Below are 144,179 nucleotides of genomic sequence, written 5' to 3' on the forward strand. Positions count from 1 at the left end.
GTCTCAGTGGTACTGAAGTCCCTTGATTTCTGCTCAGTCCTGGTGCAGTGAGAAACCGGAATGGACTCTCACTGTTGGTGTTTAGTGCAGGGTGCCAGTACCCAGGGGTTGGTGATGCACGGCTCCGGTTGGTTCTGGTGTCTTCACACTTCATGGGGAGACAGATCTGGCCCCTCAGGGCTGGAGTACCTTCACCTGGCCGTCTGCGGCATCGGTTTGGCCAGAGGACCTGCAAGGCAGTGGACATGACTCTGCTTGTTAGTGCTTGTGCTCTACAGGTAAGTAGCTCCACTACTCCAAGAGAGACTGGCGGCGATTTTCTAATTGCTGCCAGGCTACCCAAGGCTAAGGTAATTCTCCAGCTTGCAGGACAAGTCACTCTGTCGCAACTGTTGAGAGAGTTCCGAGCTGGCAGGGTTTTTTGGCAAAAGTTCTCAGCTCCTCTCCTGTTCTCATAAGGCAGTGACTCTTCTTTGTCCTTCTTCCCTTGATTCCTCGAATCCGAGTTCTTGAGTTCAGGTGTGCCACCTAAATACTCAATTTAGGGTTGTTAAGGGGAGTGCTAGGTAGCAGCCAATGGGTTGCCTACCTTTAAGTTGACCACACCCACTATATGACCTCTTCCGGTGGGAAGTGGGCATAACCCTGACCCTAGAATGCTAATTCTATCCAAAACAAGATGGAGAAACCTGAAAAGTGGTGTCCACATCAGCTAGTCCACCTTAGGGGTGGGACAGGCATGATGTGGACACATCTCCTAATCTTACTAATTGTTTCTGCTTGTCGTACTGCCAAGAAGCGGGGTCAGGACAGGGGGTGGTCATTTCAGCCATCTGGAGAGACCTGGGTCTCATAACAAAGGAGGCTTGAACTTTGAAGCTTCCCGCCCCCGCATGCACATCCTGCATGGAGGAGGTGTCAACACCTCCGCCAAGAGCAGGCTTAATTTCTAGTCTCTGAAGGAGTAGGCTCTCACCTCATGAGGTCTGAAATGAGTCTATACTGGTTGAGACCAGTGAGTCAACACACTAGCAGTCTGTAGGTTTTTCAGGGAGGCACCTCTAATGTGCCCTCTGGGCGCATGTATTAATAAATCCATCACTGGAACCAGTGAGGGGTTTATCAGTACGAGATGGTTGATACCAAAAATCCCTATGTTCAGAGAAGCCGTTATGTAGCTTGTGTTGACCAGTGCCCAGCACATGTATTTAGAATGGCTTCCATGCATACATACTATGTCTAAGAATCGGCAGGCATAGTAGGGTCATATTTTCTCATCCATATCTGCCCACACTTGTAATAAAATGCACTGTGCCTTAGGGCTGGAAGGCCTGCTGTAGGGTTGTCTTACAAATATTACAAGCAGTGTTTTAGGGGACATGGCACACAAGTGTGTGCCATGTTGTGTTTTCAATTTTGGGAGCACCACGTCACGCAGTCTGCATTGGCAGTCTGAATAACTTTGGTGCTAGCTCCCTCAGAGTGGCACAAGTTGCGCTGGAGCTCTGAGGGGCCCTCTTCAGTACCCATGCCCTAGGTACCAGTGGTGCTATTTACTAGGGATTTAAAGAGGTGCTAAAGGGCCTGGTCACTTGGGGATCAAATGACAGGTGTCTTCTTTTGGGGAAAGAACACTAGCACTTGGGACCTGGTTAGCAGGAACCCAGTGCACTTTAAAGTTGCATCTAAAAACCAGGCAAACAGTGGCCCCCACTGGGGTAATGCAACCAGAGCCCAGCTTCCTACAGAGATCATTATGGGAACATTATATGTAACCTCATTTTTAAACTCTTCAAACATGTCTACATTTTCATACTATACTGGAACCACTGTCAGTAGTGTAGACTGGGGCTTTAATCATTTCCTTAGAGCACTCATCCTAATAAAGGCTATGAATTAAGAAACCATATTATACACGCTCGAACAGCATTAAAATCAGAACACAAAAATGTCCTTCACATCAGACAATGCACTTCCATGGTCCATGTTTTACTGTAAACTGGCAGCCAAAGGGTTTGTGCTGCAGGGGGGTTGGGCTACTTGTCCTAAAGACATGAAAACTATTTGTCCTTGACCCCAAATAATAGGTCCTGGGAATGGGCATAGGAATTCCACAGCCCTGCAAAGGTAATAATTACCAGGATCCTTAGAGCTCATCGGCACTAGTGGATGCCAGGGGCAGGATTCCCAATGCAAATCTGGGTCCGGGTTGGCCCAGCCCAGCACGGACACTGGCACTGACCATCAGTTGTATGGACTTTGTCTTCATAACATGGTCATTGGCTGAGTGTAACGTTGCCTCCTGCAGGTTGCACTGTCACAGGCCATCAGTTGCAGGATCTCCACTGCACGATCTAAACAATACTCACCAACAGCATGGTTTCCAATGCACAGCATAGCCAATGAAAATATTTACATCTGCAAAGCCTCCAGCTCCACATATGCTGCAGGGCCCTCAGCGTTACCAGTGCATAGCAGTAACAGGGCCCATAACGCCAATGTAAGCCAGTGAAATAAGCCACCAGTGTCAAGGTCTAGAGCACGCCAGTGCCAACATCAGTGCCTTCAGTAGGAAGACAGTAACACATAGTACGAGCAGCTAGTGTCGGTGAATTTACTACACGTCAGTGCTAAAGTCCCAACTACACACCACTGCACTGACTGGCAACAGAATTTATCACATGTAATGTCCACTGAGTCTGTCTGAGGCCATAGCCCAGTGAAGAGCGGTGGCCGCATCTTCTGAACACCCATTTCACGGTTGTTTTTACCATTACTGCAGAAACCACATTGTCTAGCACAACACACAACTGTCACTTACACTGACATGTCAAGATGCTCAATACCCAACAGAAGCAATGTCTGGAGATGCTGGATTGGCACTGCCAGTTGGTGCAGTACGAAAACCAGGGTAAACATCGCCAATTGTTCTTCAGCAATTGTGCTTCCATAACTTAATTCGTTTTACAGACCAGGGTAATGGAAGAAGGGTACATCAAGGAAGGAAAGAAGGTAGAGTAGAAAAATAGACAGTATGGAACAAATATTTATGAAGTTGGTGAGACAAGAGCAAACCATGAGTGCAGAAGAATTAAGAAACGGAATGCAAGGGACGGAGACGAGACACAGTCATCTCAGCACCTCCTTTGCCTCTATACCGCAGTGTATGGTCCAGCTTAGAGGTGTGAGGTTCTTTTCAGCTGGGAGATTTCTGTGAGTTTTGTAATGAGAAAGGAATGATCTGCAGCAGCCATGTTCCCGAATCTTGCAACGACCACAAATCACCGGTATCAGCCTCATGTTTGCATAACAAGCTAGAGGCAGTTTCGTTTTCTTCAGTGCACTGAAAACACAACATAATTTACCTGTTATATGTTAAGATGTTTCAAAGATATTTCTGGAATTGTAGGAACCTCACGATTTGCCTGCATGCCTTTTACTGGTGAGCCCTCTCAATCATTCATGGAGAGGTATATCTGCATTTTATTTCATTCTTCGACTCAGGATAGCTAAGCACGTCCAGCAGGTGCTTGGTGTAGCATCCACTGGCTGCGATCCTGCTCTTACCTGCGGACTCTTCTTTCTGATGGTGAAATTTAATGTCTTTTTAGGGGTTGTACATCTTTACTTTGCATGCCAAACGGTTTTGATGGGCCCTCATATCAATAGTAGCAAACATAGTTAACGGAAGCCTGAATGACTCATCCCCGTAACCCAGAAACATGTGGTTAGTTACCCCTTTTGAATAAAATAGACAGAAAGAAAAGTATGACAAAAATGGATAGAAAAAACACCAAGAATCTGGGCTAGATTCTACTATACGTCTTCTGATCCACACCATTCATTGGGAGAACGGGGAAAGAAGAGGTGAAGAAAAACACAGGGATGGAGACATGCTATGCATGACCTATGAGTGCACAGATAGTACGAGCACTCAAATCTTCTAACTTTACCAGCCATCGAATCAGTTTATGGTCCCACAACTAGAAGACAGAGGTAACCACAGGGTGAGGATAGAAATGTTAGGATACTAATGTTTCTGAGTATTTAAGTGATTGAAGACTTTTATTGCCATCCCTTTTTGTTTTCTCCCAACAAATATATTTGTAAATAAATGTTTTTAATCGTTTGGGTGTTGTGACATGGTTACTGCTTTATGAAAGCTTTATGGAAAACAAACATTAAATTATATTGTGTTGTACAGCAGCCCAAGCCTCTGCAAAAGCCAATACTCCACTTACATTGAGAAGGTTTCACATTCTCTGCAAATATATATTTATTTTCTTAATTAACCATATTTTCGAGAAACACTAACAACAAATTACTCAAACTGCCACAAGAGTAGCAACGACTGGAGATTGTTGCTGACAAACCACATGACAAGTAAAATACAGAAATATATTGAATGGAATTTTTGACTATTTGGTAATGAAGAATTCCTTCTTTTTTTTTTTTAGGCCAAGGAGAGAATGCAGAATCAAATCCTTAAACATAAAAACAAGTAGAATATTAATTTGCATGCAGAACTTTTGGAATCCACAACAGAAATTAAATCTGCTAAAGATTTTGATTTAAAATTATGTGCAAAACGTTTTAATACTGCAAGAAAAATAATCCGTAGTGTAATTTAATAGGGAACACATTTCATTTTAAATGGTTATAACGATTTCCAATGGTATACGAGTTTAAAAGGCGGTTTTGATAACATTTACGGAAAGGTATATGGCAACATCAAAGGCTAAACGTGAAGAGATAAATCATGAAGCCCACAATAGATTTGCGTGGAGTTTTAACAATTTTGTAGAGGGCGATTTGAAAACTCTAAATTGCTTTAAAAAAAAACTTCAGAAAAACTAAATTATGTTCCAAAAAAAGGCATACATTACATGGCCAATGGTATAATTTGTGGTTCGTGATCTGGTTAGCGTGTAACCATTAAAATGGACACATTAAGTCGGAAACACGGTCACATTAAAGTTGGACACGTCATGACATGAATATCCAGTGAGCATGCTTCACCAACTATGTAAAGAGTTACGATTGGTAGAAGACCAAAGGATGCCCTAGGCACTGCTTCAGTGGGTACACTGTAAATGAAAGGTCAAAATTGTAAAGCGCATTAGAAATGGTTGAGTGTTGAATGAAACATCTAAGGACTGGTGACCGAATATTAGAAATATATTCAATTTAGGATTTTGTTGTAACTAAAACATTGTATTTGGAGTCCTTCATCAAAAAATTTATACACATAAAAAAAAAAAAAAAAATCATTGGTACAAGTTGGAAGAGGTGCTTTATTATAACCCCCCCCCCTCCCCTCCTCCCCCCAGCTTCACATACTTCCGCTGTTAATTGCAAGGCTCGTCTTCCTTATGCTCCATGGAAAGGATCTCGGTCACTTAGGAGACAGCCACCCTACATTCTCATATAGTGGGTATGAAGGCTAGCGACTGAGATTATGTATCACACTACTTAGTATGCTTCCATCAATGATTTAATGGCGGTGTGAATTAAGTTCAGCCTACCAGATTTTTCATGTTATCAACCATGATAAATACGAAGCAACGCTTCTGACTGCAAAACTGTCTGCAACTGCTAATCCACTATCCAAATTATTGCATTTTCAAACTATAAAGACAATAAGCAACTAATAATTGATGGAAATGGACCGCCACAAAATAATTACTCCTAATAAGTCCCTGCGTGCTTCTGCAGTTACCAAAACCTTCACCAAGTATACAAGACTGATTAATAGTAATCTTTGTGCTTTCACTAATTCAACTATATCGCCCAACTGTATTGAATAAGAAAATAATTTTAAAAAACGAAATCAGTCCAAGCAGAACCAAAAAGGAGGTTCATTTTAAAGCCACATTAGATCTGCCTTATGCTGTGTGGCAACTGTGTGAGCAAATCATAACACACAGTAGCGCAGACCTAGCCTAGTTAGCACTGACTGAAGCTTTACCATGAGGCACGCCTTACCACCAAGAGTTTAAACTCCCCAGGAGAAATTCAAATACGTGGCTTGTGCAGACTTTCCTTGTAATTAAAAGTTGCAGAGGGCTACTTAGATATACTTAATCATGTTTATTAGTTGCCTCGTCAGTTCGAAGTCCCCTTGAAAGCAATATTCATGGAACTATTTAACAAATAAACAAATGCAGTGGCACACTTGTTCCAATCAAGTGCAGACTGAAATCTACTCTGGTATAAGAAGAAAGGATGAACTAATGTATTTCTATTAGTCTAATACTGTCTTAGTTAACGTGCTTAAATATAAATACGAATCTCCCTGGTCTTGTCTGAACCTGATCTGTTGGGTTTAAAATACTGCAGCACCCGTGTCATAGATAGGTTTATTTCACAGCATCGCATTGGCCAGAACAGTATGAACAGCGAAACTACACTAATCATCTGCCTCCTGTCCAGACTCCATCGCACCTGATATTTCACAATAAATCAGAGGGGCGTTTAATTGCTTACAGAAACGTGGTCACCCTTGAAAAAACACATTTCAACACAATACGATGGTGAGAACGTCAAAGATAGGCAGCTAAACGTGGCTTGCCAAAAGGCAACCCAGTAGGCAGAGTAATGAACCCTCTAGGAAATTATTCAAGGTAGACACGAAAAGGAGGTTAATTCTCGCGCTGCTTCTTCCATGACAACACGAGTACTCTCCACCTGTAAACACGAGCGGCAGATGTGTTCAGCACATCTGTACAATAAAATCCTACAACATACAAGTCGTAAATCACATTATGTTATGCAGCGGTTGTATACAACTCCAGGAAACTCAGGGGCATTCATTCCATTGATTTCGCAAACTCAGCATAGTCAATATATCCATCGTTGTTCTTATCGTCATCACGCAAGACGCCATCTACCAGACTAATAATGTCTTCTTCTTTTATGATCTCCGCATGTTGACCGCCTTCCTACAAAAGCAGAGAAAAGAAAACTGCATGAAAGTACTGATGTCTTTATAAAAAAAAAAAAAAAAAAAAAAAAAAAAAAGATTAAAATGTTCCCCAGTTTGAGCGAGTTCACTGAAATGTAAAAGCCTACTTTGGCACGCTTTGCTTTACATTTCATTGCAACAGAAAAACCATGATCTTCTAGTTTCACTATATAAACCTATAATATATGGACTCTGATACAAGCATAAGAACTGAGGTCTCAAACCATCTGCAATGCACACATAGTAAAGACAGCATGTGGGAAGCAGTTCTTCTTTCTGGTCCATTTGTTTGTGACCAATGGACCTCTTTCTTCCAACCATGTCCACTGCAAATACCTAGGTCTCGACAAACATACAACCTTCCCAACACGTCATCAAAGCAGAAAGAGGATTTACGTTCTCAACCAAAACAATGGAATATCCACACTTGACATCAGAACCTAGCACATCCTGAACCCTTCCAAGAAAGTACTCAAAAATGATCTTTTCACCCACCCCCTGTGATCCATTCAAATATTAACACAACAAGGCTTGGAATCTGACAGAGTAAGAAAGCCACAAACAAGTGTAATTTTTCTGTCACAAGGCAAATGACAAACTAAATAAGACAAAATAATTAACTTCCCCCATGTCACGAATAGCTCCCTGTGCTCTAGTGCCCATCACCAGAGGGTCAAATTGTAGGACTTTCCAATGCTCTAATAAGCTTCCTGATCTTTCCCTGCATGCATATCCTGACTTCCAAAAATGTGAACGCTATATGCAAATTACCATCCATTCCCAATCCATGCTGGGTTTTGTGGAAGCCAGCCTGCTCATGCTTCGAACTCGATTACCTAGACCCCCCTGCTCACTGCTTTGTCTGCACCACTCTACGTCAAGGTTGAGTGTAGGAATTCAGTAAGTCTGTGGCTGGCTGCTGCTGCTAGCCTGCTAACACCTGATGCATGTGATTACTGAGAGCCCTTTTAAGCCTGAGCTCCGTTAAGCCCAGTGTTGGTCACTGTAGCTGTTATCTGGTGACACCGACCCCTTTTTGCTGATGTTTGAGCCATAGTTATTCCTTGTTCCTGTTCCAGAGCCTTAGTTACTCCTCCTTTGTTTCCTGAGGTTTTGCTTTCTTATTTCCTGAGCCAGAGCTACTCCTTGTTCCTGAGCTGTACCTATCCTTGTTCCTGAACCAGCACTCCCTGCATTGCTACTTGACTCCTGAGCCTAAGCTATTCCTTGAACTAGCACTCCTGCATTGCAATCTTGTTTCCTTGATTCTTGAACTAGCACTTCTAGTGCTCCTTGAAACCTCTCCTTCTGTACATTTTCCCAGTCCTTGCCTTTCTTTCCATTTTCTTGTTCCAGTTTTTTCTGCCAAGTGTTTTCCCTTCTTTGCTGTTAAGCACTCCTCCTTACTAACTCCTTACTAACTCAACTCCATGTCTAGCGTGGATGTGAATTTAGTTCTACACCCTTGCTGTTACCGCCTTGCGTGTTCCAGTTTGATTGCCAGCATCCGTGGGCTCAGCTGGCAACCTAGATGGTGTTTCTTGTCCACTGTGAGTATTGTCTTTCACTTACTTTTATAACATCATCGTAGGGGGTCAGCTCCACAGACCCTGCCCTTGCATGTATAATCATTATATGGGTATTAGCAGTTAGAATCTGTAACAGCAGTTGTGGGTTTGGAACTTACTGAGCTTCAGTCCTACCTTGTGGAACTCCTGAGTGCTTTACCCTACATTCCCTTTACTTATATATAGATGTATATCTCACACGTTCGTCCTGGGTTGTTAGTTAGTCTGGATACCACACTGACTCTTAATTGCCTGTTCTTTTTTAGCCTTATCTCTTATTCACTTGAATACAGCTTCTGCTTTGGATCCCTCCTCTCCTCGGACTGTATGATCTTGGGCATCTCTGTACCAGTATTGTGCCTTCTTTGCCTTCCCTGCCACCAGCCTAGCCAGCACCCCTGACACTCCAGAGGACTAGTATGGGAATATACCAGAAAGGGTGTGGGACTGATCAGAATATGGACCTATGGCACACCAGTGGCCATGTAAATAAGCACATACTAAGAATCATTTTTGATCCAGTTTACAACCACATTTCCCTGAGTCATCATGATGATCACAGTAAACAAGCCAATGTCAATCACCTGGACCTGCCACACCCATGGATGTAATTTAGGGGTCTTCGGGGGTGGCAGCTGTGACCCCAGGCTGGCCCCTTGCTGCCCCAGGCACTTTCCTTGCAACCCCTAGCCTTAGAGGCTGCAGGAGTAGCGCTTAGAGGGGAAAACAGACCTGTCAGAGCCGTTTACTTCTGTGTCCATGCAGCCCTCTCCTTGTGGATCTCAGAGTCACTCTCCCGCCCATGGTGAGCAGCAACAGCATTGTTTTAACCTGGCGGGCTAGAAGGAAGCTGGTGATCATTAAAAAACACAGAAAGTTAAACAGGGTAGCCCCCAGCTGTGACCTTGTTCGGCTTTTCACATGAACTTAAAAAAAAAAAAAAAAGAAAGTTTCCCAGGCTCTGGTGGGATGAATTTTAGACTCTTTATAGGCTAAGCGTGCAAGTGCTTTGACCTGTTGTAAGTATTGTGAGCTTTTAATCACACCCATCACTTCCATTAGATTCTGGGCTTGCCTTTCAAAAATCACTTGATGTCCGCTTTACATTTGTCCCGCCTTGAGGCTGTTTTTGTCATGCCTTGCAGATTGCCCCCCATTACACGGATTATTGCACGATTGCTGATATACTTCTGCTTGGCAAACTATATATTTTTTCTTTTGTCTCGCCCCTTCATGCTGCATGGCACCCATGTCGTTCCCAGCGCAAACAGGCACAAACAGGCACAACAGCGTGAACTCGATCAGTGGTAATGGAGCGCTGGTCACATTGTTCAGTTACGGAACGAGAGTCATTTCTTGTGGCTCTCCCCTTAAAACACTTGAAATTGGTAACTGCTTTAGGTAAAACAGAAATCCTCAAAGCGAAAGCGTCTCTCCCTGCACAGGTGAGAGCCACTACTACAATATTCACTGCAGTCAGGGAATTCATCACATAATGCTATGCAGGGAATTACTTTTACAAAACATTTTTGCAAATAACTCAGCCTGTGGTGGTCCTAGGACAATGGGACCGCCTTCACAACATTGACCACAACATGCTCTGTCTACATCACCTCTGGTCCCTCACACTATGTGAGTGGGGACTCCAAAATAACTAACCCCTACTACCATTCACTATCTTTTAAAGTTCTCGTGTGGCTGGAACTTTTGTTTTTACAGCTGAGGGAAGTTATGTTTTATGGGCATGGTTTGTAATATAATTGAAATAGACCTGCTAGCCTTGAACATGTAATGCACTATGCCCTCTAGGGGTTACATATATGGTTACACTGCATTACTTTTTCCCTTTTTTCCATGTGGTTATGCTTTCTAAGGGCTGACTGTATGGTTAAATGACCATGTTTCTTCCAAATGCTATTTTTATTGTTGTGTCCTCTAGGGGCTGCTCTGGGCATTGAAGTCAACATAATATAATATTCGCAGCACAAAAAGTCACCCCCATAATGCTTTACAGGTCATTACTTTTACAAAACATTTTTGCTCATACCTCAGCATGTGGTGGTCCTAGGACAATGGGACCACCTTCAAAATGCTCTGTCTACGTCATCTCTGGGTCCCCACACTAGGTTAATGGGGACCCCAAATAATAACCCCTCCCACCAGTCAGTGACCTTTAAGCTTTCTCATGGCTAGAATTTCTGTTTCACAGCTGTGAGAAGCTTTGTTTTAAAGGCTTTGTAATATCTTTGCAGTGGGTCTGTTGGCCCTAAAACTCCCTCTAGGGCATAGGTATATGGTTAAACTACATTACTTTCTTCTGTTTTTTCATGCAGTTATACCCTCTAGGGTTTACCAATATGGTTTAAAGTGATTTTTGTTATGATCTCCTCTAGCGCTTTTTTTTTTTAGCATTACAGCCTAATACCAAAACTTTATTTCTGATAAAGGTTTATATGATAATTTTACATGTTTTAATAATCTCTCCATATTACAATTATGACCATGATTCAGGCCATCTTAACATCCTTTTTACACTATGCCTGTTTGAACACTTGATATGTTTGGGTGACCCTTCTAGTTTATTTCTCATCTGTGGCTGTCTTGGATCTTTTTGGGAGGGAATTGTGTTAGCCAGCCAGCAATTCTGATGGTGGGGTGGTGAAAATGGTATTGTATTGGAATTAGCATGGCAGATTTAAATTAGGATGCTAAATGGCAACTTTTCATTTTTTGCTGCAGACAGAGAAAGAAGGTTAATGGAAGTGCTTTAGTTATATGCAGGGCCACTGGAATTATAAAGCAGGAAAAGACGAAATGATGAGGCAGGGTTGACCAACTTATGTGGCACAAAAGTCCAATTATGAATTTACAATGGCAATAGCTCTGACTCAAGCAAATGTTGCAATGCAAATGCTTGTTTTACACTGTTTAGCATTTCTGATTTGAAAGGCACAAGCACCCAAAACCGCCCTGCATTCAACTCCTGAAACTTTGCAATTTGTTCCAGTGGCAACCATACCAGGAGAAGATGAGTTTTGAAATCTAATTCAGTAAAACCCAAAGAAATAGCACTTGTTTAAAGGTAGTATCCAGTTAGAGGGACACAGTAGAGGTCTTTTTATAGTAACTTGTGGAAAAGGAAAAGAAAAATATGTATATACTGACTTCTGGTATAGGAATTAAAAACCCAAACAATTATAGTGTTTAGGCAGCAAGGCGCTACAGTTCCAAATAACATGGACATATACGTACAATGTTTTATGTAGGAAAGATTTTGGACTACATTATTTAAGTTATTTGCACATGTGAATCAGACTTCGCAAGGTCAACAATACGAATACCATTTACTTAGATAGCAAAGTTTGAGCCTTTTTCATTTTTGAAACTATTATTTTGATGCTGAGGCAATCTACTATCTATTTTCTTATAAATGTATCAGCTTCCCCCAAGCAATGGCTACTCCAAAACATATCATGGCAGCTCCCTTGCTATTACATGGATGGTAGTTAAATTAAGGCTAGATAACTGAAAAACTTGGTTCAACAAACACAGCCCATTAACATAACCTTCGGCTGTGGGATGGCTGAATTATTTTGTTTAATTAGGGGGCCTCAGACTGATTTCTGAAGGATGCAAGCAATACAAAGTTATAGAGATAAGAATAATTTTGGTTCCAGCGCTAAGGTAAAGGTGCAGTTGTGTGTAGCATGCACTTAAACCTCAAACCCTATTTGTAAGATGATGGGGTATAAAAAACACTTTAGTGGGACCACTGAAATCCATCAGCAGCTACTGGATTGCCGAAGTCAGCATTAGGTGTAGTCATCTCTAAGATATCATCTTCCAGTAGGAGGTGGGTGGGTGGGTATACTTTTGGGGAGGGGGTGAGGAGGGCGTGTTAGCCTTTAGATATGTAGCCACCTCCAGAAAACTTTTCAGTATCTGGCTGGCAGATATCCAGCAAGTCTAAGGGGATGATTTCAGACAACTAACTCATTAGTAAGAAAACCCTGGATAAGATCTATACTGCCTCAGTTTGCATATCACCTGTTTTTATAATGCCTTATGTACCTGATGCAGAACCATTGCCTGGATTCCCCCTTACATCAGAAGCCAGTGTATAATCTTCCATATCCTCCATCATCTTGCTAGAGTACCAGGGGATCATCTGCCTACATGTGATATCCATGTTGTGGGGTTCCTTTTATAACCATCATATTTTCTCTTCTATGTCATACTTCAGGAATTATATGTTTATAGGTGTATGTTTCAAGTATAAATGCATATTTATTCATGGCATTGTTCATTAAAACATAATTAAGTCTGCTTGAATGTATTCATGTTTTTCTGCATATTCTGAATTTTCTTTTCCAGTGATTATTTTTAAATAACGAACAAGGCTTCATAGAAATTAATGTCTTCACTTCTCATGTACTGTTTTTCAACAATAGGCAAGGTTTCACAATGTAATTCAATAAAAGCATTAAAGGGATTTACTACTAATTGCTTATTCTTAAAATGTTCAACAATGTTCAGTTACAATGTATAAACTATAACAGTGTAAAAAGAGAGGAATTCATTACATTGGTCTCGAACCTGAGAGTGGTACAGAGCTGTGATCAGCTTTGTTTGCTAAAAGCTACAGGTAAGGCACGTCCAGCCTTCACTTGGCTGGCTTATCTGCTGGCCTGCGGATAGAAATAGTAGATACTTGCTGCATATTGGTTCGTTGTTGAGAAGAGAAATGAAAAGCTCTGAAAATCGAAGCAGGCCTCCTCTGGTGCTACGCTTAGCTTAGATATCCTACAGGAAATATGAGGTGCAGACATTGATATAAAGAAGCTCTGTGATATATTCCTATTAGTAAAATATTTTTTGTTATTCACACTCCTGATAAGTGTTTTGGCACTATTTTGTTTGTTTTTAAAACAATTGTTTTTCATATTGTATGCACCAGGATAGGGTCTGGATTTTAATTGAAGATACAGTTCTTGTTTTCCTAGTGTTCTTAAATTTGCCTTTCCACAATGAAAGAGGGTTTGGGTTCCGCTAACTAGCCCGGTGAAATCTCACAGGACTGATTTTTATCCAGAAAGCACCTTGCTCTAGTAAAGCTCAGTGCAATGCTTAATTTGAGCCTGTGGTTTCCGGTGCTCAGCCCTGGGATTTAATTGTAAACACCAGCACTTATGACAGTCTGGCACATGGTGGAGCGGCCTATCTAAATTAGATGGAAGCACCCAGTTTATTAATTCACTATACATTAAACATGACTAATACCTGACATTTAATAGCCATTTTTATAGCTTTGGGGCACTGAAATAGTCTAAACTGTCACACCTGTGGGAGTGTAATGGTTGTTAGTGTGGTGGCACTGTCATTGCCAATGGGTGGTGCAAGCTGCAGAGGCCCCCCGCCCTCCAGGTCCCTGGCATTTTTTTTTTTTCTTTTTACAAATTAAGCATTGGCTCAGTGGGTTTGGGGCGCTTGCTGTCCACCAGGTTTTGTGTCTTAAGTTGGCATATGGACTAAGTCCTTAGTGCCAGAGGGTCGAGAACCCCTATTTCTGGGCCATGTTCTGGAAAGAAATTAAAATATAGGAAACATATCATTCCAAACTAAAAGACAGCAAGCTGGCAGAACAAATAGCTGGCAGAATCTATGAAGGTAGGTCCTTTCAGGACAACACATTTGATGAAGGTAAGTTTAGAGATGAAGGGCTCATTTTAACTGCTAAACCAAATGGTATTGTGTCAACAAGGATAAAGAAAGCGCATTTACTCTATCAACTGTTGCCAGGCGAACAAATCACACTTTCTGGCTGAAGAAAAAAGACCCAATAAAAATCAGTGAATAGGTAATGGGTGGCTGATAGTTCTAATATATTTAGCAATTTGGTTGCAGCACCAAATCATGAGCAAAATGCTAAGTTAAATTCACTTAGGATAATACTGCCTTCCAGGTAAGTGTATAACTTGAGCTTACCAGAATTCCCCCATCTCGGATACGCATAATAGCTAGAGAAAGCCACTTATCAGTAGCAGCAATTTTGTTTTTCCGGACTGTAGTAACTCTTTCATGTTTGACGTGTTAGGGTGTTATACTGGTGGAGAGGAAGGTTTTCAGTATGCTGGTGGTAGTGAGTATACCCTGAACACCTATGTTGATGACCTTTCCATTACATCTGTCTAAGACAACCAAGAGGATGTTAGGATTTTTGCATAGTCCAGTGATTGTGTCAACAATACAAGAACAACCCAATCTGCCCACAAGGACTAGGGTACTTATACTAAAATGCAACAGTTGCCACATGGGACTCCTTTGCACAAAACCGCTCACGTGACTTTGAGGTATGCAATATCATTCAATCATTCTCTTATTAAATGATAACAATTAACCAAATGACACTTTCCTCTTTTCCTTAGTATGCATTACAAGAACTAGGTGCAGTATATACAATGTAATGATAGTAAAGGTGATGCAGAGCTCTTATTGTGAACATACCAGGGGAGGGGTGTCGACGTTTCAACCTGTATTTTCTGGTTAAGTCTTGTTAGGAACAATGTCATCTGACTAACACACCACATCTTTGTGTGAGAATAGGGCCACTCACAAAGGTCACCACCTGGATGTGTAAGACTATCAACCACAATTGTCAAATATATCATGTGAGCTACCTACACCAGTTGCTGAGGTCCCAGTGACGTCTTTGCTATGCTGCTGCCATCAATGCAAAGCCAAGGATAAAAACCCCTTCCCGGTTGTTGTAGAACTGAACCACACTTGCTACTGTGAGCAGGAGTGTTGCTGGAGATGATGTTTCGCAAAGTCTTCTACTTGCATCTATCGGCTTTGAAAGAGTTGCAAGTAGAGTATAGTCTCTTCCCACAACCTACTATGCACACCCAATATCAGGAAGATGTGGGTTAGCAGGAAGGACAGTCCCTGGACACAGCATACTATGCATAAATATAATCCAAGAAGGACTGATGCCCCTCGGACAGCACGCAAGGGGTTGGCTCTCTGGCTTTTTTGAACTCTTGCAGGAGCTGCCAATAAAGGTGGGCTTCTCAAGCTCTTGTGAGAGTCTTGTGAGTGATTTTGAGGGGGAAATAAAACAATATGTATGATAAAACGAGAGTAGCTCTGAAAAGGCCTGTTTCAGTTAACAGTTTAGAGTCACTAATGAGAGTAAGGATGCCTTAAAAATTGTTTTCTGGTGCAGTGTATCCATATGATATGAGAGGTACAAAAACCGAGCCGATAAATATTAAGTATTTCAGTAGTGAATGTGTATCTGTTTAATACTCACATATATTTCACAAACATTTTACAAAGTATAAACCATACGCTGCAACAAAACCATTCTTTCTGCAAAATAATATCTAAGCACTACATATATTACAAAAACAGTCTATCATAAATAGACACATAAATAATTTACTTTAAAAAAACACTAGAAATTCATTTAAAAAAAAAAAAAAAAAAGTTAAAGTGATCTTATAGGTAGGTGAATTTTTCAGTGACTTCAATGTTTTGAACTAAAAAAAAATAATAATAATAAAACACAGCAATTCACCAGTTATCATTAGCAGCACTAACTATAAATTGTGCCCCCACCAACCACTGCTAATGACCTCACAGATGATATCACTTATTACATGTTCTATGACATAATATAGGACATCACTTGCATTCCTTATTTCTTTATTACATCTCACAGGTGGGTATGCAAATTATCTTCTTTTAGCCTTCTATTTTGCTTCCTCTTTTATTATGTATGTAGGTATGTATGTATGTATGTATGTATTCCCTTTTCTGAAATCTATTGGTCATATCTATTAGTATCCCCTATGGTGAAAGCCTGAGAGTCAGGAGAAATTGTAGTGAACCCCTGGAAGATGAAAAGGCTCTAACACATATGACCTATAGGTTTCAGGAAAGGGGATGTACACATAATATAAAGGAGGTGAAATATAAGGCTAAAATAAAAAAAACTAGGGAACAGTTGATCTTTGAAAGAAGAAAGGAGAGACAGCAGAAAGAGGACTCTTCACAGTTTAGGGTAATAACCACCTATAATAAACAGAAGGAACGATTCGTAAAGCAGTGCGCATGCACTGTCAACTGATTACAAATGGCCCAATAACAGAGAAAGAAGCTCATAGAAGACAAGGTCTAACCTTCCTAAGGGCAGGAGCTATGAGAGGGGAGCTTGGGAAGAGTATGCCTGAATGCACAAATCGGTTCGGAAGTGCTAAAGGTTTTAAAAAAAATTGTACAAGTACAAGCCATGTCAGCAACAAGAAAGAGTATGAATCCCCATTTCCGAAGACAACCAAAAACATCAAGGGTTATTTTAATTGCAAAACTAAATTCACCATTTATATTTTAGGTTGTCCTTGTAAACTGTTGTATGTAGGTAGCACTACACTTCCTGCTCATAAAAGAATCTTACAACATTTGAGGGCTATCAAAAATAAGGACAGATTGTATCCAGTGGCCCCGCCACGTTAAAGGACACCACAGTAATGAAGTGTGAGGTGCAACATATTTTGTAGTAGAGGCCACACCAAAGAACAGAGGAGGCAATATGGAGAAAAGCTTAAGGCAGTTGAGAGACACGCTACATAATAGAATTAGACACAACCCCTCCCCCCCAGAGGTTTGAACATTGAAGATTTGCATACCCAACTGTGAGATATTAAAAGTAATAAAGAAATAGGAAATAAAACTAATTTAAGAGGTGGCATTGCAGTTTCGGAAGTTCCTCTCTTCCCTGTAAGATCTGAGTAATAGGAGGCAAGGCTACTTAAGTAAAGTTTTTTTGTTTTGTTTTTTAAACAAAAGTTTTTAGCTCACTAGCATTATAGCACCTTATTTTGGCACAAGTCACTTAAGAAGAGAAACATACTATATGAAGACCAAAATAACGTCATGCCAGCACAAAGTACTTTTAAGTACACTTGACGCTAGTGATGGCTCGCTAGGGCTTTATATCAAAAATGTATATATATATATATATATATATATATATATATATATATATATATATATATATATATAAATAAATATATATATATATATATATATATATATGGAAAATGTCACTTACCCAGTGTACATCTGTTCGTGGCATGAGTCGCTGCAGATTCACATGCTGTGCACAGTCCGCCGTCTGGTGTTGGGCTCGGAGTGTTACAAGTTGTTTTTGTTCGAAGAAGTCTTTTCGAGTCGCGAGACCGAGGGACTCCTCCTACTTCGATTCCATTGCGCATGGGCGTCGACTCCATCTTAGATTGTTTTCCCCGCAGAGGGTGAGGTAGGAGTTGTGTATATTAGTAATAGTGCCCATGCAATGGAATGAATACGTATGTACATAATAAAGGTTAAAGTAATATATTTACAAATGTACAAATGTTCAAGATCTACTTCTAAACGGCTACAGGCTCCCGGGGAGGCGGGGAGGCGCATGTGAATCTGCAGCGACTCATGCCACGAACAGATGTACACTGGGTAAGTGACATTTTCCGTTCGATGGCATGTGTAGCTGCAGATACACATGCTGTGTACCGACTAGTAAGCAGTTATCTCCCCAAAAGCGGTGGTTCAGCCTGTAGGAGTTGAAGTAGTTTGAAATAATGTTCTTAGTACAGCCTGACCTACTGTGGCTTGTTGTGCAGTTAACACATCTACACAGTAGTGCTTGGTAAATGTATGAGGCGTAGACCATGTTGCTGCCTTACATATTTCGTTCATTGGAATATTTCCTAGAAAGGCCATGGTAGCCCCTTTCTTTCTGGTTGAGTGTGCCTTTGGTGTAATAGGCAGCTCTCTTTTTGCTTTAAGATAGCAGGTTTGAATACACTTAACTATCCACCTAGCAATGCCTTGTTTTGAAATTGGATTTCCTGTATGAGGTTTTTGAAAGGCAATAAATAGTTGTTTTGTTTTTCTAATTAGTTTTGTTCTGTCAATGTAGTACATTAGTGCTCTTTTGATGTCTAATGTATGTAGTGCTCTTTCAGCTACAGAATCTGGTTGTGGGAAGAACACTGGTAATTCTACTGTTTGATTTAAGTGGAACGGCGAGATAACCTTTGGTAAAAATTTTGGATTTGTTCTTAGAACTACTTTATTTTTATGTATCTGAATAAATGGTTCTTGTATGGTAAATGCTTGAATCTCGCTCACTCTTCTTAGAGATGTGATGGCAATCAAAAATGCAACTTTCCACGTTAAGTATTGCATTTCACAAGAATGCATGGGCTCGAAAGGTGGACCCATGAGTCTTGTTAAGACAATGTTGAGGTTCCATGAAGGAACAGGTGGTGTTCTTGGTGGTATGATTCTCTTTAAGCCTTCCATAAACGCTTTAATGACTGGTATTCTAAATAGTGAAGTTGAATGAGTAATTTGTAGGTAAGCTGATATTGCGGTGAGATGTATTTTTATGGAAGAGAAAGCTAGATTTGATTTTTGAAAATGTAGTAAATATCCAACTATATCTTTTGGAGATGCGGTTAATGGCTGAATTTGATTATTCTGGCAGTAATACACAAATCTTTTCCACTTGTTTGCGTAGCAGTGTCTAGCGGTTGGTTTCCTAGCTTGTTTTATGACCTCCATACATTCTTGTGTGAGGTGCAAGTGTCCGAATTCTAGGATTTCAGGAGCCAAATTGCTAGATTCAAAGATGCTGGATTTGGATGTCTGATCTGTTGTTTGTGTTGTGTTAACAGATCTGGTTTGTTGGGTAGTTTGATATGAGGTACTACTGACAGGTCTAGTAGTGTCGTGTACCAAGGTTGCCTTGCCCATGTTGCTGCTATTAGTATGAGTTTGAGTTTGTTTTGACTCAACCTGTTTACTACATATGGAAGGAGAGGGAGAGGGGGAAAAGCGTATGCAAAGATCCCTGACCAGTTCATCCATAGAGCATTGCCTTGGGATTGATCTTGTGGGTATCTGGATGCGAAGTTTTGGCATTTTGAGTTTTCCTTTGTTGCAAATAGATCTATTTGAGGTGTTCCCCAAATTTGAAAGTAATTGTTTAGTATTTGGGGGTGAATTTCCCATTCGTGGGTTTGTTGGTGATCTCGAGAGAGATTGTCTGCCAACTGGTTCTGAATCCCTGGAATAAATTGTGCTATTAGGCGAATGTGGTTGTGAATCGCCCAATGCCATATTTTCTGTGTTAGAAGGCACAACTGTGTCGAGTGTGTCCCTCCTTGTTTGTTTAGATAATACATTGTTGTCATGTTGTCTGTTTTGACAAGAATGTATTTTTGGGTTATTATGGGTTGAAATGCTTTCAGCGCTAGAAATACTGCTAACATTTCCAAGTGATTTATGTGAAACTGTCTCTGATGTATGTCCCATTGTCCTTGGATGCTGTGTTGATTGAGGTGTGCTCCCCACCCTGTCATGGAAGCATCTGTTGTTATGACGTATTGTGGCACTGGGTCTTGGAAAGGCCGCCCTCGGTTTAAATTTGTACTGTTCCACCATAGAAGCGAGATGTATGTTTAGCGGTCTATCAACACCAGATCTAGAAGTTGACCCTGTGCTTGTGACCATTGTGATGCTAGGCACTGTTGTAAGGGCCGCATGTGCAATCTTGCGTTTGGGACAATGGCTATGCATGAAGACATCATGCCTAGTAGTTTCATTACCATTCTGACTTGTATCTTTTGTGTTGGATACATGGCCTGTATTACTTTGTGAAATGTTTGAACCCGTTGTGGACTTGGAGTGGCAATCCCTTTTGCTGTGTTGATTGTCGCTCCTAAGTATTGCTGCGTTTGACACGGCAGAAGGTGTGACTTCGCGTAGTTGATGGAGAAACCTAGCCTGTGAAGGGTTTGTATGACATATTTTGTGTGCTGTGAACACTGTTTTAGCGTGTTGGTTTTGATTAGCCAGTCGTCTAAGTACGGGAACACATGTATTTGCTGCCTTCTGATATGTGCAGCTACTACTGCCAGGCATTTTGTAAAAACTCTTGGCGCAGTTGTTATTCCGAATGGCAACACTTTGAATTGGTAATGTATTCCTTGGAATACGAACCGTAGGTATTTCCTGTGTGAAGGATGTATTGGTATATGGAAATACGCATCTTTTAGATCTAATGTTGTCATGTAGTTTTGCTGTTTGAGCAGTGGTATTACGTCTTGTAACGTGACCATGTGAAAGTGGTCTGATTTTATGTAGGTATTTAGTGTTCTGAGATCTAGTATTGGTCTCAGAGTTTTGTCCTTTTTGGGTATTAGAAAGTACAGTGAGTAAACTCCTGTGTTTTTTTGTTGAGTTGGTACTAATTCTATTGCGTCCTTTTGTAGCAATGCTTGAACTTCTAGTCCTAGAAGATCTATATGTTGTTTTGACATATTGTGTGTTTTCGGTGGGACGTTTGGAGGGAATTGGCGAAATTCTATGCAATAACCATGCTGGATAATTGCTAAGACCCAAGTGTCTGTTGTTATTTCCTCCCAAAGTTTGTAAAATTGGTTTAGTCTTCCCCCCACAGGTGTTATGTGATGGGGGTGTGTGACTTGTGAGTCACTGCTTATTTTGAGGGGTTTTGGGGCCTTGGAATTTTCCTCGATTTTTTGGGAATTGGCCCCCTCTAAATTGCCCCCAAAAACCTCCCCTCTGGTATTGACCCTGGTAGGTAGGCCTTGTTTGTGAGGTTGTGGTTTCTGTGGGTTGACCTCGAAACCCTCCCCTAAAAGGTGTTTTTCGAAATGTGCCTCTGCTCTGCGGGGAGTAGAGTGCGCCCAGGGCTTTGACTGTATCGGTGTCCTTCTTGAGTTTTTCGATGGCAGTGTCTACCTCCGGCCCAAACAATTGCTGTTCATTAAACGGCATATTGAGCACAGCCTGCTGGATTTCCGGTTTGAACCCAGAAGTGCGCAGCCATGCGTGCCTTCGTATTGTGACTGCAGTGTTTATTGTCCTTGCAGCTGTATCTGCTGCATCCATGGAAGACCGTATCTGATTATTTGAGATACTTAGTCCCTCTTCCACCACCTGTTGCGCTCTTTTTTGGAACTCCTTGGGTAAGTGTTCGATGAAATGTTGCATTTCATCCCAATGAGCCCTGTCGTATCTTGCCAAAAGTGCTTGTGAATTGGCGATACGCCACTGATTTGCTGCTTGTGCTGCAACCCTTTTTCCCGCAGCATCAAATTTGCGTCTCTCCTTGTCTGGAGGTGGTGCGTCGCCTGAGGTATGAGAGTTGACTCTCTTACGAGCTGCCTCCACAACTACTGAGTCTGGTGTTAGTTGTGTTGTAATATATATTGGATCAGTGGGCGGTGGCTTATATTTTTTCTCCACCCTTGGAGTTACGGCTCTGCCTTTAACTGGATCCTGAAATATTAGTTTTGAATGTCTTAGCATTCCTGGGAGCATGGGAAGGCTTTGATATTGGCTATGGGTGGAGGATAGGGTGTTAAAGAGAAAGTCATCCTCAATTGGTTCTGAATGTAAGGACACATTGTGAAACTCGGCTGCCCTTGTGACCACCTGTGTATAGGATGTACTGTCCTCAGGTGGTGACGGTTTTGTAGGATAAGAGTCTGGGCTATTGTCAGACACTGGAGCATCGTAGAGGTCCCATGCATCGGGATCATCCTGACTCATTGTGGTATGAGCTGGTGAGTGCATCAGTGGTGGAGTTGTTGCTGGTGATGCATGTATTGGTGGTGGTGGAGACGGTGGTGGGGTTGTTTTCTTTGCCACCTTTGCCTGTGGTTGCTTGTCCTTTTGTTGAAAGGCAAGTTTCCTTTTTATTTTGATTGGGGGAAGAGTGGTTATCTTCCCTGTGTCCTCATGAATATGAAGCCTTCTTTGTGTGTAGTCAGGCTCTGCAGATTGAAGCTCCTCTCCAAATCGATGTAATTGGGAGGTTAGTCCTTGTTCCTCTGTATAGGAACTAGTTTTCGGCTCCGAGGCTGGCTGTTTCGGAACCGAAACCTTTTCGGAAGTCTTTTTAGGCTCCGAAGAAACCTTCTTTGTTTTCGGCGTGTCTCTGTGCCGAAATTCTTCGGTGCCGCTGTCTCTGTGCCAAAGTTTCTCGGCTCGGCTCCGAGGTTGCTATGTGGCGGTATCTCGACCGGAGTCGGATGACTTCGACACCAGCATGCCCTTTTTCGGTGCCTTGGATGGGTCACCTATTTTTCGGGTTAAGCCATGGCCTGTTGGCGGTGGCGTCCCCTGGGCTTTTGTAGACTTCTCGAGAGTCTTGATTTTCGACGTCTTACTCACGGTTTTGGTTGTTTCTTCGGCGTCGATTTCTTCCGAATCCGACTCGCGGACGGAGAAAGCTTCTTCTTCCTCCTCGAAACGATCTTGACCTGTCGGCGTGGACGCCATTTGTAGTCTCCTGGCTCTTCGGTCTCTCAGCGTCTTCCTCGACCGAAACGCTCGACAGGCTTCACAAGTATCCTCCTTGTGCTCGGGGGACAAGCACAAGTTACAGACCACATGGTGATCCGTATACGGATACTTGTGATGGCATTTTGGGCAGAAACGGAATGGGGTCCGTTCCATGAGCCTTGAAGTCGCACGTGGCCGGGCCGACCAGGCCCCGACGGGGGATCGAAAAAACCCCGAAGGGCCACCGGAGCTCTTCAAAATTCGGTGTCGATTTGTTCTAACGAACCCGATACCGAACGCAAACAATACAGACGTTTTTTTCCGAGATTCTAACTAACTTTCCGACCCGAAACACGGAGCGAAAAGGAACACGTCCGAACCCGATGGCGGAAAAAAAACAATCTAAGATGGAGTCGACGCCCATGCGCAATGGAATCGAAGTAGGAGGAGTCCCTCGGTCTCGTGACTCGAAAAGACTTCTTCGAACAAAAACAACTTGTAACACTCTGAGCCCAACACCAGACGGCGGACTGTGCACAGCATGTGTATCTGCAGCTACACATGCCATCGAACATATATATATATATATCTCTTGATACATGATTTTAAATGCAAGAAAATAATGTTATGCTCAATATTTCAGCAAAAGCACTTTAGAAAAATATACGTAGCATTATAAATAGCCCTGTGGGGCTTTTACACTAGAACTGTTTACATATTATGATGCTTCTAAAACGTTAAGTGCAGATCGGCATGACCAAAACAAAAAATGTTGGGAAACTGTAAAAAGAATACCCACAGAGGCATATTTGAGTTGATTGCACGATGCACTTTATTTAAAGATAATAATGACAGATTAGAGAATAACTGTGTACCATCTTTAAAAATGACAAGAAGCTCTAAATAGAAATGCGGAGATGATGCATGATCTATAACATGAATTCGGAAGTATGCTGTCTATGTTTATGATGATGCATTTGAAAACATGTGATCAAAGAATGGCGCCTCTGTTTTATGAGCAAGACTGCAGGGCAGCCGGAACGTGTCAGAACCGGTAGAACACAAACACTTTAATAAGGCTGCACTAGGAGCAACCTGGAGTGTCGGAATCCTTGATTAATGGTTTCATAAGGAGCTATGATCAAATTTTGGCGGAGAGTGTTGACTCCACATTTACCAAACAAGCTCTTTGTTAAGGCGCACAGTGGCGGCCAGCAACTGAAGAGAAAATTATATATATATATATATATATATATATATATATATATATATATATATATATACACACACACCCTTTTCTATTTGAGCACTGCATTGTCTGCACTATCATTACACTGTATATATTTCATCTGGTTCCTATAATATATATTAAGGAAAAGAGAAACTGGTCATGTGCTTACTTGTTATTATGTAATAAGAAGAGAATGATTAAATGATGTTGCATACCTCTAAGTTACATGAGAGTTATGTGCAAACAAGTCCCATGCGGCAGCTATTGCATTTTAGTAGTTCAGTAACTAGGAATGAGTGTATGCAAGGCCTTATGTGTATTAACTTAGCTCTGCAGTTTGGGTACATGTGTCTCCCGATTCAGCCAATTTCGCTTACGAGCCCTAACTAAACCCTTGCAGAGGCTGGTAGGGGAGTAGACGTGTACAGTGCAGTTACAGGAACCTTGGCAAGATACAACACAGTGCTCAGATACATCATTTCTTAGTTTTCAGGCATTGCCAGTTTTCATATTGGTCTTACATTTCCAGGTTTTTGGTTACAATATGGCCCCAACAGCATACCAACTACAAGTAATTCAATGGTGTCAGAGGCAGTATGGTTACTGTGTAGGTACTGTAATTTGACAAGAGTGTCCGATAGCAACAGTACTTTTGCGATTATATTGGATACACACGTTTTTCCGTTAGGCACTTGGCACAGTAAACATCAATGTACAGTAAGAGCTTAATTTTAGAAAGGTAAAGTACATTATTATTCAGGTACGTAAAATCAAAGTTAAAACTAAGACACAAACATAAAAAAAACAGAAGGTGCTATAATATTCTGAGGCTTAGGATTAGTTTCCGATAATGCTGCCACTAGGGCCAATATTCTACTATGCAGCTAGAGACAGTTCAATTTAGGGAAGTTTAGAATTGCCTGGTCTGGCAACGCACTATTGACTCCATCGTTTGGGGGATTAAGTATCTCAATATCAGAATGGGGTGAACTGCGTCCTAAAATCGTGTTCACTGGTACTTACACTGTGGATTAATTTGGGGGGGGGGGGGGGGGTCTGTGTGTGTGTGTGTGTGTGTGTGTGTGTGTGTGTGTGTGTGTGTGTGTGTGTGTGAGTGAGTGAGTGAGTGAGTGAGACAGAATGTACTTTCAAAACTACTATTTACTAAGTGAGCAAGGGATACAGATGCAGGGACTCTCAATCCCACTCTGACACTGGTGTAGCACGGAGGTACAAAAGGATGTCATAGGAGGAAGATAACCCTCAAAATAGTCCAGAGCTACAAGTGTCACTCCCAAAAATGCTGATCTAAAACTCCACAACATAAACAACTAGGACTTCACCCCTGCACTAGTCCATGGGATGGTTGTTCCAGGTGATGATGTCCTATCAATGTGGTATCTGGTCAACAGTGTCTGGGTAGGGACACTTCACAGTTAATTGAAGTCAAGGACTTAGTTATGGACACAATAGGTTAGTCTGCTTTTCAAGGGGACTAATAGGAACGGTCTCAGAATATCTTCTCGTGTAGGGATCAGTATCACTGAATCTCCCAGCCATCAGGATTTCTTGGAGGCAGCCACTGAAGTGACTGTTATCAGTTGGAAACGGTCCTTCAGCAGCAACTGCTTTTCAGCCTGCAGCATTTCTGGAAACGAAAGGACAAGTAAGAGGATTCAAACTGTTTTGGTTTCAGGGAGCTAGCAGAACTATACTCTATGCTGTTGGTGTGAAGCTAACAGTATCTGTATCCCTCCGGGGCTGAGGAAGGAGGATACAGTGACCGTACAGGCACGGGGCTGGCAATTGAGAATGCTCATCAAGCATCCATGACAGGTGAAGTAGCGGCCCTGTGATCGGGATGTCCTTCTTGCATCGTGCCTGGCAACTGGGATGGAGCTGCTTCATGGATCCATGGTAATCAGTCTGTCCAGTTGTCCATAGGACAGTTCTGCACCCACCTGGGCCATGTCAGGGATGGATCAGCTGGGACAGTTCGGCTGCTCAGAAAGGAGATAAACATTCCTATTGTGAGCAGCAAAGAAGCTCTGCAGGTTTCTTAAGCTTAGGGCAAGTCTGGAGGGAAGGTAGCAAATCAGCAGAAATGTACCCCTAGGGAGGAACATTCTTTCCAACACTTGTTTGCAGGCATCCTAGGTACCATAACACCAAACACAAACTGGCTGAGTGGTTTAAGTACTTTAACAGTCTTCTGGTGAGGACACGCTGTACAGGCAACCATAGGTTCTGCAATACTCAATAGTTTGTGAACTCCTCTAGTCATAGACCAGTATCTGCCCCATGTTGCTATCAGGTTATTGTAGGCTTGGGAGCACAAAGACCAGTTCTGACATGTCCAGTTGCAAAAGGCATCATGCTCAGACTGAGGCCCACGTTTGTTCAAGTTGACAGAGAAGAGTGGAACAACTCAGGAAATGGAAGATGGAGAGATGGAGTGGACTAGATCGACCCCCTCATCCACCATTTATAAAGATTTTCGAGATGGATAAAGTAAGGGTGTATGTTCAGCTTGGGATATCCTAGATGGACATCACTAACTCAACCAAAAGGAGACTACCATTTTGTTGAATACAAATACTCACGCACATCAAAACACCAAACATCTACCCACCCACCAAGTCCAAATGAACACTACCATTCTCCACACCATATTTGACTGTTCTTCTCACCCTCTCCTCCTCTTTCATCTCCCACGTTTTACCACATTTTTGGAATTGATAGGACTTTTCATGCGAGAACTAGTGGGCAATCTACCCATAGAGCTACATATTAAAAAATAATCCTATCCATCCAAACTCTAACCTCATGCCAGCCAATGTCACTAGACTCATATCTCCTGGTTTGAAGGGTCAACACCTACCCTTGGCACCAATGGTCTTGGCACCACTGCAAAAAGGAGCAGTCCACATACAGAGGGAATTATGGCCTGGCACTTCAGGCTGGTCTGCCCTTTTTGTGGCAAAGCCAAGGCTGATTGACACGCAGCTAGTCCTAGCCTATTGTTGCACACTGGGGAAAACAGGTGATTGCAAAGGTGACCCAGAGTAATTCCCAGTGGTTATGATTAATTTAAACATTTTGCCAATCAACTTTTTTTTTTTTTTTTTAAATTAATACTGATCCTTACTTGCTTTTCTCTGCCTTGACCACTACTGTCCATAATATCAGCATCAGTAGCATAGATAGCAAACAAGATGATCTTGAAAGACTGGAAAATGACTCGCCTTGTACCAACTTAATAATTTGGAATGTCCTGGAAGGCTCTGATTTAAATGATTTTGTTATTAAGCTCCTTAGAGAGGAGGGCACGAGTGGTATTCTAGAGGTATACTTGTAAAAAGAGGTTGAGAGAGTCCACAGAGATCCCTGTAGGTTGAAGGAAGGATATAAGAACCCTAGGAAAATCATGCTGAATTTCCCCATCAGACACCTGTTAAAGAGCAGATAATAGGGCTGGCACACAAGACAGGGTATCTAACCGGGACCTCTACATATAGCATAAGATTGGACAAGACAAGAGAACAGCATCAACGGGAACTGGGCCATAGAATGGATGAGATGAAGAAATTGGGAGCTAGAGCCCAGTTAAGGTTTCCGGCCATGTTGAAGATAATGTGGAGAAATTAAATGTTCAATATAAGGAGAGTGGAACAGGCTGATGAGTTTATTAAGACTATAAACCCCCTTAGGATAGTAAGATGATTAAATTTGTTTATAGTCCCTCTACTAAGGTTTTAAGATTTAGGGGCTGATTACAAGGCTGGCGGTCTTAAGACCACCAGCTCTGTGTTGACAGCCAGGACCACAGCTGCTGTGGCGGTCTGACCACCACATAAATACCCTGGCTGTCAGACAAATCCCAATGGGTTGACGGAGGGTGGCGATTGTAATCCACCGGTGCAGCGCTGCATGCACGTTGTGTTCTCTGCCAGCCTTTTCATGGCGGTTTCGCCGCCATGAAACGGCTGGGGGAGAACAGGTGCAGGGGGCCAGTGCAGCCCCTGCACTGCCCATGCACTTGCCATGGGCAGCGCAGAGGTCCCCCTGCCCAGCACCATCACAATGTTCACTATGTACTGTGCAGACAGTGAAAATTGTGAGGGTGCTGGCGCACTCTGCAGGCGGCAACATTGCTGTGGGCTCCATTACGAGCTGGAGACAATGCTGCTGTCTCTTTCCCGCTAGGCCGGCGGGGGAAAACAGAGGTTTCCGCCCACCAGCCTAGTGGGAAACACATAAGAGGTCCGGCAGGGTGATCGCCACGAAGGCAGCAGCCACCGTGTCATGAGTTTGAAAGACGGCCTTTCCTATCAGTCAAACTCGTAATCGGGCCCTTAATCTTACATTTTAAATTAGCCCTCCAACGCGCAACTATCCGAACAGTTATTTAAGACATATGCTATCAGGTCTAGGGCAGGTTCCCATGGAAGTCCGGCTAAAGAGTGTACGACGAATAGTGGGAGGGGAGCACAGGGAGGGGAGCAAATGGGAAAAGAATAAAAAATGTCCTCTCTACAAGCATGAGAACAAGAGATCGGCGGTTTATAGTGTTAGGTTATATCTATCAGTAGATATTCAGCACACACCTCTTTTTTTTTTCTTTTTTTTAACACATGCTGATTAAGGTAAAGTAAGACTAGATGGAACAGGTTAGTGTATTAACCTGGAATGGTAATGGATTGCGTACTAAACCTAAACAGAGGTTAATATTTGAATACCTCCTTAACAATGCAGAGCAAGTGGTGATACTTCAAGAGACATTTGATTTTAACAGAAAGTAAGAGTTTGTTTGGGAAACAAAACTGGGTACACCATATGGCATGCATGGATCAACTGAACAGTTCCTGAGGTGTGGTGTTCTTAGTTAAAAAAAACTGGGATAGACCTTTTGGAATATAAAGGTAGATACGGCAGGCAGGTGGGTGATCAGGAAGCTTAGATGTTGTAGGACCACATTTACATGTGCAGAGTTTTACGGCCCAAATTGTGATGATACAGAACCTCTAGATACCCTTCATTTGAACATGTCAGAATTCCCAGTCACCTAGTTATAGGTGACAATCTTAACATCCTCTTACACAGACTTTAAATAGCTCATCTACAAGTAGGAAAGCAAGTTTTGTCAAGGTCACCAAAGCTTTAAAGTGCTTAATGCAGGATTATGGTTTGTTCCATGTATGGTGAACAACAACAGGATTGAGTAGGAGTTATACCTTCTACAGTGAAAACTATTAGAGTTATTCTAGAATAGACCTGTTTTTTGACAATATCTTGAGAAATAAAGTAAAAGGGTCACCCACATCCCTACCCATTGTTTTGACCATTCCTGTGTTTCATTAATATTGCAAATACCAGAGAAGTTAGTGGGGACTAGATGGACAGAGCACTTTACGTGATCCTGTAGCATTACAAGAACTTAGTGAGCAGAGTAGGAGGTATTTTGAGATTAACGTTGGGACCTCTTCCTCGGTGGAGGAGGCCTTTAAGGGATATGTGCACGGAATCCCGCACAAAATAAGTTTCACTGCAGCCAATGAATTTCGGGAGAAAGTTAGGAAAATTGAAAGGGACACTGTGGATTTAGAGAAGGCAATGCTAGATACCAGCAAAGTAAAATAAAGGAGAAACAAGAAACTTTTAAGGGGCTATTAGAGGGCAAGGTAAGAACAAGGTGGAGAGGATCCCAGTTAGCATGCTATTAGTATGGAGAAAAAAAGTGGCTGTTTGTTAGTCTAGAAAGCAATAGTGGACATGGCGAAGAACTACGTAAGCAGTCTAATAACTGATGTTGGGGGTAACACCTCTCAAGATTTAGTAGAAATTGAAGCAAACATTTTGGGAGTATTCTGGCTCTTATATGCAGAGGGAGCTAAGCCGGATCTGCCTACTTTAAGAGAATGGATAAGAGATAAAAGTCCCGGTCTTAGGAGAGGATGATAGAGGAGAGATTTTCATGGGGAAAATAACAGAAGCATGAGCAAAAAAAAAAAAAAAAAAAAAAAAAAAAACATAGATAAAAGCTGCTGTCCTGATGCACTGCCAGTGGAATTTTATAGATCACTGGAAGAAACAATTCTGATATGGCTAGAATAGTTTAATCTAATACATAGGAATGATGCAGAAAAACACCCCAGCTGGAATGAAGAGATGATAACCTTGATTCTAAAACCTAATAAGGACCCAAAAACTGCAGAATCCTATAGCATTAATCGTCATGATAAAATGTATTCCAGAATAATCGCAAAGAGACTAGCAAAGGTAGTAAGGAAAGTTATTCATGTCCATCAGAAAGGTTTTCTCCCAGGCAGGCAAATGCATGATCTCACAAAATTGCTGGTATCTAGAATTGAAATAGCGGTAGCAAAAGAGGACAGTTTAACAATAGTTACAATTGACGCAGCAAAGGCCTCTGATATGGTTTGTTGGGACCATTTATGGGAAGTTCAGGAGTCAGTTTGGCTGCCTCTGGTCCTGGCAGAAGGGGTTAAAAGGTTTAGGGCTGCATCAGCTAAAATAGCAAACAATACTTCTTGAGGGACACAACAGGGGTGCCCACTTTCACTGATTCTTTTTGGTTTATATATTGAACTACTAGCACAAACGTTCGGGAAGGATAAAGTGATAATGCCATTTCAATCAAAACATTTTGAAAACATAGCTTTATACGCAGACGACATTGTGTTGTATACTAGAGAACCCGAGTTAACAGTGGTTCGGATAGAGGAGATCACATAGTAATTTGATGCCTTTTCAGGATAGGCTAGAAATAAGTCGAACACAGAGGTTATGAGTTGAAATTTGTGGCGTTCTAGAGGCAAGAAGCAATCCACTATTAGATACCTAAGCATCACAGTTACAGATAAACTTGAGGATTTACCACATGTTAATCTGAAAAGGGTGATGAGAGAAATAAAAGCTTTGCTTAATAGATGGAAGAACCTTCCATTGACAGTATATTGGCATATTAACTTGGTTAAAATAGTGATCTTACTGAAGTTGATTTATTTGTTTGATAAGGTAGCCTTGCCTTTTTCGAGAACTATCAACACAAAGGTTCAGAGCATATTGTCCCTTTCCAAACTGGTAAGCAAGGGTAACAGGCTTCGTTGGAACAAATTTAGAAGAATGCTTGAGAACGGGGGTTTTGCGCTCCCTGATGTGTGGATGTACCATTTTGCATTGCAATGTAAAAATTTAAGAATGTTGTTATCTAGACCAGATACTTGTAGATGAAGAGTTTTTTTAGCCTTATTGAATACTTTAGATCCACACTGTTTTCCGCACAAGTTCCGAGATCCATGATATTAAAAAAAAAAAAAATAGTGAGTGTCAAAGTTCTCTGGGCAACACTAGATCAAATTAAGAACATTTTGGTGACTGAATATTATGTGACATATGCACCTATTTGGGACTCCCTTGGTACTGTGGAGAAGTGTGGCACAATAGTTAGAGCGGCAGACCCTGATGCAGAGATCTGGCCCTGGACCAGGGTTCAATTCCCACCTCGGCTGGTCTTGGGCTCAATTCCGTTGGACCAGATAATTCTCACCTCAGTGCCTAATCTAATTAATGGGTCAGACTCTGTAACTCTGGCCAATAGCTGGCTTAGTCTCCACAACAGCCCTGAAAGCGCTTGGATGACTGGCTTCACCCTGGGGGCTGCCCCGGAGTGGGAGCCTCACAGGGAAAAGCCAGGAAGGGGTTCCACAGCAGTATGCGTACAGCGCCTTGAGACCCTAACGGGTGAGCAGTGCGCTATACAAGTGCAAAATTTAAATTGTATTTACACCAGCAATTTTGGAAAATAAACTGAGCCTCCTATTAAGAGCCGGGTACTGTGTATAAGGGTCAGTCACAATTAAAATTATGAGAGGAACTGGTTAAAGTCACAAATCGATCTATCTCTGGGTTAAAGTTTCTCCAGTTAATATCATGGTGGCATTTGGAAAATAAAGGTTTAACGGGTGTGGAATGAGAGTTTCCGGAGTGAATACAAGACCCAGCACCCCTAAAGAAAGGAGTATCTATATGGTACAGGGAGTTAGTAAAGGCAGATGACAAGAAGGTGAAGACTCTGCTGCAATCATGGGAAGGGTACCTGCCAACATCTACCCAACCATACTTTTGACAACTATCTTTAAATCTTCTTTGTTCCACTGTCAGACCCACTGCCTTAAAGAAGAATCACATTTTTTTTTATTGTTTTTACTCTTCACAGAATTTACAATAAGCAGATATGTGAAGCATCATGTTCCGAGTTGTAAAAGATGTGGCGAGATGAACTCTAATGATATTCACATGTTCTTGGACTGCACAAAACTGGCTAAATTATGGGAGGAAGTAAGTGGAGTACTATCAGAGGTTTTGGGCCTGACAATTAAGATAAGTGTTTATCTGATCTTCTTTAGAACAGACTTTGAAATTCAGCCTTGCTTACTCAGCTCAATGTAAAACTCCTTTTCTAGCTATCCTGTTGGCTAGAAGGGAAATAGGTAAGAAGTGGATATATATGCCCCTACCTGTCGGGCAAGGATAGGCTAAAGTCAATGGATAAGATTTGGAAACTGGTGATGGCCGCGAGTGTTACAATAAAAACTCAAGACTTGGTCACCGTACCTATTATAAGGAAACGGTACACGATTCCTCCTTTTCCCCCCCCTTCTCTTCTGGTCCTAAGATTAAACCAGGAAATGCTGAAAGGGCATGGTTCTGAAGTAACCTTTGGTCAATGTTCCCAGTAAAGCCTATGTTAGAAATTGGGTTTCTGGTTGGCAGAGCTATGCCCCCTTCCAGGCAGATCCACAATCCTAGTCTGGGTAAGTCACACTAAATTAACCTGTGCTCACACTGGCAGTTTGGCACAGAGCAGTCCGGCTTAATTTAAGAGGCAATGTGTTAACTATTTGTGCAACACTTTAAAAACAGTGAAACTGGGAAAACACCACACAAAAAATAGCACACCTGGTTAGAAAAATAGAGCTTAATTTAATGAACAAAACAAGAGCACAATGACAAACATCCAATAAGTAGAACTTGAGATATGAATTATTAAAGAATAAAGTGAAATGTGGTGCTTAACCCCTTAGCTGCTGGGCCGTTCCCCTCCCAGTGCTGTGCCCTTTTTTGGCTATTTGGGGTAGTTCGCTCTTAGGCCTTCATAACTTTGTCCACATAAGCTATCCACGCCAAATTTGCGTCCTTTTTTTCCAACATCCTAGGGATTCTAATGGTACCCAGAGTTTGTGGTTTCCCCTGGAGGAGACCAAGAAATTAGCCAAAATACAGTGAGAATTTAGTTTTTTCCCAAAAAATGGGAAAAAAGGGCTGCCGAAGGTGGTTTGTGGTTTTTTCCCTGAAAATGGCATCAACAAAGGGTTTCTGTTGCTAAAATCACCATCTTCCCACCTTTCAGGAACGGGCAGACTTGAATCAGAAAACCACATTTTTCAACACAAATTTGGCATTTTACTGGGACATACCCCATTTTTACTATTTTTGGTGCTTTCAGCCTCCTTCCTGTTAGTGACAGGAATGGGTGTGAAACCAATGCTGGATCCCGGAAAGCTAAACATTTCTGACAACTGGACAAAATTCTGAATTCAGCAAGGGGTCATTTGTGTACATCCTACAAGGTTTTCCTACAGAAAATAACAGCTGAAATAAAAAAATATTGAAATTGAGCTGAAAACATCATCCATTTTTCTTTATGTTTTACTCTGTAACTTTTTCCTGCAATGTCAGATTTTTTAAAGCAATATACCGGTATGTCTGCTGGACTCTTTTGGTTGCGGGGATATAAAGGGCTTGTAGGTTCCCAAAGAACCCTAGGTACCCAGAGCCAATAAATGAGCTGCACCCTGCAGTTGTTTTTCATTCTATACTGGGTATACAGCAATTAATTTGCTGAAATATGAAGAGTGAAAAATAGGTATCAAGAAAACCTTTGCATTTCCAAAATGGGCTGAAGATAAGGTTTTGAGGAGCAGTGTTTATTTGCACATCTCTGAATTCCGGGGTGCCCATACTAGCATGTGAATTGCAGGGCATTTCTCAAATAGACGTCTTTTTTACACACTCTCTTATATTTGGAAGGAAAAAATGTAGAGAAAGATAAGGGGCAATAACACTTGTTTTGCTATTCTATGTTCCCCCAAGTCTCCCGATAAAAATGATACCTCACTTGTGTGGGTAGGCCTAGCGCCTGCGGCAGGAAATGCCCCAAAACACAACGTGGACACATCCCATTTTTGACAGAAAACAGAGATGTTTTTTGGAAAGTGCCTACCTGTAGATTTTGGCCTCTAGCTCAGCCGGCACCTAGGGAAACCTACCAAACCTGTGCATTTTTGAAAACTAGAGACCTAGGGGAATCCAGGATGGGATGACTTGTGGGGCTGTGACCAGATTCTGTTACCCAGAATCCTTTGCAAACCTCGAAATGTTCTCTCTCTCTGTCTCATGTCTCATGTCTCATGTCTCATGTCTCATGTCTCATGTCTCAGTCTCAGTCTCTGATCCTATGTCAGAGCTGTCCTCTATAACCCGAGTGACGGCAGCAGTCATCCATCAAGATGCCATCTCTGCTATAGGCTAAACTGTTGCTCTAAAACACTAGCCTACGTAGACAGTCACAAAATAGATGGTGTGTGTCACATAAGTGCAACAGTAGAGGCCACCTTCCCTCAATCAGCACGTTCTTTCAAGACACTCAAAAGACACCTTGTCACATATCATTCGTCACAGTCTTTTAGCACCTCCTGCGCCCAGTCCAAAAATCGTTATTGGTGCTCCCACTCCCTCCTCCTCGGATTCCCTCATTACCACCCAGCAAAAGTGCCCTTCATCTCTCCATAGCCGCCCTCCCCCCCGCACATACATTTCATTTGTATTATAGCGCAGGTAATGGCTGACTTTACTAATGTACTCAGCTATTTACATAAAATACAGATTTACTCTTTGCAGTAGGCATATAAACCTTCTGCGCTTCTTTATGGCACTAAAACTGCCACTAGACAAGTCTGACCCTTTTGTAGCAGAAACATAATCACAATACTTACTTGTCTTTTTTTTTTATTGCTGCCTAAAAGCTACAGTTGAAAAGCGTCAGTTGAAGTATGTGCATTGCTTTGAAGACGCCAGCTGCAACTGCAAGACAACTGGTGCCAAATATATATATCTTTTATATGTGGGTCTGGTTTTCCTGGGGGCCGATTCCAGGGGGCACCTACCTTTTTTTTTTTTTTTAAATATGCCCCCAGGGGGGAGGGGGCTGATGTCACAAAGGGGTGGGGGGCAGGAGGAGACACGGAAGAGCTTCCGTGTCTCCCAGGGACAAAAGAAATTAAAAAAAATAAAAATAAAAAATCTCCCTGGTGTCGGCCACTGGTCGTGACCAGGGAGGTAGTGTGGGTGTCGGCCAGTGGCCGACGCCCGCACTAAAGCGGTTAAAAGCAGAAAGCGTCAACCGGCCTATCTGGTTGTGCTAGACCAAGATAAATCTGACAGTTCAGGCCGATCGCAATGGAGTGTGTGTCGGATACAGGGACCAGCCCTGGCCCACAGCAAAACTACCTTGTTTAAGTCGACATCAGTGGACGTGTGAGGGCAGGGAAGGCAATGTGTTGTTGATCCTTAGGATGTAAGCAATGTATTGTTTCCGAGGCGGAGATGCGTCAGAAATGGAAGCGATGTGCTATCGGCGATGCAATGCCCTTGATCCTCCCAGTGGCAGCGATGCATCAGCATCAATGGAGATGCACTGGTTCCGCGTGGTAAAATGGCGGCAAAGCGTTGATTTTGACTTGAGCAGCACCTTAGACCTACTTCCAGGGGCCCAGGATTGGATTGGCACTTCTTGGCAGGGCAAGACTCACACCTGGAAGAGTCCAGGTGCTGTAGCAGGTCTTTTTTGTCCCCAAGACTTCAATCGGAAATCTGGAAGCAAGTCAGCAAGCCCTTGGAGTCGCTTTGGTTCTGGGTTGGACAGATGCTGGTCCAGTCCTTCCCAAGCATAGAGGCCAGCAAGAAGCCGGTCAATACAGCAGAGCAGAGCAGGTGTCCAGCAGAGTAGCAATCCAGCACAGTGGCAGCCTTTTCAGCCCAGCAGTCCTTCTTCCTGGCAGGGTATCCACAGGTCCAGAAGTGTACTGAGTTGGTGGTGTCGGAGGTCCAGTACTTATACCCAGTTGTGCCTTTAAAGTGCACAGAGCCCCTCAGACTTGCTATGGGGGGGGGGTGTCTGCATCTCTTAGTGTGGGGACAGGAAACAGCCTATTCAGGTGTAAGTGTCAGTTCCTCTCCCTCCCATCCTGCCCGGGATGGCCGTCAGGATGTGGATGGCCCATCAGTCACATCACACCCAAGCTCCCTGTGTGTGTGGCTGTCTAGAGGGAATGCACAAAGCCAGCAGTCACCCACCTCAGATGTTCATTCAGAGGCAGGCTGAAGGCACCAAATGGCAAAAGAAAAAGCCAACTTTCTAAAAGTGGCATTTTTAGAATTACAATTTAAAATCGGACTTCACCTTTAGTTGTGACTTTAATTTGTGATTCCAGAGTCTCCAATCTTGGGGGTCCTGATCCTTTGCAATTAGTAATTACACTTATAAAATGTAATAAGGTAATCTCAATGGTATCCAATGGGATAGGCCTTGCAGTAGTGAAAACAGATTTAAAAACTTTTCACTACTAGGATACGTACAACTTAAAAGTATATGTCCTAATTTTTAAATACACTGCAGCGTGCCCTTAGGCTGTCCAGTGCCAACCTTAGGGGCAACATATGTATTAAAAAGAGGTTTGGGCCCGACAAAAGGGTTAAATTATCAGGTCGACATGACAGTTTAAAACTGCACAGAGTCTGCAATGTCAGGTCTGATAAATGTTGAAGGGCTACTTAGTTCTGTGGCACAATCAGTGCTGCAGGTCGGCTAGTAGCATTACATTTAAATGCCCAGGGCACAGGTAGTGAACTTTAATGGGACATATAAGTAAATAAGCCAATTGTGGATAAGCCAATGTAACCATGTTTTAAGCAGAGATCACAAGCACTTTGGCACTGGTTAGCAGGTGTAAAGTGTCCAGAGTCCCAAAACCGGCAAAAACGAAGTCTGAAGGCAAAAAGTCAGGGAAACCATGCCAAGGATGCCAGGTCTAAAATCCTATAAGATGGATATCCACCTGTAAAGTATGGGTAATTATATGCAAGATCCAACTGCTGGTAAATAAGGACATAAATAAAAGATGGCAAAACAAAGACTCACTTTCTTATCTCAAGGTTGAACTTCCTTACTTCCTGGATTTCAACAAAGCACTACACAACACAGCCTTTGTTTTGTACTGCGACAGAGCCCAACTTTCTAAATTCTCCATGCACATTGTCACCACATGTGAGGCGGCTGAATGGTCATTACATAGCAAACGCTCAAGAGAAAGGATTATATCTATAAATTCAGAGTATTAAATCATCTCCAGTGGGCTGCTTGAGAAGTATCAGAAGCATTAACAAGTGAATAAGAACCATATTAGTATCCAAAAGACATTCTGAAATGTTTAAGCAGTTGAATACTGTTGGTCACATTTACAGAGACTTATGGTATGGACAAACCAATCTTTTAAAATGTCGCACGTAGGAATATGTAAGCAATATTTTCCGCTCACCTCTTTATGCACATGGGAAATAGCAGCTGCAAGTTCCAAACCATCCAACAAATTATTTCCATCCAAATCGTGCATTTTAAAATAATGAAGCTGAAGCTCTTGAGAAGACATCTCCTGTTCAGGTTTGTCGATTACCCCGTCTAGATGGTCCATAATGTGACTGAAAATATAACAATTCGAATTTTAAAATGTTGAACTTAACTCCCAAAGATAATTAATCTTAGATCAAAGCTTCTTCTAGAGGGTTCCACCTCACCTTTTGAATAGTTCAGCACAATCAGGGAAAACCTACAGAAAGACTTTGGAACCTGCATGTTGAATGACAAAGGAAGCCCATAACGTAAAGTCCTCCAAATAACCTTTAATTCTAAAAAACTGACAAATATTTTACCTTATCGCTATAGAGATTATTTGTTAGCAAATCATGCAATTGTGATAATGTGGTGGAAAGATAAAGAATCCCCTAGTTTTGTCTATGCAATGTACAAAATGCTCACTAATCCCACAAATATACAGGGAATATGACAAGAGGCCCAGTTCAAACCCCAAATTCTTTACACACACAAGTATCAGTATTGTACATTATATGAAATAATCATTTATTATACTCTATTCTTTGCATACAATTTATAAGAATGAATGTGACAATTATAAACAAGCATTTGCAATGCAACAGGTCTCGCATTTGCTCGAGTTAGAGATATTAGCGTTGTAAACTCCTAACCGGACTTTTCTTGCCACACTAATTGAAAGAAAAACAAGAAACGAGCGTGATCGCGCTATGTAAAACGCAGCGCGATCGCATTGAAATTAAAAAAAAAAAAAAAAACTAGCGTAATCGCGCTATGTAAAACCCAGCGCAATCGTGCTGATTTCAAAATAAAAAGATAAAGTAGTCCGGAAACCATGCTGAAAACATGAAGCCTCGTATGCTTTCAGTAGTTGGCCGGTGCGCTCTAGGAGGTCTAAACAATGGAAAAGGCATGATGTATGCATGCATTTCGGTCATAGAGTCAAGCGGATTTTAAAAGGCAAGCCCACAAACCAATGAAAGTGACAGACGTGACATGGGTGTGGTTAAAAGCCCATAGAGAGATTCCAACAGGGACGGAGTAACTGTGCGCTCTACCCTAAAAAAAAAAAAAAAAGGGCAAAGGTTAGGGAACGGTGTCTCATTTCATCACAAATCATTTATCAAGTGTCTAATTCTCTACCTAAATTTTTACACCAGAAGCAACGTGTCGGAGCAGCAGAGCAGGGAGGTGTTTGCCATTGACACCACAAGGCAGAGAGCCAGTGAGCAGCCAAAGGACTGCAAGAGCGGTAGAGAAGAGGTAAGTGGAGTAGTGCGACAGGCCTCCAGAGCAGTTCAGAGGACTGCAAACCACTACCACCCGTTAGCCACCACCCACTGAGTCACTGCATAGTCGCTGAGTGGCAAAGCAGTAAAGCTGCTGGCCGCCGCAGGTCACAACGGTGAGGAGAACCCGTGGTCTGCAATTGGGGCACTGGTCACGGCTAAAGTAGAAGGAGGCAAGTGGTGAGTCGGTGTGGGAGAGACAAGGCTTAGAGCCGCGGTACCCCACAGCAAGGGGCAGAGGCAGTGGGCATTAGGTCAGTGTGGCTTGCTCATTTGGCCCATGAACAATCATCCTCCTCCTCCCAACTCACCCCTCACCGCCAACTGGCCTGTATTTTGCTCTTATCGCACGGTGCTTACTGTATGCACTGTATCCTTTACAACTGCCCTGGAGGTATGCAGTGGAACACACAAGAAATTTACGGGGGATTGCTTGCCTGCTAGCCCTTTCTGTTGTCTAAACCTACAGATCAGCAAAGATATCAAGTTGAGCAAGCTTGAGCCTTGTCCCTTTTGCCGTGATCTCCACAACAGCTAGGGGTGTTGCAGCGCTCACTCACTGATATAAAAGAGGCATAAAACATAGCCATGATAGCTAGCTAAATGTTATGCCAATCTACAGGTGCACAGGTTTGCAAAAATGGGTAGCCACTTTTAGTGCTAGTGTGAGCGTCAGCAAAATTTATTTATTTCATCTATTTCAGTTGGACATGCTATGAGCTTGCAGGCCCCTTGATTACCCTTTGGACCAGAGGGGAGTTTCATCAGGCAGGTTCAGAAACAGCTGCAAATCCCTCAGTGTCGCAATAATTTTTGATAATACTTTCTTTCAGATTTTGCCCCATGTCTTCTCCAGTCTGTTATAAATGAGCCTGTGGATTCCCCCACCTGATAAAGTCATTAGCAATTGGTCCGATTTATCCAACTCTAAGGAAATAACGGCAAAAAAAATAAGATCGGGGCGCCTGCTTCCGGGAAAGACATGTACAAAAACTAAATCTAACCCTCTTTGGACCAAAGTTAACTTGGAAGGGAAGTTCAATTTAGAGAAGAGACCGATTCTTCACAAAGGTCAGAAGGGTTAACAGAATCTTCTGGTCCTATTCCTCTGGTAGTAGGTACTGCTTCTGGACCCCCAAGGTCACAAAACGAGAAGACAGTAGCGGCGACAGTGGTAGAGGATGCCACTGCACAACTCTCCGGTATGCTATCAGCACTAAATCCTTTGGAGACTCCTTTTGTAGACTTTGGCCTGAAGAAGGGTCATTCGGAACGTTCTAAATTTGAAGGAAAAAAAACATTATGTTGTAATGTGGACATGTGAATGTTAGACTTTAGTCCACTCTTTGGTGCAGATATAACTCTAAACAGATCATCTTTGCTTCAATATTTGAGATAGAGCCTCTGAGACTGATCCAAAGTAGTGATATGGATGTGGTGTCCTTGTTGTACTCTGGGTCGGATCTTAAATCAAGGGTGATTTTACTCCATGCTCACGGTGAATACGATAATACAAAATGATAAATGCAGGATCATCCATGTTGTTTTAAGTTTAGAGGTGATGGGAAGATTCACTGGTGGGTCTCCCCTCAGGGTGGCGAGGGGTGTAGAGGGCAGTACCCACTTTGTGGGTCTCTTAACAGTGGGTCCTGGTGGGTTATCAGGGTCTGAAAGTTTAACTTGGGGTGGTGGGGGAGGGGTAAATGGCAGGCAGGTGTCTTTTAGGGAACCATAAAATCCCAGGTTCAAACTCTGAATGACGGCTCAGAGGGTTGAGGCTGGCTACCTGGTATTTTAAATGGGGCATGCTGGTCTAAGCAATTGCGTGATACCATAATTAGTTATGAGCTTAAGGCTGTGTCATGGAATGAAGCGGGGTAAAGAATAGCAGTGAGAAATTGCATTTTTGATTCATTAATGCCAGATGTGATTTGTCTCCAGGAGACTTGGTCCGAGTTGGAACTTGTGTGTGATGATTACTACACTTTTGACAGTAATGCTAGGCCCTCTAGGAGGGGGCATGCAAAGGTGGAAGTAGCCTACTTGTTGTCAAATAGGTTTAAATGGAAGTATGAATGCTATAAAAATCCTAGAAATCGGTTTATGACCTTAATTTTGTGGGCTTTAGGTAAGGATCCCGGTGCGGCTCTCGTTTTATTAGTAAGGGTTTTTTTCTTTATTAATAAATCTTGCGACAGCAAACAAGCCTCCCATGTACTACTAGTGGGAGATTTAAATTATAAAATTTCCAATCACACTTTGCAGCAACTACAAGAGGTGGAAAAAGAGGACGCTCTGCAAATCCCTCCGACCACTTTGCCATCAAAGATTAGAACAGATAAGAGAGGGAAACTCCTACTCGATCACCCGAGAGGTAATGGCTGTATTATAGCTTACAGGAGGCTCACCTCAGACTCCTCAGCGTCGCACACGCACAAACCTCCAAGGGAAGAGGCAATTCTAAACTATGTGGTGGTACGTTGCACCTCTTTCTTTTTGTTAAGCGACTTAACGTTCAAAGACAACTCTCTTAGCGATCACAGTCTTCTGGTTTTCTCCCTGGACGTGAATATGCTGCCCACTGGCTCATGGAGGTTTGATGGGTCTCTATCCAAATCTGATAAAAAGACAGAGGACACAGTGGGACCATAACATGATTACAGGCCTGAAACGAACTAGAAATGACCCTCGAAAATCTTGAAGCATGGGTGGGGGATGAACTGGAAAGCTTCGGTAGATTATGAAGCAGCTATTAGCAGGGGCTACACAAAAAGCTATTAAGTGTAGGATTAAGGCGATTCCTCATCCACTCTTTCTTTTAAATAGGAAACTAAATGCCTTAGTTAGGAAACATTATATAGCATATTCTCCCTATAACAAAATAAATAAATTAAAAAAATTAAAAGGGGGGAGGGGGAGAAGGAGGCTCGTATTCTCCCTATAACAAAAATAAATAAATAAATAAATAAAAAAGGGGGGCCTAAGGAGGCGCGTAAAGGCCAGCATTAAAACAGAAGCCTGGGACGGGCTTTGGATCGAACTAAGGGAATCTGCAGATAAAGGACAGTCAAGGAGTTTCTGGTCACAGAAGGATATGGGTCAAGAGTGAGATCTTTTCCCTCTGCTATTGACAAGGCCAGTTGAGTTACTTTTATTTGTAATCTCTATGCCTCCAATGGGGTGGAAGTGGAAGGGTCTTTGATTAAAGGGGGGTTCAACCGCTTACAACTAACCTTCCAAAAAAGAGATTGATCTGGCCATTCAAGGAATGTTTTCCTCTACGGCGATGGGACCAGACGAAAGACTAATCTCAGTAATAAAACAAGTCGACCCCACTTGGAGTAAGATATTATTCCTGGCTTTTAAAAGCTGCTATGAAAATTTAAAAAAATGCACCCCTCCTGGTCGAGAAGTGTTATAGTCACACTGTACAAGAAGTGAGATTGAGTTTGAATGAGAAGCCTGAAGAATACAAAATCATACCTTTCGAGCAAACTGGCTTTGGGAAAAAACACGGTACTATCGATAACATGGCAGTCCTCCATATGATCAATGAAAAATATGTAAAAGAGAGAGACAGAGAGGAGGAGCGATCTATGCAGCTTATACAGACTTCAACAACATTTGATAAAGTGGACTGGGCCTTGCTGTGGAGAAAGCTTTCTATATTAGGTATGCCAAGCACCCCATCAGAGCTGGTTATCTCTCTGCACTTTTCTACCTGGTGCAGAGCATTATTAGGTCGTGACAGAGGTCTGTCTCAGGAAATACCTGCCCTTAATGAGCTAAAACAATGGTGTCTCTTAACTCTGCTCCTCTTTTGGTTATATGTCTCAGATTTACCCATACATCTATCTCAGAGTGAGGGCTCTGCCCCAAAAGTTGGTGTAAAATCTATAATTTGCCTATTATAGGCGATGACATCATAATTCTGGACCTTACCCCGAAATAATTAAATTGTCGTCTACAGACATTGAAACAGCTTGCAGATGCCCACTTTAAAAAAATTAACATCTCGAAAAGTAAAATTATGTGCTTCCATGGGAAAAAGAAACCGAAATATAGTAATTTTTGATGGTCCTTAGGGGCACAAAAGTTAGAAACCGTGAGATCGTATACTTTTTTGGGGAAAATAATGTGTGGGAATCTTAGTGATAAGACCCCTATGGAAAATAACGTGTAAAGCCAGGTCCCAAGCAAAAAGCTTAGGTGCTCTATATAGGGTGACCAGGAGGAGACACTATATTTTAAGAGGTTTGCCGAGCAAAAATCCCAGCCTTGTTACTCTATAGCTTGGAATAGACTGATGTATGGAAATGGGGCTTTCTGGATTTGATGGAAGGTAGAATCCTTAGAAAGCTCACTTCTGTTAATACCGTGACCCCAGTAGCAGCCCTAAGATTGGAGATGGGCATGCGAAGTTGCGTTTGTTCAGGGTCTGGCAGGGTGGTACACTGAGTTTCCTGTCTGTTTGAAGAAATAAATCTGGGTGGATAATGGGGGAAGGTTTACAATTTGTAGAAACTTTTCTTTTGCTCTAGATCTGTTAGGACTAGATTGTAACCTGGTATTTGCTCTAACACAGCCGCAATTGAAAGCCAGTTTAAAACAGTATAAGTGGCCCTTAAGTTGGCTAGACAAGAAAGCATGCCTTAAAAAATAAATTTAAAAAAAAAAATTAAAAAAAAAAAAAAAAAAAAGGGGGGGGTGTGGGGGGCGTCCAGAATGTATTAGTTTCCCTTCTAGTAAAAAAAGTGCAACGTTATATCATATGGAATTTATTGCATGAGGGTAGACGTTTTAGGATTGTGTTGTGGAAGGGCTTGCTCCCGCCTAATGCCCCTGTGGCTAAATGGTATGGCACTTCAGCGGAGTGTAATCTTGGTCGATCTAAATTTCAAGACCTGAATCATGTTCTCTTTGTGTGCCCTGCGCTATTACCATACCGTTGTGAATGGCCGGGACCCATGTGTTTCCAGCTATCAATATTCTCTGCCTCGGAATTATTAGTCATTGTATGCACTACCAAATGAAATGTTTTGCTACAGGATTTTTTACTTTAAGTGTTTTTAAAATCTATATTAATGGTATTGCATCTTGGCATTGCAATATTTTTAGTAGTTTTGATACTTATTGTCTACTGAGAAATGTATTATGTTTTATGTGTAATGTATATGTATTTTGGTTATTTTTTTATGTGGATCGCTTTGACAGTTCCACAGCATAAATAAAAATAAATGTGAAACTACCTAAATTGTAACAAGCTGACTAAATGCACAGCTGTATTACGTTTATGCTATGCTGAGCCATGTAAAGCCTTCTGAAGTCAGAATGGTGTTATCTTGCGCTCAGCACTTGTCTTGCTACACAGTGAACAATTCTTATGTTCAAATTAGGGTCATTACACCAAAGATCATTGTAACTGTATCTCCTTTTCTTCCATCAATACAGAACTTACAAGGTTGCTTCTCCTTGTACCCCCATTTTCGCTACAGTATTAAAGAGGTTCAGAGATTGGAAAATATTTTGTTGGATCGGTTAATGTGAAAGTGGGAAAACGTGACAATTTAGCGCATATTAAGTGATTACGCACTCAATGAATGGCTCGATAGAAAATAAGCGTATCCTTTCATCACACACATTCAATGCACGAACAGTGACCATGCTAACATGCAGCAAGGCCTGTGTTGAATGCAACATTATGAAAAACACAAAAAAAGCCATATTACACAGCTAAGTGAGATTTTTGCTCCAGAATGATTTTCACAGTCATGCTGATGTTGCACCGTGGGTGATTTCATACCTTAATTTGCTGTCAGTCAAATGTGAAGGACTACTGATACACACATTTTACACAATGCTTACTCTCTAAATGAAATTGTGCCGGTGCTCGAAGCTGTGCTCTCAAACATGCGGCTTGTGTAATTAAAATATGCGCAAACGGAATTCCAAGGTTGTGAAGCCCTAAATCCATGTTTAAGTAGCTAACGGACACACCATTCGCCTTTATCTCACTTCTGCAGATGACTGTTTTATCCCTTTGTGTGTTGGGGGGGTATGTCTTTCTGTTTCCCCATCCGCCCCCCTTCTCCCCCCAGATCTTGCTCTCAATGAAAGTCTAACGTAGATAAATAAATCCTGGTCCCCAAAAATAAGTGCTGGTGCGCCCGACCGGCAACCACCGGCTCAAATTAAGCACAGATTTTACACCCAATATGACATCTTACTACCACATTTCCTCTCTGTAGTGAGCAGCTGCACATTTACTGTGTTAGTACACCAAAGTGTAATTTTGTTCGAAATGAGTTTCTCCAAATAATGTACCCTAAATGTGCGTCTGCACACCAAGGGTACTTTCACGCCCCTTATTATGTTGCATCAAAGCCAACTCTGAATCTTAAAGTAGTGTTAATCAAATTTGAGGATGTACTGATGCACCTCTTGTGTGCCATTTCACTACTGCATTCTCATTGTACTCAGTTAAACCCCATGGCTCCATATTTCAGCTGTCACCTATTAAATCTGCTTCCCAAAACAAATTGACTACACATTTTTCCTGTGATAAAATGATGGTCACTACACACAAAAGATGTCTTCACATTGGATCACACTGCATAATTCAAATACCACTTCAGAAATCCTACTCCAATCTGCTTATCCTCGGCAAAATCTGGCAAGGAGGAGGAGTCTTTACCCACAGAAGTACCATATTTTCAAAGTGCTAACTTGAACTGTCCCTCGTTCCAACATCTCGCTGTGGAGATTACAAACAGGGAACATACGCCACTGAAGCTGAACATCTTACAATGCATAACAAAACAATTTTATTGATGGGGGACTGGACTATGGCACCGATCAATCACCTCCGCTTGGGACCAGACATTCTGGCAAGCTTTCATCATGGACTAAGAAAAAGACAGACACGTAAACATTCCTCCTCAACTTCTTTTAATCAGACAACAACCTACTACAACAGTGCACCTTCTCTAAGAGCAATAAAATCTCATTTTCGTAAAGAAACACTACATACAAATTTCTAATCCTCAATAATTGGACTGGCCATTCTACTTCATTTCTTTCAAAATCATGTTTTTAAATACACACTTTCCATGCTACATTGTAGATGGAAATGGTAAAAGCTAGAGGCACTTCACACAGTAGGAAAAAATTGTGGCAAATCCAACAGGTCTTGCTTTTTTGTGCCAAACCCAACACAAACACAGGCGTGTACAAGAGTGCAGGCTAGTTGTGCCACATCTGCGTGACTTGCCTTTTTCTGTGCCTCCTATATTTACCCCAAGTTTTTATTCCCAAAGTTTGTATAGCTGCTGTTTTTATTCCCCAAACTTTTGGTGATGGTACCCTGCACCACCCCGATCGTCAGGAATAAAATAAAATACTCGACATACAGAAAGGGGCAGGTTGCACAGACCCTGCACAAATAATACGCAAGTTTGTGTTAATTACCTCATCAAAGCCAACTCTACGGGCTTTGTAAAAACAGGTTATTTTCAATTTTTTCGACAGCTTTCCTGCTGCTGAGGGTGCATTCCCGTGGCATTGTGCAATATGAAGTGCTTCTTTCAACACTAGCAGCATTATTAAGAAATGTTATCTTTTCCATAAATGAAGACAGAAAACGTTACCAACCTAAAACAGTTTCCAGCTAGTTGTACAAGTTCTGCATTATCCTGCAATGTAGTGTATTTGTGCACGTCTGTCCGCGGAGCAGGTATAAAGAGTTGTTTTTCCCTAGACCGTGTTCTGCCAGGAGGTAGACTCGGTATTTGAGAGCCCACGGTCACATCTACACAGCAGTTTGAGAGAGGAACACGAGATGTGCCATTCCCAGTTTTTGAATCTAATAGAAAACAACCTTTTTGAATGGTGCTTAGGAACTGACAGAGCTAAGGAAATATGGCTATGTCTGCTAGTGCCTCAGCTGCCTTAAAGGAGGCTTAGTTTAGTGTGGAGGCCGCACTGTTGGCCCCTGTGGTAAAGTGGGTTTTATAGCATGATGTTTTCTAAATGGGACACTATTGTCATTATTATGAAGACTTGTAAAATGCACCACTACGCTGAACAGACGTCATGGCACTGGCGGAGTTTTACACCACTGACAGGAGGACTAGGCTTGTGGAAAAGGTCAGGTTGATAATAAGCGTTTTACTAAAGGGAGTTAAGTTGGATGTTTGTCGGCTTTTGGCAGGCAAGGAGTCCCACCGTTTAGCAGATAAAAATTAGGGCCACCCACCCGGGCTCTCTTAACATGGGGTGACCGAATAAGTTCAGCTTTAGCCGATCAGAGATTGCGGAATGGATGGTAAAGCAGAGCTCTGTGTCTAGGCCATGCTGGTCCCGAGATAGGGAAGGCTCTCTGCGCAATGCACAGCGATTTAAGAACACAGTGCTTGCAAAGGGGACACCAATGCAGTTCTTCAAGATGAAGGGACAAAGTCTGACAGGCGCAATCCAGGCCGCAGCATTTTGTACTGCGTGGGTGGCGGTTTAGAAAAGCATTTAAGACAAAATAGAGGGAGTTTCCATATCCATGCAATAAACAGCGAGAGCCAGAAAAATGGTTTTAAGAGCAGGTATTGGTAGGAAAGGGCATTTTCTTAAACTTTTTAAGCAGCGCTAAAAATATAGCTGCGATACAGTCGGGAAGGGTCACGAAACCAGACTGCAGTCAAAGAAGGCACCAATACTGTTTGGCAAGAGACGTAGTAGTGCGGTGGAGCTCAACTTACGGGGTGGCGGGGGAAGGTGGTCACCAAGTGGAAAACCATATGGATGACTGGTCACCAAGCTTAATAACCTCAATTTTATCACTAAAAAATGTTATACATTTGACCTTCCCCTACGAGTCTACTGCCCACATACGTGCACAGAAGCGTTCTTGGGTAGGGGTTGTGTCGTCTGAAAAACATACCACTATTGGGGCATCATCTGAACGGGAAGGACAAGACCTCAAAGCTGAATGAGCTAACCAAGGCAGAAAGGGGAGCTGTATTCACAATGAGTAACGTAGGACTCAACGAAGAGCCCCGTCGTAGTCAACATTTAACAAATGCCTCAGGCAAGCGCAAAGGGACAAGCCGATTGGATTGTGTCCTACTGGATAAAAACGAGGAGAGCCAGCTAAAGCCTAACGGTGGAGAGGAGACGGGGATTGGTGTCTGCACACTGCTCTAGAGCCGCGACCACACTACCTGCCGGGCCTAGAAGCCAGGATGCCACTCGGAGACTCTGGGATTAACAGGCGAAAATGAGCAGAGGGGTGAACAAAAGAACGCCAGGTGAGCAGGGCGCGCAATAAGACAAACAAGATGGAACTGAGCGGAGGTGACCAGAATCAGGGCAAGGGGGCAGTAGGGCAAGGGGGCAGTAGTGCGAGGAGTTGGTGGAAATGGAATGAGAAAACTGACGAATGGCAGTCACGCTTCCTACGGATTTAAGAATCACCTGGTGGGTCGGTGGACCAGGCTGGAAGAGATGGAGTGTTGGACAATGCAAGAATTCAACGCACCCAGACAGGGGAAGACCAACGCTGGCTCAGCAGTACCCGGGAGAATATGACTGAAATAACTGAAGCAACCTCGGAGAAATAAGGTGCCAGCAGAAAGGAGATAGCCGAGTTGGGAAGGTGGGGGGTGGAGTGAGATTCGGGGGAAGTGAGAGCTGGACGACAAAGCTTCGATGTTTCTTCTGCGCCGAAGTTCGCCCGGTGTCTGGCCCACTTTGAAGAGAGATCAAGACCAAGACCTACTGAGCTCTCTAAGCCAAAGAAAACAGCCCCTCGAGTACGGAACAATTTCTCCCCGCCCAAAATAAAGCAGAAATGACAAGAACTAAAGGAGGAGCCCGTACTAGGTGAGGACGAATAGAAAAGTACACTTGAAGACATCACTTAGTAGCAGTCGCTAGCACCCCAGAACAAGACCCACCTGGAGACTGGAGACACGGACAGGGGGGGGGCATCATACCTGCTAAGCCCCTAACAGACAATTTAAAAAGGCAGAAAGGAAACCTGGTAAGGACTAGCAAGTAAAATAGAATCCTTATCTTATTTGGCTGTCATTATGGAGTTTGGTGCTCACGAGTCCACACCCTTGCACCGCAGCGAAGCAACATCGAACCTCGGCATTTATGGCTGCAGGGGTTGTGCGTGGTGCAAGCTCAATGCCTCGCATCGAAGCAGAGCGGGGACGGCCCACGTCTTATATGGCTGCCATTGTGGGGCCCTGGCACTAGCTTAGAATCCGTCCCTACAGGACATAGATGGTTGCAACTGTGGGGTTTGGTCCTCTACAAGAGCCACCCCTTTGTAAGGAAATTGCCAAGCGTTGGTCCTTGATGAGCTACCACTGTTTGGTTTAGTACTTTGTGAGAGTCTCCTCTCATACACTGAAGCCCGTCTGCTGATGCCAGAAGATGGGGCTAGAGAGCTGCTAATGGACAGTGTCGGACTAAGAAACAGTACAGTGCACGCTGTACGGTTCCAAAAGCAGAACCTTTTGCATTCGTTCTGTGGTTGATTCAATTTAACTTTCATACTAGAAATCAGAAGGGTGTACTGCACACTTTCTGTGAGAGCAGTGTCTTCCGGGCTTGTAAGGCAACATCTTTAGCACGTTAAACGGCGTCCACACGTATCTGCTTAAAGGCACACGAATCATGTACCCTCGCACCACATATGAATGCCAAACACTGAATAAGAAACCCTGAAATGGGCAGCCGCGCAGAGCTTAAGATATTAAGGGCCTATGGAACTTGTAAAACGGTGGACGGAATATCCGTCACCTTAATAAGGGAGTAACCCCTCCCCCAAACTCTAAAACAGGCCCTATGTCTGGAAAGAAAAGTTTTGTTTTACCTATTTAATTTGACAAGGTTATCTTACCTTATAAGGTCATACTGAATCACTGCGCCCAGTATCGCAGCCTGGCTCGGATGCTTTTGGTCCCAGGCGTCATACTGGGAACAGAACACAGAAGTGATGCAATAACGTATGCTAGATCGTTTCCTGATTTCCATGCCTTTAAAAAGCCATAAACAAACCTAAACTATGAAAAATGCAGCTCGAACAGACGCGAATGCGCGTAAAAATAAATTCCGGACAACTGAAAGAGGCCAAGACAGCCTGATGTTACCTCGAGGTCTGCAAACGTATACACTCCCAAAGATTTCAACTTTCAGAGAAACAAGTAAAAGTTCCGACCCCGAAAACAAGGGCCAGTCGAGGGGTAGTAGTGTCTTGGACACAGCAGGGCGAGAACTAGCTTCCAAGCCGAGATTACGGTTTCTTACTCCTAACATATGACCCAATACCGAAGTAGCTTTGGTTGGTTTTTTTGGATCGTTTCACAAGCGGAACTGGTTTCTATAATGCTGGAATACACCTGGAAGGTCACGCGGTTCAGCTTTAAATACCGTTTCACGAAGCGATTTCACTGAGCCAATCCTCAATGTTTAGCTGCACACGGCAAGACATGATTGGACCATTGCAGTGCAGGCTCAGCCACGCCTCAACCACGCCTGCCCAAGCTTGCGCCGTTCTGACAAAACTGTAGTGTGGACAGTGCCGTGGTTTCAGTAAGTTCGTCCATCAAGTGGAGAGAGGGCAAGTTCCCCCTTCTTACAAGGAAATAATAGTTTTCTTTTGCAACATGAATCTCAACTAGATTCACGAGCTGTACATAAATGATCAAGTACAGCTTACAACGGTTGTGGGTTCGAATAGAAGAAATTGGGAGTTAACTTTCCTAATACAGCTTGTCTCTCCCGTGTACCAAATGAAGGTGTTAAGCTCCCAATTACTGCTCTACAAGTGCCTTGGAAAGGTACATTTCCTAAATGCTGTCGTAGTTCGTTTGAGTGTTCTTGAAACTGCTCTTTTATCATTTAGGCTTTTTACCACACCTGAAATAATTCACCATACAAGTTCATCTACTGTAGTTTCTAAATAAATAAATATACAGTGATGGTTGCCACAGAAGTTCTAGTCAGGACCCAGTTTTCATAGGAAACTGATTTTTTGTTTTGCTAATAAGTGGCCCCATTTGGTTAATCTACACAAAAGTTTCCAAAAAAAACACAGGCTCATCCACCTCAGCTCCTTCATGGAAAGTTTCAGGGTGCCCAGTCAAGCAAGGGTTGATAAAAAAGTCGAAAGGGGGGGTCCCAAAACACATTTTTCCCATGCAGTTTCTCTATAGGAAGTTCAGACAAAATGGCTGAACAGAAATAAACCAAATTTTGCAGAGAGTTAGAGCTTTACCCAGAAAGCATGCCGTTTGTGATTTGGTCAAAATCCTTTCAGACTTTTGAGAAAAATTAGGCTCAAATTTATAGATACCTAGGGAATAGGGTTTACAGCAGGAAAAAAACCCTGCTGCACACAGCCAAGGGCAGCACACAGGGAGCCCGTGGGACTGGGGGGAAATGAGCTCAGGGTCTGGCTAAAGCTTAACCCCACGCTGCACACAAACTGAAGTAGCATAACTTTTGCACTTGCCATGTACTGCTTATGATCTCACATATTACATCCCTCATGACATGTTCTATGATATCATTGATAACTTCTCCGATGACGTCAGAAATTACATCATTAATGACATCCCTCTGCATAGCAAAAAGCGCAAGTTATAGTTACTTCAGGTAACTATAACTGTGATATTCAGTGGTTCTTTGAGTTTAAAATAGTATTTTTTAACTGACAGTTTCACCTAACTATAACCTCACTTTAGCCTGTTTTTTCAGTGAATACAATAACTTCTATTTCCTACCCTCCCCTTAATTCTAATACTGTAAAACAGGACATCCCTCTAGACCTCAATGTATGCAAAACTACTGTGTAATAGTCTATCTTTGAAAATGTAATTAAAATGAAAACGGGATATGGCTGTGGAATGAATTAAAGAGGAGTGTACTCTGAGGCTATGAATGAACTAATGTTTGTTAGCACTCATTTATTTCACCCTTCCAAGTGACTTGACTCCCACAAGGAATGCAACTTTAAACGATGCACATGCTTCCGTAGGTTTAGCTAGTGGGACAAATGGAGGCACAATCAGTCAACATGCATAACTCAAAGTTCAAATCCTCTATATTTCTCTGTAAAAATGGTTACATTATTGGGATCTTAAACAAGGAATTGCTGTAGCTGGCTTTCTATAAACCGTTAAGGCTGCTAGGTGTACTTCAATAGATACATGTGGCACCCTTTCCAAGTAGGGACCACAATCCTAGTCAGGGAAAGCCAAAAACAAACACATCCTAAATGAACCTGTGCTCACCCTCTGGTAACTTGGCAAAGAGCAGTCAAGCTTAACTTAAGACGCAATGTGTAAAGTATGTGTGCAACACTTGGTTACAGTAACACAGTGAAAGCACAGACTCCACACCAGTTTAGAAAAATAGAGAATATTTATCTGAGTAAAACAAGACCAAAATGACCAAAATCCAATACGTAGAAGTCGAGATATGAATTTTTAGAAATTTATGGTAAAAACAGTGCAAGTCCAAAGTTCAGACCAACAGCAATGGAGGGTAGGCCAGCTACAGAACCCACACAGGGTCCACTGAAACAGTACCTTTGATAAAGCAAAGCATTGACGTGGAGGGCACGATACATCCGTTTTAGCAGAAACCAGCTGAAGAGACCACTTCTAAGAGCCCAGGACTAGAGAGGGCACCTCATGCAAGGGGAGGACCCAGAGATGGCAGAGTCCAGCAGAACCAGGTGAACTGCAAGCAGTCTTTGATGTCCCAGAGACTGCAGAGAACAGGGTGCAAGCCAACAAGGTCTTGGAGAATCTTGGGTTCAGGGATGTAGTGAACAGGTCCAGTCCTTCTCATTCCAAGCAAGAAACAGTGGGTAAACACAACATAGCAAGTAGCAAAGTGGAAGTCCATCCAACAGCATAGCACAAAGTAAGCAGTTGGCCAACACAACAACGGAGTTGCAGAGTGGCAGTCTGCCTGGCAGCATAGCAGTCCTTCTTCCTGGAAGAATGCCCTTGGTTCCAGTACAGTTCCGATTTGGTCAGGTTTAGCATCCAGTACTTATACCCAAATGTGCCTTTGAAGTTGAGGAGACTTCAAAGAGGCATTTGAAGATCACAAGGTCCCTGCCCTTCCTTCTGTTTCTCCAGACACTCTACAGGGGGTTATACAGCCCTTTGTGTGGAGAGAGGCACAGTGCTAAACTCCGATTCCCCCCCCAACCAGGCCAGTTAATGGCCCATTAAGTCACACCTAAGCTCCCATTTTGCATTCCCTCAAGACAGTCACACAAGAAGCCCAGCTGTCACCAACCCCAGACATGTATTCGGATACAGGTAGAGGCACACAATGGTTAAAGTAAGAAAATGCCAACTTTCTAAAAGTGGCATTTTCAGACTTTTAAATACGACTTCACAATAAGTTGTGATTTTAAATTGTGAGTTCAGAGACACCAAACTTTTATCTTTTCCCAACTGGAACTCATACCTAAAAGCTGCTTCAAGATAACTCCAATGTTACCCTATGAAAGAGATAGGCCTTGCAGCAGTAAAAACAAGTTTTTTCACTACTAGGACATGTTAAACTTAAAAAAAAATATGTCTAACTTTTTAAATACTTTGCACCCTGCCCTTGGCGCTAACTAGAAACTACCTTAGGGGTAACTAATTGTAATAAAAAGGAAGGTCTGGGCCTGGCAAGTGGATACACTTGTCAGGGCGAAAGGGCAGATTAAAACTGTACACACAGGCTCGGCAGTGGCAGGCCGGAGACATGTGTACAGCACCACTGTTGTGGGTGGTACAATCAGCGCTGCACTAGTAGCATTTAATTTACAAGCCCTGGACACATACAGTGCATTTTACTAGGGACTTACAAGTAAATTAAATTTGCCAATGGTGGATAAGCCAATGTTCCCATATTTTAAGGAGAGAGCACAACTACTTTATCACTCTTAGCAGTGGTAAAGTACACAGAGCCCTAAAGCCAACAACAACAAAAAAGTCAGAAAATGAAGAAGAGGAAGGCAAAAAGTCTTGGGATGACCCTGCAGAAATGGCCATTTCCAATAATACACAATAGGTTGATGTCTGGTGCGTCTTAAAGGTTTGATACACCAAACAATCCACATATGAGATTTTGCTTTGTGTAGCCCAAACACAAACCATTTCCTGTTAAATTAACACACAACAATATATTCTGACCTTTAGCCAGCCTCAACAGTCCATTACATATGACCAGTAAGTTCTGAATATTTGATTAATTTACAGTGATACTCTCCATAGGAAAATGCCCGTTTTTGAGTGGTCCCCCCCCATTACTGCTAGATTTTATTGCTGGTTTTTGCACACTGGAACATTGCTGTCCACTGCCCAGTGAATATGCTCTGACCCCTAAACATATCAAATTTGTCTATGCTCTCAATTGGCATATTTAACTTACCTACAAGTCCCTGGTATATGGTACCATGTGCACATGAGGCCTTTAAGTTAAATATCATCAGTGGACTGCAGCACACATTGATTCACCACCACTAGAGTGGCTAGGCAAAACATGACTGCAGGCCTGCCACCAGTAACCTGGCTGTGCAGGTTTAAACTGCAAAATCAAATTGTCAAAATAACCCCTTTTGACAGGCGTATTCTCTCTCATTAAATATTAATAAGTCACCCCCCAAGTATGCTTGAATGCCTAATAAGAAGTGTATGGTTTTTAAAAGGACATGTAAAAGTTTAATGTAAAACACGTTCTTTCAGTGAGGGAGCCCCAAAAGCCGTTTTCACTGCAGCAGGGTTAGCTGCTCCATAAGAATGCATTGAGAGATAATTTTAGAATGTAATAAGATTAGGAACCAGCTAAAAAGCCCAGTCTTGGATTTCTTTTCAAAATATTATAAAATCGAATTCATCAGTAAAGTTGGATTTGTACTAAATATTTTACAAAACACACTTGGAAAAAAACAAGCATTTGCCATGCAGTAGGTCTTGCATTTGTGAGAGTTAGAGCTATTGATATTTCAAATGACAATGTCTTTTACTCATGTGTTTTGGTTTGGAGTGGAGTGAATGTATGTGGTGCGGAGTGGAATTAAGTGGCATAGTGAACACATGGAGTGATAGCAGAATAGTCAGAAAGGATGATCGAGGGATATGTAGTTTGTGCATTAAGTGATGAATGAACTCCAGATGAGAGAGAGAGAGAGAGAGAGAGAGAAACAGAGAGACAGCCACAGACCCATAGAGGGAGCACCTGTGTACACACGCAGACTCCCCAAGAAGAGGAGAACAGGGTGGATTTGATGGAGGGAAACCTTAAAAAACCACGGTAAAGAAACTGTGCTTGAAGATCTTAAGAGAACCACCCGAGAGAGATGGAAGAGTTTGTGAGAGAGCGAGAGAGGAATAAGGGATAGTATGAGTGAGGGAATGAGAGAGACAAATGGAAGGGGCACAGAAAAGGTACACAGAAAAGATGCACCACTGGCAGCAGCAATGCATGTTTCCTCACATTCAGCTAAGTAGAGCAAAGGCAGCAGAAGGCTAAGTCATTCACTTAACTAAATAAATCTCACAGTCCTGGCCAAGGTACAATGTACTCATCATCTACCTCTGACCCAGTCATCAAGGGTATATTTCTTTCATATTTTCGTAGAGGTGTATCTAGCACTGGCAGTGGACTGACATTGAAGGCATACCACTGCAATGCCTGCTTTCTGCTCACACTATAGTTGCTGGACTAGAAGCAGATACATGCTCAGGATGCACCTCCATCCAGTTGGGTGCTGCACTCTACTATTCCACTCTAGTATGGAGTGAGAGGTAGACGCAGCGTTTATCGACCATGCACATTTACATCACTCAGATAACTCACAGGACCATTTCAAATATATCATGTATTATATATGCATAGAATGCACTAGAAAAAATATTTAGGACTCATAACAACGTTTGAAAATTATGCAGAGTAACTTTTTCCAAATCTTTCCAGAAATGTTCTAATTGTAATGCTCAACTGTCTATTTGCTTCTGAATCTACACACCTTAGAACCCTCGATTTTTCAGTTGCCAAGTAATTACTTACACTCTTTCAATGAAAACTTGTTACATGAATACAAACATTTCACGAAGAGCTATTATTTCATATCACTGCCCGCAGTACAGCTATAAGTCTCGAACTCGGGACCTACTAGTGTCCGAGAGCAGCATTCATACCTCCTTTAGCAGCTTTCAGACAGGCCATTTGCCTGTGTGCAAGCCATGGGAACGTTAGATCCTCTGTTAAACAAGTGACATTGTTTCTTCTTACAAATAGCTTCAAACCATTTACAAATTGTATAGACACTAGAATCTGCTAGGGATACTCTGCTCCAGCACCCCCCCCCCCCCCCCCCCAAAAAAAAAAAAACTATCAGGAGTTAAATCTTGCTTGGTTACAAGGAGTTTGAAAGAAAAACCTGCACGATGTAATTTTTTTTCTAACACACAACAAAAAAACCTAAATACCTAAAAGGACCAGCACATATTTATCAAAATATATAACACAGTTAGGAAAGCACAAATGACGCACTATTTTTGTAATTATGAAGGGTGATGAAGACCAAGCCTTTAATAGGATCAAAACAAAGGGAGACATCTTACTTGATGATGCACAGATGGTAAATATTCACAGGGCCCAGATTTCAACAAATTATACTTCGTGCGCTGTATGGTTTTATCAGTAAAATTGCATGGCTGTGCAAACTGAGTGGCTATTTAATTAGAAAATGTATTGTCTGTTAATGACAATGCGCTACCGCATTTGGCTTTAGTGATTTGACAGTGTACTCTAAAACACACCACCTACTGAATACCAGATCCTTACCTCTCTCCTGAATGGGTGTGGCTCCTTTGCCACACTTGTGCTTTGTGTAATGCATGCATTTTTCACAATCATGATGTAACGTTAATAATAGCTCCCCCACTCAAATTTTTTTTCCATCACCACTGATTGCCCAATTCACAAATGTTATTACAGAAAAGGGAGCTCAAACTATTATCATGGCATCTGTGCAACTGCTAATTCGGGAACTGGATATTTAAGCATTACAAAGCATAAAATGTTTTTTACAGCGGCCCAGATGCTTTCATGGGGGCAAGATTCTGTCAACTGCACGTCGACTGCGTGGCTGAGGAGGGCTGCATTCAATTGGCCACCCAGAAGGACTTGCTGTGCGGGGTCAAATGACAGCAATAAAGAGAGAGTTCCTGTGTGCAGGGCTGCGGCCTTGGGCCTCCACATGCACACACCCCATTTTTAGGTCGAGCATTCGAGGCCTCTTGTATATACTTTAGTATATACTTCTATACTTCTTTGTGGGGTTTGTGCTTTTTCACTGGTTTGTTTCAGTGTCCTTAAAAAATCCTTGCTTGCTAGTGGTCAATCCTTGCTCTTTGTCCCACCTTTTCCACAGTTGTACACTCCCCTGGAGCATGGCCCTAGTACTTGTACCCTTCCACTTGTGCCTATGAAGCATGTGCTTAGGGATTACTTTGTTCAAAAGCTAATAGCATTTGACCAGAGCGCTGGATGCTTCAGTGGCCCCAGTCTGTTTCTGTTAACAGGGCTCTAGTCTATTACTTACTTTTCATCTGCAGTGATGTGTGACTTTGTTTATTCCATTCATTACTCTCCCTCGCACATTTTCTGTTCTTGCATTAAAAATGCTTGTTCCTTTTGTCTGTCTCTGCGAGCTCAGCAGCGCTTTGAACCGGCTGCTTATGTCAACTGTTTTACTTTTTATTTTCAGTTTGTGGCACTAAAACGCTAATAGCTGAAACTCTAGCGAACACGAGAGCTATTGCAGTTCAAATGTTTGGACTTTTATTTCCACACAGACTGAAAACAAAACAGTCAGTAATTTACAACGCTATGAGCTCTAACTCGAGCAAACACGAGACTATTGCATTCCAAATGCTTGTTTACTTTATTTTATATAGCGCAGAGCAGGCTTGGAAGGTGTTTGGGGCTGTACAGAGGTGGTATTACCAAAGGCAGAAGCAAGACCATAACAGTTCATGATAGTGAAAAAAGCAATTAACAGGCAGGCTGGAATCCAATAAAATGTAGTCTACAAGTAGTATTTTTAGAACAATAAACTAGACGAGTTCAAATTTAGAGGCACGGGGCAGCTATAAATATAATCAAGTATGAACAAGAAACCACAACTCACAAATTGCACTGGGTTATATTTATTTGTACATTGCTGCAACACCACCACCACATCCAACACAACCTAAATGACGTCTGCACTGGCACATCTCAGGACAGACTGGAAGGGGAGTGCCTATATGTATGACAAACAATGAATCCTTACGAATTGAACACAGAGCATCAAACTAGAGATATAAAAGAAGGACTATATCACGCTTGTGTTTCATGTTGTAGGAAAAACACTGTATTGTTGCCTTTCTTAGCGGTACAAAAACACAAGTACCCTTCAGAATGCCTTAAAGCATTAAAATTAGTTGTTTGTAATCACCGATATAAATAGAGAGGATGTGGCACAACAGCTAGAGTTGCCAACTTCAGAGCTAGGGAGCCAGGTTAGAGTCTCGGTGTTAAACAATGATGAAACGGAAACAAAAAGACAATGCAGAACACCTGCAAACAGACTCCCCTCGGGTGAATGCGTAGCAGAAGTAACACAGCATTTCTAAAACAGGGGCAGAAACATGTATAACATCAGAATACGAGCCGAGGCAGCAAGCAATTAAAAAAAAAAAAAAACAACAATAAAAAGGGAGTTCCCCCAAACAACAGATAATCAAAGCGAGTGGAAACTGTACTTGCACGGTGCTCCTCAGTCAAGAATGGAAGTAAGGTATCGGCTGCGCAAACCAGATAGGAGGCAGCAAAGAAGGGCAACACTGCAGTCAACCTATGGTAAGCAGAAGGAGGACTCAAAGTCCTTTTACCCAGTACAGCAGGCCATGCACACTACTTAGGCTCAACTTAAATGTCACCATTTGCCGGCTTAAAAGTGTCTAGAAGCCCATTTGCGTGCGCTTCCAACTTAAGCTGGAGCTGAATAGCTCCTTGATGAGGTGCACACTTGCTCCCAGAGCTGAAACCAAGGCCTTGGGGTTGGAGAGGTGTTTAGTTCCTCTGACCTAACAACCATATAGACAGTGCCCAAGAAATGAATTATCTTCAAATGGTCTATCCTGTCTCAGGCATATGTTGCTAAGACTTGGACCTGCCCATCTTTTGCCCTTGAGCCAGCCAGACACCAATCCCACGTGGTTTTGAGAGACCACAGAGAAGGAGGAGGAGCTAATTACCCTGGCCATACCTCTAAAGTGGGCAAATGAGCTCTGCACAAGGGAATAAAGTTTCTGCCATCTTAGTTTTAGGCAGAAAGGGGAACTGTAGGAAGTTGGCTCTGTATGCACTATTTCAAAGTAAGGAATAGTATGCACAAGAGTCCAAGGGTTCCCCTTAAAGGTAAGATAGTGGCAAAAAGAGATAATACTAATGCTCTATTTTGTGGTAGTGTGGTCGAGCAGTAGGCTTATCAAAGGAGTAGTGTTAAGCATTTGTTGTACATACACACAGGCAATAAATGAGGAACACACACTCAGAGACAATTCCAGGCCAATAGGTTTTTGTATAGAAAAATATATTTTCTTAGTTTATTTTAAGAACCACAGGTTCAAATTCTACATGTAATACTTTGCATGAAAGGTATTGCAGGTAAGTACTTTAGGAACTTTGAATAATCACAATAGCATATATACTTTTCAAATAAAACAAATATAGCTATTTTAAAACTAGACAGTGCAATTTTCACAGTTCCTAGGGGAGGTAAGTAATTGTTAGTTCTTGCAGGTAAGTAAACCACCTACGGGGTTCAAGTTTGGGTCCAAGGTAGCCCACTGTTGGGGGTTCAGAGCAACCCCAAAGTTACCACACCAGCAGCTCAGGGCCAGTCAGGTGCAGAGTTCAAAGTGGTGCCCAAAACGCATAGGCTTCAATGGAGAAGGGGGTGCCCCGGTTCCAGTCTGCCAGCAGGTAAGTACCAGCGTCTTCGGAGGGCAGACCAGGGGGGTTTTGTAGGGCACCGGGGGGGACACAAGTTAGCACAAAAAGTACACCCTCAGCGGCACGGGGGCGGCCGGGTGCAGTGTGCCAACACACGTCAGGTTTTCAATTGGATTCAATGGGAGACCAAGGGGTCTCTTCAGCGATGCAGGCAGGCAAGGGAGGGGCGCTCCTCGGGGTAGCCACCACCTGGGCAAGGGATAGGGCCTCCTGGGGGGTCACTCCTGCACTGGAGTTCCAATCTTTCAGGTCCTGGGGGCTGCGGGTGCAGGGTCTTTTCCAGGCGTCGGGATCTGGGAGTCAGGCAGTCACGGTCAGGGGGAGCCTCGGGATTCCCTCTGCAGGCGTCGCTGTGGGGGCTCAGGGGGGACAACTTTGGTTACTCACAGTCTCGGAGTCGCCGGAGGGTCCTCCCTGAAGTGTTGTTTCTCCACCAGTCGAGTCGGGGTCGCCGGGTGCAGGGTTGCAAGTCTCACGCTTCTGGCAGGAAACGCTGTTGCCTTTAAGTTGCACCTTTGGAAACAAAGTTGCAGCCTTGGGTGAACAGGGCCGCTGTTCTCTGGAGTTTCTTGGTCCTTTTAGAGCAGGGCAGTCCTCTGAGGATTCAGAGGTCGCTGGTCCTGGGGAAAGCATCGCTGGAGCAGTTTTCTTCCGAAGGGGGGAGACAGGCCAGTAGAGCTGGGTCCAAGGCAGTTGGTGTCTCCGTCTTCTTTGCAGGGTTTTTCAGCTCAGCAGTCCTCTTCTTCTTAGGTTGCAGGAATCTGAGTTCCTAGGTTCAGGGGAGCCCTCAAATACTAAATTTAAGGGCGTGTTTAGGTCTGGGGGGTTAGTAGCCAATGGCTACTAGCCCTGAGGGTGGGTACACCCTCTTTGTGCCTCCTCCCCAGGGGAGGGGTCACATTCCTATCCCTATTGGGGGAATCCTCCATCTGCAAGATGGAGGATTTCTAAAAGTTAGAGTCACCTCAGCTCAGGACACCTTAGGGGCTGTCCTGACTGGCCAGTGACTCCTCCTTGTTATTCTCATTATTTCCTCCGGCCTTGCCGCCAAAAGTGGGGCCGTGGCCGGAGGCGGCGGGCAACTCCACTAGCTGGAGTGCCCTGTGGTGCTGGAACAAAGGGGGTGAGCCTTTGAGGCTCACTGCCAGGTGTTACAGCTCCTGCCTGGGGGAGGTGATAGCATCTCCACCCAGTGCAGGCTTTGTTACTAGCCACAGAGTGACAAAGGCACTCTCCCCATGTGGCCAGCAACATGTCTCGAGTGTGGCAGGCTGCTAAAACCAGTCAGCCTACACGGTTAGTTGGTTAAGGTTTCAGGGGGCACCTCTAAGGTGCTCTCTGGGGTGTATTTTACAATAAAATGTACACTGGCATCAGTGTGCATTTATTGTGCTGAGAAGTTTGATACCAAACTTCCCAGTTTTCAGTGTAGCCATTATGGTGCTGTGGAGTCGGTGTTTGACAGACTCCCAGACCATATACTCTTATGGCTACCCTGCACTTACAGTGTCTAAGGTTTTGCTTAGACACTGTAGGGGCACAGTGCTCATGCACTGGTGCCCTCACCTATGGTATAGTGCACCCTGCCTTAGGGCTGTAAGGCCTGCTAGAGGGGTGACTTATCTATACTGCATAGGCAGTGTGAGGTTGGCATGGCACCCTGAGGGGAGTGCCATGTCGACTTACTCGTTTTGTCCTCACCAGCACACACAAGCTGGCAAGCAGTGTGTCTGTGCTGAGTGAGGGGTCCCCAGGGTGGCATAAGATATGCGGCAGCCCTTAGAGACCTTCCCTGGCATCAGGGCCCTTGGTACCAGGGGTACCAGTTACAAGGGACTTACCTGGATGCCAGGGTGTGCCAATTGTGAAAACAAAAGTACAGGTTAGGGAAAGAACACTGGTGCTGGGGCCTGGTTGGCAGGCCTCAGCACACTTTCAAATCAAAACATAGCATCAGCAAAGGCAAAAAGTCAGGGGGTAATCATGCCAAGGAGGCATTTCCTTAAAGGAACTCTGGGATTGACTGCAGCAGGACACACAGGAACGGATGCCCAATTTGGTAGGGTTGCCCCTGGTAACGTTTAACGTGTTGATTAGAGAGGGGCGAGGAGTTACTCCCACCCACAGGCTAGTGCCAGGCATAAGTGTGGCACCCCTGCTCTTCAGACCACAACTGGACCTGTGGAAGACAGATCAATGCCTGCATTTGCTGTCAAGACCTGTGAGGAGAATCCAAGGGATGGACCAGCTCCCATGAGACGCCACAGTCAACAAGGACCTGATCACCACAGAAGACACTCAGGGCTCATAAAAATGAACTTATCTTGCGTGAGCTTTTCTCACCTAAATCAATGGTTTTGCCAAGAATCCATCCCGACACCGAAATCTGCCAATGTCGAACTTCTTCCGTCGGCGCTAGCTTACTGCCAGTTTTTTGTTAAGGCTGTCGATGTCGAGAATGTGACTTTCATACAGGGACAAACCTAGTATCTGACCCATGCTTGATCGAGATCTGCCTGAAAAGTTACCACCAACTTGGTCTAGCGTGACCAACTGCCCGCAGTTGGTGTGTTCCAATTTTTGGTGCCTTTTTTTATTTAAAATGTCAGAAATGCATATCCTCGCTTCCCTTTATTGGATTTTTATTGCTTTGCTGCTATTCTGTTCATTAAATATATTCTATAATTCTAAACTAAAGAGGGATTTTTATTGTGTTGTTAACTTTTTTGCTACTTTGACATTTTGAATTACTTGGCACATTTTCGTAATTTAAGCCAGTCTTAATCTGTGCCATAGCTAAGAGGGGTTGAGCTGAGCTTTATCTTTACTGGGCCTAACAAGAATAGTGACATTACGTGTGGTGGACCACCACCGGGTAATTTTTCTCCTCCCACTTAAACTAGCTAGTGGGATAGCTATACTTAAACATCCATATTAATACAGGCGTTTTCAGCCAGGCAAAGGACCCCGACTGAAATCAGAGCTACTGCACCATCAGAAATGCTTAATGCAGGGAGCCACTGTCAGATAAAGTTTTAAAAAAGAAACAACTTCAATGCCTAAAGATGTTCAAACCTGTCTCTGATAAATAATGTTTGCACACTTAGGACTAATATGCAAATCTCACCATCTGTCTGGCTAAGCTCACATCTGCTTACCTCACCATACCAGGCTGCACCCTAGAAAAGCTTGGTCCTGTGCCTCTCACTATTCTACTGCAGTGAGGATTTTCTTTCAAGTTCTCCATGTATTTATTTTACAAGGTGAAAAGATTTGGTCTACCTCTGGGTCTTGTTTACTATTCGACTATCAATCTCTGTGTGATGAGGTTTCTGACTGCAAAAAAATAATAACCACGTAACTTTTAGCACTACATTAATCATTGTATTTTCTACCAGGAATCTGTGAATTGTTATGGCTAGAATTGTGGAGAGAGAAAGAGAGAAAGAGAATTATCACATCCTACAGGCTTCGTTAGTTCTTCAGGAAGTCTTGAATACTGTAAGGGGAACTGGATATATAAATTTCTAAATTATTAAGGCAAAAAGCATCTACAAAAAGTCAAGGACTGTGGAAAAACAAGTTTGCTGTAGATTGAGACCTAGGCTCAATTCCAGGCCGACCGCAATGGAGCATACGTTGGATATTCCAAGTGTGTTATCCTGGTCAAAGGTTTTACCTTCCGGCTTAATTTAGAATTTGGTGGACAGGTACAATGTCACAAACATGGTGGTTATCCTGACCACCTTATTACAAGTGCCTTAGGATATAATGCACCTGTAATAAAAGCAGACATTTATGAGAGTACCAGGCCGTTAATTCTAAATCAGATCCTTAGTCTCCTACTGCTGGGAAAACGTTAATATGGTCAGGCATGCAGCCTGTAGGTCCTCAGGGAAGGATTCTGTGCACCAGTTCTATTTCTAACCAAGTCTTCTGTATGGCCTATTCGTCTTTAGTCAGTTGGGCCCTCTTGGCATCAGGAGTGCTTCTGCTTTTATGTCTGGTGCAGGTAAACAGGAGGCCAACCACTTGACCCTTAGAGAGCGGTTACAGACCCTGGATGCCAGCAGAATTCAGGGGTCCTTGGCTTCCATTGCGAGTCCTTTATCCAGCAGCACTCAAGAATCAGAAATTAAGATTCTCCTTCCAGCTTTCAGATGGTGTCTTCTCAGAACCTCGACTGTTCTGAGGGGTTGGTAGCGGAGGTGCCAGATTTATCTTGTGCACTAGCCAGTGACTGGATGAATTCTCCAACCCAATTCGAACAATTTTGATTTAGCCCCCCACTTCCTGGTTGAGCACTTCCTCTTTGCCTTACTGTAACTTTACTTAGGATTCCCTGTTTCAAGACTGCAGACACAGATGGCACCAGAAAAGGGAGAAGGGCTACTTTCAGCTTCTTGGCCCCTTCCCTACCTGAGAGGATCAAAACTGTTTTTCCTTCTACTTTGACTGGAGTTGAAAGGTCAGGTGGGTCCTCGGGACGAATAGAAGAAGTTCTCCTTTGCATCTCCAGGGCAGTGCTAAAGCTGTACTTTATTCTTCACTCTGATCCTGTCCACTCCCAGATGGCTAATCCCTGCTACGTAGTCATTCACTAACACCCACTGGCCCTTCCCGTACCAAGAGGCAAGCCGCTGTCCTGTGAGTCAGAGTTGGTATCTCGCCCAATCAAACATGTGGATTCCAACACTGGAAGTGCAATAGGTGCAGGGCTGTTTTTCCCTCCCACTATGACTGGGGACGGACTGTCTGAGAGGGTCCTGGAAATGAACAGGACAAACCCTCCATGGCATCTCCAAGGAAAAGGAAGCAGTGCTAAAATTGCTTTATATATTAACAAGCCCTCGAGAAATCTACTCGCCCACTAGCTATGGCAAGTCATTTTTTTCATCAGGGTGAGGTCATTTTAGGGCCTACTGGCCCTTTTGTGGCCTAGCTGACAAAGGACAGATGGTTTCTTCACCCAGAAAGTGAATTGCCAATAAAGATTCCTTTAAATCTTTTTTCATCTTGTCACATTTGCTGTGCATTCAAAGAGAGGTCAAATGTCAGCTTATGTTTTCTTACAATTTGCTGCTCATTTTATCCTGGAGGTTGGTGTTTACTTTTCTTTCTCCAACTGCAAAGATAAATTATTTTGTAAACTGAACTGTTTGACAATCATGCTGTACAAAGTGTGAAATTAAAGGCTGCAGGATGACAGGTTTTTTTCTCCATAAAACACGTTTAAATAGCTTGTAAATGAAATTCTGCAAATTTAAAAAATAGATTTTTCAGTAGTTATGAATGTAAATTTTTGTAAATGTGTGATGAAAAATAGATTTTAATATAAGGAAACCAAAGCGGAACATTTTACTTGGTGATGTGCAAATGATAAATATTTTTGCAGAAATCCAATTTCCCCAGATTGTCTATAAGCTAAATAGTTTTATCAATCAAACTGCATGTTGGTGCGAAGGTCTGTGCCCATTACATTTGAAATGGGCTGTTTCTAAATGACAGTGCACTATCACACTGTGCTTTAGTAATTTATTACAATTTCGCTTTTAAACATGTAATGAGAAACTTTTCTGTCCCCACTCTGATGACAATACTATTAGTGAACTAAGAGGCAAGTTAGGGGACATTTGTATCCTATATGTGGACTAGATCTGTATTATTCATCTAGCAAATGTTTAGTTTATGAACACAAACAAAAGTGTTTTATGCAGCAGAAAAGCTGAACTCGCTTATTTAAGGGCACTCTTGTATGTGATAATGAAGGGAAAGGCGATTTCTGTAAAATAAAAAATATTTGCTGAGGATCAGTCAATCGGAGACAAGTCTATGGGTCAAATACATTACAGTTAGGTCTAGTAGATTTTTCAAGTCACAAGACCTTTAAGTCTAGTAACATTTTTATTATTTTTCGAGGCCTGTATTAACACCCTGCCTTGTGGGTTTGCAAGGCAATTTTAGGAGTGATTATGAATATGTAAAATAGGCTTTTCCTACATTACAAGGTCATTTTTCCTTTACATGTATCAGTGGAACACATTTAAACTGCCGAGCAGTCAGAGTACTGTGGTGTTCCTGGCAGAAATATATTTTTGTTATATAATTTGGGTGGTGCAAATACACACTGAAGCCCACATATAACAGTTCCTTTCCATGCATAGGTGCACCTATGTCACCATTTATAATCTATTTACTTTTAGGGAAGACAAATAGATCAACTAGGGAGTTCTAATGTACAGCACATGAGTTAGACTGGAAGCACAGGCATTGTACTACTGTTCAGCAGTGGTAAAGTGCACAGACCCCTACAGTCAGCAAAAACAAGATCCAGAAAAAGGCAAAAATATGTGGGGACCATGAAGTAAGGATGAATTTGCCACAGGGAGCCAGTGAGTCCCTTAAATGACTAGTGAACCAATGAATCCCACAAGCGGTGGAGGAGCCAATTAATTCCCTCAGGTAGCTGGGAGCAATTGAATTCCATGTGCGACTTGAGTAGCCATTTAATCCCCATTTGCCTAGCGTAGCCAATGAATCCCCATGTGACCAGAACAGCCAATAAATCCCTTGCTGGTTGGGGGAACTAATTAATGTTAGCAATTGATTTGTTTGTCAGATTGACAATCAAAATAAGAAATACAATACGGAAGATTAGCAAAAATATAAAAAATAAAATAAAAATAAAAAATAAAAAAACAGCTAAAATGTTCTTAATTCTGAACTGTGCTGGAAACAAGTACGGTAATATGATTAAAACAATCATTATACTAGGTGATGCAATTTCCACACATCGTCTGTGCACTGTATAGTTTTATTAGAAAAACTGTATGTCTGTGCAAATGTAGTGGTCATTTCAATTAAAAACATGTTGTCTGTAGCTGCCACACCATGCATACTGTACTCCACTCCACTCTACTCTGCACCACACCACTGCACTCTACTCTGCACCACTCCACTTTACACCACTCCATGCCACTGCACTCTATTCCACTCTATGCCACTTCATGCTACACCGCTCTACTCTGTACTATTCTACTCTATTGCAATGTACTTCACGCCTCTATACACCACTGCGTTCTGTGCCTCTGCACAGTACACCACTCCAGTCTAGGCCACACTGACCTACTCTGCACAACTCTATGCCACTCTGCAACACTGCAGGGTACGCCACTGCACTGTATGTTAATACACTCTGTGGTAGTGCACTTTACTCTGTAACACTCAACTCTACGCCCCTGCACTCTACACCAATACAGTGTACGTCACTCTAATCTACTCTGCATCACTGCACTCTAAGTCATTACATTCTATGCAACTGCACTCTATGCAACTGCACTCTACCCTACACCTCTCCACTTCCCTCTACTGTGAAACAATCTGCTTTACGCCACTGCACTCTGCACTCTATGCCACTGCACTCTACCCAGCACCTCATGCCACTGCACTCTACTCTGAAACAATTTACTCCTCTGCACTCTATGCTACTCTGCCCCACTGCACTCTAAACCACTGACCTCTACTTCAATGACCTCTATGCCAATTCACTCTTGTGAGAAAACAGGGCTGACTGCAGAGGCCCCCTAACTTTTTGCCTCCATTTTTCACTTTTTGCTGGTGTTTTCCTGACTCTGATGGTGCCCTGCATACTACTAACCAATCCCAGGACATGTGGTCTGTGTAAAAGGAGTATGCAAATAAGGCTAATTATAATTGGCTAGGTCAACCTACCTATAAGTCCCTAGTATATGGTAGGGCATGTAGGTTTAGGGACCCCAGCATAGGTAGTGCACTCATAGGTGCACTGCTGAGGTGCCCAGGGTCATTTTGAAGGCAAGCCTGCCTTGCTGGCTGTTTTAAAATTAAAGTTACATGCAAATTCGACTTTGGAATTAAAAGTACTTCCAAAGTCTTAAACTATCTTTTTTTACATATAAGTCACCCCTAAGGTGTGCTCTATGTGCCCCTAGAGCAGGGTGCCATGTAACTATAAGCACGGACCTTATAAAAATAGTTTTATAAGCCCTGGTGACATAAAACAGCCAAATTCGTGTTTCCCCTCACTGTAGTGAATTGCCTCCATAGGCTAGAATGGGGAGACTTTATTTTAATTAATAAAGTCCCCTTAAGTGTCATACCTCAAGTTTGGTATCAAACTAATTGTTATAATAAATCCCACAACTTCCAGTTGTGGGATTTAATATAACTTGTTCAGGTAGAGAGTGTTAAACTCTACCTAAAAAGTGGTCAACTTCAGGCCTGTAGTGCTCTGCTCTGATTGGCCAGGCTGCCTTGATGAGGTCTGAAGTAGCCTGGGCTGAACACAAATTAATGTGTCTGTGGGAGGAGAACTCCCCTAGGCAGATGAAGAAGCAGGAAGGGGGAGGGCTGACAAACTGATCTTCAAAGGCAGGGAAGGACATTTTGTGTAGCCCAGCACCTCCCTCACATCCTGCAAGCCCTGACAATTAGGTGCCTCCCTCATCAGATAAGGAGAGGGCAGGAGAAGGGTGTGCTTAAGACTTTTAGCCACACCAGTGGGTGGGCTCAGCCAGATGTAACTGCCAAAAATCACTTTCAGCCATGATGGATTTTTGAGGAATGTTGCTCCCTGGAATTTATTTTTGCCACACTTCCCAGGGAGTGGTCATCATAGGGGGAAGGACCCTGCACCCGATTGGAGAACACGGGCCCCCGCAACCCGTTTTTCACCCAGGAGCAAGGATAAAACTGGCAGACCTGCACTCACATGTCAGATCCCTACAAGGAAGAACTACAGAAGAAGGACAGCCCTGCTGGGCCCCTGACATGCACCTGGACACTGCACGCTGAAGGACTACACAAGCTGCACACTTGGGCTTCACCACTAAAAGGACTTTGCCTGTCTTCTACTGCTTCAAGAAGGGACTCCCGGTTTGCTACAGGTACAAAGGAGCTGCCCAGAGTCCCCTGCCTCAAGCCCTGCAAGCAGAGCCCAGCATTCTGGGAACTGTACCCCCAATTCCCACGGACCAACTCAGAGCTTCTGGAACCTTGGATCAAAGCTGTGGACACGCCAAGGACCCAAAAAGGAACTCTGGAAGAAGATCCAGAAGTTTGAAGACATTTGGAGCAACTCCATAAGTTGGAAGAGGTAAATTGTGAGAGTTCTAGTCCGAGACCCCAAGAGGCCAACCAAAGCCTCTGAAGCCTTGGCTGATGCTGTGGACCACTTTCCTGAATCAAAAAACACTTCTAAAAGTAAGTGTGACAGTGTGACCTCGTGGGTGGCCTGAACTCTGGATTTTGTCCCTTTCCAATGTGACCCTTTCTAACCCTTTGAGCGCTAGTTGCTTCTATGCGCTAGAAAACATTAATTCTTTAAAAATTCATATCTCCAGTTCCCCTTATCCAATTTTATTCGTTTTGGTGTCATTTTAAAGAAAAAGATGTAAAAAATTTCTATAAATTGGTGTTGGAATTTTTATTGCGTTTTACTTATTTACTGTTTTGTGATTTTTAAATGCTTTACACAAATGTCTCCTAAGTTAAGCCTTGTCGCTCGTTGCCAAGCTACCAAGGGTTGAACTGGGTTTAATTTATTGAGACCTAACTGGACCTAAGTGGAGGTTAGTGGCCAAGTGTAGGTACTTACCTGCCCTTACCAATAATCCATTTTCCAACATCTAAACAACTGCACTATACTTGACTGTGCTCTACTCTGCAGCACTGCACTCTATTCCACTACTCTCTATGCCACTCTACACCACTGCACTCTGACACTCTACTTTGCAACACTGCACTCTCCACCACTGTCTTCTACACCATTCTACTCTGTACTACTGTGTTCTGCATGAGTACACTCTATGCCACTGCACTCTACGCCACTCTACAGCACTATACTCTACAGCACTACTCTACTTAGCCCCACACCACTCTATACTAATCTACTTTGCACCACTCTACACCATTGCACTATATGCCACTCGAGCCTACTCTGAACTGCACACTTCTGCACTATACAACACTCTACACTACTGCATTCTCTGCCATTCTAGTGTACGCCACTCTACTCCATTGCACTCTATGCCACTAGACTCTGCTCTACTCAACTCTATGCCACTGCACTCTACTCTGCACCACTGTACTCTATACCACTCTACACCTTTGCAATCGGACACTCTACTCTGCAACACTGCACTCCCTGCCACTGTACTCTACACCATCCTACTCAGTACTACTGCGCTCTACAGCACTATACTATACACCTCTCTACATTGCTCTGCACCACTCTACGACACTCAAGTCTACTCAGCACTCTATGCACTGCACACCACTCTACATTACTGCACACTCTGCCACTATGTTGTACACTACTCTAACCTATGCCACCTTAATCTCCACTACTCCACTTTACTCTACTATGCACCACTCTAATCTATGTCTCTGCATTCTGTGACACTGTATTGTACGCTGCTGAATTCTATGTTGCTGCATTCAATGCCACTTCGCTCTACACCACTATATTCTGCAACACTCTACGCAAATGCACTCTACACCAGTCAACACTACTGCAAGCCACCCCACTATACGCCACTCAGGGCAACTCCACAGTATGCCACTCCTTAACATGACACTCTCCACAACACTCTTTGCCTTTCCACTCTGTGCCACTCTTCTCTATGCCACCAAATTTTAGCCATGCTGAACAGCAGCTGTCCTGGTGTACCACATGGCTAAATCACAGTGGGAAAACCAATAACTCTTGCGCAGATGAGACCCTGTAAATCCTTATTTAAACATGCATTGCACACAGCATAATACAGGCTGCCACAAAATGCACAAATACATTTAGGTTAAATTGAAAAAAAAAGCCCTCCTAAAATACAGATTTCAATAATATATGGATTATTTCTACTGCAGACATTTTTTTTTTATAACTGTCCATTTAAACCATACACTCCACAACTCAGTTTGGAACACCCTTACAGTACCTCCCTGAAAGAAAATATATTTGCCATCAGAAAGCTTCAAGTGACTCTTTCCATTAAAGCCAATATAGATTTATAAGCACCTTTACATTTGCAAATTTACCAGCTGTGCACATTTGCATTTCTTTTGGGAACAAGACACCCTGACAATAAGGCCGGATTCTTATCTGTATGCCCCTCCCTCTGGTTCAGAGCACTGGAGAATATCTTTCAGTACAGCTCGGGAAAATGAATTGTTCTAACTGCATTTGTCCTTTAGCTGGAAAGCTAAAATTAGGGACAAATGCTGTCCGTTGAGACTTTCATCACGTACAACGGACGGCAGGGCGAAATTACGGGCAGTCCGTAAAAAAAGGACTGACGCGTGGCCACCCTATGTGAGCAAAGACCTGGGTTTGCAAAGTCCATTTCAAACATTACTCAGATAGGCCAGAGACACAATGGGAGTTGGGAGAAGGCAGATTGTCTCTCCAAAGATGCAGTATAACTGACAAGAGGCTAGCTGAGGATTCACATTGGATCGCACTTCCAATGGTAACGGATTCTTAAAAGAGAGAGTCAAATGATAAAAGACGCGGAACTGGAAAAAGGTAGACCAGAAACACAATGTTTGCATTTTTAAACATAATATACGAATAATTTCCGTCTTCCTTGCTCAATCAATCCTTGCTTGTTTACCTTCATTACCTACTAAGCATCCACATTAAAAGCCACTCTCCTGCTACTTAAACGAGCACCTCCACCTCGTAAATCTGCTAGCAAGTGCTAATTTGTTTCTATAATTTATATTCACATACAGAACTGGAGTATTACCAGTTTTTAATAACACTTAATATTATCAACTGTAAAGCAGCGGCATCTGGTGGCACAGTACGAGCATTACTGCTTTTAGCCAGTTAGCAATATTTGTGAGTTTTGCTATTTATTAGCTACCCGCGTATAAAGGGTCCAGCAGATTGACTGCTGTTATGACTGCCTCTGGGCTCTGTAAAAATTACAAGGCTAGGTGACAACAATCCCATTTTGCTGTGATACACCTAGGATATCCATAGTTCAAACCAAAAGCAGTGGACGATCTTAGCACTTGTTAACAAGCCTTATGGAAACACAAATGTTTCCAGTAAGATTAATTCTTATATTGTCTACGATTCAAAAAACACACAAGTCTTTCCAGACCACTAACACCTGCCAAGGAACAACCAGCACATTAACACATATCGTTATGTTAACTACGTCTGTACTCTTATAGTACTGAATGAACTGGGTACTATAACCATTTGTCGATCTTCAGTGCGAGAGAGTCCCAAAATAGTCCTCATTGATCAGTGTCCCCTCACTGAGTGAACTGTTCCCACATTCAAGAGCCACCGATGTACCGCCACATCATATAGAGTGGACAGTACAGTCTGGACCACATGGCCATAAACAACTATGCTGTCAGCCACATCCATATTCGTTCTACACTTTGCCTCCTTCTTCAGATTGACTTGTCTCCTTTGCTACATTAAATACCCCACAATATCTTGCAGCCAAACATGTCCGTGTAAAATAACTCCATTGCTCCACCTATTTCCTTGAAAAAGTGGCCAGAGGTTTGCTCCACTACAAGTCATCACCGTTTTCCACATTCAAGAAACCCTCAAGAATCAATGTCAAGCTCTTCACAAGGACAGGCTTGTGCAATCGCAGGAACACTCACCACGTACGAAATAAAAGCGCATTCATTACCATCTTTGAAACCTGGACAGGCTATGCAAGTTATATCCCATCACTCGGAGTGCGCAGAGATGGTGGCCTCCGTGACAAACTATTCACTTCCACGGACTCTTGCCCACGGTCTCTATACAGCACTGGCAGTAACATACTTGGTTTCTCTTGCTCTTCCCCATCCCACTCCCCAAGTACTTTTCTTGTGGATCTTGAATCTTTTCTCACTTATTTCTCCTTTTCCCTTGTTGATTTCAGTCAGGGTTACAACGAAACCTAAATCCCACGGAATTCAATCAATATGCATCAACCACTCTTAAAAAACGCTTGATCTTAACTACCCCAATCTACACTCACAACATCAAACCCTCTCCTTCGAACTACTCCTTTATATATATATATGTCAGTTTCACACCACCTTGTACCATCTTCCAACAAAACCCCAGTATGTCAGGGAAAATTCTCGCAGGAATCTCCAAATCACTATTCTCGTTGGCTCTGTTTTGACACGCGTGCTGGTTTGCTTTATACCCAGTTCCAACTCTGCACATTCAGCTCCATGGCACAACCCAGGCATCACAAACCTAATTTGAACCAAGGGAATGTCCACCAACCTTGAAGGAGGTGGCAGGGTAGAGACAAAAAAAAAAAAAACAACAATAAAAGAAACAGAAAGTTAGGATGGGGGTAATCAGAGCAACTAAGGAACTGTTGGAGGGTGCTGATAAAAAGTACAAGTGGGGAGCGGAGGTAAAACAATGTAGGAACTAGGGGGAAAGTGAAAAATCAACAGATGGGCGGTGAAGAGTGGAAGAGCAGTGGAAGAAGAGCAGGCAAAGGAACAAGCACCACAGGAGGAGAAATAAAACAAATCAAGCACACACGAGAGAGAGCGGAAAATACACATGCACTCCCATCTGAAAAGAGAAACAAGTAGGTCCCCGATTCTAAGAAGAGAAATTATTCAACCAGGAGCAATGTAGATCTATGCTCTTTGAGAGGATCAGGACACAAGAAGAGAAAGAAAAGCCGCTGAATGAGAGCAAGGAAATGAGATTGAGAAAGCCAATTTAAAATAAACAAGGGCTAACTCTAAACCCCGCTCTTAAGTATTGGTATTGTACACAACAGGTCTTTTGACAACAACCATCTAAAGAGGTCTGTAGACGAGACCTGAACATACAAAGTGCACAATATATCTTGGCAAATAAGGGAGAACGATTTGGACAGGGATGCGTTCTAGCAAATAAGCATAGAAAATGCAACTTACTCTTTATCCTGCACCATATTTTTGTCGAATCGGGTGTTCACGCGATTCCCTTCTTGCACATTAGGATGCACATGTTCTTGAGCCGAAGCCAAGAGCCAGAAGACAGAAACAATACTGCATAGGAAAACAGTCTTATAACTTCTTAAAGCATACATGATCTTAACCTGCCAAAAAAAAAAAACATATTAAAAAAAGTTGATGAGCTTCTAAAAGACAAGTAAAGTGATTTATTTATTTCGAAAATTTGATATAGTGCGGACATAGCAATAAAAAGCAGTGGAGTGCTTTACAGCACATGTTAGAAAGGGATGGGGGCCATCTGGAACATGGGGTGCAGTAAACAGAAAACCATTGTGTGTAGGTCCAAATGAGAAAACATCACAGAACTCCAGAAGAATGGGGCACTGAGGGAACCCTGTATTTGGGACAGTACAGGTGTTTCTTCATGTATGCACATTACATTAAACATTTTCATAACTTACGGCAAAGGCATATGTGTGATTCAGAATAACAAAATTTCTTTTTCATCAAATTATTTTTTTCAACAACAAAAAGAACGAGTTACTTACCTTCGGTAACGACTTTTCTGGTGGATACATTAGCTACCTGTGGATTCCTCACCTCATGAATACTCCCATGGCGCCAGCATTCGACGGAAATCTTCTTACTAGTCTCTGCACGTCGACGAGGACGTCACTGTCTCGCACGCGACGCCGTCTGACGTCATACAGGCAATAAGAGGTCCTCGACGACGTGCGGACGTCAGTACCAATCATTTTTTACGTGCATGAGAACAACCAGGCAATGCAATGAAAGAACAAAGCAACATCCATTATATTGTAAAAATACACCACATTGTATGAATAACTGTAAATCTTTTTTATGTACATATATATATATATATATAAAACTCTTTCTTTTAAAATATATACACACACCAAGTATATACATAAAGATATATACACATATACCTATATATATATAAATATATTATATATATACATCTATTGCACCCTCAAAGATCAAGAGGAGCGCACTCAAGGATTACTTGGCAAGACCATAAAGGCAACGGGGAGGCGGGTGGGACCGTGAGGAATCCACAGGTAGCTAATGTATCCACCAGAAAAGTCGTTACCGAAGGTAAGTAACTCGTTCTTCTGATGGATACAACTACCTGTGGATTCCTCACCTCATGAATAGAGTCCCAAAGCAGTACCACGCCCGGCGGTGGGTGCCTAAATGGTCAAACCAAGAAATCCTGCAGCACTGACCGTGCAAAATGGCCGTCCCTTCTAACCTCAGAATCTAAACAGTAATGTTTTGCAAAAGTGTGAAGGGACGACCAAGTTGCGGCCTTGCAGATGTCGACCACAGGAACACCTCTGGCTAAGGCCGAAGTGGCCGACTTAGCTCTGGTGGAATGAGCTCTAATGCCCTCAGGAGGATCCTTCTTTGCCAAAGAGTAACATATTTTAATGCAAAGAACAACCCACCTGGATAGTGTTCTCTTGTGGACTGCCTTTCCTCTCCTCTTGCCCACGTATCCAATAAACAGCTGATCCTCCAGCCTGAAATCCTTTGTTCTATCGATAAAGAAGCTCAACGCTCTCTTTGGATCCAGACGGTGCAGTCTTTCTTCCTCTTTGGAAGGATGAGGCGGAGGATAGAACGTGGACAAAGTAATTGCCTGAGCCAAATGGAAGGGTGAAACAACCTTCGGGAGGAAAGCAGCCTTGGTCCTCAACACCACCTTATCCCCATAAAAAGTTGTATAAGGGGGTTTTACTGATAAGGCCTGCAACTCACTCACTCTCCTTGCTGATGTTATAGCTATCAGGAAGACTGTTTTTAAAAACAAATACCTCAAGGGGCAAGAATGCATAGGTTCAAAAGGGGACCCCATAAGGAAAGTCAGGACTAAGGACAAATCCCATTGCGGCATAACGAATGGCTTTGGAGGATATTGATTTAGAAGACCTTTCAAGAATCTGATAACAATAGGGGATTTAAATAAAGATGGTTGGTCTGGAAGACATATGAAGGCTGACAAGGCCGATAAATAACCTTTAATGGTAGCCACTGCACAACCTTTCTGCGCCAGAGATAGAGCAAAAGACAAAACGTCCGATAGATGAGCTTGTAAAGGATCAATCTGCCTCTCTCCACACCACGCAACAAATTTAGACCACCTATTAGCGTAGATAGATTTAGTGGAGTGTCGCCTGGCCGCTAATATAACATCCACTACCTCAGGCGGGAGAGAGAAGGAACTCAGGTTGCCCCGTTCAATCTCCAGGCATGTAGGTGCAGACTCTGGAGGTTGGGGTGTAGAACCTGCCCCTGCGACTGCGAGAGGAGGTCTGCCCTGAAAGGGAGACGGAGCGGCGGGCACGTTGAGAGTTGGAGAAGGTCGGAGTACCACACCCTCCTTGGCCAATCCGGAGCTATTACGATTACTAGAGCCCGGTCTTGGCGAATCTTCCTCAATACTCGAGGAATCAAGGGTATGGGAGGAAACGCGTAAAGCAACTGGCCGCACCAGGTCATTTGAAACGCGTCCCCCAACGCTTCCTGCATCGGATACTGAAGGCTGCAGAACAACGGACAATGCGCGTTCTCTCGAGTGGCGAACAGATCTACCCGAGGAAACCCCCACTTCTGGAAGATTAAACGGACTTGATCTGGATGGAGACGCCACTCGTGGTCTGCCGAGAAGTGGCGACTGAGACTGTCCGCACGCACGTTCAAGACTCCGGCCAGATGGTTTGCTATCAAGCAAATCCGATGGTCCTTTGCCCAGGACCATAGTCGAAGAGCTTCTCTGCAGAGAAGGTACGACCCCACTCCTCCCTGCTTGTTTATGTACCACATCGTGGTAGTATTGTCCGTTAGGACCTGTACCGACTGACCACGAAGGGAAGGGAGGAAGGCCTTGAGAGCCAGACGTACAGCCCGTAACTCTAACAGATTGATGTGAAAAATCTGTTCCTCTGGAGACCAAAGACCTTTGATCTCCAGATCCCCCAGATGAGCTCCCCACCCTAGAGTGGAAGCATCCGTTATGACTGTGGCCACTGGTGGCGACTGCTGGAACGGTTTTCCTTGTGAAAGATTGTTGCTTGCAATCCACCACTTCAAATCCACAGCAGCATCTCTGGAGATCTTGACAGTACCCTCTAGATCCCCTCTGTGTTGAGACCACTGCCTTCGGAGGCACCACTGAAGAGCCCTCATGTGCCAGCGAGCATGCGTGACCAACAGAATGCAGGAGGCAAAAAGACCGAGCAGACGAAGGACCTTGAGGACTGGAACTACCGCTCCATTTCGAAACATTGGAACCAAATCCTGAATATCTTGAATCCGCTGAGGCGGAGGAAAGGCCCGACCCAATGTCGTATCCAGTACTGCCCCTATGAACAGGAGGCGCTGAGAGGGCTCCAGGTGAGATTTGGGCTCGTTCACCGAAAAGCCCAGGTCGAACAACAACTGGGTTGTTGACTGCAGATGATGCAACACAAGCTCCGGGGACTTGGCTTTGATCAACCAATCGTCCAAGTAAGGGAATACTGCTATCCCCTTCCTTCTGAGCTCTGCCGCAACCACCGACATCACCTTCGTGAAGACTCGAGGTGCTGAAGTAAGACCAAACGGAAGGACCGCAAACTGGTAGTGTTGCGATCCCACCACAAACCGGAGATACTTCCTGTGTGACTTGAGTATCGGGATATGAAAGTAAGCATCCTGCAAGTCGACAGACACCATCCAGTCTTCCATGTTCAACGCCAAAAGCACCTGTGCTAGGGTCAGCATCTTGAACTTTTCCTGCTTGAGGAACCAATTCAAGATCCTCAGGTCCAGAATTGGTCTCAAACGACCATCCTTCTTGGGAATCAGGAAATACCTTGAGTAAACTCCTTGACCCCTTTCCTGCTCCGGGACCAACTCCACCGCGCCCTTTAAAAGGAGGACTTCTACCTCCTGTTCTAGCAACAGGAGGTGTTCTTGTGAACAATACGAAGGGCGGGGCGGGATGAGGGGCGGAAACTCCCGAAAGGGAAGGGTGTAGCCTTTTCCCACAACACTGAGAACCCAAGTGTCCGACGTAACAGTCTCCCATTTGGTGAGAAAATGCTGTAATCTTCCCCCTACAGGAGAGGAGTGAGTGGGAAATGGTGGAAGCCTAAGGCTGCTTCCCCTGCTGCACCCCGCCAGAGGATGAGGAAGAGGCAGAGTGCTGCTGAGAGGCTCCCCTGGTGCGGACCCTACCCCTCCCCCTAAAAGATCTATAGGGATGGGAAGAGGCAGGTTGCTGATATCTTCCCCGAAAGGAAGAGGAGGAAGAGCCACGCCCAAATCCACGAAACCTCCTGAAGAATCTGGAAGAGGCCGTGGAAGAAGGAGCTTGGAGTCCCAACGACTTAGCCGTGGCCCTGCTCTCCTTAAAACGTTCCAAGGCCGAATCAGCCTTAGCCCCAAACAGTTTGTCCCCATCAAACGGGAGATGCAACAATGTGGACTGTACATCTGCCGAAAAGCCCGAGTTACGTAGCCAGGCCTGTCTCCTTTCCACCACAGTTGTGCCCATTGCTCTGGCTACCGAGTCGGTGGTATCCAGTCCCGTCTGGATAATTTGGGTCGCAGCAGCCTGGGCATCAGAGACAAGATCCAAAAGACCCTGGGGAAGCTCTGTAAACGAAGAGGAGATGTCATCCATCAGAGCATGAATATACCTCCCCAGGATACAGGTCGCATTAGTGGCTTTTAACGCCAGACTGCAGGACGAAAAAATCTTCTTCGACTGCGCCTCTAGCTTTTTTGAGTCTCTGTCCCCAGGCACCGTCGGGAAAGAACCAGGCGCTGATTTGGACGAACAGGAGGCCTGCACAACCAAGCTCTCCGGCGTAGGGTGCCTAGATAGGAAACCAGGATCAGTTGGAGCCGTCCGATACCTCCTGGCCACGGCTCTGTGAACTGCTGGGGAAGATGCCGGCTTCTTCCACACCTCTAAAACCGGATCCAGCAGAGCGTCATTAAAAGGTAATAGAGGCTCCGCCGCGGCTGAGGCCGGATGCAACACCTCTGTCAAAAGGTTTTGTTTCGCCTCCACCACCGGCAAAGGCAGGTCAAAAAAACTAGCTGCCTTCCGTACCACTGTATGAAAGGAAGCAGCTTCCTCGGTATATTCCCCCGGGGACGAAAGGTCCCACTCAGGGGAAGTGTCCAGCCCACTGGCCGACTCCAGTCCACGCAGCCCATCACCCGAGTCCTCTAGCTCTCCTTCCTCTAGGGCTCGTTGGTACTCCTGCTCCTCTAGTACCCGGAGAGCACGCCTCCTTGAATGCAGTCGTTGCTCAATCCGCGGAGTCGACAACACCTCCGCCGAAGTCGGAGATCGGCGCCGATCTTCCGAAGCCACCGACGCCGCATCCGGCGCCACAGGTAACTTCGGCGCCGACTGAAGAGCAGATGAAACGGATGGACCCACCGGAGTCACAGGCCGAAATCTCGACGTCGACGGGATGGAAATCCCTGGGGCCAATCCCTCCGAAGCCATCGGAGCGGCCACCGGCGCCAACACTGGCGCCGAGCCCACGTTCCCAAACGGGAGAAAGGGCATAAAGGGTGCCGGCCGAAGAGGCGCAGGATCACCCAAAGAAAAGGCCAAAGGCCCAGCCGGAGCACCCCCTGGAGCCATCTGTTGGAAGATGGCATACATCGCATTCAAAAATGCGGAACTATCGGCTCCAGGGGTGGGAAAAGCCGGATACTGGGGTGCCTGACTCGGAGGCGACCCCGACGCCGGCCTCGGCGTCTGCGCCGGAGAAAACACCTGAGGCTCCAATACCTCAATCACCGACGCCTGTCCAGGCGAAGTTGGAGACGTCGGAGAGAGCAACGGCGTCGAAGGATGCGGCGTCACCGTGGGGCTGACCTCCCATGTCCTCCGGCGCCGATCCGGAGACCTGGAACGAGCCTCCCTTGAATGACGCCGAGATTCTCTACGGCGCCGGGAGTCTCGATGACGCCGATGTCTTGGAGAAGACTTTTTCTTGTGATGCTTCTCCTTTGACTTGGCCATAAACAGCTTCGCCTCGCGTTCTTTAATGGCCTTCGGATTCATGTGCTGACACGAATCACAAGTCGAGACGTCGTGGTCGGAGCTCAAACACCAAAGGCAATCGGAATGAGGATCCGTCACCGACATCTTGCCTCCACACTCACGACAAGGCTTAAATCCAGACTTTCTCTGCGACATTATTTCCACAGAGAAAGAGTACGCAGCAAGATATACACTGTAACCGCAAGAGTAACAGTTGCTCCCTCGAAGATAACCGTTTCGAATGCACGGAAAAAAGGGAACTGACGTCCGCACGTCGTCGAGGACCTCTTATTGCCTGTATGACGTCAGACGGCGTCGCGTGCGAGACAGTGACGTCCTCGTCGACGTGCAGAGACTAGTAAGAAGATTTCCGTCGAATGCTGGCGCCATGGGAGTATTCATGAGGTGAGGAATCCACAGGTAGTTGTATCCATCAGAACTCTCCGTTACGCTCACCAACTTTCCCCCTGGCATTCCAGACTCCAATCACAACCAAATAAAAAAACACCTGGAAGACGTAAAACCATTTCTCAGGAGAACTTCCTCAAAACCTCCTTCCTCTCCAAACGCTTTCAAATTGTAAAAATTAACAACAGGGTCTCAGACCCTTTACATATCATTTGTGGAGTCCCATAAGGATCCATTGTATCCCCTCCCCTCTTCAACCTTTATGTTGAACCACTGGCCAAAATTTGCTAGAGCACCACGTCTGAGTCACAAAGGTATGCTTAAGTTTTAGTGCAAGTTTGTTTTTTTGTAGTAGTATCTTTACAACTGCCTACTATTTTATGTGGTTAGTCTCCATCACAAGTCAGGGAAACTCCACAGACAAAGATACTACTCATAAAATTCCTTTGTGAATAGCACAACATCGCAAACATACACTAAAGTGTAAGATACCTTTGTGAATCAGGCCCACAACATCTGCATTCACCAATATCCTGATGACACCCAAATCTACCTGAGATTTTCGACTTTGAATGACATCCTCACCTTAAGAATAACCTTACTCTGGGGCGTGGCTTGGCCACTGAAGACGGTGGTTGCCCTTAGTTGAGCTGCAGTGGTGCCACGCAGCAGTTGGTGGGTGCTGCGTGTGGAGCTGACCGGGGTTGCCACAATCTGTGGCTGGCCCTGAAGACCTTTGGCAAGATTGTCCCACGCCTCGGGCCAGGGCTCCTCGGGGGGAGCAGGCAGGGGCAGGAGGGAGCTGGCTTCCCTTCTCACTGCATTGGTGGTGGTGGTGGTTTGGGGGGTGGGGAGGTTGGGAGGGCTTGGTGGATGCATCGGGCTGCAGAGTGTGAGCCTGGGGGTCCTCTGGTGTCAGGCAGCCAGGAATTGCTACAGTGGTGCTGCTGGAGGGTAGGCGCAGAGCCCAAAACAAGGGTCTGGGTGACTGCCTTTGGCCATGCATCAAAGGCCAGTGATCCCTGGGTGGGAGGCTTTCCCTTTTTGCGCTGGTGGGGTCGGCAGCTGCAGAGGGCCGCGGAAAGTGAGCTTGGAGGTTCACGGGCAAGAAAAGTAGCTGTAACAACTGTGTGATAAGCACTGCAGTTAATTCTGTAGTGAATTAGAAAGACTGCTGGTGTTGGTTGCTTATTTTGTTCACCCACGTTACACACATGCAGTCATCATTCATCAGGTGTAGAAAGATGACAGAAATGGCAGTATCTGCCAAAGTCATATAGCAGTAGTATACTGAACAGAATGTCTGAGGTGAAGCTCGTGAGAATGGGAGAATATCTGGAGGACAACATTTCCAATAAAGTTTAGCTCTTAAGGTCTATAACAGGACCAACCCCATACAACTATAGTCTTCCCAACACAAAATCCATTACATGCTATTTCACATTCCTTCCACACAAGGTAAGCCCCAACCTCATTTCAGCCTTCTCAGGCTTTGTACATAATGTCTAACTTGTCTTGCACAGTAGGCAGAAGGTTGAATAGTTGTGGCTTAACTGCTCCTCTTTATGTGGGGGCACACCCACCCAGCATCAAAGCCAGGCCGGGAAAGAATTTAAAAAATGCGTTTAAGAATGTGGGAGATAGGAAGACCGTATTTTCTTTTTAAAACCAGATAGCAGGGAAGAAATACGCAAATAAGCAATATTATCCAAGGAGGGAGGAGAGTCCTAATTAGTTATACACCAGGGTGGATTAGAGTTATAGGGCCCGAGGAAAAGCAGAAGGGCGTACTTTAACCCAGTCAATAACTACCTGGAACTGAAGATGATATACAGAATTACACCCACCACTCTGTGGTGCCCTCTCCTCCAGAAACTGTACTCCCTGCTTTCCGGCGTTGCTCTAACAGGCTCTGAGGCAGCCCAGCCAGAGCAGCCTGGAATTTCTTTATGACATAACAACAGTGGCTAACAAGTTGCGTTACTTGACATTGCGATAATATAGCCATTCACATTAATGGCTTTTTACAAAAGACATGCACAATGTTGCTATGGTAAATCAGACCCTTAAAATTAGTGATGAAATGCAGAAATGTGTTTGTTAGGGGGTGTGTTTTTCCCAGGGAATAACCTCGATGTCATTATTTGGGATTGGGTTTCATTTGCACTTTGTTTTCTCATGGGAGTCTATAGATGGAAAGTTATAAGAAACATATCTACTGGATTGTTTTAATGACAAGGCTCTGCCATTTTTGTCCCACTGAAATGGATTGTTGTGAATGTCTGGCTTGGAGGACACACAAATTAGCATATACAAAAAGTGATTGCAAAATGTAGTCACAGTATACATGCTTTGTGTACACTAATACTTATTTTAGGACTTGTGGTGAGTTCCAATTGATCTTGACCTGTAAAAAAAATGCAGATCCTTTGATGGTATTTGCTGACCTATCTTTGAGAGAAAACTGTTTTCTCACATGACTCTCTCATAAACATTATGGAAGATGCTCCAGAAGCTAAAATGAGAACACGTTTTCCTAAAAATCCACAAAAATATTCCTCAGCCATGTGAGAAAAAAAAGTCTGACATGCTGAATAAAATATGTACCCCCAACAGCAGCAGCAGTCTGTCAGTTGATTCCCTAAGTGGTACTGCATTTTCACCACAGAGATCCAATGAACAACAAGAGCATTAACATTATAAATTCACAACAAATCTGAGGCATACCAGAATGCCATTTTGCTAGAATCAGAGCTGTAGAATTGGAAGAATTCCCTAAGGAGAAGACAGCAGCACATGAACACAATGAGAGGTTTCATGTTATCATCAGAATAATGGACAGAGAACTAGATAGCTAATATGAGGACGTTTGCTATGAATTCTAAAATACCTTACACATCGATGTCAAAAAAAAAAATGCGGCATGCTGAGTGAAATGTGCACTCCAAACAGCAGCCTCTCAATTGACTCCCCAGTTTAAACTTTAATTTCACCACAGAGCTCTAACGAACAACTAAAGTGCTAACCTTCTTTATTCAAGACAAAAGTAAGGCAGTCCTCAACACCATTTTGTTGAACAGGCACTGGTGAATTTGAAGAGTTTCCTGTGGAGCATATCTAAAGTAAATGCAGACTAATGTGTTATTTTTTTATTTTTATGTTGTTTTCACTTTTCTTTTCAGATTTGGGTTGAGATATTCATACATGTAAAGGAATAATGGCTTGATTAAGTTAAATATATTTTAGAAACACCCACTGGCATAATATAGGCTTCAAGCAGAGAGCTCAAAAGCCTAAAAAATTCTCCTAGGGTAAACTAGAAGTTTTTATATCAGCCCATTGCAGCTTTCGAGTGGCCACAGATAACCCTACATGTAAACCATCTTCAAGAAACAGCAAAATGTGTGCTTCTTCCTATCTTGGGTTTACTCCTTTTTCACACTTTTTATAGAACGATCCACAATGATGGGAATAGCACTGAAGAGTAGATCTTCTCCTAGAGTGCTGTACTACAGGTGCTAAATTCTTTGTTATAACCATACTGTGCATCCCCTCAAACAAGCCAATAAACAGAGGAAAGCCAGAATTACAAGTAACAGATTGCAGGATCGAAAATACCCACTGTCTGCACTGTGCTATCTGACTGACAAAAAGAATCAAGATGAGCAGGGCCAAACCAGAACAACCACAATCACAGAAACTCTCTCTCCTCAACAACATATAAACTCTTGGAATAAGTGGAAAAAGAGGGGCTAGTGAGCATAAATGAGACCCTTTGGGTAAGGCCAGAGCAGAGCATCTATTCCCCAGTCTGTCTTTTCCTTAAGGTGGGAACACAACCGAGGACTAAGATAATTCCCTTGATCTGTAAACAGGTCCATCACTGGAACTCTGCATGTCCTACAAGTTGATCGGAACATTTTCTGGCTCAAACATTAGTCATGTGATAATGAAAAAAAATCCTTCTGACCATCTCTGCTGTCACATTGTGTACCCTCTTGTTAGAAATAGCTTTGAGGGATAAAGTATGCTTTTCAAACCACTGGAAAATCATCACTGAAATGTTTGACAGACTCTTGGAGCGAGTCCCTCCAAACTTTGTTACATTGCATTGATGTTATATTGTTTGTCCTAATTATTACTGCTGTATAATTTAACAGTGGAGCAAAACCCAGTACTGTCTTTCTGATAAAGTTTTGGAACGATGGACTGCTCCCCAATCAAAATCGCTGTGTGTGTTGTAATGATCTTCATGGAAAGTCATACAAGGAGAGTTCCATCTGTCAGATGCTGCGACTGCAGCTATAATAATACCACTGGGTTCAACTTGATGTATTTGTTGAAGTCCTATGGGGCTGTTTTCCAACACTATAGAACATGACAAACCTCCATCCTCATGTGTAATCTTACTCATAATAGTTGCAGCAATACCTCCCTAAACTGATACCAGGATCTTATGCTGATATATTTCTGCACTAGAGGAGAATACACATGCTTCTCAATCCTCTACACCATGACATCCAGAAAAAAACACTTTTTCTGTCTGTCTGGAATCTGGATCCTGTAATCTCCACATACTGAACTGGATTCAGGTTTGTCTTCTTCAAATAGATTGGAAAACTATGTTTTGCAACAAGCAAATAACCACTTTTTGTACATCCCGAATGGTCTGATATCTGGAAGGAGAAAAGGTCAACCAACTGCCTAAAAATGGATGGAGAAGAATCCCCTGGTTGTGAAGCAGACCTACTAGATACAGTGGTGTCTTTGTAAAAAATCTTGGAACTGATTTTAACCTGAAAAGGAGAAAACAGAATGGAAATTGTTCCTTTAGGACCATAAAATGGATAGTCCTCTGAATATGCATCATGGAGATTTAGCACAGCCAAAAAAAATCCCTTTTAGATCAATGAAAATCTTTTGCATACGATCCATGTAGGAAGCTGGCTCTCTATACACTATATCAAAAAGAGACATAGTGTGCACAGAGTTCCCCAAGAGGCTTGACAGAGGCAATAAGAGATAATATTAATGCTCTATTTGTGGTAGTGTGATCGAGCAGTTACAAACAATAAGTGAGAACACACACTTGATGACTTAACTCCAGGCCAATAGTTTTTTTTTTAATATAGAATAATTTTCTTTTCTTAATTTATTTAAGAACCACAAGAGTCAAATTGCAGGTAAGTGCATTAAATGTAAGGTACTCTGCATAGGTATACATAGAACTTTGAATCAAAACAGTAATGTACACCTTTTGGCATGAAATGGCAATAAGCTATTTTAAAAGTGGACACTGCAAAATTCAACAGTTCCTGGGGGAGGTAAGTACAGGTTAGTTTTTGAGATAAGTAAAGCACTTACAAGTTCAGTCTCTGGGGCATAGGCAGCCCACCGTTGGGGGTTCAAGTCCACCCCAAACACCCAGCACCAGCAACACAGGGCCGGTCAGGTGCAGAGGTCAAAATGGGCCCAAATAACAAAGGCGCCTATGGAGACAGGGGGTGCTCCGGTTCTAATCTGCTAGCAGGTAAGTACCTGCGTCCTCAGGAAGCAGATCGGGGGGCTTCCAAGTAGGCACACAAAGTACACCCTCAGTGGCACAGGGGCGGCCGGGTGCAGTGGGCAAACAAAGTGTCGGGTTTGTAATAGAAATCAATTGAGGGACCCGGGGGGTCACTCAGACGTTGCAGGCAGGGTAAAGGGGGGATTCTCGGGCCAGCCACTGACTGGGCAAGGGTGAGGGCTGCTTGCTGGTCACTGCTGCTCCAGTGGCTGGTTCTTCACGGGCTTGGGGGCTGCGGTGCAGTTTCTTCTTACAGGGCAGTCACAGTCAGGGGGGTCCTTGGGATTCCCTCTGACACATCGTCAGTCACCTGGGGATCCTCTCTGGGTCGTTGGTTTCTATGGACACAGGCCAGAGGCGTCAGGTGCACAGTGGTGGAGACTCACGCTTCTGGAGTGAGGTGGGAGTCCTTCAGAAGAGGTTTCTTCTTCTGTTCTTCTTTGGACAGGGCCACTGTCCACGGGAGTTCTTGATCCTCTGTGATGCAGGCAGTCCTCTTGAGGTTTTTTAGAGGTCGCTGGAGTTGCAGGACACGCCGCTTTTCTTCTGCAGGTTCTTTGAAGCAGGAGACAGGCCTGTATGGCTGGGGCCAAGTCAGTTGTTGTCTCCTTTCCTTCTCTCCTGGGGTTTCCGCTAAGCAGTCCTTCTTGTAAGGTTGTCAGGAATCTAAAATCCTGGGTTCAGGGTCACCCCTAAATACGGACTTTAGTGGTGTGTTAGGATTATAGGGCAGTACCCAATGGCTAATGTCCTTGAGAGTGGCTACACCGTCCTGTGTCCCCTCCCTTTGGGGAGGGGAGCACATCGCTATCCCTATTGGGCTAAATCCTCCAAAACAAGATGGAGGATTATCCAAGGAGGGGGTCACTTCGGCTCTGGTCACCTTAGGGGTGGACCTGGCTGAGGGGGTTACTCCTCGTTTTTTTCATTATCTCCCTGGACTTGCTGCCAAAAGTGGGGACTGTGTCCGGAAGGCGGGGGGGAGCAGGGGGGGGGGGAAGGAGGGCGTCTCCACTAGCTGGAGTGCCCTGGGGCATTGTAACACGAAGCCTGAGCCTTTGAGGCTCACTGCTAGATGTTACAGTTCCTGCAGGGGGGACGTGTAAAGTACCTCCACCCAATGCAGGCTTTGTTTCTGACCCCAGAGAGCACAAAGGCTCTCACCCCAGGGGGTTAGAAACTCGTCTTTCAGTGGCAGGCTGGCACAGACCAGTCAGCCCTGCACTGAAGGATTGGGTAAAATACAAGGGGAATCTCTAAGATGCCATCTGTGTGCATTTCTTAATAAATCCAGCACTAGCATCAGTGTGGGTTTATTATTCTGAGAAGTTTGATCCTAAACTTCCCAGTATTCAGTGTAGCCATTATGGGATCCGAACTCTTCAATCGCCGCCTCAGCTTCTACACTCCCACCTGTCCTCTTCGCTCCGCCAACCTCGCTCTCGCCGCCGTCCCTCGCATCCGCCGCACCACGGCGGGTGGGAGGCCCTTCTCCTACCTGGCGGCCAAGACATGGAACTCCCTCCCCACCATCCTCAGGACCACTCCGCTTTCCGGAGACTACTCAAGACCTGGCTCTTCGAGCAGCAGTAACCCCTTTCTCCTAGCGCCTTGAGACCCGCACGGGTGAGTAGAGCGCTTTATAAATATTTATGATTTGATTTGATTTGATTATGGAACTGTGGAGTTTGTTTTGATAAACTCCCAGACCATATACTTAATGTGGCCACACTGTACTTACAATGTCTAAGAATGGACTTAGACACTGTAGGGGCATATTGCTCATGCAGCTATGCCCTCACCTGTGGTATAGCTCACCCTGCCAAAGGGCTTTAAGGCCTGCTACAGGGGTGAGTTACCTAAGCCACAGGCAGTATTTTGTGTGCATGGCATCCCAAGGAGGATGCCATGTTGACATTGCCTTTTTCTCCCCACCAACACACAATCTGCAATGTCAGTGTGCATGTGTTAGGTGAGGGGTCCCGTAGGGTGGCACAACACATGCTGCAGCCCTTAGGGACCTTCCCTGGTCACAGGGCCCTTTGTACCACTGGTACCTTTTACAAAGGACTTCTCTGTGCTAGGGGTGTGCCAATTGTGGAAACAACAGTACATTTTTAGTGAAAGGACACTGATGCTGGGGCCTGGTTAGCAGGGTCCCAGCACACTCTCAGTCAAGTCAACATCAATATCGGGCAAAAAGTGGGGGTTAACTGCAACAAGGAGACATTTTCTTACAATCCATCTTTAGGTGACCCTCTTTAACCACGAGTTCATGCTCTTCAAGTTGAACACAGACTGAATACTTCCACTGGCCTTCTCCCACAAGAAGAGGATCGTATACATTACTTGACTTTGCTTCTTGAGGAATACTGCAATTACTGCTATGGAAAAGGACTGCAATCACTGCACTAATTTCTTCTGGTTTGATTTTGTTCTTTGACACAGGTGCAGGGATGAGACCAGACTCTGGACTCATGGACCAAAAGTCTACAGCACAACCCTTCTGGATCAGGTCCAAAAAACAGGGATCTATAACATCCTTTTCCCGGCATTTACAGGGCTTTGATTTCTTCCTTGAAAGCATGAGTTTGATTGTGTTTCTTTTCAACTTTGACAACTGATATTTGTAGGACTCATGGGTTCCTGAAAGCTGACCTGCACGCCTGCCTTTGTGAGAAAGGATGATTGCTGTTTTTGAAGGCTTAGGGCCTTAGGCAACAATCTGCTCTAGTCAGTCTTTCAATAGTACTTTAACCCAATAAACAGGATATTCAATATTTTGGGATGTACCGTCACTGTACCAGCTGAAGGCATATATGTAGCTCGCAAACCAGCATAAGCCACATCAGATTGAAATCAGGCATGCTGTTTCAGTGGAGCTAAAAGCTCAAAGTACTCTAATCTTCCCCTTCTAGAACAAATCAAATCAAATCAAATCAAATCATTAGCATTTATAAAGCGCGCTACTCACCCGTGCGGGTCTCAAGGCGCTAGGGACAAAGGGGGTGGTTATCGCTGCTCGAACAGCCAGGTCTTTAGGAGTCTCCGGAAAGCGGAGTGGTCCTGGGTGGTCCTGAGGCTGGTGGGGAGGGAGTTCCAGGTCTTGGCCGTCAGGAAGGAGAAAGATCTCCCACCCGCCGTGGAGCGTCGGATGCGAGGGACGGCGGCGAGTGCGAGGCCAGAGGAGCGGAGGGGGCGGGTGGGGACGTAGAAGTTGAGCCGTCTGTTGAGGTATTCCGGTCCCTTGTCGTGGAGGGGTTTGTGTGCGTGGGTGAGAAGTCGGAAGGTGATCCTTTTGCTGACTGGGAGCCAATGCAGGTGTCTCAGGTGTGCGGAGATGTGGCTGTTGCGGGGTACGTCGAGGATGAGGTGGGCTGAGGCGTTTTGAATGCGTTGCAGGCGATTTTGGAGTTTGGCGGTGGTCCCAGCGTAGAGGGTGTTGCCGTAGTCCAGGCGGCTCGTGACGAGGGCGTGGGTCACGGTTTTTCTGGTGTCGGCGGGGATCCAGCGGAAGATCTTGCGGAGCATGCGGAGGGTGAGGAAGCAGGCGGAGGACACGGCGTTGACTTGCTTGGTCATGGTGAGAAGGGGGTCCAAGATGAAGCCGAGGTTGCGGGCGTGGTCTGCGGGGGTCGGTGCGGTGCCGAGGGCCGTGGGCCACCAGGAGTCGTCCCAGGCGGACGGGGTGTTGCAGAGGATGAGGACTTCAGTTTTTTCAGAGTTCAGCTTTAGGCGGCTGAGCCTCATCCAATCTGCGACGTCCTTCATACCCTCTTGTAGGTTGGTCTTGGCGCTGGCGGGGTCCTTGGTGAGGGAGAGTATAAGTTGGGTGTCGTCGGCGTAGGAGGTGATGATGATGTCGTGCTTGCGTACGATGTTAGCGAGGGGGCTCATGTAGACATTGAAGAGTGTCGGGCTGAGTGATGAGCCTTGAGGTACGCCGCAGATGATCTCAGTGGGTTCTGAGCGAAACGGAGGGAGGTAGACTCTTTGGGAGCGGTTTACGAGGAAGGAGGCGATCCAGTCCAGGGCCTGGTCTTGGATCCCGGTGGAGCGGAGGCGGGTGATTAGGGTGCGGTGACAGACGGTGTCAAAGGCAGCCGAGAGGTCGAGAAGAATGAGGGCGACTGTTTCACCGTTGTCCATCAGGGTTCTGATGTCGTCTGTGACTGAGATGAGGGCAGTTTCAGTGCTGTGGTTGGTTCGGAATCCGGTCTGTGAGGGGTCGAGCAGGTGGTTGTCTTCCAGGAAGGTGGTCAGCTGTTTGTTGACGGTCTTCTCTATTACTTTGGCTGGGAAAGGCAGAAGGGAGATGGGGCGGAAGTTTTTCAGGTCGCTCGGGTCAGCCGTAGGTTTCTTTAGTAGTGCGTTGACTTCGGCGTGTTTCCAGCATTCGGGGAAGGTAGCAGAAGAAAAAGAAGAGTTGATGACGGTCTGGAGGTGCGGGGCGATGATGTTGTCGGCTTTGTTAAAGATGAAGTGCGGGCAGGGGTCCGAAGGGGTGCCGGAGTGGATAGAGTTCATGATGGATTTGGTTTCTTCCGTGCTGATGTGGGTCCAGTTGTTGAGGGTGATGGTCGGGGATGTGGGTTTGGTGGTGTTAGGTTGGGTCTGGTGTCCGAAGCTGTCGTGGAGGTCGCTGATCTTGCGATGGAAGAAAGTGGCGAGGGATTCGCATAGATCCTGTGAGGGCGTGACGGCGTTGGCGTTGGCGCTGGGGTTGGAGAACTCCTTGACGATGCTGAAGAGTTCTCTGCTGTTGTGGCTGTTTTTGTCCAGTCTGTCGGTGAAAAAATTCCTTTTGGCAGTGCGGATCAGGTGGTGGTGTTTGCGGGTAGCGTTCTTGAGGGCGGCCATGTTGTCAGCGGTGCGGTCCTTGCGCCAGGCTTTCTCAAGTGCGCAACAAGTTTTCTTTGATTCTTTGAGGGTGTCAGAGAACCAGAGGGGTTTCTTGGTGTTGTTCTGTCGCTGCGAGCGTTTGAGGGGAGCAAGGTTGTCTGCGCAGTTGGAGATCCAGTTTGTGAGGTTGAGGGCTGCGACGTTGGGGTCGGTGGTGAGGGTGGGTTGGTTGGCGGCGAGTGCGGCGAAGAGTTGCTCTTCAGGGATCTTGTTCCACTGTCGGCGAGGGATGGGTTGAGTGCGGAGGTGGCGGGTCTCGCGCCGGAATGTGAAGTGGACGCAGCTGTGGTCGGTCCAATGAAGGGCGGAGGCGTGGCTGAAGAAGACGTGTTTGCTGGCGGAGAAGATAGGGTCGAGTGTGTGTCCGGCGATGTGGGTGGCAGTGTTCACCAGTTGTTTGAGGCCGAGGTTGGCGAGGTTGTCGAGCAGGGTGGTGGTATTGGGGTCGTTGTTTTGTTCCAGATGGAAGTTGAGGTCGCCTAGGAGGATGTAGTCCGGTGAGGCGAGGGCGTGCGGGGAGATGAAGTCGGCGATGGTGTCGCTGAAAGGGGCGCGAGGTCCGGGAGGACGGTAGACGAGGGATCCTCTGAGGGTGGTCCTCGGGTCGGTGCGAATCTGAAAATGCAGGTGTTCAGCGGCAAGAGGGGAGTCTTCAGTGGAGGTGGTGACGCTGATGGAGTCTTTGAAGACGATGGCGATGCCTCCTCCTACTTGGTTGGTGCGGTCTTTCCTGGAGATCTTGTAGCCTTCGGGGATGGCGGTGGCGATGTCTGGAGCAGAGGAGGCGTTCATCCAGGTCTCCGTGATGAAGGCGACGTCCGGTGCTGTGGAGTCTAGGAGGTCCCAGAGTTCAACGGCGTGTTTGTGAATGGAGCGAGCGTTGACTAGGATGCACTTGAGGTGGTTGATGGCGCGTGGGTTTGTGGTCGTAGTTGTTGCGTGGTGGAAGATGCGTTTGCAGGAGTTGCAGGCGAAGGGTCCATGGGTGCGTTTGGGGTGAGCTTGGAAGCAGGTGTTGGAGCGTCCTGGGTTGAGGGCATGGAGGGTGGTGGGGTCATAGCGGATCATCGGGGCTTGGGAGCGCTGGGGACCAGGGGTCATGGCGCTGGGCGCGGGCCAGGCGCGGACGGGCGCAGACGGGCTTGCCTCTGGCGCGCCTCCGGCGCGCCAGAGGCGCAGTCGCGCAGCGGCCGCCATATGAGGTAGGGGGGGGGGGGAGGGGTCAGCTGGGGGCGAATGGGAGCTGGGGGGCGGGGGCGTGCAGGAGGTCGCGGCGGGAAAGCGCGAGGGAGGGGGGGGGACAGGTAGAGTGAGAAGAGCTGGGGGAGGGGGGTTTAAGGGTGGAGGGGGGAGAGTGTTAGGAGGTTTAGGAGATTAGGGAGAAAGATAGGTGTAGGGTTGTGAAGATAGGGGAGGGGGGGTTGTAGAGGTGGGTGAGGGTGAGAGGTAGAGTGAGGGGATAGGAAGATAGGTAATAGAGGGGGGTGGCGGGAGGGGGGGAGAGATAGAGAAATAGGTAGAGAGAAAAGGTAGATAGAGAAATCGATAGATAGGGAAAAAGAGAGATAGGAAGATAGGAAGATAGGAGGAGGTGGAGAGTGAGGGAGTTGGATAGTGGGATAGAGAGATGGAGAGATAGGTAGATAGGAGGAGTGAGGGAGGTAGAAAGTGAATGGGTTAGATAGGGGAGATAGAGGGGGGGATGCGAGTGGGGGAGGGGGATGAGGCAGGAGCAGGAGGGCAGGCGCGGGGAGAAGAGGACGGAGGAGGCAGAAGAGCCCAAGGCAGAAGACAAGAAGACAAGAAGAAAAGAAGAACAGAAGAGCAGAAGACCGGAAGGACTGAAGACCGGAAGAGCAGAAGACCGGAAGAGCAGAAGACCGGAAGAGCAGAAGACCGGAAGAGCAGAAGACCGGAAGAGCAGAAGACACACAGAAGAACACAGAAGAACAGAGAGGAGTACAGAAGAACAGAGAAGAATACAGAAGAACACAGAGGAAGACAGAGGAAGACAGAGGAAGACAGAGGAAGACAGAGGAAGACAGAGGAAGACAGAGGAAGACAGAGGAAGACAGAGGAAGACAGAGGAAGACAGAAGAACACAGAGGGAGACAGAAGAACACAGAGGGAGACAGAAAAACACAGAGGAAGACAGAAAAACACAGAGGAAGACAGAAAAACACAGAGGAAGACAGAAAAACACAGAAGAACACAGAAGAACACGGAGGGAGATACAAAAAACGAAGAAACAGGGTGCAAAATACCACAGCAGAAGATGAGGAAGAAGAGAAGAGGAGAGAAGACGGGGAGAAGAGGAGTACAGAAGAAGAATACAGACGAGGAGCGAGGAGGAAGAACAGAGAAGAAGGAAAGAGGAAAAGAAGCAGGAGCAGGAGAGAGGGTGAGTAGCGCGGGGCAGAACGAGGGGCTGGGAGGTGGGGGGTACTTACTGTGGGGTGGGTCTCAGGAACTCAGGAACCTGGAGGAGCTGCAGCGGCAGGGGGAGCGACCTACCCTTGGGTCAAGGGTCGCTACCACTGTCGCGCAGCGGGCGCCATATGAGGTAGGAGGGGGGGGAGGGGTCAGCTGGGGGCGAATGGGAGCTGGGGGGCGGGGGCGTGCAGGAGGTCGCGGCGGGAAAGCGCGAGGGAGGGGGGGGGACAGGTAGAGTGAGAAGAGCTGGGGGAGGGAGGTTTAAGGGTGGAGGGGGGAGAGTGTTAGGAGGTTTAGGAGATTAGGGAGAAAGATAGGTGTAGGGTTGTGAAGATAGGGGAGGGGGGGTTGTAGAGGTGGGTGAGGGTGAGAGGTAGAGTGAGGGGATAGGAAGATAGGTAATAGAGGGGGTGGCGGGAGGGGGGAGAGATAGAGAAATAGGTAGAGAGAAAAGGTAGATAGAGAAATCGATAGATAGGGAAAAAGAGAGATAGGAAGATAGGAAGATAGGAGGAGGTGGAGAGTGAGGGAGTTGGATAGTGGGATAGAGAGATGGAGAGATAGGTAGATAGGAGGAGTGAGGGAGGTAGAAAGTGAACGGGTTAGATAGGGGAGATAGAGGGGGGGATGCGAGTGGGGGAGGGGGATGAGGCAGGAGCAGGAGGGCAGGCGCGGGGAGAAGAGGACGGAGGAGGCAGAAGAGCCCAAGGCAGAAGACAAGAAGACAAGAAGAAAAGAAGAACAGAAGAAAAGAAGAACAGAAGAGCAGAAGACCGGAAGGACTGAAGACCGGAAGAGCAGAAGACCGGAAGAGCAGAAGACACACAGAAGAACACAGAAGAACAGAGAGGAGTACAGAAGAACAGAGAAGAATACAGAAGAACACAGAGGAAGACAGAAGAACACAGAAGAAGACAGAGGAAGACAGAGGAACACAGAGGGAGACAGAAGAACACAGAGGGAGACAGAAAAACACCGAGGAAGACAGAAGAAGACAGAAGAAGACAGAGGAAGACAGAGGAAGACAGAGGAAGACAGAAGAAGACAGAAGAAGACAGAGGAACACAGAAGAACACGGAGGGAGATACAAAAAACGAAGAAACAGGGTGCAGAATACCACAGCAGAAGATGAGGAAGAAGAGAAGAGGAGAGAAGACGGGGAGAAGAGGACTACAGAAGAAGAATACAGACGAGGAGCGAGGAGGAAGAACAGAGAAGAAGGAAAGAGGAAAAGAAGCAGGAGCAGGAGAGAGGGTGAGTAGCGCGGGGCAGAACGAGGGGCTGGGAGGTGGGGGGTACTTACTGTGGGGTGGGTCTCAGGAACTCAGGAACCTGGAGGAGCTGCAGCGGCAGGGGGAGCGACCTACCCTTGGGTCAAGGGTCGCTCACCAGTCAGGATATGAAAATCTCTGTCCAGGGACTGAGCAGTGTATTCCGTTCTAATAGCAAAATCATTGCTTCCATAGGCTTTTTTAGGGCAACCTCGATGTTATACACAGAATCTGTTGTTAAAATCTTAAGATTTACGGACGTTCTCCCATTCAAAGTGGTCAACACGGCATCAATCATCAAAGCATGTGGTAACACTACGTTCACGTTCTCCTGTATGTTTATCTTTCAGAAGAATCTTTACATTTTTGTATGCTCCAAATCTTTTTCATGTTTGCAGAAATAACAATTTGATCTTTTCACTTAGAGGAAGAGAAGACCCCGAAGTTCTGTCCTATTGAAGAAACAAGGAAGTTACCAAATCTTTTTCCACTCTTGTCAGGGGAAACACCAGATTTTGTCAAAGATGATCCAGAATCTGCTATACTTTTTCATTTTGGGTGTATTTTTCTCCACTGGAATTACCTGCCTTTTGTGGAGATGCGGAACAAGATGACTAATCCTTTATTTTATGGCTTTTACTCCTCTCCCAACTTCTAACCCGGTCAATCATGAGAGCCTTTGCTAGAGCTTCATCCATCAATTGCAGCAACACAGAGATATAAGATCTTCCAATCTCAAGACCAACTGGAGTGGAGCAGGAGGAACAGAGTCTAACTCTACTTCTCCCCCGTTGATCATACGACTCAAAGGAAGATTCGTCCCAAAGCTAAAGTTGAGTGCTTGTTTTCCTTCTGTCACGAAAAGACACAAATCCCAGATGAAAGGAACTTAAACTGAAAATACAATCAAACCTTTTTATTGACTAGCTCCTGAAAACAAACTTATTGGATGAAAAACATCAATATCACAACCAAAAGAACTCATCCTGTTTGAATCTCCTTTAACTAGTAAATGCATTTTACTGTGAATGCTGCGTCTCTTGAGAGACCTTTTGTCTTTTTAACAGTGGGCTTAGCGAGACCGCCCACTGTTTACCATTTGGTGGGCTTCATCGTCACTCATTTGCTCACTTGATATTGGTCAATTGCTGTAAGCTTCCTTCTTCTTGTGTGTTTGTCCATACCCTTGAACATGGATGCATTACTCAAGTCCTTCCACAACTCAACTTTTAATCACCACTTTTTTCTTTGTATTTAAGCACTCTACAAGAGTACGTGCTTTACCAACTGTCTCCCTTGAGTACGTCTCAATCCTCGGTGTTCCTCCCACCAACTGACCCTCTGCTGACCGTCTGCTTGCCCCCAGTATGTCCCTCCCAACCTCTGTTTTCCGTATGCTTCCTCCTAGCCCTTCCCTCTAAGTCTCTGTTGTCCATGTGCTTGCTCCCGGCCCTTCTCAACCACCCTATGTTGTCCAAGTTGCCCTTCACCCACCCCTGCCGTTGTCGCCCCCTACCCAGCCTCCCTCTATTGTCTGTGTTGCTTCCCCACCTGCCCTCTCTCTCCGTTGTTAGTACTGTGGCCCCCTGTCTCCCCACCGCAATCACCTGCTCTTCTTACATTGTCCATGTCGAACCCTGACCGGCCTTCCCTCCGTTGTGTGTGTTCCCCCTATTGAAACTTCCTCTGTTATCTCAACTGCCCCCCAACCACCCATAACAAATGAAAACACTATGACACAGACATCTCTGGCCAAGTCATAGAACCCCCCCCGACAATCTCTGCTTTCCATATTGACCCTCATCAGCACTCCATGTTTCTGGCCCAGTTAAAGCCATTCTGCACAGCAGCTGCACTGCTGTACAACAAGGCTAAAACATATTGACAAAGCCAATACCTCTTGTAGGTGCTACCTATTTGCTTTGCCTATGCTTATTTCTGGTTTTACTTTATCCACTGTAATCCTGCTGGGACGGCCGTTCATGCCTTCTTCCAACCCATCTGTACCCCAGGAAGCATCTGACCTACCACAAGGGTGATCAGCTTATTCCTTTCATGGCAATCTCTGCCAGGCTCACCCACCAATTCCACCTGTAAATAATATCCCCAAAATGAGCATGCCTCGCCGTGCCCATATAGAAACATGGAATGTGCTTTGCCAGTTCTGAAACTGAAACCGGCTGGTTCAGAAAGCCCCCACTTCCACGCAAGCCTCCTCAACACAACAAGTGATAAAGTCATCAATAAAATGACTTAACACAGCCCATGCCCCGCAGAAGGTTGGTATGTCCCAAAGGAAAAAAAAAAATAATAATAATAATAATAATAATAAAATGAATTAAATATGAAGATAAATAAGAATAGCAGCTCAGAGGGCTCATCCCGAAGACAGATAATATTTAAAAAAAATAAAAAATAAAATAAAAAATCACACAACACAACACTGGATTTCTTCCAGGTGGCCAACACTTTTATCCACCTATGAGAAGGTGAGTGTAGGAGGCTGGCCTGGCTTGTAGTGGGTACCAGAGGTACTTACACCTTGTGCCAGGTCCAGTTATCCCTTATTAGTGTAGAAGAGGTGTTTCTAGCAGCTTAGGCTGAACTAGGAGACATGTAAAGCTCCTACTATACCACTGGTGTCATATGCACAATATCATAAGAAAACACAATACACAGAAGTACTAAAAATAAAGGTACTTTATTTTTATGACAATATGCCAAACGTATCTCAGTGAGTACCCTCAGTATGAGGATAAGTTATATACACAAGATATATGTACACAAACCAAAATTATGCAGGTAATAGCAAGAAAAGTAATGCAAGCAGTGTAAAGTTAGAATAGATTGCAATAGGAGCACATAGGTATAGGGGCAACACAAACCATATACTCCAAAAGTGGAATGCGAACCACGAATGGACCACAAACCTATGTGAGCTTGTAGAGGGTCGCTGGGACTGTAAGAAAACAGTGAGGGTTAGAAAAATAGCCCACCCCAAGACCCTGAAAGGTAGGTGTAAAGTGCACCTACTACCCCCAGAGACCACAGAAGTCGTGATAGGGGGATTCTGCAGGAAGAACAAACACCAGCAATGCAACAACAGTGGATTTCCGGACCTGAGTACCTGTAAGACAAGGGGACCAAGTCCAAGAGTCGCCACAGTGTTGAGAGTGGGCAGGAGCCCAGGAAATGCCAGCTGAGAGTGCAAGGAAGCTGCCACCGGTTGGAAGAAGCTTGGAGTTCTGCAAGAAAGAAGAGGACTGGGAACTTCCCCTTTGGAGGATGGATGTCCCATGGCGCGATGCAGCTTTCAGAGGTGTTCCCATGCAGAAAGACCGCAAACAAGCCTTGCTAGCTGCAAGGGTCGCAGTAGAGGTTTTTGGGTGCTGCTGTGGCCCAGGAGGGACAAGGATGTCGCCACTTGGAGGAGGAGACAGAGGGTGCGCCCAGCAAGTCAGGGAGCCCTCACAGAAGCAGGCGTGAGCACCCGCAGAAGTACCTGAACAGGCACTTGGAAGAAGAGTGAACTGGAGTCCATGCGAAGTCACAAAAGGGAGTCCCACGACACCGGAGGACAACTCAGAAGGTTGTGCACTGCAGGTTAGAGTGTCGGGGACCCAGGCTTGGCTGTGCACGAAGGAAATCCTGGAAGAGTGCACAGGAGCCAGAGCAGCTGCAAATCACGTGGTACCCAGCAATGCAGTCTAGCGTGGGGAGGCAAGGACTTCCCTCCATCAAACTTGGACTGAAGAGTCACTGGACTGTGGGAGTCACTTGGACAGAGTTGCTGAGTTCCAGGGACCACGCTCGTCGTGCTAAGAGGGGACCCAGAGGACCAGTGATGCAGTCTTTTGGTGCCTGCGGTTACAGGGGGAAGATTCCGTCGACCCACTGGAGATTTCTTCAGAGCTCCTGGTGCAGAGAGGAGGCAGGCTACCCCCAGAGCATGCAACACCTGGAAACAGTCGGTAAAGCGATACATGGTTGCTAGTAGTCGTCTTGCTACTTTGCTGCGGTTTTGCAGGCGTCCTGAGCAGTCAGCGGTCGATCCTTTGGCAGAAGGTGAAGAGGGAGATGCAGAGGAACTCTGATGAGCTCTTGCATTCGTTATCTGGTGAGATCCCCAAAGCAGAGACCCTAAATAGCCAGAAAAGGAGGTTTGGCTACCTAGGAAGGAGGATTGGCTATCAAGAGAGGTAAGAACCTATCAGAAGGAGCCTCTGACGTCACCTGCTGGCACTGGCCACTCAGAGCAGTCCAGTGTGCCACAGACACCTCTGTTTCTAAGATGGCAGAGGTCTGGGACACACTGGAGGAGCTCTGAGCACCTCCCCTGGGAGGTGCAGGTCAGGGGAGTGGTCACTCCCCTTTCCTTTGTCCAGTTTCGTACCAGAGCAGGGCTGGGGGATCCCTGAACCGGTGTAGACTGGCTTATGCAAAGATGGGCACCATCTGTGCCCATCAAAGCATTTCCAGAGGCTGGGGGAGGCTACTCCTCCCCAGCCTTCACACCTATTTCCAAAGGGAGAGGGTGTTACACCCTCTCTCAGAGGAAATCCTTTGTTCTGCCTTCCTGGGCCAGGGCTGCCTGGACCCCAGGAGGGCAGAAACCTGTCTGAGGGGTTGGCAGCAGCAGCAGTGGAGACCCCAGAAAGGCAGTTTGGCAGTACCCAGGTTCTGTGCTAGAGACCTGGGGGATCATGGAATTGTCACCCCAATGCCAGACTGGCATTGGGGTGACAATTCCATGATCTTAGACATGTTACATGGCCATGTTCGGAGTTACCATTGTGACGCTGTACATAGGTAGTGACCTATGTACAGTGCACGCGTGTAATGGTGTCCCCGCACTCACAAAGTCCGCAGAATTTGCCCTGAACGATGTGGGGGCACCTTGGCTAGTGCCAGGGTGTCCACACACTAAGCAACTTTGCACCCAACCTTCACTAGGTGAAGGTTAGGCATATAGGTGACTTATAAGTTACTGAAGTGCAGTGGTAAATGGCTGTGAAATAACGTGGACGTTATTTCACTCAGGCTGCACTGGCAGGCCTGTGTAAGAATTGTCAGAGCTCCCTATGGGTGGCAAACGAAATGCTGCAGCCCATAGGGATCTCCTGGAACCCCAATACCCTGGGTACCTCAGTACCATATACTAGGGAATTATGTGGGTGTACCAGTATGCCAATGTGAATTGGTAAATTTAGTCCCTAGCCTGTTAGTGACAAATTTGGGAAAGCAGAGAGAGCATAACCACTGAAGTTCTGGTTAGCAGAGCCTCAGTGAGACAGTTAGGCATCACACAGGGAACACATACAGGGCACATACTTATGAGCACTGGGGCCCTGCCTGGCAGGGTCCCAGTGACACATAGACTAAAACAACATATATACAGTGAAATATGGGGGTAACATGCCAGGCAAGATGGTACTTTCCTACAGTGAGGGAGGGTTTTGTTGTGAGAAATAAGGTAGGGAGGGTGTCACTCTGGGGATGCAGTCCCACCACAGAGTATAAATGACTGGAAAAGGGAGAAGATGTAAAGAGTTTTGCTGCACCACGACTTCATGGGCTGTTGCAAGCCAAGGCCCCCCCAGGCTACCTGTTGGGGTACTTGTTGCCAGTTTCCTCCAGGAGTCCTAGGTTTATAAAAAAAGAAAAACCCAGTAGGAGTACTGAAATACTGTTAGGTTATGTTGGGCCTAAAGCTATTCAAGATGGAGCTAACAGTGCGCATTTCAAAATTTGACAATTAAACAGTCCGCAGAGAATATTTTCTGGGTATGTCCAAGCCATCCTATGCTTCGAGACATTATAATCTCATGAAATGACAAAAGGCCTTCACTTGTGTAGATCCTCGCTGTCAAGCAATGGACAATCTTATTTGTTAACCTGTTGGAAATGTTCATAAGCGTCTGGCTTCAAAGATGTAACACTCACCAAAACTAGAACATACGGAGTACAAGGTGAAGGGAGTTGAAAGATGACATCCTTGGGTACAGAACCCTGCGGGGCCCTGATGGAGCACATTGATTTAAAAAAAAAAAAAAAAAAAAAAAAAAAAACCAGACTAACGCGGAGACTGGGCCCGAGGCTCCTACAGCACCTCTTTCCCTCAACCCCCAATTAGAGACCCCCTTCACGGCTGAAAATTACGACTGTCAGGCAGGTAAGGTATCCACGTAATTAAAAAAAAATATTATCCTGAGTGCCAGAGGAACCCTCCCCCAGTAAATACTCAAAACATAGGTAAGACCGTGGAACCCTAAGACCCCGGAAAATATACTTTACTAGGTGGAGAAACTTGAGCTGGTGGTGGTGATGAGTTAATAGGCCATAGATTTTGGTCAAAATAACTTCATAAGAAACCCCACCGAATTCCCTGAAGCCCCAATCAATTTCTCCACTTTAGCTATTATTTCAGTTACATGATAAGACGCATACGTATTGCAAATGACAAGCTGCAATATAAAGTTGTTGATTTTTCAGGCTCTGTATCTCCAGCCCTAGTTACTAGTTTAAAAGCAAACCAACAGTCCTGATGACTCCTATCTCCATACACATTTAGTCCTGCAGTTCACTGAACATATGCTTTAGAATTCAACTTCTGCGCTTACATCAAATTATTTGCCTATTATCAGTACCCACTTCCCTGCCCAAAGCAAAGAGCTGGACTATTTGCCACCGTGGATGACATGCTTAGAATGTAATGCACACACAAGTTAAGATGGCTGAATACCGTGTTGTGTTAAAAGTGGTGTAAACTTAGCCTGACCCACTGACCTACCTTTAATTTAGATACACCCTTTGCCTTGCAAAGACAAGTACAACCTTTGTCCCAACTGATACATAGTACACCCTCTATGATAACTGTCCCTATATTTTCATTCAAAGACAAGTTTGGGATGTGCAATAAAAATCTGAACTGTGAGACTGACAGTTCCCCAGAGGAGTCGGCTGTGCCCATTCCAGTCTAGCTGTTGATTCCTCCTCAGCAACAAACTCCTGCCTTCTTCATTGGCACTTAAGAGCATAATATTAAGGAGCACTGCCAGTAGTTTCCCACGAATTGATATGAAATATTTACCCAAGTGATCGAATAGATTATGGATCACGCATTTCAGACAACATTCCCTGTAAAGACATGCCTTGCACAACAACAGAGCAGAGTAAACATTACTGTTTTTGTTGCAACATTTCCAAAAAAAATGTTTTACCGTGGCCTTTAAAGAAAAGTTTAAGCGGTCCGTGGTTGTTTGCTTTCTGCCACAGTTGTTCATATTATAAATCGAAACTCCTGGCGCCAGAAGCGGCATCGACCATCAAATAAAAGACAAATAGTCTAATAAATATTGAGGTCACAATGCCTGGTCAACAAAGGTAGTGAAAACACTGCCAAGGACAAAGAATAACGACTCAAAATGTGTAAAACGTCAGCAGTCTACATCAAGCGTTTACAAATCAACACTGCAAAGTAGGACCCAAGAATTAAGCTGCATGCAAAAAAATTCAAAAATATAAAAAAAGAAACTATTTAACAAACTGGTTTAACAAGATGTGTTCACAAACAATGAACAATTATGGACATCTAGGAAATAATATAAAACCTTTGCAGCAGTAGAAACTGACACACATGAATCAGATGATCACTGTTGCTCTCCAACCTCTTACCACTACACTGAAGTGTTGGTGTGATTTTATAGGTTTCCTTCTTAAAGATACCATGTTGGCCTTCAGCCCACCCCTTAAACTGGCTACGGAAAACTGCAGTTCGTCGCATTTCTTCTAACAGAAAATTCAGTCATATAACATTTGTGCTCCAGAAACAACATCATCATTTTCCATCATAGCCAAATACATTTTAAAATATGCTTCCTGACACATGCATCTGCCTACCCTAAAGTAACTGGCAAAATGTACGTCTAAGAAGACCATGAAGCAAAGATATTCTTCATTTGAAAATTCGGATATGTAAAAAAAAAAAAAAAAATGTCATCACTGACTCCCGGGTTCCATCCACGATATGAACCTCCCCACAAACATCGCCTCTCCTTTGGAAAACAGCGGAAAATAATTTATTCCAAACTAATCTGAATTAATGTGCACATATTTCTTGTTGCACAATACATTACCTCCTTTTGACTATGCAATAAATTACTGCATCTTTTAAATGTTAGCAGTCTCTGACTGATTCAGGTCCTGAGCTCGCCCCCCACGACCGCAGCACCAACCTGCTGCCTTCTGCCTCTGTCCCACGAGCATGCTGCCGTTTGCGTGTTCGAGGCCCTCCTCCACCCGCAGGCATCCTCCTGCGCCTCATCCCTGGTGGCTAGTGGGATCACTTGACCCGTGTGCCGCTTCAGCCGGCCCGTAAGTTGTTTTTCGTTTTTTTCGCTTTTTTCAGCACCTCGCCGCCGGCGCTTCTGCCCCCTTTGTGCCCCCCTGATTGCTGTCTCCCCGATCGTGTATTGTGCCATTATTGTATTTCTGATTGTATTTTCTCATTGTAACTGCTTGTAATTTTGCTCGTTTTCAGTGTTTTTTGCCCCTTGTGCGCTCCCCGTTCCCTGCTGCTGCCTCCCTGCGGCCCGCCCCCCTCGCGCCCCCATTTGCCGCTCCCTCCCGCCTCCCGCCTCCCAGCTGCTCCTCCCTCCCCCCTCCCTTCTTAATGGCTGGCGCTGCGCGTCGCGAGTGAGCGAACTCTGACCTGTTTCAGGTCCTGAGCTCTCCCCCCACGACCGCAGCACCAACCTGCTGCCTTCTGCCTCTGTCCCACGAGCACGCTGCCGTTTGCGTGTTCGAGGCCCTCCTCCACCCGCAGGCATCCTCCTGCGCCTCATCCCTGGTGGCTAGTGGGCTCACTTGACCCGTGTGCCGCTTCCGCCGTCCCGTAAGTTGTTTTTCGTTTTTTTCGCTTTTTTCAGCGCCTCGCCGCCGGCGCTTCTGCCCCCTTTGTGCCCCCCTGATTGCTGTCTCCCCGATCGTGTATTGTGCCATTATTGTATTTCTGATTGTATTTTCTCATTGTAACTGCTTGTAATTTTGCTTGTTTTCAGTGTTTTTTGCCCCTTGTGCGCTCCCCGTTCCCTGCCGCTGCCTCCCTGCGGCCCCGCCCCCCTCGCGCCCCCATTTGCCGCTCCCTCCCGCCTCCCGCCTCCCAGCTGCTCCTCCCTCCCCCCTCCCTTCTTAATGGCTGGCGCTGCGCGTCGCGAGTGAGCGAACTCTGACCTGTTTCAGGTCCTGAGCTCGCCCCCCACGACCGCAGCACCAACCTGCTGCCTTCTGCCTCTGTCCCACGAGCACGCTGCCGTTTGCGTGTTCAAGGCCCTCCTCCACCCGCAGGCATCCTCCTGCGCCTCATCCCTGGTGGCTAGTGGGCTCACTTGACCCGTGTGCCGCTTCCGTCGTCCCGTAAGTTGTTTTTCGTTTTTTTCGCTTTTTTCAGCGCCTCGCCGCCGGCGCTTCTGCCCCCTTTGTGCCCCCCTGATTGCTGTCTCCCCGATCGTGTATTGTGCCATTATTGTATTTCTGATTGTATTTTCTCATTGTAACTGCTTGTAATTTTGCTCGTTTTCAGTGTTTTTTGCCCCTTGTGCGCTCCCCGTTCCCTGCCGCTGCCTCCCTGCGGCCCCGCCCCCCTCACGCCCCCATTTGCCGCTCCCTCCCGCCTCCCAGCTGCTCCTCCCTCCCCCCTCCCTTCTTACTGGCTGGCGCTGCGCGTCGCGAGTGAGCGAACTCTGACCTGTTTCAGGTCCTGAGCTCGCCCCCCACGACCGCAGCACCAACCTGCTGCCTTCTGCCTCTGTCCCACGAGCACGCTGCCGTTTGCGTGTTCGAGGCCCTCCTCCACCCGCAGGCATCCTCCTGCGCCTCATCCCTGGTGGCTAGTGGGCTCACTTGACCCGTGTGCCGCTTCCGCCGTCCCGTAAGTTGTTTTTCGTTTTTTTAGCTTTTTTCAGCGCCTCGCCGCCGGCGCTTCTGCCCCCTTTGTGCCCCCCTGATTGCTGTCTCCCCGATCGTGTATTGTGCCATTATTGTATTTTCTCATTGTAACTGCTTGTAATTTTGCTCGTTTTCAGTGTTTTTTGCCCCTTGTGCGCTCCCCGTTCCCTGCCGCTGCATCCCTGCGGCCCCGCCCCCCTCGCGCCCCCCATTTGCCGCTCCCTCCCGCCTCCCAGCTGCTCCTCCCTCCCCCCTCCCTTCTTAATGGCTGGCGCTGCGCGTCGCGAGTGAGCGAACTCTGACCTGTTTCAGGTCCTGAGCTCGCCCCCCACGACCGCAGCACCAACCTGCTGCCTTCTGCCTCTGTCCCACGACCACGCTGCCGTTTGCGTGTTCGAGGCCCTCCTCCACCCGCAGGCATCCTCCTGCGCCTCATCCCTGGTGGCTAGTGGGCTCACTTGACCCGTGTGCCGCTTCCGCCGTCCCGTAAGTTGTTTTTCGTTTTTTTCAGCGCCTCACCGCCGGCGCTTCTGCCCCCTTTATGCCCCCCTGATTGCTGTCTCCCCGATCGTGTATTGTGCCATTATTGTATTTCTGATTGTATTTTCTCATTGTAACTGCTTGTAGTTTTGCTCGTTTTCAGTGTTTTTTGCCCCTTGTGCGCTCCCCGTTCCCTGCCGCTGCCTCCCTGCGGCCCCGCCCCCCTATTTGCCGCTCCCTCCCGCCTCCCAGCTGCTCCTCCCTCCCCCCTCCCTTCTTAATGGCTGGCGCTGCGCGTCGCGAGTGAGCGAACTCTGACCTGTTTCAGGTCCTGAGCTCGCCCCCCACGACTGCAGCACCAACCTGCTGCCTTCTGCCTCTGTCCCACGAGCACGCTGCCGTTTGCGTGTTCGAGGCCCTCCTCCACCCGCAGGCATCCTCCTGCGCCTCATCCCTGGTGGCTAGTGGGCTCACTTGACCCGTGTGCCGCTTCCGCCGTCCCGTAAGTTGTTTTTCGTTTTTTTCAGCGCCTCGCCGCCGGCGCTTCTGCCCCCTTTGTGCCCCCCTGATTGCTGTCTCCCCGATCGTGTATTGTGCCATTATTGTGTTTCTGATTGTTTTTTCTCATTGTAACTGCTTGTAGTTTTGCTCGTTTTCAGTGTTTTTTGCCCCTTGTGCGCTCCCCGCTCCCTGCCGCTGCCTCCCTGCGGCCCCGCCCCCCTCGCGCCCCCATTTGCCGCTCCCTCCCGCCTCCCAGCTGCTCCTCCCTCCCCCCTCCCTTCTTAATGGCTGGCGCTGCGCGTCGCGAGTGAGCGAACTCTGACCTGTTTCAGGTCCTGAGCTCGCCCCCCACGACCGCAGCACCAACCTGCTGCCTTCTGCCTCTGTCCCACGAGCACGCTGCCGTTTGCGTGTTCGAGGCCCTCCTCCACCCGCAGGCATCCTCCTGCGCCTCATTCCTGGTGGCTAGTGGGCTCATTTGACCCGTGTGCCGCTTCCGCCGTCCCGTAAGTTGTTTTTCATTTTTTTCGCTTTTTTCAGCGCCTCGCCGCCGGCGCTTCTGCCCCCTTTGTGCCCCCCTGATTGCTGTCTCCCCGATCGTGTATTGTGCCATTATTGTATTTCTGATTGTATTTTCTCATTGTAACTGCTTGTAGTTTTGCTTGTTTTCAGTGTTTTTTGCCCCTTGTGCGCTCCCCGTTCCCTGCCGCTGCCTCCCTGCGGCCCCGCCCCCCTCGCGCCCCCATTTGCCGCTCCCTCCCGCCTCCCAGCTGCTCCTCCCTCCCCCCTCCCTTCTTAATGGCTGGCGCTGCGCGTCGCGAGTGAGCGAACTCTGACCTGTTTCAGGTCCTGAGCTCGCCCCCCACGACCGCAGCACCAACCTGCTGCCTTCTGCCTCTGTCCCACGACCACGCTGCCGTTTGCGTGTTCGAGGCCCTCCTCCACCCGCAGGCATCCTCCTGCGCCTCATCCCTGGTGGCTAGTGGGCTCACTTGACCCGTGTGCCGCTTCCGCCGTCCCGTAAGTTGTTTTTCGTTTTTTTCGCTTTTTTCAGCGCCTCGCCGCCGGCGCTTCTGCCCCCTTTGTGCCCCCCTGATTGCTGTCTCCCCGATCGTGTATTGTGCCATTATTGTATTTCTGATTGTATTTTCTCATTGTAACTGCTTGTAGTTTTGCTCGTTTTCAGTGTTTTTTGCCCCTTGTGCGCTCCCCGCTCCCTGCCGCTGCCTCCCTGCGGCCCCGCCCCCCTCGCGCCCTCATTTGCCGCTCCCTCCCGCCTCCCAGCTGCTCCTCCCTCCCCCCTCCCTTCTTAATGGCTGGCGCTGCGCGTCCGGGCGCAGCGGGCGCGCCGGAGGCGCGCCAGAGGCAAGCCCGTCTGCGCCCGTCCGTGCCTGGACCACGCCCAGCGCCACACCCCCTGGCCCTCGCGCCCCCCGCATCCGCTACTCGATCAACGAACTCCGCGCCTTCAACCCCGGCCCCTCCACTGAATGCTGCCGGGCATCCCCGAAGCACACTAAAGGACCTTTTTCCTGCCGTACCTGCAACTTCTCCTGCATCAGAACGACCAATCCAACTACGAAAACATTCAACCCCAACCACCTGAACTGCATCCTCATCAACACCCGCTCCGCACGAAAACACGCCATCGAGCTCTGGGATTTGCTCGACACCACTGCTCCTGACGTGGCTTTCCTGACCGAAACCTGGTGGAACGACTCCTCGTCTCCGGACATCGCCATCGCCATACCGGACGGCTACAAAATCACCAGAAGAGATCGAACCAACGGAATCGGCGGCGGAATAGCCATCGCTCACAAAGCTACCCTCAAAATCCACACCCACTCGGACGACACCCTCAGGACAGCCGAACACCTCCACTTCCAGATCCACACGGACCCCAACACGACCCTCAGAGGAACCCTCATCTACCGCCCTCCAGGACCAAGAGCCCCCTTCAACGACACCATCGCCGACCTTGCAAGCACCCACGCCCTCGCTTCCCCGGATTACATCCTCCTGGGAGATCTGAACTACCATCTGGAAAATGCCAACGACGTCAACACCGCGTCACTGACCTCCAACCTCCTCAACCTCGGTCTCCACCAGCTAGTCAACACGCCTACCCACATCGCCGGACACACCCTTGACCCCCTCTTCACCTCAAGCAACCACATTTCCTTCAGCCTCACCTCCGAACTCCACTGGACCGACCATCACTGTGTCCATTTCACCTATAAGAAAACCACAGAGCAACACCGCATCCAGCTACCTCCCCACCGCCGCTGGGGCAAAGTCACCCAAGAACAACTGACCAGCACCCTCATCAACAACCTTCCACCCGACGCAATCGACCCGAGCACAGCCGCCATCAACCTCCATCAATGGATCCTCGACTGCGCCAACACCCTTGCCCCTCTCAAGAAACCCACCACCATCCAAGGAAAGAAAAAACCAGCCTGGTTCACAGACGATCTCACCACCTCCAAAAGCAACTGCCAGAAGCTCAAAAAGAAATGGATCCAAGAACGCACACCCGACAACCTCGCCACCCTCAAAAACGCCAACCGCGAACACCACCAACGGATCCGCACCGCCAAGCGCGCCCACTTCACCGAACGCATCAACAACAACGCCCACGACTGCAAAGAACTCTTCGGCATCGTGAAGGAACTCTCCAATCCGAAAGCCAACTCCAACGACATCCCGCCCTCCCAGAAACTCTGCGACGACCTCTCCACCTTCTTCCACCAGAAAATCACTACCATCCATGACAGCTTCAACACCGGTCCACCGCCAGACCCCACCCCCGACGTCTCCTCCCGCGAATGCCGCCTCACCGCCTGGACCCACGTGGACGAGGCAGAAACCATAACAACCATGAACACCATCCACTCAGGCTCCCCCACGGACCCCTGCCCCCATCATGTTTTCAACTCAGCCAACGCCACCATCGCCCCCGAACTCCGCAAGATCATCAACCTCTCCTTCACTTCTGCCACCTTCCCGGACAGCTGGAAACACGCAGAAATCCAACCCCTCCTCAAAAACCCCAAGGCTGACCCCAACGACCTCAAAAACTTCCGTCCGATCTCTCTCCTCCCTTTTCCAGCGAAAGTCATCGAGAAGATCGTCAACACTCAGCTCACCCACTTCCTCGAAGACAATTCCATCCTGGACCCCTCACAATCCGGATTCAGACGAAACCACAGCACTGAGACTGCCCTCCTCGCCGCCACAGATGACATCAGACATCAAATGGACAACGGCGAAACCTCAGCCCTCATCCTCCTCGACCTATCAGCCGCCTTTGACACCGTCTGCCACCGCACCCTACTGACCCGCCTCCAGGAAGCCGGCATCCAAGACAAAGCCCTCCACTGGATCTCATCCTTCCTCTCCGACAGAACGCAGAGAGTCCGTCTCTCCCCTTTCCGCTCCAAAGCCACCAACCTCATCTGCGGCGTCCCCCAAGGATCCTCCCTCAGCCCTACGTTGTTCAACGTCTACATGGCCCCCCTCGCTCAACTGGCCCGCCAACATCATCTCAGCATCATCTCCTACGCCGACGATACCCAGCTCGTCCTCTCCCTGACCAAAGACCCGCTCACCGCCAAAACAAACCTCCACGAGGGACTAAAATCCATCGCCGATTGGATGAACAACAGTCGCCTGAAACTCAACTCCGACAAGACGTAAGTCCTCATCCTCGGACGCACTCCCTCGGCCTGGAACGACTCATGGTGGCCCTCCGTCCTCGGACCCCCACCCACCCCTGCCAGCCACGCAAGAAACCTCGGCTTCATCCTGGACTCCGCCCTCACCATGTCCAAACAGGTCAGCGCCGTCTCCTCCTCCTGTTTCAACACCCTTCGAATGCTCCGCAGAATCTTCAAGTGGATTCCAACAGAAACCAGAAAGACGGTGACCCAGGCCCTCGTCAGCAGCAGACTTGACTACGGCAACGCACTCTACAAAGGCATCCCAACCAAAGACATCAAACGACTCCAACGTATCCAAAATGCCTCCGCCCGACTGATCCTCAACATACCCCGCCGAAGTCACATCTCCCCTCACCTAAAGGAACTCCACTGGCTCCCGGTAGACAAGAGGATCACCTTTAAACTCCTGACCCACGCTCACAAGGCACTTCACAACACCGGACCCTCCTACCTCAACACCAGACTTAACTTCTACACTCCAACGCGTCAACTCCGATCCGCCAACCTCGCCATCGTACCCCGAATCCAGCGCAAGACATCCGGCGGCAGATCCTTCTCCTTCCTCGCCGCCAAGACCTGGAACTCTCTCCCCACATCTCTCCGCCAGACCCAGGACCTCCTCGCATTCAGAAGGCTTCTCAAGACCTGGCTCTTCGACCACTAAATCAGCAGCGCTCCCCCCTGCCCCCCCCCCCCCAGCGCCTCGAAACCCTGACGGGTACATAGCGCGCTTTATAAATTCTATGATTGATTGATTGATTAAGTACAATTGTAATGACTTTATTGTAACTTGTATGACCATTACACCATATCAACTGTAAACATGTGAAGAAAAAAAAATATAGTGCCTACACTGTGATAAAGTAGGCTCAACCTTAATGATAAGTCACTCCTGGATTATTGTGGGCAGCTGTGGCATGATAGTGCCAAGGTAGGAGTGTAAATATTTTTCAATAGATTGAACTACAAACCGGGTCATATAAGACGGTTCCAGTCAAAGTGATTATATATAACATGCATAACAAATAATTAAGAAGGACGGGAGGCGCCACACGCACAACAATATACCACAAGTAAATCCACAAATTAGCTAACCCAGAGATCTCCAAGATGGCTGGGTTGTATTTTTTGTGTTTTACCCAAGCAAGAGAAAATGCCGCCCCGATATCCTGGCGTCTCATCACGAAAACGTGGAAGCCTGCAAGAGTTTGTGGACGTTTTACCAGTTTCGGTATGTAGCTACGTGGTGAGTGGAATTACGATTAGATTTAGTAATAACAGTGTAAAACAAGCTAATGAATGACACTATTTGTCAAAGTTTTGATAATGTTGTTATCCACAAAGCACATGGCAGCTGAAGCAATTTGGGACTCAAGATTTAAAACTTAAGGCTACATGCTGAAGGATAAACGAATTAAAGTCAATATTAACAATTTGTGCAATTATTTGTGGATTTACAAGTGTGAATTCTTTGTGGTGCTGCCAAGTCCTATTAATCGTATTCCTAAAGTTTAACATCAATGGATGGCCTTGATGGGTGCCAGGGACATCGTTCTGTACTACACTATGCATAACGTGTGGTAATATAACCAAACCTCTCTCCAAAACCTAGGAGAGACACTTCCTTGCCAAGCCTACTGCATTTGTAAATGCTAATTTTTCGTGGCAATGATGTAGCATACACTCGCTCGCCAAGCTACGCACTGACTCGCTCACGAATTCAGCAGTCTATGCAGGTACTCGTAAATTACTTTGGCCATGCCTACGCCAATTAGCCCAGCCGTACGCTTCCTAGTTAATTAAGTGCTCGCTCGCTGATCTGCGCATCCATCTCGCCACCCACCCATTAGCTCGCCCGTCCATCCATACAGACAACTTTTCGTCGGTCTCTACGCTTCGACGCCAACCAACTGATTGAGATTTACTCAACACCCCCGTGCTGCATTCTCACATTCATTCACAACTATTCGCCACTCACTGACGATGCACTTTCCTATTAAAAAAAAAATAACACTTACCTACTGGATTTCTTTTGCTCCTAAAATCCCTAATCGTGGTTAGGGTGACCACCTGTCCGCTACTTACGGACAGTCCAAGAAGTCAGCCTCATACCCGTCTTCTACTGCTATTTTTCTAACTCATGTCATTTGTCAATAATTTTAGCTCTTCTGGGTAGCAAAACGACCAATCCCACATCCTTACATAATCAGTGAGTCGTAAGGGAGTACGGCTAATGTGTAAGGTGTCCAATGATTCGAGCCTTGGAGGCACCCTAGCCAATCGCTCTGCGCCAGGCAGAATTCCGAGGCTCGGATTGGCTGTGGAATCTACACGTGGCTTTTCCCTACTTGCGATCCGTCGTTTTACAGTAGTAGCTATATGGAGCCCAGCTTCGCGTGAGTGGAGGCTTGCTGTCCTAGGGCTGTTGTTGAAGTAGATAACTTGCCGGTTGGTGAGAGTCTGTTTCGGAACGTGTGAGCGCGAGTGCAGCGCAGAGTATGGCTTGAGGTGATGAGTAGAGTTGGCTGGACTGTTTGACCCTGTCGTGACTGACAGTTGACCGGTTTGCCTTTGTTAGGGTAAGGATGGCTGCGGCAACCATTAGGGTGACCAGCTGGCATCGAGGCAAATTCTGGACAGGACTGTAAAAAATTCAGGACAAAAGTTCAAGACCAAACGTCAGTTTTACACACACACACACACACAAGAAAGGCCATGTCTCACTATGTTGTCAGTGCATTTATTTACTCTTTTTTTTTTTACGCAGCACTATTTATTCACTGTGGTCTTTTGTGATTGCCTCCTGACATGCTACATACAAGTGTCACATTACATCGTTCAGAAGTAAATTAATTTCCTTCAGCACTGTGTCAAGGCCATCACCCCTACCCAAATCTACCCATTCTTTCTTGGAGGAAAATCAACAGCAACATTTTGATGATGATTCTGATCATTTTAAAACCCATGCCAAACAGTTTGGGAAACATTAAGGTAAGTAACCTTATGCTAGTTTAAACAATTTGAACAAAAACATCTGCTTTCCTCAACCTCCAATGGGCTTTAAACCTAAAAAAATTCAATGAGGCAGAGTAGATGGGGTGGACAACAGTCTCACACCTAATATCATTATGTGAGGTACCCACAACTTGTCTGTAGTCTCACAGCACTAGAGTCTGAGTCCGGGACTCTACATTTATCTCAGAACTGGAAGGCTGTACTACCAATCAAAGATACTAAAAGAGGAGGATGAAATCGAGATCCAATGGGACATCCACGACAACTGATTCAAAGGGTTGTTGCTAAGAATTGAATAAATATGGAAGAGAAGAACAGGGTTGGACAATTCCTAAAATCAGGCATGATGGGTTCACCAAGACTATCGGAAGATATTGTGTACCTGCGTAGTTGTCTCTGCAGACAGGAGAGAAACAGAAGATGCATGTCAAGTAGTTGAGTATGCAGCACCAACCCACCTGGCAAACTCTTCTGGTGCAATGGGCCACTGTTCGTGCTTGTGAAGGGTGAGCAGGGGCCAGACCCCCCTGCAAGATTGTGCAAGGCAATTTCTCGCTATGTCCATGTCTTAAAATAGTTTTGCAATTGAGCAAAAGCCGAACCAGTGATCTGGGTTATCCCTAAGTGTCAAGTACACATAGAATCTTCAAAATATGTGGGATGTAGATTGCACAAACAAAATGTAAGAACATGAGAAATATTTTAAAATGTAATTAGTGTTTCTTTAACATGTGGTACTGTTTTTCCCTTTATATGCATTTGGACCTCAGATTGAACTGGGAATCAGTTACTTTTCAATACCTAGGGAATAATATTTACTATTTCCCCACTTATTTGCAGGATGGAAATCTCAGCAGATTGTCACGGTCCCTCTGAGCCCAGTTTGCTTTTTGGCCTTCTCTTCTGCTTTCTGTAGTGGGACCATTCAACGGGGCACCATCTGGGATTATTATGCACAGCTTTCTCATGCCTTGCTTTAACCTGCAAACTCACTGACACAGAGAAACCCTGTGCTCCTGCACTACATTTGCTAGGCCATCCCACTCGCACAGGACAGCTGTGCTCAGAGCAATTCCGTCAGTAGCATGTTGCAGGCATCTTAAAATTGGGGGATTTTTTTCTGGACGGTGAGTTACTAAATTTCCAAACCCTTGCGGTAGACTACCAGCTTCACCCTAGTCAACTCTTTACTTACATCCACATCAGACAAGAATTAAATGCCCTATTTCATGTCTACCACCTAGTACTAACCATACATGAGGTGTGCCAGAGCCTCTACACCATAGGGACAGTGGTGGCCACTTGGCAGGGTGGGTATTAAAAAAAATAAGATTTAAAAAACGTACCTCTATGTTGGGAGATACGGTTCCATCTCGCCCTCCGTCCTCCTCGGGCTCCTGGAAGCACAAGGCTTCCAGACCCCCTCTAATCACAACACATTTTATGCCGCTCTACACCACTGCGCCTCTGCATTCAATACAACTCCAGTCTAAGCAAAACCAATCTACTCCGCATAATTCCACTCTATGGCACTCTGCAACCCTGCACTGTACACCACTGTAATCTACTCTGCACCACGGCACTCTACACCATTTTACTCTATGCCATCACACTTTATGCCACTCTATGCAACTCCACTCTACGCCATTTCACTCTACTGTGAAGCAATCTACTTTACTCCACTTCATTCTGTCACTGCATTCTACCCTGTACCTCTCCACTCTATGCCACTGCACTCTACTCTGAAACAATGTACTCAACGCCACTGCACTCTACTTCAAGGCACTCTACACCAATGCACTCAACTGCATTATACTCCACTGTACTCTACGCCACTGCTCTCTATGCCACTCTACTCCTCTGCACTGACACTCTACTTTGCAACATTGCACTCTCCGTCTGTGTACTCTACACCACTCTACTCTGTACTAATGCATTCTATACCAATACACTCTATACCACTGTACTCTATGCCACTCTACTCTGCATCACTGCACTTTATGCCACTGTACAGCACTATACCCAACTCTGCAATGCACCACTCTACAGTAATCCACTCTGCACCACTCTTTGCCACTTCACTATGCCATTTGAGTCTACTCTGCACTCTATGCCACTACACCACTCTACACTACTGCACTCTCTGCCACTCTGTTGTATGCCACTCTACTCCACTATATGAAACTCTACTCTGCCCCACGCCACTCTATTCCACTGCACTCCACGCCAATGCACTCTAAACAACTGCACTGTACCTCACTGCACTCTACTCTGCACCACTATACTCTATGCCACTCTACTCCACTCTACACCACTGCACTGACACTCTACTCTGCAACATTGCACTCTCTGCCACTGTACTCTACACCACTCTACTCTGTACTACTGCATTCTATGCCAATAGATTCTACACCACTGCATTCTATGCCACTCTACTCTGCATCTCTTCATTCTACGCCACTGCACTCTACAGCACTCTACTCTGCACCACTCTACACCACTGCACTCTATGCCACTCGTCTATGCTGCACTCTACGCTACTGCACTATACACCACTCTACACTACTGCAAACTCTGCCACTATTGTTTGCCACTCTACGCCGCTGCACTCTATACCTCTCTACTCTGCACTGCACTCTACTATGCACCACTCTAATCTATGTCTCTGCATTCTATGACACTACATTATACGCCAGTAAATTCTGTGCCACTGCATTCAATGACACTTCACTCTACACCAATATATTCTGCAACACTATACACCAAAGTACTCTACATCAGTCAACTCCACTGCACACCACCCCACTATATGCCACTCTACAGGACTCCACAGTATGCCATTCCTAAACATGACACTCTCTGCCACTCCACTCTACAACACTATATTCCACTCTTTGCCATTCCACTCTGTGACACCTCCCGCCATTCTCCTCTATGCCACTAACTTTTAGCCATGCTGAACATCAGCCACTCTAGTGTGTAACATGGCTAAAACACATTGGAAAAGCCAATAACTCTTGCGTAGACAAGACCTATTGGCTTTGCTAATGTTTGTTAGTACTATGAGGTACGAGGTCCCTGTAAGCATTGTGAATGTGTAAGTCCTTATTTTAAACATGCACTACACAATCATAATATAGGCTGCTGCAAAATGCACAAATACATTTAGGATAAATGAAAAAAGTCCTTCTAAAATACAGATTTCAATAATATACAGATTATACCTAGTGCAAACATTTTTATAACCGCTCATTAAAACCACACACACTCCACAGCTCACCTTGGAACACCCTTACAGTACCTCTCTGAAAGAAAATATCTTTGTCACTAGAAAGCTTCAAGTTACTCCTTTGATTAAAGTCAATACAGGCTTCCAAGTTGCACACATTTGCATTTCCTTAGGGAAGGAGACATCCTGGCAAGAAGGTCTGTTTCTTATCTGTCTGCCCCTCCCTCCCTCAGAGCACACAAGACTCCCTGCCTTTTAATCCAGCTGGGGAAACTGATTTGTTCTAATTACACTTTGTCCTTTAGCTGAAAGGTTAAAATTACAGACAAATGCCGTCTGTTAAGCCTTTCGTCATGGACAACGAACAGTAGGGCTAAATTAAGGGCAGTCCATGAAAATTACGGACAGGCGGTCACCCTAACAAACATACGTATCGAGGCTGGATCCATGCAAGTGACAGGGTAGTCGTTAAAGGCTCGGACACCTAACATTATGCTCAAGAAGAGCACCAAATTATGTGGTAGGGTTGACTAAATTATGCAGCACATTTTGTGATCGGATTACTTCATTATTGTGTCATTTTCAGACAGAGCCTACTAGAACATGCATTACTGTTGGTTGCGAGGCATTTCATGTTTTACCAAGAATAAGATGGGCCCGCCCATTGGTTACCATTGGTTGGCTTTCCTTGACACCCTAACTTGCCTGCTTCTTATTTGTGTCTCAGCTTATCATTTTGGGGTTTATTCCTCCCATGGAGCATTACCTCTACAATCTCTTTGACTGACTGCATTATTGTTTCACTTCCTGCCTTTCAGGCACTAATTTTTAAATCTGGTGTTAGCCAAGGTGGTTTGATTGTACTAAAATTATATGTATAATATACTTAAAAAGGCTTTCATCCTCCTCCCTTGGTCTGTGGTTGTATCATTCACATTTTGCTTCCACCCAGTACAGCATGGGGCAATCGGTCAGCCTCCTTAAGCCACTGGTTAACTTCACTTTGAGTGACTGCATTTTGCTCTCTCACAATTACACCGTCCACACACAACGTTGTTCCCTTCAGTGCCAGTGTTTTTGTTTTTGCTTTGGTGTTTCCTTTGGTTTAGAGCCTCAGGTGTAAGCATGGTACTTTATACCAGATGTGAGCACAGGCCAAATTCCATGCTTTTACAATTCCTGCCTCCTGCACTCAATTCCTCTTTGAATGTCCTTTGTTTATCTGCTGGTATTTCACAGCATAACAGGTTGTGTCCGATTGAATCTGTTCTGTATCAAGCTATCCTCTTTTAACTATGCATGCAGTACACTGACAAAAGCTTCTATATTACACATGTGAATTAATAAGCGGGCAGTTCTTCAGAACACTTTCATTCTGGCCTCAGTTTCAGAAAAAGTTCTTTAATATGCTATGCTCAGGAAGAAAACTAGCTTTTTATAATGTTTAAATTGCTGCATTTGTAAAACCTTTTTTTCTTTCTTTCCTTCTTTCTTTCCTTTCTCTTGCCATCTTTCTTTTTATCTTTCTTTCCCTCTTGCTATCTTTCATTCTTTCTTTCATTTCTTCTTTCATTCCATCTTTCTAGTTCCATTTCTTTCTTTCCTGCTTTCTTTAATTCCATTCATTCAATCCATCTTTGTTTCATTTTTCTTCCTTGCTTTTTTCTTTCTTTCCTTTGTCTTTACTGCTTTCTTTCCATTTTCCCTTTTTTCTTTCTGTCTCCTTTCCATCTTTCTAACCTTTGTTTCCTTTCTTTATTTATATTCTTTCTCGCTTTCCTTTCTTTTTCCTTTTTTTCCTTTCCTTTGTCTTTCCTTCTTTTAGTCTTTCTATCCTTTATTCTTTCATTTCTTCCTTTATTTTCCTTTGCCCTTCTTTCATGCCTTCTTTCATCATGAACATTCTCCTTTCCCTTCCTTCTTTCTTTCTGTCTTTCTTCCTGTGTTGTCCAGGATCTTGAGTAGGGCGTAGATACTTATAATAGTTTACAACCACACTTCATTTATTTGTCTGTGTTTGAGCTATTCACATTTTTCTCCAGCCCACTCGAGCATGCATCGGGAGTGGGGGGAGTTAAGCGGCTTCCGCCATTGGCTGACTTCACTGTGAGTTACAGCATGCTGCCCTTTTAGAAGGAGCACATTCAGACACAAATGTGTTCCCTTCAGTCCCAGGATTTTTTTTAGATTGACAACTCTCAGCTTCCCAAACAATAAACTTTTGCAAAAACCATGACCAAACAAATCAATAATTGCCAAAAGGACAAGGCCAGACATATTTCTGCTTGGTTCTTTTGTGGGAAGTACTCCAATAGAGTTCATGTGTTTTTAAGCCATTGTACTTGTGTATGTCTCCCCCACACTTTCTGTTGCCGAACTGCTTCTTCCTGGCCGCCCTCTTGACACGCCTGGGTTCTCCTCCCTAATGCTGCCCCCACCTGCGTTGTTTTCCCAGGTCTGTGTTGCTTTTGTTCCCACCCCAACAGTTGCTTTTGCATCCCCTTCCGTGTTGGCCCCCACCATCCCGCATGTTGCTTCAAACTTTTGATCTGTTTGAGCTGGAAACAATTATTATTTTTTGGGGGCGGGGGTTAAAATCTGCAGGTTATGCAGCGGATGATAGATTATGTGACAAATGCAGCAAACCGATAATTATGCAGAAAATGCTGCAGCTGCAAATTTGCATAATTTCAGTGCCCTGTTTAAGGCACTTATAACATTTACTGATGCTTGCAAGTCTGCTTGTTGTGTGAATCCCTGCTGCTACTTTACTCTTTTGTATTGCTTGTAGTATTGTGTTAGCAGACCTGTCAACTCACACAGTACCAGTTCTCTTTACATGTTCCCTTGAAGAAGAGCCAACATCGTATGCTGGCACAAAAGATGAGCTGGAACTCCTTTCGCAGAGTGGGTTTCCTGCTCCTGTCTGAAGGCCCTGCACAGATACGATCTGTTATATATTACCCCATTGCATCCGGCGCACAACTGCCATTCTTGGCATACATCGCTTTATTTATACTTGTCGCTGAAATGCAGTGGGTCGAGTCCACTGTTGGATAAAGGAAGGTTATGCCCCACTGTACATCAGCAGATGGATGATACCATGAAGATAACATTCCTCTAAAACACACTGGATGAACTTTCCTGGGGTACACAAAAACACACCCAACACCAATAACAGTCACAGTTCGCAGTTGGCATTCGTCTGAGCTGGGTACTGTGATCTCAAGATCATGATACTTCTGGGACAGGGTAAGATTGGCTTTTAAAGCAAACTGATGGCTTATATGTTGAATATGTGCCTCTGGTGGGGGCAACTTGTTTCCTGTGTCTGCTGGAACAGTCTTGAGCTAGGCATTATCTTGGCATTATCCAGGACTCTTCACTGACTTCATGTCCATAATTGTGGTCACTCCTCCCCACTTACTCATCAAGAAGATGGGGAGTAGTGTTTTCTGCATTGTGGAGTTTTTTTGTATTAAGAAACATTCCAGGTCATGCAAACATCCCAGTTATAGGCACACAACATTGTCTCTTTCAACTGAGTTACCACCCATGGGCTCTGGTCAAATAAAGGTTTGAACTTGCTTCCATTTGTTTTGTTCTTCAGCAACATATGGTCACCAAATTTTATTTCCTTGTCTTTACCCTTTTTCACCAGCTAACATAATGGTTTGCTTGTTCTCTCTTTTCATGGATGCTGGGTGCATTGAAAGGTTCCAGAGTCCTTGTGGGGTGGCATGGAAAGGCATCAAGGGGCAACTTGCCAGACAGCAAGTGTGGAGAAGAACACTTTGTAAAGAAGTGTGGAGTGTGGTGTGAAACTTGCAAAGGAACTTGTACAAAGCCCACTCAAGGTTGCCTCCTCCTGGTTCAGCTATTTTTATGTCTTTATTTAGTGTGTGCATAAATCATTCGCCCTTGCTGTTGGCTTGAGGTCAACTTGCAGCTGTCTTCCTATGCTTGACATTTAAAGACCAGCGGTATCTGCTAAATACCTGACTTTGAAAAGGTGGCTCATTGTCAGTACACATTTCTAATGGAAATCCATTTGTTGTGAACATTTTTAACTTTTTTAGTATTAACTCTTCTGCCTGCATGGGCTGCACAAATCCTAGTTCTGAGGACTTTCCAAAGTTATCTACTGTGACTAGAAGATGTTGTCCATCTGGTAAACTTGAAAAGTCCATGCTATTACCCATTGAACATGGGTAATTCTTCTGAAATTATGGGAGCTCGTGGTTCAGGAGGTCTTGCTGTTTGGCACAATATATAGGATGCAATTGCTCCTTCTCCTTGAGTCAAATACTGGGAACCAGACCTTGTAGCAAATTCTCTTCTTTGTCTTTATTATCTCTTGGTGTCTGCTGTGTGCTGTTTATGATTTGTTGGTCCAGAGAATTTAATGTAAGGAGATTCCTTCCTCTTAGAGCTTCTTCATCAACAATTTGGGACAATTTGTTGCGTATGTAGTGAAAAGCTCAGAGTTCATTTTACACTTTGGATATCCTGCATTAAATGGCGGCCATGAGTGACCTCCAGCTCCTGGAGGCAGGTGTCGCCTGACCATCCCTAGGCAATCATCTCCCTGGGATGCTGTCACTAACTCTTGTTGCATCAATGGTTTAAGCCTTGCTTCATTGATGACTAGCTGGTGCGAGAAAATGTATAAAGCATCTAGAAGTACCACAAGAGTTAAAAAGTTAAAAACAAATTAAAATAAAAAAAATCCCACTCCTATTGATAAACAGATACTAATTCAATGACAAAATGACAAAAATTCAATATTGGGAATTTTTAAACTTGTAAATAAAAATAGCTCCAAAAACCTAAACATGGTCATCTGGTTAATCTAGTTCCTCTTCAGCGGTACCTAGGCGCATTTTAAGGCCAGCGGTGGTGAAGCACAATCAGATACAGAAACCAGGTTCGTCCCAGTCGGAAGTTTTACCTTCTGACTCACTTTTTACCTTGTGACTTAGGGCCTGATTTAGAGTTTGGCAGAAGGGTTACTCCATCACAAACGTGTCAGATATCCCATCCGCCATATTATAATCCGGCGGACAGGATATCAGTCATGTTTGTAACAGAGTAAACTTTTTCACCAAGATTGTAATCAGGCCTTATGTCACTGAAATTGAAGTAAAAAATCAGAAATTGAAGTAAAAAATCCTCAGCGCGCTAAGGCAGCAGTATGTTGCTGAGAAGTGCTCGATGAGGCCAGATAGCCATCAGACAAGGTCCCTGTGAAGCTGTTGACTTCTGACAGCAAAACGCAGAGCGGGAGAAATAAATTGTGACCAAGGAAAGTCCCTTTCTGGTTGGATTATTTTGCCACCTTTGCCCGGTGACAATTTCTACTTTTGGACTTAGTCTGTTCTTTCAAGGTTGGATTCCTCCATCAGGGCAGAGCTGAAATCTGTAGCCGAACAAGTCTCCACGAGGTCAAATAGCATCTTTGCGGCATCCTGACGATATAGACTTACTACTGCAAAAAAGCTCAGAGTGTAAGCACCTTAAACCTTTGGTCCAGCTCTAAAGCAACTTTGTCAGGTTTGTCCTGGTCCTCCTGGGTTATTTGAAGCTAAAACGTTTCTAAGTCCCAAGGTTTTCCATGAGGGTGGGAGGAATACACTTTAACACAGCCAAGGGTCCTATGACCTCAGGAACAACACGTGGGGTCAAAACTCTCTTCAGCAGAAGCCACCAGGAAGGTCCAGGGTAGGTTCGGGTGGAGCTGGTCTGCTGGACTCTTCAAGAAAAAAGCTTCTAGCAGCTTGATTGTCCCTGTAGGGTAACAGGAGGTCAACCAAATGACCATTGGAGTCCAATTTGTAGCCCTTGGTACAAGTGAGAGAAGGTCCAGCCTTTCAGGTTTCAACAGCAGGGGCAGTCTTGTCTTCCACAGGTCCAGCAGTGTTTGGAAGAGGGGGGGCCTTACGGTGGCACATTTGTGCCTGGCACTGGCTTGCGGGTGGGAGTGACTCCTGCCCCTTTCTTACCAACAGGGAAAAAGTTCCCAGGGGTAATCCTACTCACCTTAGCAGTAGTTCCCGTGTGCCCTATTTCAAACAATCACACACTGCCCCTTCTATACCTAAAACCAAGATGTTAAAACCTTTCTTCCCCTATGCAGAGCTACTGTATCCACCCCAGAAGTGTGGCAAGAGAAATGAGCAACTCTGCTTCCTTGGTCGCTTTGAACCAGCTGTGGAGGCAGCTCCTCTCCCACTGGGATTACTGCCTGCCTGATAAGGCAGACAAAGGAGGATATTGCTCAGCTGTCAGCTGACATTTGTCTATGACAAGTTAGGCATTTTTAAAGTCAGTTAAATCTATGGGCATAACCCAGATAGTTACCCTCATGAAGGAACAGAACACCTCCACGCACCCCAGACTGTTGTCTCAGCTCTGAGAGCTAGTTCACACATCCTTAATGTGCCTATTCAGCCCCTGGGTGACAGTTGGAAGCTCAAGCAAATGGGCTTCTAGAGGCTTTGTGCAGGGAAAATTGATTTTCAAAAAGTACCTTTTCCAAAATATTTATTACAAATCCAACATCACCAGTGAATTCAGGTTCGTAATAAATATTTTCACTAGTCCAGGTATGGACTTTGTAGTGTTTCCTAGGCAGCAAAAACAGTATTAACATTTAATTTTGCACCCCATTATTTACCCACGGAACAGCTACCCTTGCTATAGTAAAAATAGCTTTTGGGGCGCTGTCACTGTTAGGACCTGTTTAACATTAAACTTTTACATATCCTACTTTTAAATATCCCTCACCCTGCCTTTTGGGCATTAAGATCTACTCAGGGATGACGCATTAATAATTAACAGGAGGGTTTATGTCTGTCAAAAAGGGTTATTTTTGACATGTTGAATTTGCAGTTTAGAACTGCAACAACCAGTCCATAGTGGTAGGCCTGTAGTCATGCTTTCACTGTCACTGTAGTGGATAGCACAGTGGGTGCTGGAGTCCACTAGTGACATTTAGCCTACAGGCCTTGGGTAGACTTTGTGCCATTGTTCTGCTTTACTTTACAAAGTGAAAGGAATGCAAAGAATGTAGCACTCTTAGTCTGAGTAATTAATTTATTAAGGCACGTCCCAGGTTACACAAAGAAAATAACGTGAGCACTTATTACATTATTTTTAGCTTCAACTAGCTGCCTCTCTAATTGCTCGTTTCTTGTTGCAGCTGCTTACATTTTTCCTGCATTTTTCGATAAGCAGATAACAGGATGCAGCCTCTTCTGCCTAAAATAGATAGATCAGATCCCCGTTCCAAACGTACTTTTTGTAAACACAGTAAAACATTTTTTGGCTCAGCTTTGCTAAGACATCCATCCCAGCTCTCGCATAAACCAGCACCAGAAGACCATTCATTCACAAGAACATTATAAGGCTCCTTCTCCCACCTGGGAGTCTCATGTAAAACCTGGGAAGCTGCTTTTGACTTCTTGCCAAAATTTTTCACTTTTCAATATTACACTTTTCAACCTTCCACCCTCATACTGCCGGCTATGCCAATTTGTTCTGCTTTACTTCAGACCGAGAGGGACCGAAGTGAAAGGAATGCAAAGAATGCAGCTCTCTTAGTCTGAGTATTGAATTTATGAAGGCACTTCACAGGTTACACAAAGATAATAACACAAACTCTTAATCTCAATGCAGCAATACATATGCAACTCTTAAAATAATCACAGCAGTGGAATAATAATAATCAGAGAAAATGTAATACATCAACAATGAACATCATATATTAATATGCAGTGACTACTTATTCATGAATGCACACAGCAAAGCTGGATATTAAGAATTGAAAATGCATCACCATGGGGCTTGAATCCAACATCATTCTTTGTCTGCCAACTTCAAGTTGTGAAACCCTTGACAAGCGAGACAAAAGAGAACAACCTGATAGGATTACTCTCTGAGCACTGCGTCCACCCCCAGAGATGAGTTCCCACTCTCCAACTGAACTTTGACTGTTTGCGGGACAGATCTCTGTTGTGTGTGTTACCGCATACTACCTACATACTACCTACTCAAAGCACACTCTGTGGTGATGGTGTGCAAAAGGACATCGTTGCTTACATTGAGTACTTCTGGGAGTCTGGACAGTACTTCCCTAATGTATTTTTGGAACTGTTCTGCTGCACTGGTGATCATAAAGGTGAGGAATCAATTGGGTTTAAGATCTACATGCATGGATAAAGTGGTTATGTAGCTCGACGCTCGGTGGAGCTTTAGCTGGTGGCAGCTGGATCTAAGGTCGATCTTGGAAAACCACTTCTCTCTATTGACTTTAACCATGATTCAATCTATAATCGGTATTAAGTGGCTGTAAGGGAACTGGCTATTATTTGTGTGATTGCACAGGTAATGGGTCTACGTTCACCTCCCACAGAAACCAAACACCTCATTGTAGCACTTGACTCTCTCTGGGTAGTGGAGCAGAGCAGACCAAAGCCTACTCAAGGGAGGGGGTGTGGGCTAGAAATCACCATTCGCTGGCATGCAGCAATAACACACAGCAAATGATTGTCCAATCTGTGCTTTTGAAAAGAGAAAAGTAAATTTATTACGCACACACTACTCAATACTTATTAATAGTAATTTATGAATATACATAAGACTGTTGGAAATAACTTTGACATGGCAAAATCACCTCTGACCACCTAAATGGGGTCAAGACTAACAGACACATCAGGTAAGTACATTGACATGGTCAAAGATTCAAGTTCAACAAACCACATGCCAAAAAGTCATTGGTTTAGGAGAAAATGCAATAATCAAAAATAACCATTTGTAAATGCACTTATTAATGGTAGAAAAGCATATACCTTTTGATCAGTAATCACTGTAAACATTAATCTTTCAATAAAGCATTTAAAAATGATAATGAAGCATATACATTTTGATCAGTAAGCACTGTCAACATTATTCTTTCAATAAAGCATTTTAAAATGAGCATTACGTGTCTGTGTGCTTTTTGTATCTACTCTTAACCAATGAAAATGCAGTCATAAAAATAGCCCCTAGAGGAAATCACATTTTGATCTCAAACATGTAACCATTAACTTCACCCCTAGCAGGTGTTGCACAACATCTACATTTCTTTAACCTCATTCCAGCCACAATAACTATAACCATAACCTTAGCCCCTATATGGTGCTGCACTGCCAGCTGTAGTGCACATGCTCCAGCCAAGGGAGAGCTTGAATTCAGCAGAGATTGTAGATTCTCCAAGTTTGTGAAGAGAGAATTAAGATTTCATTAAAGACATGAAAGCTAGCATTATGCATCAATCTTTTATTGTTACTCCTTTTGCAGCACTTTAAAGCAAGATTAAAATTCTAGAATTGGAACCAGACTGCAGTCCATATAACTCTGAACTCAGCAGCCACCTTCCTCTTTACAGCTGCTCCAATGCTAAAAGATCTTGATCTGAACTTCCAAATGAATAAGTAAAAGATTCAACTTCCCACACCTCGAAAGCTGAACATTTCCAAATTTACTCGTTCTTTAAAACAATATTATTAAAAAGAATTGTAAAATGATCTCCATACTTATAATCTACCAAAATGATCACTGAATTACACTTTAAAACCTTAAATACTTTAAACCCAACTTTCTTTCTGTATCTGGAAAGGCAGGGATAGTGCTAGCCTCTGTGTCTCTAATGAAATCCAGAATATCTCTTAACAAACTTGGAGAATCTGTATTTCATGTCAAGACCGGAGGCTAGCATTATGCATGTTCAAAGCTGTGAAAACACAACACTTGAAACATGCTCCATAGGTTTTAAATAAAACCTTGCAAACAGATCAGCATTAGATCAATCTGCTGTTTCAAAATGTCCTCCTAATGCCCTCTTGATGAAAAAGCCTTACTCGCCATCACACCTCTAACTGAATGTGTGTCAAATCTTTGCATATCCACTCCTACCTCAATCATACAAAATCTCACCCAACGCCCTACAGTCACTGAACTCACTGGATTGAAAGGTTCTACATTAGGAATTAATAATTGTGTCACTCCATCCCTTCTAAACTCATCCATACTTCTTTTGTACTCCTTCAAACAACGCACCGTGCACAGCTTAGGATGATCATAAGATCTTGGGTAGAACACAGAAGTAGTCATTGTCCTAGTTCTTTTCGTAATTAAAAAAAACTGTTGGATTATAAAACCGATTACCCACAGAGCTCTCATATCTGAAACCCTTCTAAAAGATATCAAACAGAACATAGTCGCTAACTTTTAAGAAAGCTGGTGAGGGCTCAAATACCTATTTTACAAGGCCTTTCCAATTTATGAAAAATTAAATTCACATTACAGAGACTATTATACCTAGGTTTTGACAGCGTACGTAACTTAATTATCTTCAGAATGACATCCTAAAGGAACATGACCTGCAGCCACCACAGACCAATAACAATTAATAGTCCGGTAACTTATAAACAACAAAAAATTCAAAAGATCTACGGAAGATGCCGCCACAGGATCTAAGCTCCTTTCCATGCACAAACCTATTTCTTCAATGCTCCACTATAATGTTTCCTAGACCTTGGAGCCCAGGACTCTGGAAGCAATTCCTAAGCCTGTTATGAAAGCCCTTCAAACTGCTTTCCTCTCCTGAAATCTTCCAAACAAGAAGGCTCAATACTCCTTCCACAACCAAAGCATGAAATTCCCCTTCTGACTCTACTAACATTTTCTATGAAACTGGAATCAAAAAGGGCTCCTCTATCACCAATTCTTACAACCCTGGAAACCAAGCTTGTGCTGTCCAAAACAGAGTGACCAGAACAATCTGACATCTCTGCCTCTTCAACATCAGCAAAAACTGTATCATTGCAAATGGGGGAAACTCGTACCCTCGAGGTCCTTTCCAAACCAGTTGAAATGCACCCACTGCTTCTGCCTAGGGATCTGGTTTTCAGCTGAAATAACAGGATAACTGAAATGTCAATCTCAATGCTAAGAGGTCCATCTGTAAAGGACCTTAAACTCACTGAATCCTATTGAATAGCTGCATATCCAATTTCTAATAGCTGTAATCTCTGGAATATCTCGAATTCAAGTCTGCCACTGAATTCAGCAATCCTGGAAAATATTCTACTTGCAGTCCTATCCTCTGACGTAGGCAGTAATTCAAAATCTCCTTTGCAATCTGAGTTAGATTCCTCAACTTGCTGCCACCTAACTGATTCATATATCGTACTGCTTGAACATTGTCCATCTTCAACAAAACAGTGAAGTTCCCTAATGTTTTCCAAAACATTTCAATGCCAAAATAATTGTTTTAACCTCTAAACCATTTATATGGGTTCCAATGTATTTCCAAGACCATCTGCCACCCTTCTCCCGCTGTTCCAAACATGCTCCCCATCTGAAAAGACTTGCATCTGTCTCCAAAACACAGGCCCTCATTACGACCATGGCGGTGAGCAATAGAGTGGTTGAAATGCCGCCAACAGGCTGGCAGGAAGTACTGCCAAATTATGACCTTGACGCCCATAGACAGCCAATGTACCACACCAACCGCCAGGGCGGAAACAACACTCACCACAGCGGTCGCCACCAACAGCCAGACGGAAGGCAAAGTACTGCCCACCATATTTTGACCCTGCAATCCGCCACCTTTTCCAGGGCGGTACCAAAGCCAGCAAAAGCCTGGGGGAAACGCATCACAGAAGAGAAAGGACTCCCGACTGAGACACAGGGAAGAACAATGCCACCATGGAACCCGTACTGCAAGTTTTCCCGATGATTTTCTACATTATGCTCCACCTGGAACACCAATGCCCAAGAAGATGACGACGGTGAGCACAGCCGCCTAGCACACAAGGGAGGGAAGGAGAAAAATGAGAGTGACACACACACATGCACAACACACACCATTCACACACACCATACACACAACCAGCTGCACATGAAAAACTATTTGCCCCCAAAAAACGGCAGAATAATGCAAGGACAACAGGAATGGATGAAAGTGATTGTAATCAAATCAACATCTAAAAAACGTAATCAATTTGTCAATGAAACAGATATTTACACATGCACACAAAGGGACACTGCCCAGTCCAATGTTCAAAGATCCCACATGGCCACAGGGAACAGTCTAAGGCCCAACTCGAATCCTGATTTTAGTTGGATAGTGCTCTGCAGGGGCATCATTCTGCAAATGGGCAGGCACCTCGGTGGGGGGCACCTCAGCTGGATGTAGAACAAGCCCACTGGCTCTGGATGAGGATTGCAAGGCCACAGTCTCTGGAGTGGGTGACTTTCCCACTGGTTCTGGAGGGGGCTCCATGCCTATTGCTCTGTCCTGGGGAGTGCAAGGCCACAGTCTCTGGAGTGGGTGACTTTCCCACTGGTTCTGGAGGGGGGCCCTTGTGCAGCAGCCCCTGGAGGGTGGCCTACATGGCATCATCTGGCGGTGACGGCTGCAGAGTGTTGGCGGATGGAGGTGCCTCCTGGGCAGCCTCTGCAGTTGCTGATGGCTGCAGTGTTGTGGTGGATGGAGGTGCCTCCTGGGCAGCCTCAGCAGTTGTTGATGTCATAAGCTACTCATCGTTTATGATTCAGACCAGCTGGAACTGCAGAGTGGTCTCGATCCTTGTAGGTTCTGCCTTGACAAGGGTAAGGACGGTCCTTTCTGGTAGCCATGGTGCTGCTGATGATGGGACGTCAAAAGGCAGTCCATGCCCTCCAGAAGGAGTCCCAGCAGAAAAAAAACCAAAGGGAAAAACCTCTATGGCTGGAACTCCCTGGAACAAAAATAAGCACAAAAAAGTAAGTCTTCCAACAAAGAAAACAAATACTGGAAGAAACTGGAACAGGCGGAAAAAAAAAAGCTAGAGAAAAGCAACCGGAGCGTGATCACCACCAAAGGAAGTGTTGCAGCGCAAGGAGAGCAAGAATCACATTCCTTATATACCCTAAAACAGGAAATGACAGAACGGAAGAAAAAAGATGCCATGTTGGATTGGGAAAGGACATAGGAGAATATAGAGGAAGGCTTCATTTAGGAAAAGCATCCTAATGCATGTAGGAAAAAGGGTAGAAGCAAGGTATGCTGGGATAAAGAAGAACATGGCTTCTAAGTGTAAAAAGAAAAGAAAGAAGAAAAGGAGAAAGAAGAGAAAAGAGAAAAGAGAAAAGAACAGGCTTCACCAGGTAATTGAGAGGTCGGGGTGCCTACACAGAGAATACGATTGTACCATTTCTCTGGAAACCGGAGCTGTTGTCTCCTTTGGTAGAATGTACTCTTGTACTCTCTTACTGAACCTGTAAAGAAAATACTCAAGGAATACCTGCACCATCTTCTTCTCCCGCTGGGGCTCCCCTCTTCTTCGTGCCCAAAAAGACAATGGATCTATGCCCTTGTTAGACCTGACATGCCTTAGGGTGGTCACCCCTTACTTTTTGCCTGCCTCCCTCCACTTTTTGGACACTGTTTTTGCTGGCTTTTAGACTCTGCGCACTTTACCACTGCTAACCAGTGCTAACGTGCATATCCTCTCCCTTTAAACATGGTAACTTTGGATCATACCCAACTGGACTATTTAATTTACTTATAAGTCCCTAGTAATGTGCACTATATGTGCCTAGGGCCTGTAGATTAAATGCTACTAGTGGGCCTGCAGCACTGGTTTTGCCACCCACTGAAGTAGCCCCTTTACCTTGTCTCAGGCCTGCCATTGCAAGGCCTGTGTGTGCAGTTTCACTGTCACCTCTACTTGGCTTTTAAAAGTACTTGCCAAGACTAAACCTCCCCTTTCTCTACATATAAGTCACCTCTAATGAGTGCCCTAGGTAACCCCTAGGACAGGGTGCTGTGTGGGTGAAAGGCAGGACATGTACCTGTGTAGTTTACATGTCCTGGTAGTGTAAAACTCCTAAAATCGTTTTTACACTACTGTGAGGCCTGCTCCCTTGATAGGCTAACATTGGGGCTGCCCTCATACATTATTGCAGTGGTAGCTGCTGATCTTAAAGGAGTAGGAAGGTCATATTTAGTATGGCCAGAATGGTAATACAAAATCCTGCTGACTGGTGAAGTTGGATTGAATATTACTATTCCAGAAATGCCACTTTTAGAAAGTGAGCATTTCTTTGCACTTAAATCTTTCTGTGCCTTACAATCCCCGTCTGGCTGGGTTTGGTTGACAGATCCTTGTGCATTCACTCAGACTCACCCCAAACACAGGGTACTCAGCCTCACTTGCATACATCTGCATTTTGAATGGGTCTTCCTGGGCTGAGAGGGTGGAGAGCCTGCCCTCACACAAAGGACTGCCACACCCCCTACTGGGGCCCTGGCAGACAGGATTGAATTGAAATGGGACCTGGTGCACTTCTAAGCCACTCTTTGAAGTCTCCCCCACTTCAAAGGAACATTTGGGTATAAAACAGGGCCTCTGCCATACCACCTCAGACACTTGCTGGAGAAGAAACCTGAACCAGAACCTGCATCCTGCTAAGAAGAACTGCCTGGCTGCTCAAAGGACTCACCTGACTGCTTTCTACAAAGGACTGCTGCCTTGCTGTTGGCCTGCTGCCCTGCTGAACTCTTGCCTTGCTGCAGAAGTGCTCTCCAAGGGCTTGGATAGAGCTTGCCTCCTGTTCCCTGAAGTCTCAGGACCAAAAAGACTTCCATCTTTCAACTGGACTCCCTGTGCGCCGAAAAATTCGACGCACAGCTTGCTCCGCGCTGAAAAATTCACTGCACGCTGATCCGGAAAGACACCGCTCGACCCTGCAAGGAAAAGATCGACGCGACGCCTGCAGTGTGACCGGAACTTCGATGCACGGCCCACCTGGACAACGCCGCCCGATTTCCAGAGAGGAAATCGACGGGACGCCTGCCGCGAGGGAGAAAATTCCACGCTCAGCCCACCGGAACGACGCGCAGCCGGACAACAAGCCCAGAAATCCACGCACAGACCCCGGGCGTATAAAAACCCCGCGACGCAACGTCTTCCCTGCGTGAAAAATAACGATGCAAGTCCGTGTGTAGGGTCGAAACCGACGCACACACCATTTTTCCACGCATCTCCTCCTCTGCGGCCCATTGCGGAGATTTTTCACTCCAAAACAGGTACTTTGTGCTTGAAAGAGGCTTTGTTTGCCTTTTAAAGACTTAAGACACTTCATATAACTTTTCAGTGATATCTCTACAATTTCTTATTGCATCTTTTATCATTTTTGACCTGCAAATACTCAGATCAATATTATATATTTTTCTAAACACTGTGTGATGTATTTTTGTGGTGCTATATTGTGTTATGGTATGATTTATTGCACAAATACTTTACACATTGCCTTCTAAGTTAAGCCTGAGTGCTCAGTGCCAAGATACCAGAGGGTGGGCACAGGATAATTTGGATTGTGTGTGACTTACCCTGACCAGAGTGAAGGTCCTTGCTTGGACAGGGGGTAACCTGAATGCCAACCAAAGACCACATTTCTAGCAGCCCTTGTATAAACTTTTGTGGATTAAATAAAATTACCATAAAAGACTGATATCCACTACCTGTCATCAAAGATATATTGGAAGTAGTCAGAGGGGCGCAGATATTATCAAAGTTAGACCTTTGGGAAACATACCATCTTTTAACAATTAAGGAAGATGATGAGTGGAAGACCGCTTTTCGTAAACCTTTTACGAATATAGGGTAATGCACTTTGGTTTAACAAACACCGCTCTATTTTTCTGAGATTCATGGATTCTGTATTTTCGGACCTTTTAAATCACACAGTAGTAATCTACTTAGATGATATCCTAATATATTCCAGACATCCCAAACATCACACCAGACATCTATTGCAAGTGCTAGACAGACTTAGGCAACATCAACTCTACTGTAAACCCAAGAAATGTGAATTTGATAAGACAGAGGTAAAATATTTAGGATATCATATTTGTCAAGTTGGTATTTCAAGGGATCCAGAGAAAGTTCAGGCCATTCTAGACTGGCCATCCCCCTTGTCTATCACACAAACCTAGTGTTTTTAGGACTGGCCAACTTTTATGGCCAAATTTATATTGGGTTTTGCTCAACAAACCAGCCAAATTCCCCCAAGCTCCTATACTACGGCATCCGGACACCAGCAAACAATTCATCATAGTCACTGATGGTTCAGAAATAGCTATAGGGGCCGCATTATTACAAAGAAAGGACGACAACAGATTAGAAAATCTGATTTTTTTATCTGTCCCATGTGCTATCTGAGTCTGAGCAAAATTATTCCGTTTTGGAATGAGAACTTCTAGGTCTAGAAACAGCCTGTCAGGAGTGGAGACAATTTATTATGGATTCTAAGGAACCATTTGAAGTGAGAACAGACCATCGAAATTTACAGTGCCTAGGAAACTTTCAATGTCGGAACAGTCGCCAAGCCCATTGGCCTTTCTTTTTTAGCCAATTCAACTTTTATATCACCTATATTCCAGGTTCTCAAAATATTTTGGCAGACACCCTGTCATGACGCTACCCTGAAGGTATCAATACCCCTTCACAACATCTCATTGAACCAGACAGAATTATTGGCGTAGTCCAGTCTTTCCTTGATAAAATAGGGTCTGAGTACTCCACCCACTCAGAACTAGAAATTAAAGATCTATTTCCAAAACTACGCTAGGTTAAACGGTACTGCTACCATAAAGATGCATTATTTCAACCTACTAAGATAGTGCAAAGAAAAGCACTACAAATGTGTCATGACTCCCCTGTGGCCGGTCAACGTGGTATCAAAGGTACACAGGAATTACTCCTTTGTTCTTTTTAGTGGCCTACACTTAAGCAAGACACTGAGGGTTATGTGGTGTCTTGTCCCATCTGTACTCAAGCAAAAATACCTCACACTAAGCCTGCAGGACTACTTCAACCTTTACCTGTTCCGCCAGCCCCTTGGCATACTGTATCAACCGATTTCATGTGTTCATTGCCACCCTCAGCAGGAAATCGAGTTATTATGGTGACTGTAGATTAATTTACAAAGATGGCTCATTTTACTGCCTTAAAAAAACTACACACATCCAAAGAATTAAGTGAAATCTTCATACAAGAGATTTTTCTTCTCCATGGTCTCCCTTAAGTTATTGTTTCAGATCGTGGCCCTCAATACATATCACGTTTTTGCGAGCATTTCTGTAAAACCCTAAATATCGAGGTAGCCTTATCTTCTGGATTTCATCCTCAAACTAATGGGCAAATGGTACGCCTGAATCAAGGACTCAAACAATATCTACTCTGTTTTTGCAATACCACTCAGAGTAACTGGTCCACGTATTTACCCATTTCTGAGTTTTGATATAATAATACAGTACATAGTGCCTCAAAAGTCACTGCTTTTTTCTGCTCATATGGTTTTCATTCCAAGTCTTTTCCTGCTAATCCTAAAGATTCTTCTACACTTCCTGCAGTCACCTCCTTTTCTCGAAAATTACGTAGAATGCAATGCCTTATACGTTCTAATATTTTGTTTGCTAAACAACAAATGAAAAGGATGGCTGATCAGAGATGATGTGAAGCTCCATCTTATCAAATCCAAGACAAAGTTTGTCTTTCTTCCAGATTTTTACCCCTCCATCTGTCACAAAATAAGTTCAAACCCTGCTATTATGGACCCTTTTCAATTCTTCAGAAGATTAATCCAGTGTCTTTCCGTCTTTGTTTGCCACGAGCATGGAAAATCCATCCAGTATTTCACGTCTCTCAAATGAAGCCCTATAACCCTGACCCTTATCATAGGCAATTCACCTGTCCTCCCCCTTTGTTAGTAAATTACGAATCCGAATATGAAGTTGTAGTAATCACTGCAGTCTTATTTTGATGTAGGTTCTTTATTTAGCAGCCCCAGACAACATTGTACAGGCAGAGGATCCTTCACCACCAGCTTCCTCCACTCCAACCGCCACCCATAGAATTCCCCACACCAAAGGTTCTAATGTTACATCATAGCACAAGACTGTGCTAATCTTTCAATATACATAAGTGTAAAGAATTACATACATTACCTACGTTACAACACATCTTCCCTTTTTATATTTAAAAAATAAAATAAAAAAAATAATAGTAGAACTTCCATACACGTATATCTTATCACTTAAATACACTACAAGCAAGTTACACATTTTCTTTTTAAATTCATACAGGTTGATAAAAACAGAAATGTAAAAAAAAAAATCTAACAGAAACAAACATAATATTTTTCCATTAAACTGTATTAACACATACAAAGTCATCAAACCTCTTTGGTTTGGAAATAATCCTACCAAACCTTCCGGTGTTGATTTGACTGTCATTGTTTGTACTGTTTTGTAAGTTTTGTGTACCTGTCGCTTCACTTTCACGCAGCAAATGCTGAATACTATCATGAATTGGTGTTTCAAGCGCATGCGTTTTACTGTCACTCCTCACTAATCTACTGTATAAATTTACCTCTTCACTACTCGCCTTTTCATCTGTTTCCAACCAATCATAACTCTTGACATTCTCTGTTTCAGCTTGTTTAACATTCCTACACTTGGAAACCCTGCCCAAATGCCACACTTTCCCATCACTTAATTTAACTGAGTTACGGAATACTTCATATACTTTCAGAGGCTCTGAATATCTGCTTTCTCCTTTTCGAACTTTTCTCTCTTTTCTCACTTTAACCCAATCTCCACATTTTACTTTGGATTCTCTTGTTCCGATTTTCTTGTCATACCACTCCTTATATGCTTGTTGAGCCTTGTTGATTTTCAATCTTACTTGATCAGGTGACCATTCGACTCGCTTACCAGATGATAGCCAACCAAGATCCTTGCTGATAGGTTCACGACCTCTCATCAAGGAAAATGGACTTTCCTCAGTGACGCTACTGGGAGTAATTCTGTAAGCCCAAATTAACTTACATAGCTCACTTTCCCAATTCAAACCATTACTCTTGGCCAACTGGATACTCCCTTTGATGACCCTGTTGAATCGTTCCACTAAACCGTTTCCTTTTGGATGGTATAATGAGGTAGTGATGTGGATTACACCATTTATTTTTTAAAATGTTTGAATTTCTCAGCCACAAATTGAGGACCATTGTCAGTAATCATAGTTTTAGGTAGACCTTCTCTTGTAAATATTTGGTCTAAAAATGTAATAATTCTTTCACATTCTGCCTTATGAACTATTTCAATCTCTGGCCATTTTGAAAAATGGTCCACTGCAACTAGAATAAATTTGTATTCACCATTATTGCATTCCACCGGTCCCACCACATCCAAACCTATCTTTTCCCAGGGCATATTGGGACAAGCAATGGGTAATAAAGGTGGTTTAAATGTTTTCTGACACTTTTTTTCAATTTGCTTATCAAGACCAGGCCACCAATACCTGCTTTTGACTCTTTGTTTAGTTTTGAATATTCCAAGATGTCCTTCATGACATAAATCTAGGATCTTTCTCCTAAGAGAAACTGGAGGTACAGCTCTTCCACCTCTGTACATCATATTGTTTTCTAAATCAAGTTCATTTCTCACCTTCCAGAAAACTTTTCCATCTGCCCCAAGAATTTTTTTTTCAGGCCAACCTCCATTTATGAAACCAGCTATTCTTTTTAAACTGTCATCCTTAATCCATCCTTCCTTCCATTCCATAATATCAATACCTTCCATCCCCTCATCAAATAATCCAGCCACACAACTCTCCTCACCCATTAGTTCATCTACATTTTTAATTGGTAATGACATTCTACTGAGAAAATCAGCTACTTTGTTCTTGACTCCAGGCCAATACTGTACATCATAAGTAAAATCCAACATTTTAACAGACATCCTGCTCAATCTCGGAGATGCATTTTGTAATCCAGCAGTCGTCAAAACCTTTGTTAAAGGTTTATAATCAGACCTCAACAAGACATGCAGTCCCCACACAAATTGACGAAAATGGTTCAATGCCCACACACAAGCTAATGTTTCTCGCTCTATGACTGAGTATCTCTCTTCAGCTGGGGTCAAAGGCCGTGATGCAAAGGCAACAACCCATTCATTGTTCTCATCATCACACTGTGTTAGTACCGCCCCCAACCCTTTATTACATGGATCTGTTGTCACAATGGATTTGCATTTGGGATCAAATCCCTTCAGAAATGGTGCTTTACAAATTTCAATTTTTAAATCCTGAAACGCCCTTTGACACTCATCTGACCAAATAAATTTGGATTTGTTCTTGAGTAATTGTCGTATATGATACGTTTTTTCAGAAAAGTTCCTAATGAACTTGGAATAAAATTCAATTAAACCTAGAAAAGCTCTCACATCCTCTTTCCCAGCAGGACAAGGAGCCTCTTTGATAGCTTCCACTAAAGCTTGCTTCGGTTTAATGCCATTCTTGGTGATGCTATGACCCAAGTAAACCACTTCTTCTTGAGCCAATTTACATTTACTATACTCTATTGTCAAACCTTTCCTCTTAAGGATTTCTAGAACCTGTTTCAACTTATTGTCATGTTCCTCTCTATTTTTACCCATGACTAGGATGTCATCTTGGAAAAACATCACCCCAGAGATTCCACTAAATATATTACTCATAATCCTTTGAAACATGGCTGCAGCTGATGCTAGTCCGAAAGGCACTCGGGTATATTGATAACATCCAAAAGGTGTTATGAACGTTGTGTATTTCTTACTATCCTGGTGTAATGGCACCTGATGGTAAGCAGATTTTAGGTCAATAGTTGAAAACCAACACATATTCTTTGTTGCGGAAAACATTTCATTTATGCGTGGTAATGGATACTGGTCAATTAAGATGTTTTTATTCAGCTCCCTAAGGTCCACACATAATCTTACTTTACCATTGGAACGCCTTACAACTACTAATGGAGAAACCCATTCTGCTGACTCAACTTGCTCAATAATGCCACCCTCCACCAGTTTTTTCAATTCATTATGAACCTCCTCCTTAATAGAGATAGGTATGTGTCTAACCTTATGAATACATGGAATTGCTGAAGATTTTAATTCTATTTTGTGCTGAAAATCATTCAACAGCCCCACGTTACCAGAAAATAATTCTGGGTAAGAATCCAATATTTCTTCCTTTCCCTCACAATTTTCTTTAATTGTCAACACTGGATCTGGACTGTTGGGGTTCAAAATTATTCCTAAATCACCCTGGTCCGTCCAACCTAAGACTGAGGGTCCCTTTTTAGAAACGTACAATTTGCACTGTGCTTTCCTTTCTTTAAACTGAAATTCTAACTCCCGGAAACCCACAAATTCAATTTTGTCTCCAGTATAGCTCTTGGCCCTCAGATTTGTCAAGATGTGTGCCTAATTTTTCCACCAATTTATCCTTCCATACATCTTCATTCACTATAGTAAAGGGTGAACCTGAATCTGCAATCACCTTAATCATCACCCCTCCTACTGCCAATTCACACCATGGTTTCATCCTTTGAACTTGATCTACACCTAAAATGTCGTAATCTATACAAAACACCTGATGAACATTCGTATTCTCCAAATCATCGGAATTAGAGTCACTTTCCTCTCTAATGTATTTAACATTCACTTTTGAGTTAACAGATTTCCTCCTGCAAACCTTTGCATAGTGACCTACAACACCACAATGAGAACACTTTTGATTCCTTGCGGGGCATTTTTTGAAAAATGCTAAGTGGTCAGTGCTCCCACACCTATAACACTTCTTTTGTTCCACACTTATGGGTTTGCAATTATAATCCGTTGCTTCTTGAAGCTTTTTTTTTGTTTCACCACCTTTCCAGTATTTTGCATTAGATATTTTGTTAACTTCTTTTATTTCTTGTACTTCATCCATTACCGCTTTGGCACATCTACCTGTAAGTTCTGCTTTCTTTACTAGAGCAATCACTTCCTTTAGAGGTGCTTCACCGTTGACCCACAGTTTATCCTGAATATTTGGGTTGCTCGCATGCATAATAATTTGATCACGAATAAGTTCTTCTTGGAGTGGGTCAAAACGACATGTTAACGCCAGAGCACGAAGTGCAGCAACGTAGTCATCAACATTCTCAGTTTTTCCTTGTTTCCTCTGGAAAAACGTATACCTATCTACAGCAACACACACAATAGGTGAAAAATGTGCATCAAGATCCTCCAAAGCATGCGTAAATACATTCCCTCCTTCTCTGGGTTTCTTTTCAATCTGATTGTATGTTTTAAGCCCTCCTGGACCTAAGCAATACAGAAGTACCTTTTTTTTTTTCTCCGGTGAGAAATCCTCTTCCTCAAAAGTGTCTATATAATTACAAAAGTACTCTTTCCATTCCTTTTAAGGCATAGTGGGCTCTCCTTTCGCAGGAATAAATGGTTGAGGATTGGATAAGTTCAATGAGTGTAATGCACACATGTTTCACTGCTTGTAATGAGATGGCAGAAACAAAGAAAATAACACAAGTGCACAATATATCGGTTACATTTGATAATAAACAGCAATGTGTTAGTAATAGAGATCAACTAACATGTGAACAGTTGATTGTAATAATACAATTGTGTAAAATGCTGTTATTACATAAAAGCCCAGTAGGTGGCGCAGTTGATATTAAACTCTCCAAATTGATTCCACATTCAAAATGTTCGAACGTTCGTGTTCGTAATCAGCTATGATGATCAGCAGAGAATGATTGACTCATCTGTCAACAATATAAGCTGTGCTGATGAGCAAATCTTTGTAATGCTGAAATTTAACTAACAAGTGTGGAACAGCAAATGTACCAGAAATATGTCTGCCACGAGGAGACACTGTGGGTAAATTCACAGTGCAGTTATATCATATGGTAATGAGGAAACACAATCCTCGAGATCCGGCAGTTGAGGACTGGCTGGGAGACGCATAAAGTAGGTAATGGATTTTAAATGTACTCACGTTCGTGCTGAATTAAGCGAATACTTGCCACAGCTGAATCCGTCCTCTGAGACTGTCGAAGTGCATTCCTTGTATGTTTAGAGGACTCATGTGGAAACGAACGAGTATTTTGTGGCTCACTAATTAACAGTTTCCTTGGTCCTCTTCAATCCTGTACTGCGTCCCATTCACTTGCCAAGCTGGATTACTGTAGGGCCTACAGTATCATTGCAACAGGCAGAGTAGTGTCACTGCCGCTCCATCAACACAATCTGCTTCACCACGTCCAGGGCTGCGCCACTTTCGTCGCCAATTTCTGTAGTAATCACTGCAGTCTTATTTTGATGTAGGTTCTTTATTTAGCAGCCCCAGACAACATTGTACAGGCAGAGGATCCTTCACCACCAGCTTCCTCCACTCCAACCGCCACCCATAGAATTCCCCACACCAAAGGTTCTAATGTTACATCATAGCACAAGACTGTGCTAATCTTTCAATATACATAAGTGTAAAGAATTACATACATTACCTACGTTACAACAGAAGTCCAAGAAATATGTGATTCTCGTATATTCTGAAACCATCTCCAATACCTTATTCATTGGAAGAGTTATCCTCTTAGTGAGTGTTCTTGGGAAGATGCCTCTTCTGTTAACACCCCTCTTTTGATCCGTCGGTTTATTCTGTTTGTATCCACACAAACCCACAGCTCTGTGGGGAGCGGGGGAGAACCTACTGTGGCGCCGCGTCCCGAGCGGAGCGATCGGCTCGGGTGCGGCTGGAGCCACGGTTCATGTTCTTGGCCGCTGAGCGTGCCGTGCCCCTTTTTACTTTACGAGAAGAGAAAAGAAGAAAAGAACAGGCTTCACCAGGTAAGTGAGGGATCGGGGGGGAGAGGGTGCCTACTTCTAATTTCGAGGGTGCGCCGTGCCCAGAACTCGCCAAGGCCCAATGCCCACTTTAAGGCCTAGTGCGCGAAAATGCAAGAAAACAGTGGTGCAGCATGCTTGGCAGCCGAGAACATGAACCGTGGCTCCAGCTGCACCCCGAGCCGATCGCTCTACTCGGGTCGCGGCAGGTTAAGCGTGACAGCTGATAGCTGCAGTGTCGTGGTGGATGGAAGTGCCTCCTGGGCAGCCTCTGCAGTTGCTGATGGCTGCACTTCATCAAATGGCAGTGAGGGCCCCGTGACAGCTTCTGGTGGTGGAGGTGTCACCCTGACAGCCTCAGCTGCAGTAGAGGGCTTTGTCTCCTCCATTACATGGGGCGTGGATTCCCTACCCTTCCTGGCAGGGGTGGATGGCCTCTTCCCATTCTTGGATGTAGGTGAGGTTCCTTCCTCTTCTTGCCTGGAGGTGCAGGCTCCTTCCCCTTCTTGCATGGAGGTGCAGGATCCTTCCCCTTCTTTAATGGAGGTGCAGGCTCCTTCCCCTTCTTGCCTGAAGGTGCAGGCTCCTTCTTCTTCTTGCCTGTAGGTGCAGGCTCCTTCCTCTTCTTCGATGGAGGTGTGGCATCCTTACCACCACGAGTAGGTGGTGCTACCACTGACCCCGTGCACTGTTTGGCTGAGGGGCTGGGCTGGGTCTTTGGTACCCTGCTCTGATGGGCAGGATGGGAGATGAGAGGGAAGAGGTCAAGTTGGGCAAGGAAAAGCTTTTTAGGGACGGTGGGGCAGGAGGACGGAGGAGTGTTGGGAGTGGAAGTTGAGGGAGTTTTTGTAGGAAGTGTATGTCTGCTGGATTTGGGTGCAGATGCATTGGCAGTATGCTGATGTGAGGTGGATGGCTGTTGGGTGCGTGAGTGCTTATGTTTGTGTCCTTTAGGAGGGGGGACAGACAGGGTGGGAAAGAACAGAGGGGACGTGTGCATGGGTGTTGTGGAGTTGTCTGCTAGTGAGGTGTGTGTGCTGCTTGTTGTGGTGATGCTGGTGGTGGATGTTGATGTAGTGCATGCAGGTGTGAGTGTGGACGTGACTGGGAGGGAGGTGGAGGAGGAGGGGGAGACAGTGGAGGCAATGGATGTTGTCGTGTATGCAATTGTATGGTGTTTGCGTGAGTGCTTGTGGGATGATGTGTGGTGCTTGTGTTTGCCTGTGCCACTCTTGGATGCTGTCTTGTGTGCATGCTCGTCTGTATGTGTGCCTGGGATGGGTTAGGGTTGAGGTGAATGGGACTGGGAAGTGGTAGTTGGAGGGGGGACGGTAGAAACAGGGACAATGGCTGCCATCAGAGAGGAGGCCAGAGCCTGAATCAATCTCTGTTGGGCCGCCAATCCACTGTGAATGCCCTCCAGAAACTCATTGCATTGCTGCATCTAGGATGCCAGCCCCTGGATGGCATTCACAATGGTTGATTGCCCTACAGAGGTGGATATCAGGAGGTCAATAGCCTCCTCACTCAGGGCAGCAGGGCTCACTGGGGCAGGGCCTTAGGTGCATGGGGCGTAGGAGATCCCCACCCTCCTGGGTGAGCGGGCACGGCCAACTCACTGAGGGGCTGCTGGGAGGGCAGTGCTGGTACGGGGGTGGCAGCTGTACCTGCAGCTGGGGTGGTCACAGAGGCGTCCGCCACCACCAGGGAACTCCCATCAGAGGAGGTATCTGAGTGTGTGTTGTCTCCTCCAGTCTCTGACGTGGTGCTCCCCTCGCCCTCCATCCCACTGGTTCCCTCTGTCATCGGTGTACTCTGCCTCCTGGGTCCTGTGCAGCTCCCCCTGTCGCTGGTGCCCCTGATCCTCTGCCAGATGATGCTAATGCACACTAGGACAGGATGACAAAACAAGAAAGGAGGGAAGAGAGACAAAGGATACACTGGGTCAATGACTGCACCAACACCACTATTGACATACACATCACCGTCACACACAATGAACAGGCTTAAGCACTATGCATTGCACTACCAGTGATATGGTTAGTCACTAAGGCAAGATAAGGACCATACACCGCCAACTGAAGCACTCCTGGGTCCCACGATGCCCTGGCTGAAATGGACTGCTAACAAGCTAGGTTACCTGTGGGTGCCATACACCCATTACCCTTCAGATGACCCACGCTGCAATGTCTGGCCTGGCCTTAGGGGCAGTCACTAACACACATCCAACACCCGGATAACACCCCACCAGCCAAAATATGTAATGATACCCACTGTACTCACCCCCTTGTGGCTGCTGTGATTCCTTCAAGCGCCCATCCAGCTCAGGGTAGGCCACCACCAGTATGCAGGCCATCAGGGGGGTCAGGATCCGACGGGCACCCCTTCCTTGTTGGGAGGCCATCCCCAGTTGGGCCTCTGCGGTCTTCCGTGCTCCGCGTCTCAGGTCCACCCACCTTTTCTGACAGTGGGTGCTCCGCCTGCCATAGACCCCCAGGGTCCGCGTGTCTTGGCGATGGCATGCCATATTGGCTTCTTTTGATGGGCGCTGACCTGCAGCGGCAATAAAGACAGGAGAACACCATTAAACAAACAGTCCAGCCTGTCACAGAAGTGGCCCACAATAACCGTTTCCATCACCATTGGCACACACATAGCCCAGCGCACACCATGTACACATCCACAAGACATTCCCCCAGTTCCCTTACACGATGCTTGCACACACATCTCCATGCATCCTTCCCACATGCATCATGCCCAAAGTGTACTCACCTGTTGGTCTGGAGGCCCATACAGCTGTCCGTACTGGGGTAGAACCCCATCCACCAGTCGCTCCAACTCCTCCAAAGTAAAGGCTGGGGCCATTTCCCCGGTCACTCGAGCCATGGTAGGTTCCAGACACAGGTCACAGTAGCACATGCTGTGTAGGTGTTCTCCTGTTGAATGTCAGGAAATAAGTGAGGAATCAGATAGAAAATGGAGGTCACGTCTGCAGTGGTGTACACCATCACTGCCGGCGTACATCCCCATTGGCCACTGTACCCGATAGGGCCCCATATTATCCAATGAGGAATTGCATGATGGTGCAAGACTGCCTTCCGCCACAACACCCAACGTCGGCGGAGTTACCTCACTTCCACCTGTCCCTACATACAGGACAGGCGGTCGCCATTTCAGGGGGGGAACAGTTATATCGACAATTACTGCGTCACAGATAAGATTGGCACATACTTCACCATTAACACTGTCCCAATACATCCACCATGTGAACTGCAATTGTGGTTTTGTTGTTTCAATTGTGACAGCCTACTCACTCTTGTGTCCCTTAGATACCTACCGCTTCGGATGAATAGGAGGTGGAGACATATCCCCATGTACAGACCCCTGGTGTCAATGGAGGACAGGCACATTATCCTTACCTATAAACTGGACAGGGCCACAATCACAGAGCTGTGTTCCCAGTTGGAGCCTGACCTGATCTCATCTATCCATCATCCTACTGGGATCCCCCCTCTTGTGCAAGTGTGATCAGTTCTCCATTTTCTGGCAACTGGTTCTTTCCAAATGACAGTGGGCTTGGCAGCAGTAATGTCACAGGCAATGTTCTCAATTGTGCTGGCAAGAGTCTTGTCTGCCCTGGTAAAACACATGTGCAGCTTTCCTCCAGGTGGAAGATTTGGCCACTGTGAAGGCTGGATTCTATGGAATGGGACACATCCCCAATATTATTGGGGAGATTGATGGTACACATATTGCGTTTGTCCCTCCCACCTGAATGAACAGGGGTACAGGAATCGTAAGAGTTTCCACTCACTGGATGTGCAGATGGTGTGCCTAGCGGACCAGTACATCTCCCATGTCAATGCTAAGTATCCTGGGTCGGTGCATGATGCCTTTTTTCAGAGGAATAACAGCATCCCACATATAATGGCCCAATTACAGAGGGACAGGGTGTGGCTAATAGGTGAGCCTTGGTCCCCACCCACTGTATGTTAGTGTGTGTGCCTCAGGTGTTAACCCCATAGGATTGTGTGTGGCTAAATGTTGACTCTCAATACTTGCAGGCGACTCTGGCTACCCAAACCTATCATGGCTGCTAACCCCTATGAGGAATGCCAGGAAAGGGGCAGAGGAATGTTATAATGAGGCACATGGGTGAACCAGAAGGATAATTGAGAGAACCTTCGGCCTCCTGAAGGCCTGGTTCAGGTGCCTCCATCTGATAGGTGGATACCTTTGCTACTCACCCCAGAAGGTCTGCCAGGTAGTAGTGGCATGCTGCATGTTGCACAACCTGGCCCTCAGACGCCTTGTACCCTTTCTGCAGGAGGAGACAGGAGATGCCCCTGTGGCAGCAGTAGACCCTGATGACAGTGAGGAGATGAAGAGGCTGAGGATGAGGACAACAGAACATCAGTTATCTGTCAGTACTTACAATGATAAACAGGTGAGACAGTACAACATCACATTTCTATGACTATTGGTGTATTCTGTGTGGCTGTGGCATGATGGCAGTAACTTCCTTTGACCTTTACTTACGGTCACCTATGGTTTGTCATTTTACAGATGTTGGTGACATAACTGTGTACTGATGTGCTGACTACAGCCAGCTACAGGTCATTATTTCTATGCTC

The 144,179-nt window shown here is 44.9% G+C and overlaps 1 protein-coding gene across 3 annotated transcripts; it reads right to left on the minus strand.

The window, feature by feature from the left end:
- Nucleotides 1–4,247: 4,247 nt before the first annotated feature.
- Nucleotides 4,248–111,723, minus strand: MCFD2 (multiple coagulation factor deficiency 2, ER cargo receptor complex subunit). 3 transcript variants are annotated; one of them, XM_069234025.1, is made up of 4 exons: nt 111,562–111,723; nt 74,216–74,379; nt 37,825–37,984; nt 4,248–6,941 (listed from the first exon to the last, which is right to left on the minus strand). In XM_069234025.1, exons 2-4 carry the CDS (start codon nt 74,368–74,370, stop codon nt 6,810–6,812), a joined length of 447 nt encoding a protein of 148 aa, XP_069090126.1. In that variant the 5' UTR covers nt 74,371–74,379; nt 111,562–111,723; the 3' UTR covers nt 4,248–6,809. The 3 variants fall into 3 exon arrangements, with proteins under 3 accessions (XP_069090126.1, XP_069090128.1, XP_069090127.1); XM_069234027.1 differs by lacking the exons at nt 74,216–74,379; nt 111,562–111,723 and adding exons at nt 38,081–38,132; nt 50,338–50,578; XM_069234026.1 differs by lacking the exons at nt 74,216–74,379; nt 111,562–111,723 and adding an exon at nt 50,338–50,578.
- Nucleotides 111,724–144,179: the final 32,456 nt, after the last annotated feature.

Source organism: Pleurodeles waltl, chromosome 5 (assembly GCF_031143425.1).
Source record: "Pleurodeles waltl isolate 20211129_DDA chromosome 5, aPleWal1.hap1.20221129, whole genome shotgun sequence".
Classification (NCBI taxonomy): Eukaryota; Metazoa; Chordata; class Amphibia; order Caudata; family Salamandridae; genus Pleurodeles; species Pleurodeles waltl.

Excerpts from the sequence above, each read along its gene's own strand:
- MCFD2 (XM_069234025.1), bottom strand. The coding sequence starts at position 74,370 with ATGTATGCTTTAAGAAGTTATAAGACTGTTTTCCTATGCAGTATTGTT. Across the intron at positions 37,985-74,215 it reads AATATGGTGCAGGATAAAGA|TCACATTATGGACCATCTAG; the intron begins GTAAGTTGCATT and ends TTATATTTTCAG. Across the intron at positions 6,942-37,824 it reads TTTCCCATGTGCATAAAGAG|GAAGGCGGTCAACATGCGGA; the intron begins GTGAGCGGAAAA and ends CTGCTTTTGTAG.